The 144,179-nt window shown below is 45.1% G+C and overlaps 2 long non-coding RNA genes across 2 annotated transcripts; one reads left to right on the forward strand and one right to left on the reverse strand.

Moving 5' to 3' along the window:
• Positions 1 to 22,797: 22,797 nt before the first annotated feature.
• LOC149468043 (uncharacterized) lies at positions 22,798 to 111,084 on the reverse strand. The gene is made up of 3 exons (XR_016311801.1): positions 111,006 to 111,084; positions 38,442 to 38,622; positions 22,798 to 23,106 (listed from the first exon to the last, which is right to left on the reverse strand). It is a non-coding gene; the product is annotated as an uncharacterized LOC149468043 (long non-coding RNA).
• Positions 111,085 to 111,357: 273 nt separating this feature from the next.
• On the forward strand, positions 111,358 to 112,119 carry LOC149468044 (uncharacterized). Its single transcript, XR_016311802.1, has 2 exons — positions 111,358 to 111,571; positions 111,679 to 112,119. It is a non-coding gene; the product is annotated as an uncharacterized LOC149468044 (long non-coding RNA).
• Positions 112,120 to 144,179: the final 32,060 nt, after the last annotated feature.

Here is a 144,179-nt window from a genome sequence, read left to right on the forward strand (position 1 = left end):
TGTTATGTATATGAATACTGATTTATGTATATTTCAGAAATAGGAAGACTGGCATTTGTGGAGATTAAGAAGAGGGCAGAAGTATTTCAGGGACAGTTGGGAGCCATGCCTTTGATGGATCTAGGTCTAGGGGAAGTAATTATTCATTTGGACACTGCATCACTTAACTAGACACAAGTATGAAGGGCATATCACCCGGCTAAGATAATGCTGTTAGGAAAAGCTTGAGGTCTACCACCACATAACCCCAATTTCTCTCTTGCATTATATCCCTGAGTTACAGAATGGTGGGTTTGTGCGTTGTGATGAAAATGATTAGGATTGTTGACTGTTTGTTTGTTTTGCTGGCCTTAGACATCACAAACAAATAACAGCAGATGTGTATAATTTACCAGCTCTCTAAACTCAGTCAGAGCATTGGAAATCTCATTTGGGTTTAAAAGCTGCGTGCTTCTGACTCAGACGAGGCTTGATGTATGAAACATACACAGAATGTTTTGACAAATATTTTGAAGGCATGGTAATCCCAGCAAAACAAATTAAATTATGGAAATTAAATATAGAAAGAGGATATTGCTAAAGTTGCTTATGGGGGCCCATCAATGCTTAGCTCAGGACAGCCTTTTGGCAATTGGTAAGGATCTAAATCACGATCAGTGCCAGTCCTTGACACTTATAGCTCATGCACAGTGCTCTCCAGGACAGCATTTCAATATTAGAAGTCTATTTTCAATTGAGAATGAATACATAGTTGGGGTTATTGTGCAATGCAAACACCAGGAGTAAGCCTATCCCCCTCCTCCCCCAAGGATCTTTTTTTTTTTTATTTTTTAAACCCTACACTAGTGCTCCTCAAACTGCAGCCTGGGGGCCAGAAGTGACCCTTTGCTTGCCTTGCTCCCTGAGTCACTATGTCACCAATGATGGGGCACCATTTCTCCCACTTACACCATCAATGGCACTATTATTCACACTGATATCAACAATGGGCCTTACTCCTCTATTAATATCAATGATGGGGAATTGTTTATGCCTACTGATTTTAGGGCAGGGGCGTTTTTACAGCGGCTGTTTTTGGCTTTTGACGTTTTTTTCTACAGCCAGTAAACCCCCCAGCATGTTATCCTATGTGCCCATACTAGGGGTGGACTGACCATTGGGAAACTCCGGCACTGCCCGAGGGCCCGGGGTCAGTAGGGGGCCCCATGAGATGCCCCTGGTACCTTTTTCATAGGCTTTATTGAGTTTGGGCAAGGACACAAGGGCCCCATGATCCCCTATTGCCCGGGGGCCCCATGAGTTGTCAGTCAGGGCATTTTCTACTCCTGCTGGCCACAGTCTGGCCCCCTAAAGTCTGAAGGACAGTAAACTGGTCCTTTGCTTAGAACGTTTGGAGACTCCTGCCCTACACTTACATTGTAGTCTTCAGACTGGTCCAGTGACACCATGGGTCTTTCCTTTTCATTCCTGGCAATGGGCGGCTTTGAGCAGTGCTTAGTCCAGCATTATTTTGTGTCTTGGCTACAAAGATGATGCATGCCCAAAGGGTACAACATTGATATACTGGGCTGGCAAGAAGTATGTTGAAAGATGCTGGCTATAATTTCCCCCAAACAGGGGTGGACTGACAACTCATGGGGCTCCCGGGCAATAGGGGATCATGGGGCCCCTGTGTCCTTGCCCAAACTCAAAAAAGCCTATAAAAAAGGTACCAGGGGCATCTCATGGGGCCCCCTACTGACCCTGGGCCCTCGGGCAGTGCCCGAGTGCTCGAATGGTCAGTCCGCCCCTGCCCCCAAAGAGTCTGGGGTTGCTGGACAGCAGAAGACGGGGGGGGGGGGGGTTCAGCTATGTCTCTCCTAATGATTCTAGAGCAGGATGGGCACAAACTTAAAATATATGTAAACGCTCACCTTGAAAAACAGCCCATTCAGTTTAAAATAGAAATGAAAGGCAAAACATTTTTGTATAGATTAAAAAAAAACTTTATAAATGCCTTTTTTCATAAGTGATCACATAATCTCTATTCTCAGCTACATAAGGGGCTTAGAGAGCTGTGGGAGGAGAAACAGCAGTACACTGGTCTTCCCAGTGAATGGCTGTGCAGGGTTGAGGGGGGGTCAGCAGAAGTATGATCATTGGAGGAACATCATGCTTTTTTATACAAGTGCATGGTACAGCAGAAATAGGAAACGTTGGGTTTACATATTCTTTAACCCCTTCCCGCCGGTGCCTCCCAGCCCTTTAAGAGTTTCAGACGCCGGGAGGCGGGGCGGGTGGGGCGTGGTTTAGGGATCATGTGACGACGCATCACGGCGGTCACGTGATCGGGAAAGGTCCTGATCAAAAGAGCAGATCGGGACCTTTCCATGAGTACCGGGCGTGTGCTGGGAGCGCGCAGGGCGCGCGCTCTCAGCACATATGTTTTTTCTTACCTGTACGCAAATGTGTGGCCGCTCGACGTCTAGGCCCAGACACCGGGAGGCCGCACATTTGTATGCGGCCGGCGTAAAGGGGTTAATAAAGATCACCAGTTCTCAGTGCAGAGTTATTGGCATCAATCTTTGCATGCAATCCTAATAATGATGCAATAATGCTGTCTCTGAGCTCTGCAGGCAGTTGCTCCGACCTAATGGTTTTTGCTCTGATACAGTATGCATTGTCAGAGAGTTGTCTGCCTTTCCAAATCACATCCAATCAATTTACTTTACCACAGGTGGGCTCCAATCAAGGTGTAGAAACATGTCAGCAACGGTCAAGAGAAATGTGAGGCACCCGAGCTAAATTTATAGTGTTGTTGCAAAGGCTCTGAATGCTGCCGATGTGATATTTCAGTTTTTTTATTTCTAATAAATTCACAGACATTTCTAAAATTATGTTTTTGCTTTGTCATTATGGGGTACTGAGTGTAGATTAACCCCTTGACGCCGAGCGCACGCAAATATGCGTGCAATTAGAAAATACATATCTGCTGAGAGCATGTGCCCTGCGCACTCCCAGCACATATGTCAGCGACTCACGGAAAGGTCCCAATCTCCCCTTTTGATCAGGACCTTTTCCGATCATGTGACAGCGAATCACGGCGGTCACATGACCCTAAAACCCCGCCCGCCTCCCGGCTTCTGAAACTGTTAACCCCCCTGGCGGTATTCCCGAGTGTAGCTCGGGGTAAAGTTTCAGCACCACAAGCGGTAACCCCGAGCTACACTCGGGAATACACTGCAGCGTTGCTCCGGGATCCCTCCAGCACTTACCTTGTCCTGCGCTCCCGTGATGTCCCCCCTGCAGTGTCCCCGGCAATGTCCTCCGGCCGATGCCGGCATCTGTCTTCCGAGTTCCGTTCCCTGCGACGTCGGGACGTACGGGGGCCGGAACCGGCGGGAAATTTGAAAATGTCAAAAAGTGACATTCACTAAATACACTAAAATCACATAGTATAACATTCCTGTATCAAACCATTTCACATACATTTTGTCCCGAGTGCTTTGTCCGGCGCCCTGCCTGCATTTTTACTGTTCTTTCTGCCTGGAAACTGAGAAACGTCCATGGCGTCCAAAAAGCGTCCCTTTAGGTCAGACGCGGTTTTAGACCGGCTAGAGAACAGCGATAGTAAATCAGAACCACTTGCAGAATTGAGTGATAATGATTCGTGGGGGAAATTCCTCATCAGACACTGAAAACGATTCTGCGACTTTGCTCAGCGATGTGCGAACTTGGCGCTCTATTTCACATTTCAGTGTTTTTGGTTTGATTATATTATTGAATTAAATGTATTATTATATTATTATTTTAATGATTATTTATTAAATGATAATTTATGATTTCATGTTTCAACTTTTATCATCTCCGGGATGTTTACTAGACTCTTGTTTGGACAGATTTCAGTGAGTTATTCCTAAAAATTACAGGCCTACAATAAAAAAACAACATATTACCATGCAAAAAAATGTACCGCTTTGAGCACAGAAATATGGACATAATCAGACCGCTAAGGAGGTTAAAGGGCCGGGAGGCACTGGCGCTAAGAAGTTAAAGAGAAAAAAAAATGAATTGCATCAGGCTCCAACATAACAAAATTTTAAAAAAGTGAAGGGGGTCTGAATACTTTTGGAATGCACTGTAATTGAATGGTGTATTAAAGGATAAGTTCACCTTTTATGACATGTTACATGTTATATCCATATTCAAGGTATGGCAAGTAACATGTTACAAATGGACCACCCCCTGCTCATCCCCGATCCCCATTGTGAAAGCTAGTGAGGGGGATCTTCTCCTCCCTGCTAGCTGTCACAATTTTAAATATACGTGGCATGTGGGGCTCTGCCCCCCCCCCGGCCGCATCATTCATTCACAACTGTTGGCTTGTACTTCTCAATGAACTGTAGAGCGCCATAGTAGTTCATTGATTTTTCCTGTCAGTAAATCTGCTACATCTTGTACAGGCAAGCAGATATACTGACAGGTCTGCAGGAGCCCGGCATGGCACCAATGATCTGCTGATTGCTGGCGCAATGCTTTACAGGCTCCAGAAACAAAAAATAATAAATGCTATTTTTTTTTACCTGCAAAAAAAATGTGCATTTATTATTTTTTGTACAAAAAGGTGAACTTATCTTTTAAGGATTATGGAGCGGAGTTTAGTTGCGTCTTTTAAATATGCCTGGAGTTCAGAGTTAATGGTCTTGGTGTCCTTTTCATTGTGATAGCTTTATGGGTCAGGTTAAAGTCTAATTGAAGTTTCATTTTTAACTGCACATTTAAATAAAGCGAGCAGGAAATTAACATTATGTACCAGGGTTACTTTAATTGCCTTGGTTAAATTACAATACAAATCCACGTTGCAGAGAGGACTGCTGGTATCTATGTTATCCACTTCCCCGAGGGAGGGGGGGAGGTGTACTGTAGTACAATAGGGGGGAACTGGGCAGGGCTGAGAACACTGCTTTGTAATTTCTTTGCAGCAGAGGCTGTGTTGTCTTCTCGGTAGCTCACTGGATGTCTGGCAAGATCAATGGGTAATTTCTATACCTCCAATGGTTTTAAAGAGGAAAACATGAGGAAATGTTCATGTGCTGCAGGGATATTACTGCCTAGCAGGGGTGGACTGACCATTTGGACTCTTGGGCACTGCCCGAGGACCCAGGGTCAGTAGGAGGCCCCATGAGATGCCCCTAGTACCTTTCATAGGCTTTTTTGGGTGTGGTTTTGACTGTGTGTGAGGACACAGGGGCCCCATGATCTCCCATTGCCCGGGAGCCCCATGAGTTGTCAGTCCGCCACTGCTGCCTAGACATACATTTTAGTTTTAGAGGTATGTTAAAGTGGTTGTACACCCTTCCCTATACCCAGTGACTGGCCTCAGACGATACACAAAGATGAAACAAATCCTTCTGCATAAGTTGTACCTGTTTATCTGCCAAAATTTCTCCTGTACCACCTTATAAAGAGTTGAAAATTATTTTTCACAGACTCACAAAGGAGGAGTCGGGGAGCTGTAGTTGCACACTGTACAAGAACTCTGAGAGCTGATTGGAGGGAAGAGACACCAGCTTTCACATAGCATACAGGAACAGAGCTGAGGCTGTCAATCACAGTCTGTGCCCTCCCATGTCACCATTTTATTATTTATTTATTACAGGCACTTTCATAGCGCTGTCAATTTACGCAGCGCTTTACACAGTGGTGTATTTTGGTTTTGTGCTGCCCTAGGCACTCTGAAAACTCATCTCTTCAGGGAAGCCTACCCTGATCCCGGCTAACTGCTGGATTCCCCTACTCCCCCAACCACTCCATCCCCCACAGCTAATTACCTCTTGTACCACTATCCCTTCCCTCCTAGATTGTAAGCTCCAAGGATCAGGGCCCTCTAATCCCTCTTGTATTGAACTGTATTGTTACTGTATTGTTTATCTCCATAATGTAAAGCGCTGAGCAAACTGTTGGCGCTATATAAGTCCTGTATAATAATAATAAAGAATACCCAATCACGTGCAAGGAAATTTAAAAAAAAAAGTGCTTTGGATAGAGGCAAGTAACACTATAGAAATAAGTGCTTTGTTCAGACTTCATGGCTGAGGTTAAAACCACTTTACGTTTTAAAAGAACAACAACAACAAAAAAATAAATAAATTTGTGTGAAACATGAAAAAACTTCCCTGGTATTACTCCTACCTCCTTGGCTATTACGGACATAATTATGGTGTTGAAGCTTGTGATATCCCCCCCCCGTCATGTGACAGTGTTCAGCCCTATGGATTGGCCACTAGGCCCAAAAACTGTATCATGGGAGTAGGCTACATTCCCCCCCATTCCTGGCAACACCGTGGAAGAAGCAGTGGGGATTGCTGTGAAGAGCATTCTGAGGTGGTTGGAGGACGAGCTGCTAACATACTAGCTGACCTGTTTAGCTACATGTACTGTGAAGTAATTCATACTTTCTTGTTCATCCTGGACAAGCTGTAAAAGCAGTTTAAAACAAACCCTCACTCATCTGCAGCTGTACACATTGTGGAGGAACTCATTTTCAAAATTCAATGCAGAAGCCCTGAAATTACAGCCCCTTTCCTTTTTTTGTAGAAGCAGAATATTGGCAGCCTAATGCGCATAGTGTGGGCACAGATTCACTTTAAATCTAGGTGTCTTCTGGCCAGTCACAGGAGTAGCAGGTCTTCACCTCCATGGTGGTGGAAGCAGAATATTGGCAGCCTAATGGCCAGTCACAAGAGTAGCAGGTCTTCACCTCCATGGTGGTGGAAGCAGAATATTGGCAGCCTAATGTGCATAGTGTGGGCACCGATTCACTTTAAATCTAGGTGTCTTCTGGCCAGTCACAAGAGTAGCAGGTCTTCACCTTCATGGTGGTGGGTGTTCCTTACTGCTGTAGCGAACAGGAAAAAACAAAAAAGCACTATGTAACAAATATAAAACCTCTGGTCCCAGGAACCAATCCATGCCCCAAATGATGTCATTTGTGACGAAATGCATCGGGTGGAGTCTGAGTTCCTGACGTCATCGCGTTGTTTTTGCTTACCAGGAAGTTGGATTGGTTCCTGAGACAAGAGGTCTTATATTTGTTACATAGCTTTGTCTACCCAAATGTGAGTGGACTTTAATACTTTTAATAAAATTGTCCATATGGTTTTATGCGATGTTCGTTCTCCTATTTCTTCCTTTATGGACTGATTGATTGCATGCACCGGAGAGACATATAGGATGGTGATAGCCTGAAGGGATCCTTCCGTTTATATTGGTTGTCCAGCCTCTTTCCTCTGCTTGAGAGCAATGGTGAATACACATCTCCAGGCCATTACATTCATGTGTTTATCACTCTTATTAGTTTAAGGGTCCATATGTTCCGGTTAGAGTCCTACCAATATATGGTGGTGGCGCACTTGTTTTTTTTGAAGACACGCAGTGTTTGATTTCACATATATCAGAATATTGGGACTTTTTTTCTACATTTCTCTTTATTTGGAGGGTGCTAGGGGTAACCCTAGACTCTGAACTATCCTTTCAGGCCCACATCCAATCCCTGTCCAAATCATGCTGCCTCAACCCCCGCAACATCTTCAGAATACGCCCCTTTTTAACCAATGATACCACAAAGCTCCTAGTTCACTCCCTGGTTATCTCTCGCCTCAACTTCTGCAACTCCCTCTTCATTGGCTTACCTTTACATAGGCTAACCCCCCCTTCCGTCCATCATGAATGCTACTGCCAGGCTCATCCACCTTAGCACCTGTTCAGTGTCTGCCACCCCTCCCTGCCAATCCCTCCATTGGCTTCCACTTGCCCAACAAATAAAATTCAAAATACTAACACCAACTTAAAAAGCCATCCACAACTCTGCCCCCAGCTACATCACCAACCTGGTCTAAAAATATCAACCAAACCCTCTCTTCGATCCTTCCAAGAACTTCTGCTCTCTAGTTCCCGTATCACCTCCTCCCATGCTCACCTCCAGGACTTCTCCCGAGCTTCTCCCATCCTATGGAACTCCCTACCCTGAACTGTCCGGCTATCTCCTAATCTATCCACCTTTTAGATGATCCCTGAAAACCTTTCTCTTTAAAGAAGCCTATCCTGCTTCTAACTAGTAATCTGCCTTTTATTTCCTCTATCATCTCATCCCCCCCAGCTTTTGTATCACTCAACCCTTCCTCCTAGATTGTAAGCTCTCAGGATCAGGGCCCTCTGTTTCCTCTTGTACCAAATTGTATTGTAACTGTAATGTCTGCCTTCATTTTGTAAAGCGCTGCGCAAACTGTTGGCGCAATATAAATCCTGTATAATAATAATAATAATTTGGGACTTTATGTCGATGGTGTTTTTCTTACACCTTTTCTTTACATATGTACACATTTGTGATCAATGACGGTTTAGCGCGGCAATTTATTTATGTTTGGCAGAGGGGTATAAATCACAAAAATGGCTGGACAGCACTTAGAAAATCCTTTGGAAAATAAGTTCACGTACAGTATATGTATTTCATTGGTGCACTCAGCTTCTTGCCTTGAGGTCAGCAGCTCCATCCAATGATACTGTTAATACCCAATACATGGCAAGGCCATCAAATGATCCTGTCAGAACATTTAGCATCCTCTATCAATTTCTGCCCGTATATGAAAAGCGTTACAAACGGCTCAGTCTGCATAATAAAAAAAAAAAAGCCTCTTCTTATATAACTCTCCCTTATCTACATCTCCTTTACTTGTGATCTGCTTGTGTAATATTTACATGCCTCTGAGAGCCATCACCCGTAATAAATAGACGAGCTGCTAACATACTAGTTGACCTGTTTAGCTACATGTACTGTGAAGTAATTCATACTTTCTTGTTCATCCTGAACAAGCTGTAAAAGCAGTTTAAAACAAACCCTCACTCATCTGCAGCTGTACACATTGTGGAGGAATTCATTTTCAAAATTCAATGCAGAAGCCCTGAAATTACAGCCCCTTTCCCTTTTATTATGGAAGCAGAATATTGGAAGCCTAATGCGCATAGTGTGGGCACAGATTCACTTTAAATCTAGGTGTCTTCTGGCCAGTCACAAGAGTAGCAGGTCTTCACCTCCATGGTGGTGGAAGCAGAATATTGGCAGCCTAATGGCCAGTCACAAGAGTAGCAGGTCTTCACCTCCACGGTGGTGGAAGCAGAATATTGGCAGCCTAATGCGCATAGTGTGGGCACCGATTCACTTTAAATCTAGGTGTCTTCTGGCCAGTCACAAGAGTAGCAGGTCTTCACCTCCACGGTGGTGGAAGCAGAATATTGGCAGCCTAATGCGCATAGTGTGGGCACCGATTCACTTTAAATCTAGGTGTCTTCTGGCCAGTCACAAGAGTAGCAGGTCTTCACCTCCATGGTGGTGGAAGCAGAATATTGGCAACCTAATGCGCATAGTGTGGGCACCGATTCACTTTAAATCTAGGCGTTTTCTGGCCAGTCACAAGAGTAGCAGGTCTTCGACTCCATGGTGGTGGAAGCAGAATATTGGCAACCTAATGCGCATAGTGTGGGCACCGATTCACTTTAAACCTAGGCGTTTTCTGGCCAGTCACAAGAGTAGCAGGTCTTCGACTCCATGGTGGTGGAAGCAGAATATTGGCAGCCTAATGGCCAGTCACAAGAGTAGCAGGTCTTCACCTCCACGGTGGTGGAAGCAGAATATTGGCAGCCTAATGCGCATAGTGTGGGCACTGATTCACTTTAAATCTAGGTGTCTTCTGGCTAGTCCCAAGAGTAACAGGTCTTCACCTCCATGGTGGTGGAAGCAGAATATTGGCAGCCTAATGGCCAGTCACAAGAGTAGCAGGTCTTCACCTCCACGGTGGTGGAAGCAGAATATTGGCAGCCTAATGCGCATAGTGTGGGCACTGATTCACTTTAAATCTAGGTGTCTTCTGGCTAGTCCCAAGAGTAACAGGTCTTCACCTCCATGGTGGTGGAAGCAGAATATTGGCAGCCTAATGCGCATAGTGTGGGCACAGATATATGTATATAACTGGTGCACTCAGTTTCTTGCCTTGAGGTCAGCAGCTCCATCCTTCTCCTATGATACTGTTAATACCCGATACATGGCAAGGCCATCAAATGATCCTGTCAGAACATTTAGCATCCTCTATCAATTTCTGCCCGTATATGAAAAGCGTTACAAACGGCTCAGTCTGCATAATAAAAAAAAAAGCCTCTTCTTATATAACTCTCCCTTATCTACATCTCCTTTACTTGTGATCTGCTTGTGTAATATTTACATGCCTCTGAGAGCCATCACCCGTAATAAATACGCAGATGTACAGCCGCTATCGATTACAAAATCTGTGTCTTCTATTTCTAAAATAAATTCTATCTGGTTAATCATTACACGCCGTGCAGAACGGCGGGAAAGAAAAAAAAAAAAAAGTCCTCTCGTCTCTATAGCATTTTTAAACAAGCATCTTGACTGTTTAAGGGACATCTCCATTATGAAAACAGCTCACGAGCTCGGCGGCAATTGACGGGGAAGCGTCAGAAGCAATATATGTGAGATCTCCACATGCTTCTGAAGTGAAGTGCTTTGCTGTATGTACGTAAGGCACTTAAAAGGTTACATGAGGACTCTGAAACGCTGACCTGAATTACCAGAGGAAATACATACATTAACAAAGATTCACTTATCTGAGAGGATTTTCTGAGGCGCGCGCACACGCAAACGTCAAAGCCTTTAACCCTTGTGTGGCAAGCAGAGATAACATATAGAGCAGAATTAAAGGGACGGCCGGCACAAATTAACAAGTTGGTTTATACCAAAGAGCTCTGAATAACAAACGGCAGGAAGATATGGATGGATCTGTGAGCTTGTTGGAAAAAGGTTTCAGATGAAGGTGGCAGGGTGTAGAGCAGTGGTTCTCTGTGGGTTGCGACCCCTTTTGGGGGTCGAAAGACCCTTTCACAGGGGTCACCTAAGACCATCGGAAAACACATATTTCCAATTTGTAAAGAGCAGCTACTGTGTAGAAAGCAGCAGTATTGGAGGTAAAACGACACTCATGAATTATAATTACTGGGTAAATAATTTTATGGTTGGGGGTCACCACAACATGAGGAACTGTATTAACCACCTCCTGTCCGGCCGTTGTATATAAACGGCGGGACGGTGGCAGTGCAGGATCAGGTGGGTGTTTATAAACGGCCTCCCCGCACCCTGCTTGTGCACACTCCCTGGGAGCATGCAGCACCGCGATCTGGTGCCCGCTGTGTCCTCCTTTGGACACAGTGGAACACCGATCGTTGGACGGGACCTCTGTACGAGGTCCCGATCATGTGATCGCTGATTGGCCAATCAGTGATCACATGCAGAGTAGTAAGCAAGATGTCATTGCTTACTACGTGTGAAATCTGTGAATGATCACAGAGGTCACATGGTACAAGGCTATTCAACAACAGCCTTGAACCATGTGACAAGCTGTGACCAATCACAGCTCACTCAATAGTTCTCAATGGCGGCATGAATGACACTGTACTGCTAGGGTGACAGTATGTAAAAATAAATAAATAAATAAAAAATAATATAAAAAAAATGTAAAAAAAATGATTAAAAATTATAATTTTTGGTTATAAACTAATTTGGGTTATATTTTTTTTACTAAAAATATAACGGAATACATTTTGGCCAAGATTTAAGATGAAATATTATTTATTTGCAAAATTTTATAAGGAAAAACACTTTTTTTCATTGCTTACTACGTGTGAAATCTGTGATCACAGAGGTCACATGGTACAGGGCTATTCACAACAGCCTTGAACCATGTGACAAGCTGTGACCAATCACAGCTCACTCAGTAGTTCTCAATGGCGGCAAGAATGACACTGTACTGCTAGGGTAACAGTATGTAAAAATAAATAAATAAAAAATAATATTAAAAAAATGTTAAAAAAATGATAAAAAATTATAATTTTTGGTTATAAACTAATTTGTGTTATTTTTTTATTTTACTAAAAATATAACGGAATAAATTTTGATTTAAGATGAAATATTATTTATTTGCAAAATTTTATAAGGAAAAACACTGTTTTTCAAACTTTTTGGACATTTTAATTTACATAGCAAAAAAAATAAAAATCCCAGCGGTGAATAAATACCACCAAAATAAAGCTTTATCTGTCTCAAAAAAATGCTAAAAAATTCATATGGGTGCAGTGTGGCATGACCGCGCAATTGTCATTCAAAATGTGATAGCGCTGAAAGCTGAAAATTGGCCTGGACTGGAAGGGGGTGAAAGTGTCCGGACTGGAAGGGGGGGAAAGTGTCCGGACTGGAAGGGAGTGAAAGTGTCCGGACTGGAAGGGGGTGAAAGTGTCCGGACTGGAAGGGGGGGAAAGTGTCTGGACTGGAAGGGGGTGAAAGTGTCCGGACTGGAAGGGGGGGAAAGTGTCCGGACTGGAAGTGGTTGAAAGTGTCCGGACTGGAAGGGGGTGAAAGTGTCCGGACTGGAAGGGGGGAAAGTGTCCGGACTGGAAGGGGGGGAAAGTGTCCGGACTGGAAGGGGGGGAAAGTGTCCGGACTGGAAGTGGGGGAAAGTGTCCGGACTGGAAGGGGGTGAAAGTGTCCGGACTGGAAGTGGGGGAAAGTGTCCGGAATGGAAGGGGGTAAAAGTGTCCGGACTGGAAGGGGGTAAAAGTGTCCGGACTGGAAGGGGGTGAAAGTGTCCGGACTGGAAGGGGGGAAAGTGTCCGGACTGGAAGGGGGGGAAAGTGTCCGGACTGGAAGGGGGGGAAAGTGTCCGGACTGGAAGGGGGGGGAAAGTGTCCGGACTGGAAGGGGGGGAAAGTGTCTGGACTGGAAGTGGGGGAAAGTGTCCGGACTGGAAGGGGGTGAAAGTGTCCGGACTGGAAGGGGGTGAAAGTGTCCGGACTGGAAGTGGGGGAAAGTGTCCGGAATGGAAGGGGGTAAAAGTGTCCGGACTGGAAGGGGGTGAAAGTGTCCGGACTGGAAGGGGGTGAAAGTGTCCGGACTGGAAGGGGGGGAAAGTGTCCGGACTGGAAGGGGGGGAAAGTGTCCGGACTGGAAGTGGTTGAAAGTGTCCGGACTGGAAGGGGGTGAAAGTGTCCGGACTGGAAGGGGGGGAAAGTGTCCGGACTGGAAGGGGGGGAAAGTGTCCGGACTGGAAGGGGGGGAAAGTGTCCGGACTGGAAGGGGAGGAAAGTGTCCGGACTGGAAGTGGTTAAAGGGTCGCGGCATTAGGAAGGTTGAGAACTACTGGTGTAGAGGAAATCTTTCCTGCATGCAGCTAACATCTCATCAGGCAGTGCCATAGAGGATTCCTCTTAGTCGCAACTAACCGAAAACAACAAAATGTGATATATTGCAGCTTACCAATCATTAGATGGAGTGGCTGCATTAGTTTTCTTTTCTTAGACTATTTCTGCTTTCACCTGGTGATCTGGCCAGTAACACACCTCCTGTATTAGGCTACGTTCACACTAGTTTTGTCAGCAGGCGTCAAACAGGAGTTTGGGAAGCCTTTTTAATGCTTCTCAAACGCCTTTGAAAATTCTGCACATGGCAGCACACAGTGCTATTCACACTAAAGCGTTAGCGTCGCGGCAAAACTGACGCCTCATGTTGAGTCAGGAGGAGCTGAAGCCTAAAATTTAAATTGAATAAAAGATAACGGTATAAAATTATAAAATTATAATTATATTGGGGTTCCTGCGGAAAGCTCCAGTGATGTCCTTTACTACCAGCTGGTACAGCGGGTAGTAAAGGACAGGGGTGGACTGACCATTCGAGCACTGCCCGAGGGCCCAGGGTCAGTAGGGGGCCCCATGAGATGCCCCTGGTACCTTTCATAGGCTTTTTTTGGTGTGGTTTGAGTTTGGGCAAGGACACAGGGGCCCCATGATTCCCTATTGCCCGGGGGGCCCATAAGCTGTCAGTCCGCCCCTGGTAAAGGACATCACTGGGTTCCGCAGGAACCCCAATATAGATGAATTTGGGTAGGTTCCATGTCCTGAAGCAAAGTATAATCATAGCCCTATAGTAATGGTGGAGAACAAGTTGGGAGTAGAAAGCTGATGTATCAAGTTCCTGCTACCCTATGTACATAACAAGCTTTTGCTTTATCGCCAGAAGAAGCTATGGCTTAATAGAGATGGCCAGGGGCAGACTGACCATTTGGGAACTCGGGCACTGCCTGAGGGCCCGGGGTCAGTAGGGGGCCCCATGAGATGCCCCTAGTACCTTTCATAGGCTTTTTTGGGCGTGGTTTGAGTGTGGGCAACGACACAGGGGCCCCATGATCCCCTATTGCCCGGGGGCCCCATGAGCTGTCAGTCCGCCCCTGGAGATGGCCATCCATTAAGGAGGCCTCTGGCTGGATTCCATTCGCACACACCAAGGGAGACGTCTCTGTAGCTGCCTACCACCCAGAGGAAGGAGAGTCCGTTAAAACGGCCCAACTCATCCATCCCATCCTGAGAGGGGGACCTCTGGTCATATTAATTACATGCATATTTAAAGATACGCATCTGGTGAGTGCGTATTTTTTACTATCATTTATTGACACGCCACTGAAGTTTGAAATCACCATCAACTTCTGTATCAAGCACCTTACCACGAACTGTCACTATTTTAGAATTATAAATTTATACCGTTATATTTTATTAAATTTTAAATACTCTTTAAGTGCTGCACTTTTATGAATTTTAGCTTTCATGAGGTTTTTACTTGGTTACCTTTATGTGCATTAGCTGCTAAACTATTTATTGCTCACTGATTATATATTTTATTGCAGGAGTTGAAGCCTCCCATTCAAGTCTATGGTGCTGCTCCTAAAACGCCTGGCAGACGTTTGTGGGGCGTTTGCTAGGCGGTTGTGGAACGTTAATACCATTTAACTTCATTAGAGGCGTTTGTGGTACGGTTTTAACACTTGGCAAACGCCTATCAACCGCCTCAAAACCGCGCATGGGGAATTTGGAGAGCATTTGAGGAGCATTAAAAACGAGCCCTTAGAGCGCCCCCCATGCTGGATGAAGGAGCACAGGGGGCAGCAGCATTGTCAGTCAGGGGGCAGAGGAGTGTTAGATATACTAGCAGATTTAGATACACTAACAAATTGAAGCTAATACTTGATAAGCAGTTATAGTAACAGTGTTGTTCCTTCTGGGATAAAGGTTTTACATAAATTATAAAAGTTACCGCTCTAAGCCCCCGTCAGTGGTAAATGGTTTGTCTCAACCCTCTAACTGCCACATACACAGGACAGCTTGACCTGTTGAAAAACAGACTTATACTTGATTCATGCTTACCCCAGGTTCCTACCTAAGTGTTTTCTGCAGTACAGTCCATTTACCATGATTTCCTATGGGACACATTCACATCTCCGCCTTTTCACCCGATGCGGTTTTTGGAAAGGGTCAGGGACTCTTTTAAATGAAAAAAGCAGCATTTTTGCTTCTATAGACTTCAATTGAAATGCTGCGGAAAAGCATGTAGTGCGTTTTTGCTGCATGTGTTACGCGTTTTTGATGTGTTTTTTGATGCGTTTTAATCAACCTAACGAAAAGAAAAAAAAACGCGTCAAAAACACATGTGCAAAATGAGCCACTAAAAGAACCGCAGAAACGGATCAAACTCAAACTGCATAGGTGTGAAGGTAGCCTAATGCGGTGCGGGAAACGCCACGGTCCCCATTCATTTCCAGCATCTCACTGAAATCACACTGCCCTTGTCATCTGCTGCGGGTGTCGATACAAAGTTAACAACACCCCAAACGCAGTGCATTTGCCTACACTGGAACGCATGGTACAAAACGACCATGCAAAACATGAATAGGCTCAAATCGCACCGCACTAAGCCCGGTTCACATATATGCGGCCGTGCGTGCTGCGTTTTGCGCAGGCACGAGAGCCCATTCATTTGAAAGGACTCTCGTGCCCCGTGACACGCAGGGAAGAAGTCCCGGCACTTCCTCTGAAAACGCAGCCCGCACGGGAACCTCAGTTCCCACTAGGTTGCGTTTTCCAGTGCGGGCGGCGTGCCATTATAACTAATGGCACCCGCCCGCGGGTCTGCATTTCTCTGTGCGGGTGGTGCAGCTGCACAGATTTTCATGTGGATCCGCAGTGACACCACCCACACAGATGTGAACCTAGGGTGAATCGCATGTGAATTGCACAGGAATGAGGTGCGATACCTGTGTGATTCCCATGAGGTCGCGTGGTGTGTGTCCCGCAGCCTGTTTCACCGGCCGTCCTGTGTTCCAGGAGGCTGGCATCTTCAGTGTGGGCACCTGGCTGTGATAGCTGGCGGATTCACAGCCGGGTACCCACTGCGCATGTGTGAGTAGCGCTGCACTTCATTAATGGTCCTGTAGTCTTCTGGGACCTGTCACGTGTCCCAAAAGACTACAGGGAGGGAGGGAGGACACCTTCTGCTTCTAGGCGAGCAGACCGAAAGTGGGAGCGGGTACCTGTCGAATTCGGATGCCAATCCTTAATGGGGAGCAGGGGAGCAGTCCTTAATGGAGGATTGGGGCTGCTCTGTTCAAAACCATTGCACATAGCAGGTAAGTATGACATGTTTGTTATTTTAGCAAAAAATAAATAAACAAGACTTTATAATCACTTGAAAACACTCCAGACGTTAATGATATGTTTCTGTCAAACAAAAAAAGTTTTTAAGATAAATGTTCCTCTAGTGAGAACCTGGAATTGGGCATCCATCTTCTACTAGCCACTCCTTGGTGCTGTCCACAGCCTGTGTTACCTAGTGCATAGAAGAACATAGAGAGGGCGCACCAACCTAGTGCATTAACTTACACTGTTTATTAAAAAAAAAAAAGAGGATATAGGTGATAAAAAAGACAAGCGCATCACAAATATCTAAATACAGAGTCTCCACAACCACTAAGCATACTACTACTATCCTGGGATCTGCAGACAGTGACAAGTTTCGAGGAGGGTCCTCCCTTCATCAGAGCTATACCTATTCTGAGAATTGCCCTCCCTCTGATCCATCTGCAACTACAGACATCACGGCGGTCACATGACCCTAAAACCCCGCCCCGACTCCCAGCTTCTGAAACCCATAAAGGGCTGGTAGGCGCCGGCGCCAAGGGATTAAGAAGAGGGTGCACGAAGCCCCTGAAATTCATTGGCTGTAGTTTATGGACCACCAATGTGAATAAAAACCCCAATGATCAAAAAGTATCCTTGAATACCACACAACAAGCCCCAGTAAGGAGATCTTTCTATGCCTGGTTTGCTCGGAGTCAAAACTTCTCCTATTTTGGAGGAACCTCACATTCGACATTCTTCATGAAGTAAATGAAAAATTCCAACAGGGAGACTGAGACAGATAATGACCAAAACATAATGGACACAAAATACATTATGGTACAAACATTAAGAATGCTTTCATAAATAGAAGTGGTAATAATTTATTTTTATCAATTAACAAAATGGATAGTAAATGAAAAGAAATCCAAATCAATATTTAGGGTGACGCCTTCAAAACAGCATCATTTCTTCTAGGTAGACTTGCGCACAGTTTTTGAAGGAATTCGGCAGGTAGGTTGTTCCGAACATCTTGGAGAACTAACCACAGATCTCCACAACCACTAAGCATACTATTACTATCCTGGGATCTGCAGACAGTGACGAGTTTCGAGGAGGGTCCTCCCTTCATCAGAGCTATACCTATTCTTAGAATTGCCCTCCCTCTGATCCAACTGCAACTACAGACATCACGGCAGTCACATGACCCTAAAACCCCGCCTCCCAGCTTCTGAAACCCATAAAGGGCTGGGAGGCGCCGGCACCAAGGGATTAAGAAGAGGGTGCACGAAGCCCCTGAAATTCATTGGCTGTAGTGTATGGACCACCAATGTGAATAAAAACCCCAATGATCAAAAAGTATCCTTGAATACCACCCAACAAGCCCCAATAAGGAGATCTTTCTATGCCTGGTTTGCTCGGAGTCAAAACTTCTCCTATTTTGGAGGAACCTCACATTCGACATTCTTCATGAAGTAAATGCAAAATTCCAACATGGTACAAACATTAAGAATGCTTTCATAAATAGAAGTGGTAATAATTTATTTTTATCAATTAACAAAATGGACGGTAAATGAACAGAAAAGAAATCCAAATCAATATTTGGGGTGACCACCCTTTGCCTTCATTTCTTCTAGGTAGACTTGCGCACAGTTTTTGAAGGAATTCGGCAGGTAGGTTGTTCCGAACATCTTGGAGAACTAACCACAGATCTCCACAACCACTAAGCATACTACTACTATCCTGGGATCTGCAGATAGTGATGAGTTTCGAGGAGGGTCCTCCCTTCATCAGAGCTATACCTATTCTGAGAATTGCCCTCCCTCTGATCCAACTGCAACTACACACACACACACACACACACACACTTTGTGTGTTTATACTCGGAGTGCATCTGAAACAGTTGATGAGATTAGTAGTTCAATTACCGACTTTACTTACAGTCTGCAGATATGTTTTTTAGTAAATGCAACTTTCAACATGTCAGCCCTAAGGTAAAGGAATAAAAAGCCACCATAAGTACCCCCAGTATGCACTGAACCTGACAGAAAATGCTATTTTTGTAGCTCAACAACCGCAATGAAAAAAGCCTCTACGCCTTGAAAATAGAATGCCACATCTCAGTACAGCTCCCTGATCATCACTTGTGATGACAGAAATCAGAATACCCCATGTCCCATCGGAGGTTAAATGTCAGCTAAGTAAATGCATTACTTAGAGACGAACAGCGGTTTGGTGTTCAATATCCTGAAATATTCAGCACGTCTCTTCTCAAAAAGTAAACTGCGATTCAGATTTAATGAAGTATTTTACCTGGTAAGAAGCTCATGCGGAGCGGCGAGGATGGGAATGAATACTACAAAACTCACTGCCACAGGATTGGAAAAGTGTTTGCAGCCAACAGGAATGTTTTTATTCTTCCATGATAAACATTTCTAAACTAGAGTAAAGCGGAATGTGTTGAGCATACTCATTCTAAATCAATTGTAGTTTTCATAGAAATTCTCAATGTAAGAGGCTGTATGAGCCTCGCTGGATTTCTCTGCGTGTTGGATTACGTCTCATCCTCGCCTCCCAAAATAGATGTCAAAGTAAGGATCACTGTATACAAGGTGACAGTTTGTTTATTGCTAATGGAAACACAGAAAGACATGAAGTTGCTTCAAAATGTTTTGGCAACGGTTTCCCTCCTGGTAACAATAATATATAATTGTTCAATCTCCCAAGGGAAAGGAGCAAAGTCATCAGAGGCATAATAAAACAAGTAAATCCTTTATTTGGCATTAACATAATGAACATGTATGTACTGCGTGTAAAAATGAAGTTTGTTACCAATTTGACTCAGACCACCCAAAACCAATACTTCAATTTTCAGTGAATGATGAAACACGTGCCATCTAAGGACACCTCTCTGGTTGTCAGGAATGGACTGGCCAGCTATGGTGGGACTCACCTGCCTTTTGATCTGCAGTACCAGGGCTGGCCAGCGGGTGTTCCCAGCAATCAGAGACTCAACTTTGCAGCCAGCTAACACCTGTAACTGATTATGCTGGGGTATTTAAGGGATGGCCAGACCCACAGACTCTGCCTTGGTGTGTGTTTGTCCTGGGCCCTGCATCCTGTTTCTGTCCTGCATCCTGTTTCTGTCCTGCATCCTGTTTCTGAACCGCTGCTGACTTCTCCTGCTCTGATCCCGGCTCGCTCCTGACCATCCCTCTGTCTGACCCTCTGTACCACGCTGCTTGCTACCTGTTCTGATCCCTGGCTTGTGACCCTGACCAATCTCCGCTTGCTCCCCCTGTACCTACCTGCCCTATTGATATTGACCCGGCCTGCCTGACGACGCTTGCTTGTATGTACTGTTATCTGTGGGTGGTTTGGTTGGGTTTGTTTGCACTGTATTATGTTTAGTATTGCACTGCGTTTATGTTTGTATTGTTAGTGTTAATAAATTATATTGTTTATAACATATCTGAGGTCTGCGTTTCCCTGCGTCAGTCACACATCTCTGGTCACACCTGGGAGCCCTGACACTGGTGCTCCAGTAGAGAAGATTTTTGTCACAAGCAGCCACCGACACCGGAAGAAGCTCCAAATCGTAAGGATTATTCTTCCGTGCCCAATGGTCTCATGCTTGCTATGACATCTAGGGGTTGATTTACTAAAACTGGAAAGTGCAAAATCTGGTGCAGTTGTGCATGGGAGCCAATCAGCTTTTTTTTTTCTTTTTTTTTTTAATAAATGTTTATTAGTTTATCAATTCATATACAAATCACGTTCACATTTCTATTAAAAAGACATTCAAACAATATCTTCCTATTTGCAAAAATTATTTAAATCCCTTACCTTGACCCTCCCTCTTCCCCCTCCCCCTTCCTCAGCCTCCCGCCCCCCATCCCACCCCACCCCCCTCTCTCCCACTCTGCGTTTTCTCTCTTCTCCTTTAAACCATCCATTTCTATTATTTCTAAATCCATTTCTAGATCCATTTCTAGGGGTATTATATCTTCATATATTTCACTCTTTCTCTATATTCTTCCCACTTTTTCCACTTTGTATTATACATCTCCATCTTATCTATATGCATGTAATACAGTTTTTCTGTCCCACAGATCTGATTCATTCTACCCATCCAGTCCACCTCTTTTTTTTTCCAAAACCTAGGTATCAAGCTCTTCACTGCGGTCAAATAATGCCATATCCCTGAGAACTTATATGATTTCACTGAAAATTCTGTGATATGGAGAAGATATATCTCTGGGTCTAATCCTATGTTAAATTTAGTGATTTTCCTTATTAAATAAACTATTTTCCGCCAAAACACCTGTATTTCTGAACACTCCCACCATATATGATACCACGTGCCCACCTCTCCACAGCCTCTCCAACACAACTGTGAGATTTCCCCTTTCAATTTATGCTCTACATTAGGTGTGATGTGCCATCTCATCAAACACTTATAATTTATTTTTACTTCCCTCATACTAATATTTTCGTGAATTAATCTAAGCATTTTCCTTTGCTCCTCCTCATCTATTTCTATTCCCATATCTCTTTCCCATTTCTCTATATATATTGGTTTTGTGTCAGTGTCTAATTCCATTAATATCCTGTGTATTTTTGCAATTCCGTGTCTCCCATTTCCCCGTGTCTCCAGTATTCTCTCAAATGGATTCCACTCTTTTCTAGTTCTTATAGGCTTTGGAAGACTCTCAAAAAAGTGTTTTAATTGATAATATTGTAATCTATCCATCTTATTGAAAACTTCTCCCTTTTTTTCCTCCATCTCTTTATATGATCCAAATTTGGAGCCAATCAGCTTCTAACTTCAGCTTGTTCAATTACGTTTTGGCAATAAAACCTGGAAGCCGATTGGTTTCTATGCAGAGCTGCAACCAGATTTTGCTCTCTCCAGTTTTAGTAAATCAAACCTCTAACGTCCTCAATCTCTTCATAGTGAGCGCACGCAAATGTGCGGCCTCTCGGCGTCTGGTCATTGACGCCAAGCGGCCGCACATTTGTGTGCAATTAAAAAAAACATGTGCTGAGAGTGCGTGCCTTGCGTGCTCCCAGCATACATGTCCGTTCTCACGGAAAGGTCCCGATCTCCTCTTGTGATGGGGACCTTTCCCAATCATGTGACTGCCGTGACAGCGAATCACAGCGGTCACATGACCTTAAAACCCTGCCCTGCCTCCCGGCTTCTGAAACCCTTAAAGGGTCAGGAGGTGCCAGCTCCAAGGGGTTAAGAAGAGGGTGCACTAAGCCCCTGAAATTAATTGGCTGTAGTTTATTATTATTATTATTATGCAGTATTTATATAGCGCCAAAGGGTATGCTCAGCGCTGTACAGTAGCAAGGGGGACATAACATGAGACAAGACAGTAACAATACAATACACGAGGGGTTCGAGGGCCCTGCTCTTTCGAGCTTACAATCTAGGAGGGAGGGGAAGGTGGCACAGGAGGAGATGGCTGTGGGGGATGGAGTGGTGGGTGGAGTGGAGGAGGTTAGTTGTTAGGTGAGGTCGGGTGTTAGGTGAGGTTGGGGTAGGCTTCCCTGAAGAGGAGGGTTTTCAGGGTGCGCCTGAAGGTGAGGAGGGTAGGTGACAGTCTGATGGATTGGGGTAGGGAGTTCCAGAGGATGGGGGAAGTCCTGGAGAAGTCCTGCAATCGGGCGTGGGAGGAGTAGACCAGGGAGCTAGAGAGCAGGAGGTCCTGTGAGGAGCGGAGGGCACAGGTAGGGTAGTATCTGGGTATCAGGTCAGTTATGTAGTTCGGGGGCGGCATTGTGAATGGTCTTGTAGGTCAGGGTTAGCAGCTTGAACTTGATGCGTTGGGCAATCGGGAGCCAATGAAGGGATTGGCAGAGGGGGGAGGCAGATGTGGAGCGCTTGGTGAGGTGGATGAGTCTGGCCGCTGAGTTTTAGTTTATGGACCACCAATGTGAATAAAAACCCCAATGATCAAAAAGTCTCATTGAAAGTCACACAACAAGCCCCAGTAAGGAGATCTTTCTATGACTGATTTACTTGGAGTCAAAACTTCTCCTATTTTGGAGGAACCTCACATTCGGCATTCTTCATGAAGTAAATGCAAAATTCCAACAGGGAGACTGAGACGGATAATGACCAAAACACAATGGACACAAAATACATTATGGTACAAACATTAAGAATGCTTTCATAATAGAAGTGGTAATCATTTATTTTTATCAATTAACAAAATGGACGGTAAATGAACAGAAAATAAATCCAAATCAATATTTGGGGTGACCACCCTTAGCCTTCAAAACAGCATCATTTCTTCTAGGTAGACTTGCATACAGTTTTTGAAGGAACTCGGCAGGTAGGTTTTTCCGAACATCTTGGAGAACTAACCACAGATCTTCTGTGGATGTCAGTTACCTCAAAACTTTCTATCTCTTCATGTAATCCCAGACAGACTCCATGATGTTTAGATCAGGGCTTTGTGGGAGTCAAACCATCACTTCCAGGACTACTTGTTCTTCTTTACACTGAAGATAGTTCCTAATGACATTGGCTGTATGTTTGGGGTCGTTGTCCTGCTGCAGAATAAATTTGGGGCCAATCACTTGATGGCATGGTATGACTAATAAGTATCTGCCTGTATTTCTCAGCATTGAGGAGACCATTATTCCTGACCAAACCATCAACTCCATTTGCAGAATTGCAACCCGAAACTTGGAGGAGGAACCTCCACCATGCTTCACAGTTGTCTGAGGACACCCATTATTGTACCGCTCTCCAGCCCTTTGGCAAACAAACTGCCTCCTGCTACAGCCAAATATTTGACATTTTGAATCATTAGTCCAGAGCACCTGCTGACATTTGTATGCACCCCAGTTCCTATGTTTGCCTGCATAGTTGAGTCACTTAGTCTTGTTTCCATGTCGGAGGTATGGCTTTTTGGCCACAATTCTTCCATGAAGAACACTTCTGGCCAGACTTCTCTGGACAGTAGATGGGTGTACCTGGATCCAACTGGTTTTCATCAGTACAAAGCTGATGGCACTGCTGGATATCTTCCAATGTCCAAGGAAAATACGCATAGTGTCTTTGTGTGAAGGCATCTTGGTAGAGGCAGCGCTTTGCTTCCTCATGTTAAAGCTGTCCCCTTGATAAATGGTAGAGTAATATTCAATGAGCAGCTGATGCATTTTAGAAGGCACATATCCACAGAGACAGTGAATCAAAAGCAGGAAGCTCTTTGCACTCTCAGGTACAGCTTCCCCTCCAGCAAGGATAACAATGAGCAGCACGGTAGCGATATCACTAAAGTTCACTCCAAATCCCATGAGACTAGTGGCAGCAGTGCTTTAGATGATATCACACTGCAGATACACAGCAAGGAGGCTACAGAACAAAAATGCCTAGGCACTAGAATTGTTCTGCTTTTTTGTAGTAGGCCTTTAAGTATATTTTTCAGGATTCAGCGGTTTTTCATGCTCCCTATACCATAACCAAACTTCACTTTTTGAGTTCAGGGCCTCTTTAAGAGCACGCAAATGGACCGCAGAGAATGTAATGAACTTGCATATATGAGTATGGAGATACAGAGGATGCTGATGTTACTGGACAAGACACTTCACTGCATGTTACACTTTCAGACAAGCAAACTGAATACAAGGAGCTGGCGGTGAGGAAGGAGCATGAGCAGCAATGCTTTAATGCTCTCAAAATTTTTTTTTTTTTTTCTTAAATGATGAACAGACTCGGTGTTAAGTAACAACGTGCCACTTCTATCTTTTCACAGCAATGTGCCACTATCTTTTTTTTCAGTAAGAACACCACTTTATAAACTTGCCCCCTCATGCAGGCTGCAGTGTGAAAGCATTCTACAACTGTCATGACTCATTGGGGAAAAGTGATGAAGCTTGTGGCTGAACAGATGCATAAAATGTCACTCGCTTCGGGCATCATGTCACAAGGGACTGTGCGCTTGATTCACTGCGGCTACCCCTGTGCACTTGCTTCATTGCGACTGCCCCTGGTCACAGAGGGGCATAAACACTTTCCAACTAATGTTATGTGTAGCAAGGTGCTTCATTCAGGTACACTTCTTCAAGTGTTCCCTGTGCAGGTAAAGATGAACTCTATGCAAGCAGTTAAATACAGATGTGTAAGTTTTAATTCTGTTCAGCTAGTCCTATGACCCAGGCATCCCTGGGCTAAAGTGAAGATAGAGTTCGGGTCATTAGGTAATTAAATAGTTATTGGTAATATTTAAAAATAAGATTTTTTTCACTTAAAAATTTTTTGAAGTCCATTGAGGGCCACGTTACGGTAAAAATATTTTACAACGTGGGTTATACTGCCACCTACAGGAGGTTCAGACACAGGCAAACAAAAAGTGTCATCCCTCAAGTTTTGTGAGCAAGTGGTACCTAAGGTCCAACACGAGGGAAGAAGGCCTGTGGCCCTCAATGGATTTTTACAGTACATACAGAAATCTAATTTTTTTTATTGTCTATTGAGTTTTAATTCTGTTCAGCTAGTCCTATGGCCCAGGCATCCCTTCTCAGACAGCAAAGCTGGGTCCCTAATCTCCAGTACAAATAAATGAACACCTTAGTCAAAGACCTGCCCCCAATCTACTGACTGCACAATGAAGGAGCAGCAGAACACAGAGTAGGTCAGTCCTGTGCACTTCCCTCCTGCTGTCAAAAATACAACATAAAAAAGTCTGAATGAGTTCAGAGTGCAGTTCTGCCTACGACTCTACGCTGGATTGCTAAAAGCTAAAGTGAAGATAGAGTTCGGGTCATTAGGTAATTAAATAGTTATTGGTAATATTTAAAAATAAGATTTTTTTCACTTTAAAATTTTTTGAAGTCCATTGAGGGCCACGTTATGGTAAAAATATTTTACAACGTGGGTTATATTGCCACCTACAGGAGGTTCAGACACAGGCAAACAAAAAGTGTCATCCCTCAAGTTTTGTGGGGAAAGTGGTACCTAAGGCCCAACACGAGGGAAGAAGGCCTGTGGTCCTCAATGGATTTTTACAGTACATACAGAAATCTAATTTTTTTTTATTGTCTATTGAGGGACACGGGATCATAGACATATCTGGACATGTGGGATATCCAACAGCGGTTAAACTGAGGGATGGGCTATCAACCGAAAGATCCTACAGATGCAGAATCTTACTTCAAGAGTAGGAAAAGGAACCAAGGCCTGAACAATGGCGTGATGGAGACAAGTAAACAAATATGGAGATAATCAGCATTAAGATGATGACACCATGAATTAGCCTGGTGTTCCAGACCAGGACAGATAATTTCAGGGGGAAAAAACAAGAACATGCAAGAGCAATGAAACCTCAACCAGCAGAGAGGAGGACAACCAGTCACCCATCTTAAGAACAAAAATAAGGTAGAACAACAACTACTTCAAATGGAGAATAACTCAACAAAGAAACAAAATGCCTAAGCCTACCAAACCTACCACTTCAAGAAAAGAAGTGGGGACAAACAAGGTACAGTTGTGTTCAAAATAATAGCAGTGTGTTGAAAAAGTGAAGAAAGCTCAAAATCCTTCTAATAGCTTTTATTTCCATCCACACAAATGCATTGGGAACACGACACATTCTATTCCAAATCAAAACATGAAGAAAAATAGATCAAATTTGTGTTGTCCCTCTAAAAAAATTGAAGAAAAGTGAATATTAGACGGTTCAAAAAAATTGCAGTGTTTGTATTCTTCTTTACAAACTCAAACATTCACTATATAGACTGAAAAATGTTTGAAGATTTTGCTTTCCTTTGAATGACTTCATGAATATTTGGTTGTAGTCGCACTGTTTCTGAGAACTGCTGTACATCTGTGTTGCATGGAGTCACCCAACTTCTGGCCCCTGTGATCAGGTATTCCAGCCCAGGATGATTGGACCACATTCCACAGTTCTTCTCTATTTCTTGGTTTTGCCTCAGAAACGGCATTTTTGATGTCACCCCACAAGTTTTCTATTGGATTAAGATCCGGGGATTGGGCTGGCCACTCCATAACGTCAATCTTGTTGGTCTGGAACCAAGATGTTGCACGTTTACTGGTGTGTTTGGGGTCGTTGTCTTGTTGGAACACCCATTTCAAGGGCATTTCCTCTTCAGCATAAGGCAGCTTGACCTCTTCAAGTATTCTGATGTATTCAAACTGATCCATGATCCCTGGTATGCGATAAATAGGCCCAACACCGTAGTATGAGAAACATCCCCATATCATGATGCTTGCACCACCATGCTTCACTGTCTTCACAGTGTACTGTGGCTTGAATTCAGTGTTTGGGGGTCGTCTGACAAACTGTCTCCGGCCACTAGACCCAAAAAGAACAATCTTATTTTCATCAGTCCACAAAATGTTGCGCCATTTCTCTTTAGGCCAGTCAATGTGCTCTTTGGCAAATTGTAACCTCTTCAGCACACGTCTTTTTTCCACCAGTGGGACTTTGCGGGGGCTTCTTGCAGATAGCTTGGCTTCACATAGGCGTCTTCTAATTGTAACAGTACTCACAGGGAACTTTACACCTTCTTTCATCTTCCTGGAGCTGATTGTTGGCTGAGTCCGCGCCATTTTGGCTAATCTTCTATCCATTGGAATGGTAGTTTTTCGCTTTCTTCCACGTCTTTCAGGTTTTGGTTGCCATGTTAAAGCATTTGCGATCATTTTAGCTGTGCAGTCTATCATTTTCTGCACTTCTTTATATGTTTTCCCCTCTCCAATCAACTTTTTAATCAAGGTACGCTGTTCTTCTGAACAATGTCTGGAACGACCCATTTTCCTCAGAATTTCAGAGAGAAATGCACTGTAACCAGCATGTACAACATTTGCTGCCTCCCTTCCTTAAATAAGGGCAATAATTGCCACATGTTTTTCAAAGAATGAATGACCTCACTAATAGAACTCCACACTGCTATTATTTTGAACACGCCCCTTTCAATGAGTGATTCAATGACACAGAATCAGCAGCATGCATGTCATGACTGTTGGGTCTGTTGGATTTCTATTACTCTACCACACCTGCTAGTAAATTATTTGCCATGTAGAAATATCATTTCTACCAAAAACAGTGACTGATCCGGTTAGTGATGTCTGACTGCTATTATTTTGAACACAACTGTATATCTATAAATAAACAACCAACCATTAAATGGTAACACACCCTGAACCCCCGAGTTAAGGGAGAGGGAACTCCAAATATAAAGGATGTCATCTGAGAGAAAAGTACTCCCTAAAGAGACAGGTATGGATACTAGATCCCTTTGAATGGGAAATCTTAATTGGTGAGAGGGATACTAATCCTGAATCCTTTAAAGGTAGAAGAAAAGGTTATCAACAACACCTATATAAAAAGGTAGGCAGAAGTGAGGATGCAATGTATTGCCAAAATGCTGTACAAAGACAATAGAAGCAATAGAAGCAGTTCACAGCCAAATAGGAGTTGAAGATGCAATAGCCAAACTAAAACCTGCCTGACTGAGTATTGATGATGTGACTCAAGGAATCAGAAACAAATTGGTCTTGTAAAGTGCAGAATCCACCATAGAGATTCTATTGTTAGGAAATCCCCCTATGTGCTCTTAGTTAAAAATAAGTGCGAAAAATAACAGTAAGAGGAACTATCTTCAGGGAGCCTGGCCCCATGAAGACCTCTGAATTTACAATATCTTACAAAGAGAAGTGTACAGTAGAACAAAAGGGTGTGCAGTCTGTAGACCCCATGTGGAGGCATAGAATTTATAAGTGAAGATGCTTTCTTTTGAGAAGGAAGACAGCCCACTAACTGGAAGGCCACTGTTAAAGTCGGGAACAGATGCAGAAATCTGAAAAATTGTCTGCCAACACAGACTCGAAAAGTATGGAGGGATAGGACAGTTCCCACTCTGGTTACAGCAAGATAAAGGGAGAATCGCAAGGGGTAGAGGGATAGCCCAAGATAAGGGGTCCATGGGGAGAGGAGATAATAGATTGTTCCAGACATTCCCTGAAAAGGGGAACTGGAAGAATGTGATGCATTTAATGAAAGTAGACAATGAAGCCTCTATTGCAGGAACTGTGAGAGTCAAGGACATGAAGACCATGAAGACCTTTGAATTTATAATATCCTACAAGAGGAAGTGTACAGTAGAACAAAAGGGTGTGCAGTCTTTAGACCCCCTGGGGGAGGTATAGAATTTATAAGTGAAGATGCTTTCTTTTGAGAAGGAAGACAGCCCACTAACTGGAAGGCCTCTCCCTGTTCAAGTAGAGAACAGATGCAGAAATCTGAAAATTGTCTGCCAACACAGACTCGATAGGACAGTTCCCACTCTGGCTAAAGCAAGATAGAGGGAGAATCGCAAGGGGAAGAGGGATAGCACAAGATAAGGGGTCCGAGAGGAGAGGAGATCCTAGATTATTCCAGAGGTTCCCTAAAAAAGGGCACTGGAAGAATCTGATGCATTTAATGAGAGTAGACAATGAAGCCTCTTTTGCAGGGACTGTGGGGGTCAAAGGCACTGACTCATTTAAGTGAGGGCGCCTTAGGAATTCCACCATAGGGAAGCAAAGAAAAAGGTGGCAGTAGATAGGATCTAACAGTGGAAAGCAAAAACAAGGGAAAAGTGAAATTGATTTCTATAGAACTAGGAAATCACAAAATTCCTACAGTGATAGGGCTTGAAGGTGACCAAGCGAAAGGAGTACTTTGTAACTTAACGGGTTAGTTCCCTCGTATCTGTGCAGTGCTTCTGGGGAGCACCAGATCATTTCACTGTGATCATGATGACCAATCAGAATCAATTTGGCCCTTTCCCTAAAGGGTTGAACAGGGAAGAAAGAAAAGAGCGAAGATTTAAAATCCCCAGACGTCTGGACTGGCTACGTGGGCGTGGACAGCTCAGGATCACTGGAGGTAAGTACAACGGTGACCAGGGTTAGGGTGTAAGTTGTTAGTTAACCTTTACATTTAGTTCTGTAAAGGTCAACTAACACTTTAATGGAAAAGGAGAACCCTTTGAAAAAAAAGTGTTTTAAGAAATGGAATACACTCTCAGAGAAAAATTCCCCCTGGAGTATGGATCAGAGATCTCAGAGTGCAGGGAGCAATTGTTTACAAAAGCACAAAGGGATGAAACAATGCCAGAAGAGGGAGTAAAATAAAGATGCTTAATTTGAAAAATTACAATGAGCATACAGGAGAATCCAAAGAATCAAAAATCTGCTAGGATACAAGGTAATAAAGACACAAAATGACATTTATGCAGCCTCCACAAGGAAAAGTAAGGTGGTACTTTCACATAGGGGGTGAGTATATTCAACAGAATATTTTTGGTCATGAAATCTGCTGTTTGGGAGGGAGTAGGTTGTGAACATCTATGAGGTACTGGTAAAAAAGCAGAAGAAAGGGAATGTCCTGCCCCATCTACAGACCTTCTGGCCAGTAGAAAGAGTGCACTCAAACCATCTGAGGAATCCGGAATTGCTTTGCTCTAGACTAGGGTTTCTCAACCAAGCTTCCTTTAGAGGTTTCTAGGGGTTCCTTGAGAAATGAGCAATTTCTGCCTCTCAGATACAGTAAGTTCCCACTGACATCAATTATCTTTTAGCTATCTTTACAGGGGAAATATTTCCCCAATGACCACAAGTGTAAGGAACTATCTTCTCACTGATCATCACACTAATGTACCATGAGTTGTAGATAGATATAGTCAATTTTAGTGGGGGTTCCCTGAGACTCAAAGGTTTAGAAAGACTGCCCTAGACAGAGCCCAAAAGACATTTACCTATAACGGTTGAGTAAATTAAATGTTCCTTTTGGGAATACTTTGCCTTGTGAAGGACAGAATCCAAGTACTATTGAAGAAGCAGATGAAGAATGGGTTTGTTGCCCCATCTACAGACCTTCCGGCTAAAGTAGGTGTACAATCTGACCATCAGAGATACTCGAAATTACATTTCCTAGGAGAAAAAAATCTTCCCTTACAAGGGTGAGTAAATTAAATGTTCCTTTTAAGAATTTTAGGTCTGCCAGGCATGAAGCCAAAGCATCCTACACAAGTGGACAGACATTACGGCCAAGCAAGACACAAACCTACATGCTTGCAAGCAGGGGCGGACTGACCATTTGGAAACTCGGGCACTGCCCGAGGGCCCGGGTCAGTTGGGAGCCCCATGAGATGCCTCTGGTACCTTTCTCATAGGCTTTTTTGAGTTTGGGCAAGGACACAGGGGCCCCATGATCCCCTATTTCCCAGGGGCCCCATGAGATGTCAGTCCACCCCTGCTTGCAAGAGACCATCTCAGCAGCATCAAAGTGCTTTAGACATTTGTTTGACAAGCTCCTGGGTATGAGGGATTGACTTTGAGATCTAGTGGTCTCTTGGACATGGATGCGCAAATCTGGATAATCATCAGTACAGGTCACACCGTTACACCAGATAACTGAGACAGATCTTAGGATAGAATCCAACTGATAGCCAATGAAATCCCCAAAGGTAAGGACATCATTAGCATGTTTGATGGTATGTTTGTTAAGGTGGATGACTGCAGCATCTACAATGGGCAGAGACCACTTATCAACAAATTACCAGTCAAATAAAAATCGCTCGTTCACATTATCAGAAGGGAGCCATGGCTTCACATGTTGTTTTCAGTCCTCATACAGTGTCAGGAATGGACTTGCCAATAATGGTGGGACTCACCTGCCTTGTGGGCTGCAGTACCAGGGCTGGCCAGTGGGTGCTCTCAACAACCAGAGGTTCACTTCGGCAATTAGCCATCACCTGGGGCTGATTGCAGGTGGTGTATTTAAGGGATGGCCAGACCTGCAGTCTGTGCCTTGGTGTGTGTTTTTCCATGGGCCCCTGTACCTTGTAACCTGCATTCCTGTTCCTGTCCCTGCCTGACTTGTTGCCGACCCTGCCTGATCCTGACCTCTGCTGACTTCTCCTGTTTGATCCCTGGCTTGTGACCCTGACCATTCTCTCCGCCTGCTCCTCCTGTACCTACCTGCCCGATAGTTATCGACCCGGCCTGCCTGACTACGTTGTGCTCTATATGTGTATGTACCTGTGTATCTTTATCAGTTTAGGTTTGGGTTTGTTTCACCTTGTTGTATGTATTTGTGTTAGCTTGGAGTTTGGTGCACTGCGTTTATATTTGTATTGTTAGTCTTAATAAATTGTCTTATTTATAACATATCTGAGGCCTGCATTTCCCTGTGTCAGTCCACACACTTCTGGTCACACCCGCATCCCTGACATACAGAAAGGTTTTACAAACAGAATGTAATGGGAAGGTCTCTGTAGCAACAGCTTTAAAAGAACCAATGGCTGTAACAGCAAGCTGATCCTCTAAGTGCAGGTTAGAATACACTTGCTGAACTTGCTGAAATACAGGCTCTTTGGGAGATGTCTGTGAAGCCTCTGAATCATAGATGGTAATAGAGGCCTCAGGAAATGAGTGGTGAACAGCATTATGGAAGCAGAACGGGTACATTAGAAATCAACTGTATAAGTTTTGGGATGTGTGGACAGGCTGGACGCATTATTCTGAAGCGATCCCAGATGATTGAGAATTTGTGTGGATATGTGAGTTGATGGTCTTACCCTGCCAGCATATTAGCTTTGATTAGGTTTGCTCTTTTTTCTTCCTTTTATCTTCTTTTATTGCCCTCTTGTAGGCATAGAGCTACAGGCCTCCTCATTGTGCAACCCAATTTCCTTTGCACACCTGGATGTGATCCCCTTTAATTTGCTGTGGGAATATTTCCCCAGGAATTCTTTTCTCAGATTTTTGAGTGTATTTTTTGTTTTTTGAGTTCTGTGTTGTATCCCGTGAGGTACATGTGTCACATGCAGTGGATACCTTACTAAAGATTTATTGTATGCTCCTGATATTAACCCGCTGTTACTTAAATGACTGCATTATATACGCTGACTATACACACTGGGTCATATTTCAACTGGCAACCAATTCTGCATTGTAACTGCATATTATCATTATGCGTTCTTGTGACCTCACAAAGTCTTCTACATTACATATTTTAGGTTAATTGTGATCCTTTTTTTTTTTTTTTTGCACAGTAAAATATTATTAAATATCAGATTATAAAAAATAGGGGTCTCAGGTAAATGTAGGGGTGGGGGCACAATAGCAGGCTCTGTTGTACGATGTGCCAGAAGCAGATTGTTGCATTACTTGCACAAATACCAATACAAAATCCAAAGTAAATATAAAAGGACTTGTGGAAGCATCTGATGTCCCAACCTAATGCTGTGGAGCTCTACAAGACTCCGGGGAGGACAACCCTATAGTAATGGGTTTCCCAGGAGCTGTAGTGCAAGCTTCAGTCCCTTCTGGGAAAAAACAAAAATTGCTCTCATCGACAATAGAGAAGTATGGACTGACGTTACCAGGGGCGGATTGACAACTCATGGGGCCTCCGGGCAATAGGGGATCATGAGGCCCCTGTGTCCTTGCCCAAACTCAAAAAAGCCTATGAAAAAGGAACCAGGGGTATCTCATGGGGCCTACAAAAAAGGGGGGGTTTGTGAAAAGAGATTCACAGAAAAGCGGCTACATAGTGAACAGAACGTGACACACAGGAAGAAATTTCCAAAAATTATGCTTTATTACACATATAAAAATATGACATATGGGCTTTCGCCCTGGTTTACCATCACCTCAGTTGAGACAATACACACAGACCTAAAACCATTTAAAATGACACCAGAACCGGTCTACATGTATGTGCAGCAGGGAAAATGGCTACAAGAGTCTAGTGTCCCTGTAGCACAAACACACAAGTGAACACTTCCCTAGGGAGGTGTATCCAAAAATTATGCCATGGGCATACCATAATGAAGGATATAAGGGATTTAAGCAGTGACCATATAGGAAAATCCCAATCAAGGAATGTATTGTATAATATATTTGACATTTATGTCTTCCTTCATACAGGCCTGAGGCCTGCTATTCTCCTTTTTGACGCATATTGTGCTTGCTTTATTGTATACATGTGACATACATATATCTAGTATAATTTTTGGATTCCTTGATTGGGATTTGCCTATATGGTTACTGTTTAATCCCATATATCCTCCATTATGGTATGCCCATGGCATAATTTTTGGATACACCTCCCTAGGGAAGTGTTCACTTGTGTGTTTGTGCTACAGGGACACTAGACTCTTGTAGCCATTTTCCCTGCTGCACATACATGTAGACCGGTTCTGGTGTCATTTTAAATGGTTTTAGGTCTGTGTGTATTGTCTCAACTGAGGTGATGGTAAACCAGGGCGAAAGCCCATATGTCATATTTTTATATGTGTAATAAAGCATAATTTTTGGAAATTTCTTCCTGTGTGTCACGTTCTGTTCACTATGTAGCCGCTTTTCTGTGAATCTCTTTTCACAAACCCCCCCTTTTTTGTATGCCTCTTTTGGCTACTGAATGGAGACCATACATTGGGTGACACGCTAATTTATTCAATAACCTCTTAAATAACTATCTTAATGTATCTCATGGGGCCCCCTACTGACCCTGGGCCCTCGGGCAGTGCCCAAGTTTCCAAATGGTCAGTCCGCCCCTGGACATTACCCATCGCAACAATACTGTCCTCTGAACTTGTTTGCAAAAACATGCTGTACAACGTAGCCAAGAACAAGCAGGTCCAAAGAGAGGGAAAGTCTCATGTATTTACAAACCCAAGCAGGTGCTGTTGGGGGTCACAGGCAAACTGAAGTGACAAAGTCACTTTAGGCAAGCATTTGAACTAGACTGGAGATGATCCACAAGGTATCGGAGAAGCAGAAGCCACAAAAGAAAGGTGCTTGTTCTAGGCTAAAAGGTAGGAAAGGAACGCATGCAACTATCAACCTAGATGATGACATCAATGCTCAGTTCCCTCAGTCATAACTCTCAATGTAAAATAAAAGTCTTGCTAAGGAAAGGTATAAATCCCCCAGTAACGAGGAGATCTCAACATCCAAATGCTGGTATAGGTCACTGACTTACCATATATTTAAACAGCGGGGTCCTCCAACGCCAGGGTCATAGTAAATAAAAAGCATATTGGGAAACAAGAGGGTCACCCTCTAAAGAGGCTTAAAGGAGAACCAACCGCAGTGTAACCAAACCATACAACTTTATTGAGATCAGAATTATATCAAATTAAGCCAAGCGGGTTCCTAACGTAGACAAACGAAACCAGAGCTCAGATCTTCATGCAGACTAAAAGGAATTCACAATGGCAAACGAAGAGGTGCAGCCCTTCAAAGATCGGGAAATCTGGGCACTAATGAACGCAGAACAAAAAAGGGCGCACTCTCATCGTGCATTACCGTGGTACACCACGCATTTATTGTGTAATCAAATAGGTATATACTCACAAACCAAAGGATAATAAAAGCAGTATGAATAGTCTGCAATGGCAGAGCTGCTCTGAGGAAGGGGGTTCGTCTCCCGAAACGCGTCAGTTTATCCCCAATTGGGGCACAGCATTGCATTGACTGCCATTGCAGACTATTCATACTGCTTTTATTATCCTTTGGTTTGTGAGTATATATCTGTTTGATTTCACAATAAATGCGTGGTGTACCACGGTAATGCACGATGAGAGTGCGCCTTTTTTGTTCTTTGTTCATTGGGGTCCTAACGAAGCTCACGGTTACGTGAGCGAAATGCGTTGACACAGGCAGCATCAATGAGCCGTGGGTCCCGCCCCCACTGGCAGCGTAGCCACCAGCCGCCCGCTGTGTGGCTATTCAATGGCGGAATCTCCCACTCGCCTTAAAAATATGGATCCCATAGTAGAGCATCTGGTGGCCAGCATGTCACCGAGCAGTCCCTGCTTATCCTGTGGAGGAATGACACCAGAGCGCATAGCCCGGCAGGAGTATTCAAACTTATCTCCAACCAGCTACAACATTGCACATGGAGGACCTGACACTATCGAGGAGCACTGATTCATACATCGGAGTGCTGAGAGCTTGCGGGCACATACCATGTGACAGATGTCACCACCTGTATCACATTCCCTACTCCCAGGTCCGGTCCCACGGCTATCGGCTCCACTATAATGTGAGGGCCATGCTTTACTCAAACCCTGCAGCAGGCTATAAGCAATGACTCTGGTGTTTGCCATGATTTTCCATGCATTGGTATGCAACACAGATATATGCTACTAGGGCAGTGGCTGCATATGGACATGCACTGGTGCAACCTATTTACAGCTGACTTCCTACTATTATGCCCAGTACTTGGGCTCTATCAGTTTGCCCTGCCTACCCAGCTGTAGTCAGGTCCATTAATATTGGGACATCGACACAATTCTAACATTTTTGGCTCTATACGCCACCACAATGGATTTGAAATTAAACGAACAAGATGTGCTTTAACTACAGACTGTCAGCTTTAATTTGAGGGTATTTATATCCAAATGAGGTGAACGGTGTAGGAATTACAACAGTTTGCATATGTGCCTCCCACTTGTTAAGGGACCAAAAGTAATGGGACAGAATAATAATCATAAATCAAACTTTCACTTTTTAATACTTGGTTGCAAATCCTTTGCAGTCAATGACAGCCTGAAGCCTGGAACGCATAGACATCACCAGATGCTGGGTTTCATCCCTGGTGATGCTCTGCCAGGCCTCTACTGCAACTGTCTTCAGTTCCTGCTTGTTCTTGGGGCATTTTCCCTTCAGTTTTGTCTTCAGCAAGTGAAATGCATGCTCAATCGGATTCAGGGCAGGTGATTGACTTGGCCATTGCATAACATTCCACTTCTTTCCCTTAAAAAACTCTTTGGTTGCTTTTGCAGTATGCTTTGGGTCATTGTCCATCTGCACTGTGAAGCGTCCAATGAGTTGTGAAGCATTTGGCTGAATATGAGCAGATAATATTCCCGAAACACTTCAGAATTCATCCTGCTGCTTTTGTCAGCAGTCACATCATCAATAAATACAAGAGAAGCAGTTCCATTGGCAGCCATACATGCCCACGCCATGACACTACCACCACCATGCTTCACTGATGAGGTGGTATGCTTAGGATCATGAGCAGTTCCTTTCCTTCTCCATACTCTTCTCTTCCCATCACTCTGGTACAAGTTGATGTCGGTCTCATCTGTCCATAGGATGTTGTTCCAGAACTGTGAAGGCTTTTTTACATCGTCGTTTGGCAAACTCTAATCCGGCCTTCCTGTTTTTGAGGCTCACCAATGGTTTCCATCTTGTGGTGAACCCTCTGTATTCACTCTGGTGAAGTCTTCTCTTGATTGTTGACTTTGACACACATACACCTACCTCCTGGAGAGTGTTCTTGATCTGGCCAACTGTTGTGAAGGGTGTTTTCTTCACCAGGGAAAGAATTCTTCGGTCATCCACCACAGTTGTTTTCCGTGGTCTTCCAGGTCTTTTGGTGTTGCTAAGCTCACCGGTGCGTTCCTTCTTCTTAAGAATGTTCCAAACAGTTGTTTTGGCCACGCCTAATGTTTTTGCTATCTCTCAGATGGGTTTTTTTGTTTTTTCAGCCTAATGATGGCTTGCTTCACTGATAGTGACAGCTCTTTGGATCTCATCTTGAGAGTTGACAGCAACAGATTCCCAAAGCAAATAGAACACTTGAAATGAACTCTGGACCTTTTATCTGCTCATTGTAATTGGGATAATGAGGGAATAACACGCACCTGGCCATGGAACAGCTGAGAAGCCAATTGTCCCATTACTTTTGGTCCCTTAACAAGTGGGAGGCACATATGCAAACTGTTGCAATTCCTACACCGTTCACCTGATTTGGATGTAAATATCCTCAAATTAAAGCTGACAGTCTGCAGATAAAGCACATCTTGTTTGTTTCATTTCAAATCCATTGTGGTGGCGTATAGAGCCAAAAATGTTGGAATTGTGTCGATGTCCCAATATTTATGGACCTGACTGTATCTTGTTATTGAATTATTCCACACGGATGGGGGCACTAATTCCTATCTGACGTCCCGCTGCAACAAACGGACTTTACTATGTTAATTATGCTAGAATTGGCTATGTAGCGGCAATGGACATATATCCATATTAGGCATTGTGGTGTACATGCTTTATGATAACGGTCAATGTGCCAAGACGGTGTTGGCAGGACAATTAAAAAATGGGTCACCTGTTAGGTAGCTCCCTTATTCCGAGTGGTGTTACCCATTGTGTAAGTTAGCAGAGCCAGTGTAATCTAACCAAGATAAGGGAAGCCAACAGAACCATCCATTCTATTATCCGCACCCATGTTGATAACGGTATGCCGACACTCAGCCTCAATATAGTCCAAATCTAGGCTCTTCAGCAAACTCCACCTGAAACAACTCCCAAATCATTTTAAAAGCCCTGAAGAAGGGGGAGGCCTGCCCCCCACACCATGTATCTGACTTTCTTGTTCAATAAATATTTCAAATTTTCCTAGCAAGATGACCATTTTTACAAGGCACTCCCAACTACATACAATGATTTGATGCTCCAATTAATTTATCATCCACTGTGGTAAGAGGGGCAACATCCTAGGACTTCAATTAGTTCTAAAAACAACAAATTTCTATAACTGATTGAGCTCCTCTTAGGAGAACAACTACTTTCTTGGATTTAAAATAAAATCAGTCTTCATCCCTATTGGTCCAGCACTACCACCGATCTACAAGTTTGTATGCGAGCTAAGTAACCTTTCCTCCTTTAAACCTGCATGTTGCCATCAACTGAAATGAATATTGGAAATAACAGCAAGGTGATCATTCAATGGAGAGGACAATAACACATATGCAACAGGGGACACCAACAATCAAACGTATTTTTTGGCAGCCTGCTAACATTTTTATTATCTGTTCATGTAAATGTTATCAAGGTTTAAAACAGAAACATGTACCTGAATGGCATAAGTTCTGGACTCAGCTGAAAGTCAGTAGTATTTCTCCACACAGAGATGAAGTCTGAACTTGAAAATTAAACTACGGTGTGTTTTTTTGAATGAAGATGGTTGATAGGTAGACCAAGATGGGATACCGCACTCTGAGAAACCAAGCCATAGAGGAGGGAGCTAGTAAAGCCTTAACAGAGAAAAAAAAGAAAAGACAAACAAACAATGTTACCATGAGTAGAATGCACACCCAAAAACGTTTATAATATCTTATATATGCAACCAAATGGTTCCTATCATTGTCCCAGTGAAATATGGATGCATGAAAAAAAGAACTGGTTTCTGTCAGACACCGCCTGGCGGTACCTCTGGCAGTTCACAGTACAGGATTCCCCAGAGCGCGGAGTCTAAGTCCCAGTCTGCTTGTTCACCAGGGCCCCTGATGGTGGGGATGGACTTGGAGCAGACAGTGACCAGGTCGTGGCCCCTGAGTACACTCGCCTGTGGTAGAGGGATCCGCCAAAGGTATATACAGGTAGAGAGCCTGACGTGAAGAGGCGGAAGGCTTGAGCAGCGATGACTGGATCCGTGCAGGACGGATGGATGGCAGAGGAGTGAGCGTGGTCAGACGGGCCGGTTCGGTAACAGTGGGGTCTCCGTAGTACAAGGCAGCAGGCAAAGAGTAGTCGGGTCACTCCCCGGGTTCGGTAACAGGAGTTCAGTTTAAATAGGGATATCCAGGAGAGAAGTCAAACGAGCCAGAGGTCAGAGCAGGAGAAGTCAGCAGAGGTCAGGATCAGGCAGGGTCGGCAACAAGTCACAACAGCAGATGTACAGGAACAGGAACACAGGATAATTAGACCATACGGCAATGAGAGTCTGTGCAGGGCAGGCTTAAATAGTGCGCCCTGCCCTGTCATTGGTGCCAGGTGAGCGTCCGCGATCGCGAGTGCGCATGCGCGGCCGCCGCCACCCAGATCCTAGTGCCCCCCAGCTAGAATGAATCAGCGTTCTGCGCATGCGCAGACCCGCTTGCCGCCACGATCCCTGACAGTTTCTCTCAGAGTAAAGAATAGTTCGCTCTTTAGACAAATAAGACCTAGAATTTTTAGCACACCAATGCAACATTTTTAAAAAATGGGACAAGACTTCTATTATAAATATAAACACTCCACAGCGCAAAAAAATATAAATGTGTAAAAATCCCAGGAATAGTGCTCAGCAAAATCTTCAACCAAAATGTGCTCACACCATCCATGATTAATGATCCAATCCCCACTCACCAGATGGAATGGACTCTTGGCTGGTATGGCTAAAGACTCAAACAAGCTTTAAAGACGAGGTATATCCTCCCCGAATACATCTGCACTTGATATCCTCCAAAAACGATTCCCACAATTAGATGGCAATGAAAAACAAATAAAGAACACACATAGTGCAATGGTTCTCGAACCCCTCATGTATTGTTTTGCTACTGCAGGCATGTCCAAAGTCCGGCCCGCGGGCCATTTACAGCCCGAGGGTCGGTTTAATACGGCCCTCCAACAGCCCTCCCTGCTCTGTGTAATGTGGCCCTCCCTTCTATGGCAGACAGTCTTCTGCTTGAGAGCAGAGGGCAGTGCGCATGCCTGACTGCGGCGCGTTCTCCCTGGTCTGTGTAAATGTGGCTGTCGCACGGCCCTCCCTTCTGTAGCAGACAGTCTTCTGCTTGAGAGCAGTGCGCATGCGTGACTGCGCCACGCTGGGAGCGACAGAGGGCGGTGACGTCAGGGCCGGGCTTCCGGCGTGAAGTGTGTTTCTCTTCCCCTCCCGGCTGCCGAGCAGAGACTTCAGCTCCATGTACCTTTTTCACCCTTCACATTAGTGCAGGTAAGTTTTTTTTAAATTTATTTTCAATACATTGTGAAAACTCAGCTGTCAGTTGATCTTAATGTTATGAAATGAAAAGTTTGTCGTTTGCAATTAACGTGGCATAAAATAATTTATTTGCATTTAATTGTAATGGTTCAAAGAATGTTCTGAAAAATGTTCGGCCCTCCACCATGTTCACTTCATCCAATCTGGCCCTCTTTGAAAAAAGTTTGGACACCCCTGTGCTGCTGTATTGTCTCATGTACTGTCCCCCACTATAATGTACAGCGCTGAGCAAACCTTTTGGCGCTAGAAAAATACTGTATAATAATAATACTGTATAAAACTCTTTATTCTAAAAAAGCTGCCCTTCTTGCACTTTTTTTACGCTTTTATAATAGGCTCAGAGGCTCACACTTATGACACAAATCCATAAATCTTCCTTTGCAGAAGTGGACTGGCAGTAGATAATAAGAATTTCCCTTAGAAAAGCAAGAAGTAACTCCGCAAACCAGCGTGCGCTCCACTCACCGCACGTGATGTCACTAAGCATCCAGCAGAACTGGAAATACGTTGATGTGTTTCGCCCCTCCTCCAAAGCGTTATCCAAGACCTGGAGGAGGGGCGAAACGCGTCAACATATTTCCAGTTCCGGTGGATGCATAGTGACATGTTAGTAAAACTGTAGATATCACAACTGCTAAGTGTATCTAGGTGAATTATTCCATGTTTTTATTTTTCAGGAAAAATTGGATTTTCATTTGGTTGTAAAAGGTAATGGACATCTCCCAAATTATATTTTCAAAGGAAAACTGGCACAATATAGTAAAAAAATATATGATTTTTTACTATTACCATACCGTATCAACAAAAAAAAACAATGCAAACTAAATTCTCCTGCTCCTGATGATTACAGGAATACCACATATGTGTATAATAGTTGTACACGTAGTAGGGCACAGAAAGAATGGTGGGCATTTTTGCTTTTTTTTTATCCTACCTAAAACATACTGATACTAATTTAAAGAATACGTTTCCCCTTTAAAAAAAAATGCTACTTTTTGCAGGTAAAAAATGTGCATTTATCATTATTATTTTTTTTTTATTAGGAAACTGTAAAGCATTGCACCCCTGATCTGCACATCATGGGTGCAATACCAAGCTCCTGCAGACTGTCAGTGTTGCTGTCTGCCCGTACCTCATACCGCAGACCTCTGGTTCACATATATGCAACCGTGCGGGCTGCGTTTTGTGTGGGCACGAGAGCCCACACTCCCATGCCCCGTGACACGCAGGGAAGAAGTCCCTGCACTTCTTCTGAAAACGCAGCCTGCACAGGAACCTCGGTTCCCAGTACGGTTACGTTTTCCAGTGCAAGCGGCGTGCCATTAGAACTAATGGCACCCGCCCGCGTGCCCGCATTCCTCTCTGTGGGTGGTGCGGCTGCACAGCTTTTTCTTGCGGATCTGCACCCGCACCACCCGCACATATGTGAACCTAGCCTTACTGAATGACAGGAAGAATAAAATGAATGACCTAGATTGCTCATCAGCGCCCTGGTAGCTCTTCGAGAACTACAAGACATCAGCTGCAATGGCTGACAGTAATTGTACTTCTCCTATCCACAGAACTCTGTGAACAAAGGATGGGGCCAGGTGGGCAGAGCCTCGCACGGCTGTGTCCTTTTTAAACTATAACAGCGGATGCATGGCAGAAGATCCGAGGCCTGCTGTCACAACAGGGGCTCAGGCGGGGGCGCTGTGCGGGGGGGGATGTATAGGAGGCTGGATACAGGTGTAACATGTTATGAAATGTGAGCTTAGCCTTTAAAAAAAATGCTTTTTTCTGGTACAATAATTTTTAGTTAAATAAAAGGTGAACATTACACAATGAACAAAAGGAATATTTAATTCCCTATAAGGGAAATGGATGGCAGAAGCAGTATTACAGCATCTATGTATACATTTTGAATTTACACTGCTATAAACCAACTGCCACGACCAACAGGGCCCGGGGTAATCCCAAATGACGGACCCAGGCCAGAAACTAAAAAACAAAAATGAAAGGGAGGGGAAGGGTTGGGTCCCCAACCTCATCGGATAGGGCAGTCTCCAACTGGGTGTAGGTTGGGGAGGAAGGTAGGAGAGAGGGAAAAAAAAGGGGGGAGGGAGAATAGGGTAAAATAAATTATTATTTTTTTCCCCAACATAAAAACTGACCCTGACCTAGATTAAACCCAGATCTAGCTATTTTTTCTTTTTTTATATACACACTTCTTTGTTTAAGATTTTCTCCTCTAACAAGGGAGAAAAAAAAGATACAATGCATCTTTTTCTCCATTAAACAGGAGAAAAAAAACAGAGGCAGGCTGTACAGTGATCAGGTGACCGGGACCTAGGCCTCCTGGTTTCCAGTTGTTAGTATGGGACCCAGAGTCCTCGCTGAGAGACCGGTCTGTGTGCTGGAAATGAGATCCCCAACACAAAACACAAGTATGCATATACTGTATGTTGCCCCACGGATAAAGACCCACTTCCATGAGACTGCATATATGTGCACATTCAGTGGACAGGGGTTAAAAAGGGCTGGGGGCAGGGGCGGACTGACCATTTAGTCACTTGGGCACTGCCTGAGGGTCCGGGGTCAGTAGAGGGCCCCATAAAATGCCCCCGGTACCTTTTTATAGGCTATTTTGAGTGTGGGCAAGGACACAGGGGCCCCATGATCCCCTATTGCCTGGGGGCCCCATGAGTTGTCAGTCCACCCCTGGCCAGGGGTAGTCCCAAATGACGGACCCAGGCCAGAAACTAAAAAACAAAAATGAAAGAGAGGGGAAGGGTTGGGTCCCCAACCTCACCGGATAGGGCAGTCTCCAAATGGGTGTAGGTTGGGGAAGAAGGTAGGAGAAAGGGAAAAAAAGGGAGGGGGGGATAGGGTAAAATAAATTATTTTTTTCCTACATAAAATACACTGACCCTGACCTAGATCAAACCCAGATCTAGCTATTTTTTCTTTTTTTATATACACACTGCTTTGTTTAAGATTTTCTCCTCTAACAAGGGAGAAATAAAAGATACAATGCATCTTTTTCTCCATTAAAATGGAGAAAAAAAAAACAGAGGCAGGCTGTACAGTGACTGATCAGACGCTATCCATTGATCAGGTGACCGGGACCTAGGCCTCCTGATTTCCAGTTGTAAGTATGGGACCCAGGGTTCTCGATGAGAGACCGGTCTGTGTGCTGGAAATGCGATCCCCAACACAAAACACAAGTATGCATATATGTTGCCCCACGGATAAAGACCCACTTCCACGAGACTGCATATATGTGTACATTCGACGGACGGGTTAACAAGGAACTGAGAAAGCTGAAATCTGCTTTGGGGGGGAAAAAGGTGTAATGTGTAAATTGTACTAATCTACGTAACCTTCACTAGATCGGAGACCCATCAGGAGCAAGGAGAAAAAGCTCTGCATAAGCTCCAACCTAATATTACTCAGAAAAATTAATTGTAATTGCACATGCTCAGTGTCATCCAAGAGAAAAGGCAGCACAAGGGAAGGAAGACAAGAACAGGAGGAAACCTAGCCACTGAGCCCAAAATCTCTGAATTTTAATTAAAATGCTGAAATCCTGGCACGCTACACCCTCCAGAATACAAGATTCTTTATTAAAAAAAGGTCTGGTGTGTAAATGTTACAGGAAGGAAGCTCCTGCACAAAAGCAAAATTTCTTCCTGGATTGCACTGGACGTGTTTTCGAAAGTTTTGTTTCCTGAAAATCTTTTGGTGATTTTTGCTGATAGACCCCTTCAAACAAAATAATTTCAAAATGATTTATTATTATTTCAGGTACTTATATATCGCTTTACATATATATTGTACATTCATTTCAGTCCCTAACCCTCAAGGGGTGTACAATCTAAGGTCCCTAACCCTCAAGGGGCGTACAATCTAAGGTCCCTAACCCTCAAGGGGCGTACAATCTAAGGTCCCTAACCCTCAAGGGGGGTACAATCTAAGGTCCCTAACTTACATTCATACATACATATACCAGGGACAATTTAGACAGGATCCAATTCACCTACCAGCTAGACCAGACATAGTGAATGCAGGGTCCGGGGAGACCAGATATAGTGAATGCAGGGTCCGGGGAGACCAGATATAGTGAATGCAGGGTCCAGGGAGACCAGATATAGTGAATGCAGGGTCCCGGGGAGACCAGATATAGTGAATGCAGGGTCCTGGGAGACCAGATATAGTGAGTGCAGGGTCCGGGGAGACCAGATATAGTGAATGCAGGGTCCGGGGAGATCAGATATAGTGAATGCCGGGTCCGGGGAGACCGGATATAGTGAATGCAGGGTCCTGAGAGAGCAGATATAGTGAATGCAGGGTCCGGGGAGACCAGATATAGTGAATGCAGGGTCCGGGGAGATCAGATATAGTGAATGCCGGGTCCGGGGAGACCGGATATAGTGAATGCAGGGTCCTGAGAGAGCAGATATAGTGAATGCAGGGTCCGGGGAGACCGGATATAGTGAATGCAGGGTCCGGGGAGAGCGGATATAGTGAATGCGGGGTCCGGGGAGACCAGATATAGTGAATGCAGTGTCCTGAGTTTAGGAGCGCCTTATGGGCTCATTCACATTTGAGGTTGGGGGGAGCGGTAAAACCCAGAAGTTGAAAATCAGTTTTACCTATCCGCTTTAGCTGTAGAGAAGCAGCTGGGGATGTGCACATGCTGTATCTGTGATGCTTTGCTTCGCGGACGCAGCAGTAATTATACTCTGTGTTGCTTTTGGCGGACTCTCTTGCTCGTCAATTATAATCCATTCAGGTGAATGGGGCTGCTCTGCAAGCACCTCACAACCGTTTGCAATGCAACCTGATGCGCTAGTGTGGGGTTCAAGCAGGGGCGGACTGACAACTCATGGGGCCCCTGGGCAATAGGGGATCATGGGGCCCCTGTATCCTAGCCAACACCCAATAAAGCCTATGAAAAAGCCAATGAAAGGTACCAGGGGCATCTCATGGGGCCCCCTACTGACCCCGGGCCCTCAGGCAGTGCCCGAGTTTCCAAATGGTCAGTCTGCCCCTGCTACCAGCATGTCCTTTGAGTGTGGGAGGAAACCGGAGTACCTGGAGGAAACCCACGCAGTTACAGGGACAGGGGCGTATCTACCACAAGGCAAACAAGGCACTTGCCTAGGGCGGCAGTTTTCAGGGGGGCAGCACCTCCCCCCAGAAGAGGGGATGAAAGAAGGAACACGTGCACCATGGGATCCAGGTGGGATTCGAGAGAGGCTGTGGGCTGCTTGATGGTGTATGGTGAGCCTGACTCACCAAAGATAAGTGTCTTTCTCTCTATCGTCTGGGGGGGGGGGGGTAGTACAAGGCTCTCTCTACAGGAGGGGGAAGTGGGGGGTTTGTGTTGGCTGGTGTCCATGGGGGTGTTTTTGGTTAGTGTCAGGCTCTGTCTACGGGAGGGGGAAGTGGGGGGTTTGTGTTGGTTGGTGTCTATGGGGGGCAGACGATTTTTGTGTTGCCTAGGGCAGCACAAAACCCTTTATACACCACTGCACAGAGAGAACATGCAAACTCCAGGCAGGTGGTGCCGTGGTTGGGATTCGAACCCACGACCCTAGTACTGCCAGGGGGAAGTGCTAACCATTTAGCCGCTGTGCTGCCCACAAGTTGTCTTCATGACTAGGAGCCAAAATCATTAGAGTACACCAAAAAGTTTTCAGGAAGCAAACTCTCTGGTGTCCAGTGAAACTAACAGATTTGGAATAAATACACAAAACACACCAAGATTCAAGGAAGAATGAGCATGACCAGGGGCGCACTGACCATTTGGGAACTAGGGCACTGCCCGAGGGCCCGGGGTCAGTAAGGGGCCCCATGAGATGCCCCTGGTACCTTTCATAGGCTTTTTTGGGTGTTGAGTGTGGACGAGCACACAGGGGCCCCATGATCCCCTATTGCCCATAGTAGGGACAATTTAGACAGGATCCAATTAACCTACCAGCATGTCTTTGGAGCGTGGGAGGAAACCGGAGTACCCAGAGGAAACCCACGCAAGCACAGGGAGACAGGAGCCAATTCACCTACCAGCCAGGGGCAGCTAGACTCATCCACCTCACCAACCGCTCCACCTCTGCCACCCCCCTCTGCCTCTCCCTCCACTGGCTCCCTATTGCCCAACGCATCAAATTCAAACTACTCACTCTGACCTACAAAGCCGTTCACAACACTGCCCCTGACTACCTCACCAACCTGATTCCCAAGTACCACCCTACCCGTACCCTTTGCTCTTCACAGGACCTCCTTCTATCTTGCACCCTGGTCTCCTCCTCACACGCACGTCTGCAAGACTTCTCCAGGTCCTCCCCCATCCTCTGGAACTCACTACCCCAATCCACCAGACTGTCACCTTCCCTCCTCACCTTCAGGCGCTCCCTGAAAACCCACCTCTTCAGGGAAGCCTACCCCACCCTCACCTAACTGCTGCTCTCCTTCATTCCTCCTAGCACTCCATCCCCCACAGCCACTTCCTCCTGTACCACTACCCCCTCCCTCCTAGATTGTAAGCTCGAAAGAGTAGGGCCCTCTAACCCCTCGTGTGCTGTTTGTAGTTGCTGTAATGTTTCATGTATTGTCCCCCCCCCCTCTATTGTACAGCGTCGAGCAAACCCTTTGGCGCTATATAAACTCGATGTAATGTAATGTAATGACTGACAACTCATGGGGCCCCTGGGCAATAGGGGATCATGGGGCCCCTGTATCCTAGCCCCTGTATCCTGTATCCTAGCCCCATGAGTTGTCAGTCCACCCCTGGCTGGTAGGTGAATTGGCTCCTGTCTCCCTGTGCCTGCGTGGGTTTCCTCTGGGTACTCCGGTTTCCTCCCACACTCCAAAGACATGCTGGTAGGTTAATTGGATCCTGTCTAAATTGTCCCTACTATGGGCAATAGGGGATCATGGGGCCCCTGTATCCTAGCCCCTGTATCCTAGCCACTGTATCCTAGCCCCTGTATCCTGTATCCTAGCCCCTGTATCCTAGCCCCTGTATCCTGTATCCTAGCCCCTGTATCCTAGCCCCTGTATCCTGTATCCTAGCCCCTGTATCCTGTATCCTAGCCCTTGAATCCTAGCCCCTGTATCCTGTATCCTAGCCCCTGTATCCTGTATCCTAGCCCCTGTATCCTAGCCCCTGTATCCTGTATCCTAGCCCCTGTATCCTAGCCCCTGTATCCTGTATCCTAGCCCCTGTATCCTGTATCCTAGCCCCTGTATCCTGTATCCTAGCCCTTGAATCCTAGCCCCTGTATCCTGTATCCTAGCCCCTGTATCCTAGCCCCTGTATCCTGTATCCTAGCCCCTGTATCCTGTATCCTAGCCCCTGTATCCTGTATCCTAGCCCCTGGATCCTGTATCCTAGCCCCTGGATCCTGTATCCTAGCCCCTGGATCCTGTATCCTAGCCCCTGTATCCTAGCCCCTGTATCCTGTATCCTAGCCCCTGTATCCTGTATCCTAGCCCCTGGATCCTGTATCCTAGCCCCTGGATCCTGTATCCTAGCCCCTGGATCCTGTATCCTAGCCCCTGGATCCTGTATCCTAGCCCCTGTATCCTAGCCCCTGTATCCTGTATCCTAGCCCCTGTATCCTGTATCCTAGCCCCTGGATCCTAGCCCCTGGATCCTGTATCCTAGCCCCTGGATCCTGTATCCTAGCCCCTGGATCCTGTATCCTAGCCCCATGAGTTGTCAGTCCACCCCTGCGCATGACTCTTCTATTAAGACAATATTTGTTCATGTCGAAGTTCAGTGTTAAGTATAAAGTTACTTTCAATGTAGAAAGGGAACCATTAGTCCAAAAAAGGTAAAATATGATAAGTGGAATGATAATTTCAATATTTCAACACATCTCCTACAAAATTATAGATCTGTGACATCTGAGACGCGTTGCGCGTGGCAGTTAGATGGGAAAACAATGATGCAGCAGGCAAGGACTGTACCTCCTGAACCAATTTGGCACTTTTCAGTGTTTATAAGAATGATTGAGGGCTTTCTATGGCGCGGAGAGGGGAGGGTGGGCATATGATAAAAGCTCCTATGTTACCGCGGAGAAAAAAAAAAATAACTGAAAAACAACATGTGATCCCATTTTATATCTGATTCTCACAAATTGCTGCTGACACTCATAGCACTGGAAGCTGGGCTGAACTGGTATTGTGCTTTCTCTGCGCTCGCTATCTCACTTGGTTTAATAGCTGAAAGGCTGCTGTTAATAATGAGGAGGAATTCAAATGTTTAAATGTACATAATTGCCTCATCTCATTTACAGGTTTGGTAAACCAACCTTGAGCAAGTCATTTTTTTTTTTCGCTGGCTATAAAAGGCTATAAAGAACTCTAGGAGAATAATTACAAACGCGAGTTATTTCAGATGTGTATTCTATAGTTAATAAATCAGACTTCTGGTTTCCAGCTCAATTACCCGCACTCCTGATATGTGCCCACCTGCACCACTCCGCTGATTGTACACCTGCAGTTCTCCTCCTCCCCCATGATAGCTCTCCTTTTTCACTCTCCAGCCGTCTCATTCTTCAGGTATCTTCAACTGCCCACACAGCGGCTCTGCTGCCTTTCTTCCTAAAGGCTCATTCACATTAGGTCAGTGTTTCTCAACTCCAGTCCTCATGGACCCCCAACAGGTCATGTTTTCAGGATTTCCCTCAGATGAAACAGCTGTGGTAATTACTAAGGCAGTGAAACTGATCAAATCACCTGTGCAAAATAATGGAAATCCTGAAAACATGACCTGTTGGGGGTCCATGGGGACTGGAGTTGAGAAACACTGCATTAGGTGATCAATGCAGGTCGAAGGCAAGGGCGCATTGAAAATCAATTGTCGTCTATGTACTCTGTTCACACCATCAGGGGTGGGTGACAACTCATGGGGCCCCCGGGCAATACGGGATCATGGGGCCCCTGTGTCCTCGCCCACACCCAAAAAAGCCAATGAAAGGTACCAGGGGCATCTCATGGGGCCCCCTACTGACCCCGGGCCCTCGGGCACTGCCCGAGTGCTCGAATGGTCAGTCCGCCCCTGCATGCCATACATGTGCAGTGTTGTGTGTCATATAGTAGCAACCGTTTGCACAATACTTTACAACAGTGGTCTCCAAACTGCGGCCCTTTGCTTGATTTTACCTGGCTCTGGGGGGCCTTATTCCTCCCACTGTCAGCAACTGTGCGGCATAGTTCTTGCCACTGACACCAGTGATGGGGCACTATTTCTCCCACTGACACCAATGATGAGGCAGTACTCCTCCCACTCACACCATTGATGGGGCACTATTTCTGCCACTGACACCAATGATGAGGCAGTATTCCTCCCACTGACACCAATGATGGGGCATTATTTCTCCCACTGACACCAATGATGAGGCAGTATTCTTCCCACTGACACCAATGATGGGGCATTATTTCTCCCACTGACACCAATGATGAGGCAGTATTCTTCCCACTGACACCAATGATGGGGCATTATTTCTCCCACTGACACCAATGATGAGGCAGTATTCTTCCCACTGACACCAATGATGGGGCACTATTTCTCCCACTGACACCAATGATGAGGCAGTACTCCTCCCACTGACACCATTGATGGGGCACTATTCCTCCCACTGACACCATTGATGGGGCACTATTCCTCCCACTGACACCATTGATGGGGCACTATTCCTCCCACTGACAGCATTGAGGGGACACTATTCCTAATACCAAAGATGAGGCACTATTCCTTCTACCGACACCAAAGATGAGGCACTGTTAATCCCGATTACACTAATGATGGGGCACTATTCCTCCCACTGGCACCAATGATTGGACACCATTCCTCCTCCTAATCCCAAAGTGCACTTTATAAAGAGTTTTGAACAGATAAAAGACTTTTTTTCTTTACTTTTTTCTGACTTCCGGAACGGATCAATTAATTTTCAATGCATTCCTATGGAAAACCGCGTTTCGGTTTACAAATTTTTCGCAATATGAAAAGTCCCGCAGAACGAATTAAATTCGTAAACCGAGGTACGCCAGTATTGTGTTTGTGTACAGTGTATTTTTAAAAAAATGGGGCACTATTCCTCCCACTGGTAGCATTGAGGGGACACTATTCCTCCTCCTAATACCAAAGATGAGGCACTATTCCTTCTACTGACACCAAAGACAGGGTACTATTAATCCCTGATTACACTACTGATGGGACACCATTCCTCCCACTGACACTAATGATGGGACACTATTCCTCCTCCTAATCCCAAAGATGGGGCACTATTCCTCCCACTGATACCAAAGATAATGCACTATTCCTCCCACTGACACCACTGATGGGGCACTATTCCTCCCACTGACACCACTGATGGGGCACTATTAATCCCAGTTACACTACTGATGGGACACTATTACTCCTCCTAATCCCAAAGATGGGGGACAATTCCTTCCACTGACACCAAAGACGGGGTACTATTAATCCCCGATTACACTTCTGATGGGGCACCATTCTTGCCACTGACACCAATGATGGGACACTATTCCTCCTCCTAATCCCAAAGATGGGGGACTATTCCTTCCACTAATACCAAAGATAATGCACTATTCCTCCCACTGTCACCACTGATGGGCACTATTCCTCCCACTGACCCCACTGAGGAGGCACTATTCCTCCCACTGACCCCACTGAGGGGGCACTATTCCTCCCACTGACCCCACTGAGGGGGCACTATTCCTCCACTGACCCCACTGTAGGGGCACTATTGCTTCCCCTAATGTCAAAGATGGGGCACTATTCCTAGCACTGACACCTATGATGGGTCACTATTGCTTCCCCTAATGTCAAAGATGGGGCACTATTCCTAGCACTGACACCTATGATGGGGAACTATTTCTCCCACTAACACCATCAACAGGGAACTATTCCTCCCCCTAATACCAAAGAGGTGACACCATTTACTCCCTCTGACTCCAAGACATTTTCTACTCCCACTGGCCACAGTCTGGCCCCCCTAAAGTTTGAAGGACAGTAAACTGGCCCTTTGTTTAGAAAGTTTGGAGACCCCTGATTTACAATATAAGGGAGACAGTAAGGTCACAATACAATTCAATACAAGAGGGTCAGGAAGGCCCTGCTCATCTGAGCCCACACAAAATGCGGCATCTCTGCATTTGCTTTCTATAACCCAACACACAGCAACTCTTTGCAATGTGCTGTGGTTTGCCAAAAGGAAAATTAAGTTTTATTTTTTTTTTTTTGTCACTTTCAATAAAGTTAAAAAAAAAAAAAAAGAGGGAGAGAGAAAGCCAGTTTGATGCATTTTAACAATGTATCACACCGCCCTTCACAATGTGTTATAGGGACATAATGCGTGCAGGCTGGTGTGAACGAGCCATAATGATGAACAGAAATCATTACTAATAATGTGGTTTTTTCAGCGTTGCTGTAAGAGAAACTCTCCGTCACTCCCTGTCCTAAGAGGAAGTTAAGGCAAATCTTCCCATCAGAGGCTTCTCACCTTCCCTGATCAAAAATAAAACAGAATGTTTTGACCAGGGGCGGACTGACCATTTGGGAACTCGGGCACTGCCCGAGGGCCCGGGGTCAATAGGGGGCCCCATGAGACGCCCCTGGTACCTTTCATAGGCTTTTTTGGGTGTGATTTGAGTGTGGGCGAGCACACAGGGGCCCGGTGATCTCCTATTGCCCGGGGGCCCCATGAGTTGTCAGTCCGCCGCCAGATTGTCTTTCTGGCCGTACTTCCCTCTGACAGTAACGCAGGAGATTCATTATAATATTATTATTATACAGTGTTTATATAGTGCCAAAGGGTGTGCTCGGCGCTGTACATTAGCGAGGGGGACAGAACATGAGACAAAACAGTAACAATACAATACACGAGGGGTTCGAGGGCCCTGCTCTTTCGAGCTTACAATCTAGGAGGGAGGGGATAGTGGAACAGGAGGAAGTGGCTGTGGGGGATGGAGTGGTAGGAGGAGTGGAGGAGATCGGCTGTTAGGTGAGGGTAGGCTTCCCTGAAGAGATGGCATTTTAGGGTGCGCCTGAAGGTGAGGAGGGTAGGTAACAGTCTGATGGATTGGGGTAGGGAGTTCCAGAGGATGGGGGAAGTCCTCGAGAAGTCCTGCAGTGGGGCGTGGGAGGAGGATCTGTAGAGTAGGAGGTCCTGTGAGCAGCGAAGGGCACGGGTAGGGTGGTATTTGGGTATCAGGTCAGTGAGGTAGTTTGGGGCGGCGTTGTGAATGGCTTTGTAATTCAGAGTTAGTAATTTGAATTTGATGCGCTGTTATTGTTGTTTTGACCACAGTTAAGCTGCAGAACTGAAAAATAAGTCCAAATTTTGCTTGGCACAACAATAACAACCATGGTGGCAGAAAATCTACAGCCTTGAAACTAGTAAATCCACGGCTCAAGCTTTTCTAGGCAATTCTTCTGGGATTTAAATACAAAAATCTGAATTTGATTGGAGCAATCATGAGGACCTATAGCGGTTCATTAGAAGAATGTCCACCTGAAAACGTATAAGGTCCAGCATTTAATCCCCCCTCCAACATCATACCTCTTCCAGCCCCTCTACGTCACTAATGTCAGTAACGTGGTACCAGCCATTAGAGTTGAGGACATTTCTATGAGCATAGAAGACAGACTGCACGTTCATCATTGCCTACATGTAGCAGCAAACGCTGAAGTGCGTGCAAGTACACTGCTGCCAAGAGTTTCTGATGTGATTGGGCCTCTAATATCCGGTAGACACTGTAAGTTGTTTTCCTTTAAAAACTGAGAGATCGCTGCCCCAACACAAGCAATGCTGGTGCGGCGATCTCCCCCTCTCTGCTATTGTATTCTGACAGGGGGACTCCCACCCACCCCACCATAATACACTGCTTGGTGCTCGTAGCCATTGGCTGCAAGAGCTGATTGGATGCTGCATGTCCCTTCGACAATAGTCGGTTGTTAGATCAGACAGACTGCTGCACACACTGAAAGAAGGCCGATTTTCACACAATGAGGGACATTTCCTAAAACTAGTGCACTCAGAATCTGGTGCAGCTGTGCATCGTAGCCAATCAGCTTCTAACTTTAGCTTGTGGAGTCAACCTCCTTGGTGGTATTTCCGAGTGTAGCTCGGGGTTAACTTTCAGTACCAGAAGCGGTAACCCGAGCTACACTCGGGATTACCCTGCAGCCAAGGGTGAACTGACCATTTGGAAACTCGGGCACTGCGCGAGGGCCCGGGGTCAGTAGGGGGCCCCATGAGATGCCCCTGGTACTATTTTCATAGGCTTTTTTGAGTTTGGGCAAGGACACAGGGGCCCCATGATCCCCTATTGCCCGGGGGCCCCATGAGTTGTCAGTCCGCCCCTGCCTGCAGCGTTGCTCAGGGATTCCCTATAGCACTTACCTTGTCCTGCGCTCCTGCAGTGTCCCTGGCCATCTCCTCCGGTCGATGCCGGCATCTGTCTTCCAGGTTCTGTTCCCTGCGAGTGTCAGGACGTACGGATTGTAAAGGGGACAAAACCGGCGGGAAATTCAAAAATTTGCAGCATTGCTCCGGGATCTCTTCTGCACTTACCTTGTCCCGCGCTCCCGCGATGTCTCCCCTGCAGTGTCCCCGGAAATGTCCTCCGGCCGATGCCGGCATCGGTCTTCCGGGTTCCCTTCCCTGTGACGTCGGGGGACGGAACGGCGGGAAATTTGAAAGTTGTAAAAGTGACATTCACTAAATCCACTAAAATCACATAGTATAACATTCCTGTATCAAACCATTTCACATACATTTTGTCCCGAGTGCTTTGTCCGGCGCCCTGCCTGCATTTTTACTGTTCTTTCTGCCTGGAAACTGAGAAACGTCCATGGCGTCCAAAAAGCGTCCCTTTAGGTCAAAAGCGGTTTTAGACCGGCTAGAGAACAGCGATAGTAAATCAGAACCACTTGCAGAATTGAGTGATAATGATTGGTGGGGAAATTCCTCATCAGACACTGAAAACGATTCTGCGACTTTGCTCAGCGATGTGCGAACTTGGCGCTATATTTCATATTTCAGTGTTTTTGGTTTGATTATATTATTGAATTAAATGTATTATTATTATTATTTATGATTATTTATTAAATTATAATTTATGATTTCGTGTTTCAAATGTTATCATCCCCAGGATGTTTACTAGACTCTTGTTCGGACAGATTTCAGTGAGTTATTCCTAAAAATTACAGGCCTACAATAAAAAAACAACATATCTCCTTTGAAAATAATGTACTGCTTTGAGCACAGAAATACTGACGTAATCGGACCGCTAGGGAGGTTAAGTTTTGGCAATAAAACCTGGAAGCTGATTGGCTTCTAGGAAGAATTGCACCACATGTTGCACTCTCCAGTTTTAGTAAATAATCTCCAGTGTGTACCCAGAGTAGGGCAGAGGAATGATACTCCTTGCACCAAATGTTGCCAATTCAGTGATAAGTGATTTATTTTTATTTTATTATTTTTATTTATTTCAGGTACTTATATAGCGCCGTCAATTTACGCAGCGCTTTACATATATATTGTACATTCACATCAGTCCCTCACCCTCAAGGGGTGTACAATCTAAGGTCCCTAACCCTCAAGGGGCATACAATCTATGGTCCCTAACCCTCAAGGGGCGTACAATCTAAGGTCCCTAACACTCAAGGGGCGTACAATCTAAGGTCCCTAACCCTCAAGGGGCGTACAATCTATGGTCCCTAACCCTCAAGGGGCGTACAATCTAAGGTCCCTAACCCTCAAGGGGCGTACAATCTAAGGTCCCTAACCCTCAAGGGGCGTACAATCTAAAGTGATTGTACTGTTGGGCACAAGAGCAGGAATGGAGCAAAAAAAGTCCTAAACAGAGGTCTAAGTCTGCTACGTTTCGAAGTAACCTCACAGATTTTTAAACAAACAGAGCTTTCCAAATTTGCTGTACCTGAAATTCATATTTAAATGCAAAGTGTATGCTTAGTGTGTTTACTCACAGAGAATACAAAAAGCATGCTTTATGTTCAATCCAGTGATCGTATCACGAGTCTGCTTAGCAAGTTCCTGAATCCCATATAACTCCAAATTCCACAATCTGCTGGAAAGTATCAAGATAGCATCACAAATCTTTAAACACATAGAAGAGAAGAAAATTAATTTTATGGAGTTTTAAATTCTAAATCGAGATTTATTTTAACCTTTTGCGCACCTCAAAAAATAATAAGCAATCCAATAGTAAAAATTGAAAACCACCAAATAAAAAATAGTATACTTTAATTGTTTCTTCATTCAAATGAGTGTTAATGGGGCTAGGCCAAGAAAAGTAATTATAGGTGGAGTATGGGTGGGGTAAAGCCAGCTCCTCGCTGCTTGTTTGTCTTGAATACTCAAACAGACCATTATAATGTATCTCTGTTCCATGGAAAAGTCCAAGCAATGAAATCTCAGAGTACCCAATAGAAGATCGTTGAATGGTTTAATTCTCCCTACATTGACCAAGAATATTTTTGTTTTTGGACTTCTAATTATGTTTTGGGTCTCTTGCATACAGTCATAATGTGCAGTGCAGGGGCGGACTGACCATTTGGAAACTAGGGCACTGCCCGAGGGCCCGGGGTCAGTAGGGGGCCCCATGAGATGCCCCTGGTACCTTTTTCATAGGCTTTTTTGAGTTTGGGCAAGGACACAGGGGCCCCATGATCCCCTATTGCCCGGAGGCCCCATGAGTTGTCAGTCCGCCCCTGGTGCAGTGTATAGGTGTACAGAGTAACATATGGCTGCAGTTGTGGCATCCAGCAACTACCACTGCAGCATAGTTTTGCCCATATGAGTACATTACAGAAAACCAGCAACATTGGTTACTCGTACACAAGCCTGTTTTTCAAAATGTAACGCTTTGAAAAATACACCCATGTGCAGGGGCGGACTGACAACTCATGGGGCCCCCGGGTAATAGGGGATCATGGGGCCCCTGTGTCCTTGCCCAAACTCAAAAAAGCCTATGAAAAAGGTACCAGGGGCATCTTATGGGGCCTTCTGACCCCAGGCCCTCAGGCAGTGCTCGAGTTTCCAAATGGTCAGTCCGCCCCTGCTCATGTGTATGCATAAGTAAATAATGGTGCACACCTCTGCTGTGCAGAGCAATACAAGGCAGTCTGTTCATGCTAGTGGAAACAAAAACATCTTCTGCGCTCTATGACCCAGAGCAAGGGTGGATGGATGGAGAAGGAACTTGTAGAAATTCATCCACCAATGCATAAAAGGTTGTGTGGCTCTAATGCTGACAGGGGAGAGATCGGTATTGTTTACATACAGACCTCTCTCCTGTCAGCTCCGCCGACAATCACCGGGTCCAGGCCACCGATTCTCAGTTATTGACATGCCGAGGAGCCAATAGCAGCGCGGGTAGGGAGCACGCATCCCCTACCCGGAAAAACAAAACCATGTATATACACGTGATTTTGCGCATCCCTGTCGCCCTGTAGCAGTACTTCTCCTATAGAGTGGTCGAGAAGCAGTTAAACAAATTCTTTTCAAGAATGGGGACTGTCAAGCCAGTGTTGGAGGCCAGGCCTGCTGCCGAGTGGCCTTGTTGCTGCCCCACACTGTGATGTCATTGCGCCGCTCCAAATGTATACAGTCCAGAAGTTAAACAATGGGAAGTGCCCTGGCATCATCCACAAAAAAATCCTTCCCTCTGCCTCTAAGAAGATAGGAGATTCCTGATGTGGCTCGTCTGTTGATCAAGTATTCAGGTAAGCAAAAAGGGCTTTAAGTTTTTAATAACTGTAGTCATTAGTTACGGGGAGGTGCGTGAAGGGAGGGAGGGGGAGGGAGGGGGTTAGCTGGCACCAGGGGCGGACTGACCATTCGAGCACTCGGGCACTGCCTGAGGGCCTGGGGTCAGTAGGGGGCCCCATGAAATGCCCCTGGTACCTTTTTATAGGCTTCTCTGGGTGTGCTTTGAGTGTCGGCAGGGACACAGGGCCCCCATGACCCCCTATTGCCCGGGGGCCCCATGAGTTGTCAGTCCGCCCCTGGCTGGCACAGTGGTTAGGTGGTTGGCACTTCCACCTGGCAGCACAAGGCTGTTCAAATCCCAACCACTGCACTACCTGCCTGGAGTTTGCATGTTCTTCCTGTGCCTGCGTAGGTTTTCTCCAGTTTCCTCCCATACTCCAAACATGCTTGGCTTTTGTCTAAATTAGCGCTAGTATGTGTATGTATGAATGTGAGTTAAGGACCTTAGATTGTACACCCCTTGAGGGTTAGGGACCTTAGATTGTACGCCCCTTGAGGGTTAGGGACCTTAGATTGTACGCCCCTTGAGGGTTAGGGACCTTAGATTGTACACTCCTTGAGGGTTAGGGACCTTAGATTGTACGCTCCTTGAGGGTTAGGGACCTTAGATTGTACACCCCTTGAGGGTTAGGGACCATAGATTGTACTCCCCTTGAGGGTTAGGGACCTTAGATTGTACACCCCTTGAGGGTTAGGGACCTGTGATTGTACGCCCCTTGAGGGTTAGGGACCTTAGATTGTACGCCCCTTGAGGGTTAGGGACCTTAGATTGTACGCCCCTTGAGGGTTAGGGACCTTAGATTGTACGCCCCTTGAGGGTTAGGGACCTTAGATTGTACGCCCCTTGAGGGTTAGGGATCTTAGATTGTACACCCCTTGAGGGTTAGGGATCTTAGATTGTACGCCCCTTGAGGGTTAGGGACCTTAGATTGTACGCCCCTTGAGGGTTAGGGACCTTAGATTGTACGCTCCTTGAGGGTTAGGGACCTTAGATTGTACCCCCCTTGAGGGTTAGGGACCTTAGATTGTACGCCCCTTGAGGGTTAGGGACCTTAGACTGTACGCCCCTTGAGGGTTAGGGACCTTAGATTGTACGCCCCTTGAGGGTTAGGGACCTTAGACTGTACGCCCCTTGAGGGTTAGGGACCTTAGATTGTACGCCCCTTGAGGGTTAGGGACCTTAGACTGTACGCCCCTTGAGGGTTAGGGACCTTAGATTGTACGCCCCTTGAGGGTTAGGGACCTTAGACTGTACGCCCCTTGAGGGTTAGGGACCTTAGATTGTACACCCCTTTAGGGTTAGGGACCTTAGATTGTACACCCCTTGAGGGTTAGGGACCTCAGATTGTACGCCCCTTGAGGGTTAGGGACCTTAGATTGTACGCCCCTTTAGGGTTAGGGACCTTAGATTGTACACCCCTTGAGGGTTAGGGACCTCAGATTGTACGCCCCTTGAGGGTTAGGGACCTTAGATTGTACGCCCCTTTAGGGTTAGGGACCTTAGATTGTACCCCCCTTGAGGGTTAGGGACCTTAGATTGTACGCCCCTTGAGGGTTAGGGACCTTAGACTGTACGCCCCTTGAGGGTTAGGGACCTTAGATTGTACGCCCCTTGAGGGTTAGGGACCTTAGACTGTACGCCCCTTGAGGGTTAGGGACCTTAGATTGTACGCCCCTTGAGGGTTAGGGACCTTAGACTGTACACCCCTTTAGGGTTAGGGACCTTAGATTGTACACCCCTTGAGGGTTAGGGACCTCAGATTGTACGCCCCTTGAGGGTTAGGGACCTTAGATTGTACGCCCCTTTAGGGTTAGGGACCTTAGATTGTACACCCCTTGAGGGTTAGGGACTGATGTGAATGTACAATATATATGTGTAATGTGCTGCGTAAAATGATGGCGCTATATAAGTACCTGAAATACATAAAATATGTACATTTTGAATTTTACAGCAAAAGTTAATGGATGTCCATTTTCCCTCCATTCTATTGGTGAGGGCACTACAAGTGCAGCATAGAAAATGTCAATCTTCTCTCTAGTTCCCTGGTCTTCTCCTCCCATGCCCGCCTCCAGGACTTCTCCAGGGTGTCACCCATCCTCTGGAACTCCCTGCCCCAACCCATCAGATCACCTACTCTCCTTTAGGCGCACCCTGAAAACCCATCTCTTCAGGGAAGCCTACCCCACCCCCTGCTAACTTGCCGACCTCCTCCACTCTTCCTACCACCCCATCCCCCACAGCTATCTCCTCCTGTACCACCATCCCCTCCCTCCTAGATTGTAAGCTCCAAAGATCAGGGCCCTCAATCCCCTCATGTTTTGCATTGTATTGGTATTGTTCTGTCACATGTTCTGTCCCCCTTTGTAATGTACAGCGCTGAGCGAACTATTGGCGCTTTATAAATACTGTATAATAATAATAATAATAATTATGGCTTCCTGCATCAAGGTCAGTTACAGTCATGGCCGAAATTGTTGGCACCCTTGATATTTCTCCAGGAAATCATGTATTTCTCACGAAACGTATTGCATTAACACATGTTTTGCTATACACATGTTTATTCCCTTTGTGTGTATTGGGACAAAACAAAAAAAGGGAGGAAAGAAAGCAAATTCGACATAATGTCACACAAACCTCCAAAAATGGGCTGGACAAAAGTATTGGCACCCTTTCACAACTGCGGATAAATAAGAATGTTACAAGCATGTGATGCTCCTGTAAACTCACCTGGGGCAAGTAACAGGTGTGGGCAATATAGAAATCACACCTGAAAGCAGATAAAAAGGAGAGACGTTCACTTAACCTTTGCATTGTGTGTCTGTCTGTGCCACACTAAGCATGGACAACAGAAAGAGGAGACGAGAACTGTCTGAGGACCTGAGAACCAAAATTGTGGCAAAATATCAACAATCTCAAGGTTACAAGTCCATCTCCAGAGAACTAGATTTGCCTTTGTCCACAGTGCGCAACATTATCAAGAAGTTTGCAACCCATGGCACTGTAGCTAATCTCCCTGGTCGTGGACGGATGAGGAAAATTGATGAAAGATTGCAACGCAGAATAGTCCGGATGGTGGATAAGCAGCCCCAAACATGTTCCAAAGACATTCAAGCTGTCCTGCAGGCTCAGGGAGCATCAGTGTCAGCGCGAACTATCCGTCGACATTTAAATGAAATGAAACGCTATGGCAGGAGACCCAGGAGGACCCCACTGCTGACACAGAGACATAAAAAAGCAAGACTACAGTTTGCCAAAATGTACTTGAGTAAGCCAAAAGCCTTCTGGGAAAACGTCTTGTGGACAGATGAGACCAAGATAGAGCTTTTCGGTAAAGCACATCATTCTACTGTTTACCGAAAACGGAATGAGGCCTACAAAGAACAAAACACAGTACCTACGGTAAAATATGGTGGAGGTTCAATGATGTTTTGGGGTTGTTTTGCTGCCTCTGGCACTGGGTGCCTTGACTGTGTGCAAGGCATCATGAAATCTGAGGATTACCAAAGGATTTTGGGTCGCACTGTAGGGCCCAGTGTCAGAAAGCTGGGTTTGCGTCCAAGATCCTGGGTCTTCCAGCAGGACAATGACCCCAAACATACGTCAAAAAGCACTCAGAAATGGATGGCAAAGAAGCGCTGGAGAGTTCTGAAGTGGCCAGCAATGAGCCCAGATCTAAATCCCATTGAACACCTGTGGAGAGATCTTAAAATTGCTGTTGGGAAAAGGTGTCCTTCCAATAAGAGAGACCTGGAGCTGTTTGCAAAGGAAGAGTGGTCCAAAATTCCGGGTGAGAGGTGTCAGAAGCTTATTGATGGTTATAGGAAGCGACTGATTTCAGTTATGTTTTCCAAAGGGTGTGCAACCAAATATTAAGTTAAGGGTGCCAATACTTTTGTCCAGCCCATTTTTGGGGTTTTGTGTGACATTATGTCATATTTGCTTTTCTGCCTCTGTTTTATATTTGTTCCAATACATACAAAGGGAATAAACATGTGTATAGCAAAACATGTGTTAATGCAATACCTTTTTTGTGTGAAATACTTGATTTTCAGGAAAAATATCAAGGGTGCCAACAATTTCGGCCATGACTGTAATTAAAAAGGCATGTGAGGCAGACACTTTCCATTTTTGTTCTACTTCCTTGTATGCAGTTTCAGTGCTGAATGCAGACAAACTGAGTGTAAACAAAGCAGCGTTTACAATGGTCTTAGCCTGTGATAGCAACCTCCAAAGCCAAAAGGAAAAAAGGCAGAGGTGGAAGTTTATATTTGAAAGGTGCAAGTCTATGAGTTGGCTAAATCAAAAAAACTGCAGTCAGTATGCAGCCTATGCACCGAGCCACTAAGCTCTCCCTTACTACTTAAAGAGGATCTTCAGTCATGCGCAGGGGCGGACTGACAACTCATGGGGCCCCCGAGCAATAGGGGATCATGGGGCCCCTGTGTCCTTGCCCAAACTCAAAAAAGCCTATGAAAAAAGATACAAGGGGCATCTCATGGGGCCCTCTACTGACCCTGGGCCCTCGGGCAGTGCCCGAGTTTCCAAATGGTCAGTCTGCCCCTGGTCATGAAAAATTGAAAGTCAGCAGCTACAAAAACATAATGAACGGACACTCACCTGTCCCAGGATCCAGCGCTGTGCTCATGCGAGCCGATTTCTTCACCGGTCCCCAACATCTCCATATTAACTGTGAATGGTCCCATAGCCTGTGTCATGTCCCAGAGGACTGCGGGGAGGGGGGTGGGAGGATTACTTTTAGTAGGATGGCCTAGGCTAGGGGTAGGCAACCTGCGGCTCTCCAGCTGTTGCAGGACTACAAGTTCCATCATGCCCCTGCAAATCATAGCGGTCAGTTTTGTAATGTTGCAATGCCTCATGGGAAATGTAGTTCCACAACAGCTAGAGAGCCGCAGGTTGCCTACCCCTGGTATAGACAGTATGTATAGCGCCACATAAATTGACATCACTATATATCTGTACATACTTGTAAAAAATAAATGAATTCATTAACCCCTTCCCGCCCGGCCTATAGCAGATTGATGGCTGGGCGGGACACTGGCCGTTGTGACTGGGCGTCATATGATGTCCTGTCAAAATGAGCCTCTCACATGGCCGCGCAGTGGGACGATCTGTCACTGGCTGTGTCTACGGGACACAGCCGATGACATATCGCTACACCAGCCCATTGCCAGTGTCATGTGACCGCTGTGACCAATCACAGCAGATCACATGTCAGTTTTATACAATGGATGGCTTCCTGTCATGCCATCCATTGTATACAATTATGTTGTTAGCTGTGACTGGTCAAGGCAGTCACATGATACAGACAGGGCTAATTACAGCCCATCTGTATCATGTGATCAGCTTTGCCCAATCACAGCTAATCACAACAAAAGACTGAATTAATATGTTTCATTCAGTAACAATGATTGCAAATATCTATGAAATACATTGCCTACCCCTGGCCTAAGAGATACTAGCGGAATTGGGAGTGGGTACCTGTCAAAACTAGGTACCTGCTCCCCCCCCCAAAAAAAAGTGCCAAATAGGAGGAAGGAGAAGGAGGAAGAGCAAAGCTTCCCCTTTTGAGTTAAGTCTTTTATACTTATATTTAATACAATAAAAAAAATTAAAAAAAGGAGTGTAAAAACGTTAAAAGTCAGATCAAAAATGAACTTTAAAAGGTAACTACAGCAATAATAACCTAAAATGTGCTTGCACTGAGACTGCACTTAGCTTTTCTTTTAATGCAAAATAAAAAAAGGATTTTTGTTTATATTATCTATGAATGATTTTATGTGCCATTGTTTTCACGGTTTGGCAAGTGCTCTCAATTGATACAAAAATTATTTATACACTCCACACTGTAACATGTTTTACATTTAGTAGTCATTTTGCAGTATATAGATTTGACAACAATTTGTGACTATTAGGGAAGCAGAACACCAAAGTTACTATCTTTAATTCTTTAAGTTTTCTGCTTTCAGAAATGTGAGGATTTTTGCATTCGCTGTAGAATCATTGAGGGACATGGAAAGTCTTATACCCTTGGGTTACAATGCTGCCCACAGTGGCAAACAAAAATCTGTAGGCCAACCCAGAGAGTACAAGAATCCTACTTTCTTTCCTGTCCACTGAGGGACAGAGGAAGACGTAAACCTGTCCAAAAGAAGTCCAAATGAGTGATGGGCAACACAGCAAACAACCAACAGGCCCAAAGTAACAGGAACTAGGGACTGCCTGCAGTTTAAGGAGCCGCCTGAAGAACCTTAAGCTTGAGGTTGGCATCAGAAGAGACTCAAATGTACATGTGGGAAAATCCGAAAACGTGTGAACTGAAGATCAGGTGATTGTCTTGCAAACCAAGGTCTGGTGCTATAGATACCAAAATCTACTCACAGCACAATCTTTGTGGAGTGAGCCTTGACTGAAAAGGGGGGAACCCAATCCTTGAGACCATAAGCTTGCACAAAGGTTTGTCTAAGCTACCTAGTAATGGTGGATCTAGAAGCTGGGGCACCCTGTCCAATAACTCCTCGTTAAGGCCCCTTTCACATGGGGTGGACTTCATCCAGATCAGCAGGGGATCAGCTCACAGATCCTCAGCTGATTGGAGCAGAACAGGCAGAATACATATCTGCAGAGTGGACACAGACAAAACCTGCTTTGTTTTATGGCCAGCCAGGTGTATATGGACCCAACTACCCTACAATCAACCTAAACAGAAGAGTACAGATCCCGTTCCATTTTTTAAATGGACCGGATCGAATCCGGAGGTAGACAGGCGTAAATGGACACAAGTCTGTTTATACTCGCCTGTCCACAGGGGTGAATGGACCATCTGATCATGACTGCCTTGAAAAACTGAGAGGCGGACCTGATTGGAACTGACAGGTGGACCTGATTGGAACAGACAGGCGGACCTGATCGGAACTGACAGGCGGACCTGATCGGAACTGACAGGCGGACCTGATCGGAACTGACAGGCGGACCTGATCGGAACTGACAGGCGGACCTGATCGGACCCGCTACGTGAAACGGGTCTAGGAGGACAAGCAAAGGGGTCTAGGAGGACAAGCAAAAATCCTGTGAGGGCGCTTCTGTAGTTCAGACCTAAACAACTCAAAGAGAGGGTATGGTAGACCCTCTCTTGTATTTTGTGAATGGCTCACAAAATACAAGGCGTTTTGTGAAAGGCCAAGGATAGAAGGGGTGGATAAATTATACTAGCGCTCTAGGCAGCCCTCTGAGGACTCTCAGAGGGCTTCCAGGAGTTCTAATTTAGGCCCTAAAGAGGAGCTGAAAAGGTGTCCATCCTAGGAAACTAGCGGGAAAAAAAAAACTAAGGCATGCTGGTAGTAGGGATTATATCCTGGGATGGCCTAGAGTTCTTTTTATGCCAGTGTCTAATCCTCCTGAAGGTGGCAGAATAACCCCAAAAGTTTAAAAGACTTCTTGTGTCCCTTAAAGCAGGGTTTCTCAACCTTTTTTCAGTCAGTAAACCAATAAATAAATAACCTCCTTGACTCAACTCCCACCAAAAAGTCACACTTTCTCCCTAGAAAATACAATATAATAAATATACCTTTTTGTAATATACCACGTGAATTCCCAAAGAAAAATATGAAACATAAATAAAATAAACCATAAAGTGTCCAATTCAATTTCAGTCTCAAATGTGTCCAATAAAGTCCAAAATCCAAATTTTCCAACTTCAATCCGGTAAACAGGATTATAATCCTAATTATTCCACGAAAACCTCAAAACAAAGAAATAATCTATAGTGCGTTACCTTTAAACATATAAATAACACTCCAATCCATGCAAATCACAAACCACTCTTTAAATGTGTAAAACACAAAAAAAAAAAAGTAAATATATATATATATATATATGTGTGTTAATCCAAAACCGTGATCACTCCAATATTGTGTGCACTCTGTGATCCAACCAACAGTGATCCTAAACACTATTACCCTCTGTGAGTATTCACATGCATAGTCAATACTATGGAGTCAGACTCTTCCCATTCCTTCGCTTCAGGGGTTACTCCTCCAAAGTCCTCATAAAAACAAAAAGACTCTTAGACGGATCTCAAAGTATAGGGACAAATTTATTAACAACTTACATCAAAATAAGGAACTTCCAGCTCTCTCAATGGCTCTGTAACAGCTCTGCAAACACTAGCAGAAACTATTAAACAAATTACTATGGGGGATGAATTACTATGGGGGATGAATTACTATATGGGGGATGAATTACTATGGGGGATGAATTACTATATGGGGGATGAATTACTATATGGGGGATGAATTACTCTGGGGGATGAATTACTATGGGGGATGAATTACTATGGGGGATGAATTACTATATGGGGGATGTATTACTATATGGGGGATGAATTACTATATGGGGGATGAATTACTATGGGGGATGAATTACTATATGGGGGGATGAATTACTATATGGGGGATGAATTACTATGGGGAATGAATTACTATATGGGGGGATGAATTACTATATGGGGGATGAATTACTATGGGGGATGAATTACTATATGGGGGATGAATTACTATATGGGGGATGAATTACTATGGGGGATGAATTACTATGGGGGATGAATTACTATATGGGGGATGAATTACTATGGGGGATGAATTACTATGGGGGATGAATTACTATACGGGGGATGTATTTTCAGTTTTAAAAATGTGGCTCTCAAAATAAATTTCAATCGTGGTTTTGGCGAGATTTGGCTCAGTTGAAAAAAAAGGTTGCCCACCACTGCATTAAGGTAAGAAACAATATATGCAGTGTCGGATTTGTTTTAAATGTTGCAATGGTTTTGCGGCTCCCAGTCTTTTTTTTCCCTCTCGGAAACGGGTCCAAGTGGCTCTTTATGTCTTAAAGGTTGCAGACCCCTGGTATAGGTGAAAGAAGGCTTTGTCAACTGATGAAGAATATGGGAGCATGACCATGGCAACAAAGGATTAGATCATCCTGAAGTCAGCAAGAATATTAGACCTGAGGGGTATCATAAAATATAGTTCTTTTCACATAAAATTACTTCACCAAAAGTGTCAGGAAAGCGTACCACAAGGTTCACCCTGTGGCTGAACAAATCCCTTGTGCCAGGCCTCAAAAATAGAACCGCTGGCACCTCTAATGATGAATTTGAAGCTCATCTGTATTCAAACGTTCATTTCTTTTTCCCTGAAGAGTGCCAGTCACAACTCTTTAAATATTATAATTTAGATCACTTATAATAAACCTGTAACCCAGCTTCTGTCAGGAGCACAAAAGCCTCTTATTTTATATAGTTATTGTGTTTTTAAAATGGACTCATATGGTATCAGAATCCCCCCCCCCCCCACCCACTCACATACTTTGCTACAGAAACTGCTGTCCCCCATCTCCATGCTGGTATCATGACCAAAATGGTCACATGACTTTTGCTGGATAGGAAGATCAACATTCACAACTCTCAAACTAAACTAAGCTGAGTCCCTCAAGCATCTACAGGTAAGATCACATGACCAGCTGCCATTAATATCCTAAATCTATGGCTCCCCCAACATAGGCTACATTTTTGAGATTTTTTGTTTGTTTGTTTCCTTGAGCAGGATAGCAGGATGGGCAGGAGAAGTAGTCCATAATATAATATAGATCCCATTTAAATAGAGACTTAAAGTGTTATCCCATATTCACTATATCCGGTCTCCCCAGACCCTGCACTCACTATATCCGGTCTCCCCGGACCCTGCATTCACTATATCTGGTCTCCCCGGACCCTGCATTCACTATATCTGGTCTCCCCGGACCCTGCATTCACTATATCTGGTCTCCTCGGACCCCGCATCCACTATATCTGGTCTCCCCTGACCCTGCATTCACTATATCTGGTCTCCCCTGACCCTGCATTCACTATATATGGTCTCCCAGGACCCTGCATTCACTATATCTGGTCTCCCCGGACCCTGCATTCACTATATCTGGTCTCCCTGGACCCTGCATTCACTATATCCGCTCTCCTCAGACCCCGCATCCACTATATCTGGTCTCCCCTGACCCTGCATTCACTATATATGGTCTCCCAGGACCCTGCATTCACTATATCCGGTCTCCCCGGACCCCGCATTCACTATATCCGGTCTCCCCGGACCCTGCATTCACTATATCTGGTCTCCCTGGACCCTGCATTCACTATATCTGGTCTCCCAGGACCCTGCATTCACTATATCTGGTCTCCCTGGACCCTGCATTCACTATATCTGGTCTCCCTGGACCCTGCATTCACTATATCCGGTCTCCCAGGACCCTGCATTCACTATATCCGGTCTCCCCGGACCCTGCATTCACTATATCCGGTCTCCCCGGACCCTGCATTCACTATATCCGGTCTCCACGGACCCCGCATTCACTATATCCGCTCTCCCCGGATGCTGCATTCACTATATCTGGTCTCCCCAGACCCTGCATTCACTATATGCGGTCTCCCCGGACCCTGCAATCACTATATCTGGTCTCCCCGGACCCTGCATTCACTATATCCGGTCTCCCCAGACCCCGCATTCACTATATCTGGTCTCCCCGGACCCTGCATTCACCATATCCGCTCTCCCCAGACCCTGCATTCACTATATCCGGTATCCCCGGACCCTGCATTCACTATATCTGGTCTCCCCGGACCCTGCATTCATTATATCCGGTCTCCCCGGACCCTGCATTCACTATATCCGGTCTCCCCGGACCCTGCATTCACTATATCCGGTCTCCCAGGACCCTGCATTCACTATATCCGGTCTCCCCGGACCCTGCATTCACTATATCCGGTCTCCCATGACCCTGCATTCACTATATCCGGTCTCCCAGGACCCTGCATTCACTATATCCGGTCTCCCCAGATCCTGCATTCATTATATCTGGTCTCCCCAGATCCTGCATTCACTATATCCGCTCTCCCCGGACCCTGCATTCATTATATCTGCTCTCCCACAGTACACAGAATGTGGAAATGCAGTTATTTTAGTAAATATAAACTGCTAAATACCTTTTCTCATCAGCAGTCTTGTGACTTCTGTCAGTGTCCAGCCAAACACTGGTTAAAGCTTATAGCAGTTTTCATTCTCCCCTAATTGTCCTATGAGGCTGCATAACCTCTGACCCTCAGTCTGGACAGCGCTGATTGGCCCTGTGCTGATCATATGCACCCTCCCAAGAAAAATTAAAAAAAAATCTCTAGCAATACACACCAAAATGAGCATGTGCAGCTTGCCCACAAGGCTCTGTTCTATCAGCAGATGGATTGGGCACAGGAAAAGAAGGGGAGGATCAGAGAAGACAGGATCAAACAGCCTTTTTATGCAATGCGGAGTAACCCCTTAGGTTCCACAGTGAGTATAACAAGCATGCTTTACTGCATATACAGACTGATTGTACTGTTGTCGGTTTAGTAACACTTTAAAGTGGAACTTCACTCTCTATCAGTATTGGCTATTTGCAATCCTTATGCTGCTAGAACTAGTTAAAATCTAGGAAAGTATATCATATTTAGTTTTTTTAAACTTTTTTTTTTTTTTACATTTCTTCAGTTACTTCCTGGTTTCCATGCCTAGTCCAAAATGACGTCATACATCCCAGGAGTCTTCAGGAGGAGAGGAGGGGCTTTCTCAGCTAAACAAACCCTCCTGCCTTCATGCCTGAACTAAGGGCAGAAGTATTCCAGAAAGTAACTGCTACATGAATATTCTGCCCTTACTCAAGATGGCCACATTCAGTAATGCTAGGGGGTGTTTTTCAAAGTGATTGTTCAGCAAAAGAAAGCATGGAGACATGGATGAATGGGGGAGATTGCTTTAAATAATAAAAATGAGTGAAATAGGGTTTTTAGTTTTGTAGAGCACAGATGCAGTGTAGTTCCGCTTTAAACCGTTGACCCTTTAAACCCTTGACGCAGAGCGCTCGACCTCAAGGCCGCATATTTGCGTGCAATTATAAAATACATATGTGCTCAGAGCATGCGCCCTGAGTGCTCCCAACACATATGTCCGCGCCTCACGGAAAGGTCCCAATCTCCCCTTTCGATCGGGACCTTTTCCGATCATGGGACGGCGAATCATGGCGGTCACATGAATCTAAAACCCCGCCCGTCTCCCGACTTCTGAAACTCTTAAAAGGCCGGGAGGCACCGGCACAAACAGGTTAAGCAGTATTTATACAAAAAAAAAAAAACGCTCTCTGGGAACACACAATGTTTTTTAAATCGACTCTAACAGTCAATGGGAAGAACTGAAAAAAAAACCACATGCCAACCTTTCTTGCTCCGACATTGGTGGTGGAAGGTCACCAAAAAACCCCCCAAAAAACAAAAAAAAATGCATTCCTGGTCACCCTTGCAACTTGAATGGGCTGTGCATCTCGCTTACAGCCACTACCGGGGGCGGACTGACCATTTGAAAACTCGGGCACTGCCAGAGGGCCCGGGGTCAGTAGGGGGCCCCATGAGATGCCCCTGGTACCTTTTTCATAGGCTTTTTTGAGTTTGGGCAAGAACAAAGGGGCCCCATGATCCCCTATTGCCCGGGGGCCCCATGAGTTGTCAGTCCGCCCCTGGCCACTACATGATGCTGTATACAGTATATACACTCAACGGCCACTTTATTAGGTACACCCTGCTAGTTGCAAGAAAATCTCCCCCACTGCACTACACCAGCCTGAACCGTTGATACAAGGCAGGATGGATCTATGCTTTCATGTTGTTTACACCGAATTCTGATCCTACCATCTGAATGTTGCAGTCTGCCCATTCTCCTCTGACCTCAACAAGGCATTTTCCTCCACACAACTGCCGCTCACTGGATATTTTCTCTTTTTCGGACCATTCTCTGTAAACCCTATATGTGAAAATCAGCAGATTAGCAGTTTTTGAAACACTCAGACCAGCAACAACCATGCCACGTTCAAAGTCACTTAAATCCCCTTTTTCCCCCATTCTGGTGCTCAGTTTGAACTTCAGTAAGTCCACTTCATCACGTCTACATGCCTAACCCTTACATCTGTGCGGGTGGTGCTGCTGCGGATCCGCACGAAAATCTGTGCACCCGCATAGAGAGATGCGGACCCGCGGGAGGGTGCCATTAGTTCTAATGGCACGCCGCCTGCACTGGAAAACACAACCGTACTGGGAACCGAGGTTCCCGCGTGGGCTGCGTTTTCTAAAGAAGTGCAGGGACTTCTTCCCTGTGTGTCATGGGCACGTGAGTCCACTCAAATGAATGGGTTCTCGTACCCATGCAAAACGTGTCGTGCACGGCCGCGTAGATGTGAACCGGGGGTAAATGCCTGGAGTTGCTGCTGATCAGCAATTTTTTTTTTACCAAGCAATAGAACAGGTGTACCTAATAAAGTGGCCAGTGAGTGTAGTATATGATATCGTTAGTATTTGATCTTTGGCACAAACAGGAGAGCACATTATTACAAGGATGTTATGGGCAGCACAGTGGCTAAATGGTTAGCACTTCCGCCTGGCAGTACTCGGGTCGTTGGTTCGAATCACAACCACAGCACCACCTGCCTGGAGTTTGCAGGTTCTCCCTGTGCCTGCGTGGGTTTCCTCCGGGTACTCCGGTTTCCTCCCACACTCCAAAAGACATGCTGGTAGGTTAATTGGATCCTGTCTAAATTGGCCCTAGTATAGGAATGTAAGTTAGGGACCTTAGATTTTACGCCCCTTCAGGGTTAGGGACTGATGTGAAAGTACAATATACAGTGGGGCAAAAAAGTATTTAGTCACCACCAACTGTGCAAGTTCTCCCACTTACAAAGATGAGAGAGGCCTGTAATTGGCATCATAGGGAGACCTCAACTATGAGAGACAAAATGAGAAAACAAATCCAGACAATCACATTGGCTGATTTGGAAAGAATTTATTTGCAAATTATGGTGGAAAATAAGTATTTGGTCACCTACAAACAAGCAAGATTTCTGGCTCTCACAGACCTGGACCTTCTTCTTTAAGAGGTTCCTCTGTCCTGCACTCATTACCTGTATCAATGGCACCTGTTTGAACTTGTTATCAGTATAAAAGACACCTGTCCACAACCTCAAACAGTCACACTCCAAACTCCACTATGGTGAAGACCAAAGAGCTGTCGAAGGACACCAGAAACAAAATTGTAGACCTGCACCAGGCTGGGAAGACTGAATCTGCAATAGGCAAGCAGCTTGGTGTGAACAAATCAACTGTGGGAGCAATAATTAGAAAATGGAAGAAATACAAGACCACTGATAATCTTCCTCAATCTGGGGCTCCACGCAAGATCTCACCCCGTGGGGTCAAAATGATCACAAGAACGGTGAGCAAAAATCCCAGGACCACACGGGGGGACCTAGTGAATGACCTGCAGAGAGCTGGGACCAACGTAACAAAGGCTACCATCAGTAACACACTACGCCGCCAGGGACTCAGATCCTGCAGTGCCAGACGTGTCCCCCTGCTTAAGCCAGTACATGTCTGGGCCCGTCTGAAGTTTGCTAGAGAGCATTTGGATGATCCAGAAGAGGACTGGGAGAATGTCATATGGTCAGATGAAACCAAAATAGAACTGTTTGGTAGAAACACAACTCGTCGTGTTTGGAGGAGAGAGAATGCTGAGTTGCATCCAAAGAACACCATACCTACTGTGAAGCATGGGGGTGGCAACATCATGCTTTGGGGCTGTTTCTCCACAAAGGGACCAGGACGACTGATCCATGTACAGGACAGAATGAATGGGGCCATGTATCGTGAGATTTTGAGTGCAAACCTCCTTCCATCAGCAAGGGCATTGAAGATGAAATGTGGCTGGGTCTTCCAACATGACAATGATCCCAAACATACCACCCGGGCAACGAAGGAGTGGCTTCGTAAGAAGCATTTCAAGGTCCTGGAGTGGCCTAGCCAGTCTACAGATCTCAACCCCATAGAAAACCTTTGGAGGGAGTTGAAAGTCCGTGTTGCCCAGCGACAGCCCCAAAACATCACTGCTCTAGAGGAGATCCGCATGGAGGATGGGCCAACATACCAGCAACAGTGTGTGCCAACTTTGTGAAGACTTCCAGGAAACGTCTGACCTCTGTCATTGCCAACAAAGGATATATAACAAAGTATTGAGATCAACTTTTGATATTGACCAAATACTTATTTTCCACCATAATTTGCAAATAAATTCTTTCCAGATCAGCCAATGTGATTGTCTGGATTTGTTTTCTCATTTTGTCTCTCATAGTTGAGGTCTACCTATGATGCCAATTACAGGCCTCTCTCATCTTTTTAAGTGGGAGAACTTGCACAATTGGTGGCTGACTAAATACTTTTTTGCCCCACTGTATATGTAAAGCGCTGCGTAAATTGATGGCGCTATATAAGTACCTGATACAAATAAATAAAATAAATTCTTGGAACAAAGTCACGTACCTAACTCCCTTCGTCTTCTGAACAACTAATAACTGATTTGTCAGACACTTAGGCCTCATTCACACAGCCAAAGTGGCCATGGTATGGCATGTACTGTGTCGGCAGCCCACGTGTGCAGACAGCCCCGACCACTGAGCCTGTTCAAAGCAATGACAGGCTGGCAGCAGCTGATCTGTGTAATCATACAGCCATCAGTTATTTGCGGTTAGGCACAGATGATCATTCCTGGGTGCAAGCTATTGGCGTCCAGGGACAATAATCTGCATATGAATACTGGCGGACAGCTGAGGCGGTCATAAGCCGGCAGCACCACGGCCAATTTGGTTGCGTAGATTAGGCCGTGCTTGGATGTTCATTATACGGCCAGACCACATCAAATATATATCATTCATACATACAGACATGTGAAAAAAAGAAGTACACCCTAAAAATTGTTGATCTTTTTAGTAACATATTTGAACATTACATCTTTATTCAGTGTCTATAGAAAAAAGGTGATATGATTGAATAAAAACACAAGAAAAAGTTGCCTTTCCAATCATTTATTCAACAAAAATATCATTTGGTGTAATGGTGTACTTTTGTAAAAGAAACCAAATCAGGGCTTTGACTAGGGTAGTCCGTAGCCCTCGATTTCTTCTTCTTGAGCCACTCCTTGGTGGATTTGCTTGTATGCTTCAGATCATTATAATGTTCAAAAATTCATTTCCGGTTCAACTTCAAAATTTGGTCAGATGGCCTCACATTTTAATCATGCCTTGATATGATGCAGAATGTATAGCTGACTCAATGACTGTGAGCTGCCCAGGACCCCGAAGCAGCAAGGCAACCCTTAACCAGGGGCAGACTGACCATTTGGGCACTGCCCGAGGGCCTGGGGTCAGTAGGAGGCCCCATGAGATGCCCCGGGTATCTTTCATAGGCTTTTTTCGGTGTGGTTTGAGTGTGGGTGGGGACACAGAGGCCCCTTAATCCCCTATTACCTGGGGGCCCCATGAATTGTCAGTCCGCCCCTGCCCTTAACCATAACATTTCCACCACCATGCTTTACAGTTGTTATAAGGTTCTTCTCAAACTGTCTTTGGTCTGCAACAAACATGTCTACTGTTACTGTTATCAAACAACTCAATCTTTGATTGATCAATCTTCAGAACAATGTCCTAAAGGCCAATGGCAAACTATAACGTTGCTCTAATGTCCTTTCTGAACAGCAAAGGATTTTTCGTAACACGCCTCTAAAGCAAGCTAAATGAGTGCAATTTCTTTCTGATTTTACACGCATGACCTTTAACCCCTTCCATACCGGGCACTTTTACCCCCTTCCCTCCCAGGCCAATTTTCAGGTTTCAGCGTTCTCACACTATGAATGACAATTGCGCGGTCAAACAACATTGTACCCAAACTAAAATGTTATTATTTTGTTCACACAACTAGAGCTTTCTTTTGGTGGTATTTAATCACCGCTGGGGTTTTTATTTTTTGCCAAATAATAAAAAAAGACCGAAAATTTAAAAAAAAAACCGACCACGTTTCTTTGTTTCTGTTATAAACGTTTGCAAATAAATAATTGTTCCTCATAAATTTAGGCCGAGATGTATTCTGCTACATTTCATTGGTGAAAATAACACAAATCAGTGTTTATTATTTAGTCTGTAGGAAAGTTATAGAGTTCACAAAGCATGGTATAGATCTGAAAATTGATCAATCCTGAAGTACTGACAGCCAATCTAATTTTTTGAGGCCCAAAAATGTTAGAACAGTACAGATATCCCCTAAATGTCAGGACAGGACAGATATCCCCAAATGTCAGGACGGTACAGATATCCCCCAAATGTCAGGACAGTAAAGATATCCCCCAAATGTCAGGACAGCAAATATATCCCCTAAATGTCAGGACAGTAAAGATATCCCCCAAATGTCAGGACGGTACAGATATCCCCCAAATGTCAGGACGGTACAGATATCCCCCAAATGTCAGGACAGTAAAGATATCCCCTAAATGTCAGGACGGTACAGATATCCCCCAAATGTCAGGACGGTACAGATATCCCCCAAATGTCAGGACGGTACAGATATCCCCCAAATGTCAGGACAGTAAAGATATCCCCTAAATGTCAGGATAGTACAGATATCCCCCAAATGTCAGGACAGTACAGATATCCCCCAAATGTCAGAACAGTGCAAATTTCCCCCAAACATCAGGACAGGATAGATATCCCCCAAATGTCAGAACAGTGCAGATATCCCCCAAACGTCAGAACGGTGAAGATATCCCCCAAATGTCAGGACAGTACAGATAGCCCCCAAATGTCAGAACAGTAAAGATATCCCCCAAATGTCAGGACAGCACAGATATCCGCCAAATGTCAGGACGGTACAGATATCCCCCAAATGTCAGAACAGTACAGATATCCCCCAAATGTCAGGACAGTACAGATATCCCCCAAATGTCAGAACAGTACAGATGTCTCCCAAATGTCAGGACAGTACAGACATCCCACAAATGTCAGGACAGTACAGATATCCCCCAAATGTCAGAACAGGACAGATATCCTCCAAATGTCAGGACAGTACAGATATCCCCCACATGACCCCTTTTTGCAAAGTAGACAGTCCAACGTACTTCATAAGAGGCATGGCGAGTTTTTGAAAGTTGTAATTTTTTTTAAAATAATTTTTCGGAAAATGAATTAAAAAAATTATTTTCACAATTTTTTTTTACATACTGTCACCAGTGCAGTGTTCGAGGAACATTGCTGGTGACAGGTCTCGCCACAGCACGACCCTGTGGGCATGCGCAAAGTGCGATCGGGAAGGAAGTCATATGACGCCCTTCCGGAGGGACGATAGGTTCGCCGGCCATTATTTGACTATAGGCGGGGCGGGAAGTAGTTAACCTCAACTGTTGCAAGAGTTACCTGAACTCCCTGTGATTCATTTTTGGGTTTCTTGAAGACTTCTTGTAGCATCAACCAGTCAGCTCTTGGGTTGAATTTGCCTGGCTAGTCAGTCCCAGACAAAATGGCAGTTATCTGAAATTTACGTCATTTATAGATTATTAACTTTAAAGCGGAATAGTTCATTTCAATTCCTTTGGTGATCCTTTTAAACCTCTCACCAGATTCATAGGTCCCTTTCACGTGGGGCGGACTCCGATTTGATCAGCAGGGCATTTGTCCACTGATTGGAGCAGACTGGGCGAATGACAGGTCAGTGACTGCTCATTTTCTGTAAAGCGGACATTGACAACGCTCTCTCTGCTCTATGGGTGGCCTGGAAGTAAACAGACTCCGCTGTCCATTTACACCTGATTTCCCTTTGATTTGATCTGACAAAGGGGGCGGATCCCCTAATTTTTTTTATTAGCGGAATAGATTAGGGGTAGGCAAGTGTAAACAGACAAAAGTCCATTTACACCTGCCAGTCCATAGAGGTGAATGGAGGGTCTGATCAGATCTGCCTGAAAAACTGACAAGTGGACCCGATCAGACCCTTCATGTGAACGGGCCTTAGACATCCACAATCCACAGTGCCTTAGAGAGCTCTATTGATCTTGGCATGAAGACCTGACTGAACACCAGACTCTAGATATCTGAGATTTAATCAAGACAGGTTCCACCTGCATTTTATGTAATCATTGGAACCTAATCTGGAACATTGCATTCTAATTGCATTGATTTGAATGTAAAGGTATACTTATTTTTGTGTTATGACAAATCGGCATTTGTGGTCATTTAGATTATGAAAATGATTACACCATGTCATTTTATGTGTCAAGTATATCACCTTTATCTGTAGGCACTATTTAAATCAAAATCTAATGTTTCAATACAATGAAAGTATTGGTCGGCCGGCCATTACACGCACATGAACTTTAATGGCATCCCAGTCTTAGTCCGTATTGAGTTGGCCCCGCCCTTTGCAGCTATAACAGCTTCAACTCTTCTGGGAAGGCCGTCCACAAGGTTTAGGAGGGTGTCTATGGGAAGGTTGGACCATTCTTCCAGAAGCACATTTGTCAGGTCAGGCACTGATGTCGGGGGAGGAGGCCTGGCTCACAGTCTCCGCTCTAATTCATCCCAAAGGTGTTCTATGGGGTTGAGGTCAGGACTCTGTGCAGGACAGTCAAGTTCCTCCACCCCAAACTGGCTCCTCCATGTCTTTATGGACCTTGCTTTGTGCACTGGTGTGCAGTCATGTTGGAACAGGACGGGGCCATCCCCAAGCATAAAATTGTCCAAAATGTCTTGGTGTGCCGACGCCTTAAGAGTTCTCTTCACTGGAACTAGGGGGCCAAGCCCAACCCCTGAAAAACAACCCCACACCATAATCCCCCCTCCACCAAACTTTACACTTGGCACAATGCAGTCAGGCAAGTACCGTTCTCCTGGCAACCGCCAAACCCAGACATGTCCATTGGATTGCCAGACAAATGTGCGATTGGTCACTACAAAGAACACATCGAACACATCTCCACTGCTCTAGAGTCCAGTGGTGGCGTGCTTTACACCACGGCATCGGACGCTTTGCATTGCACTTGGTGATGGAAGGCTTGGATGCAGCTGCTCGGCCATGGAAACCCATTCCATGAAGCTCTCTACGCACTGTTGTTGGGCTCATCTGAAGGCCATACCAAGTTTGGAGGTCTTTAGCTATTGACTCTGCAGACAGTTGGCGACTTCTGCGCACTGTGCGCTTCAGCATGCGCTGACCCCGCCCTGTCATGTGACGTGGCCTACCACTTGGTGGCTGAGTTCCTGTTGTTCCCAGTTCCTTCCACTTTGTTATCATCCCACTAACAGTTGAGCGTGGAATATTTAGTAGCCAGGAAATGTCACGGATGGACTTATTGCACAGGTGGCCACCTATCACGGGACCACGCTTGGAGTCACTGAGCTCCTGAGAGCGACCCATTCTTTCACCAATGTTTGTAGTAGCAGTCTGCATGCCTAGGGGCTGGATTGTATACACCTGTGACCATGGAGGTGATTCCAATGATTTAGAGGGCTGGCCCAATACTTTTGGCAATATAGTGTAAATACATCCACACAGTATACACACACACACACTTTTTGTTTTTTTGACTCGGTCATACGCATATTTCACAACAGCTTTCTTCATCCATGAAAGTGTGTCACCTATTTCCTGATACCACATTATTTTCAAACAATGCAAAAGTGCAAACAATGCAAAATCTAATATTCTGTAACGAGTTTGTTGTTAAACAAACAAAGCTGCAAGTATATATAAGATTAATTATTTCCCAGGAAACCATCTGTTATTACGATCAGCCTCCAAGGCGTACATTCCGCCCTTTCTGGACGAACCTTACTAAAGCCATGAAAGTCGCTCACAAATTTGCACTGCACTACAGACATTCATTGTGACCGTGAGGTGTAGCTAAGGCTAAAATCTTGGCACAATGGCAGAAGAGACATAGCTCTGCTTCAAATGACTGCTCACATAAATACACTGGAGGGGGAACAGGGTGGACATAAACCATTACATGCTGTAATATGCAGGATGTGGAAAGTTTGTCTTTTTATTTATTGGGAGTTTTTACTTACAGGTAATGTCAACAAATGTGTTTTTTTTTTTTTTGGAAAGAGTGGAGAAGGGTTAGAACCTCTGAGGGGTTAACTGCTATTTGTGTCCCTGCAGGAAAGATAATTGCTCAGTTCCTGTCATAGGAAAGAAGGAGCGATCTTTCCAGTAAGAACACAAACAGCTGGTGAACCCCTGGTGCCCAACCTAGTGCTCTGTGAGGCTTGAGATTTACTAAAACTGGTGCACACAGAATCAGGTGCAGCTCTGCATTGTAACCAATCAGCTGCTAACTTCAGCTTGTTCTGTTATGCTGTGACAATAAAACCTGGAAGATGATTGGTTACTATGCAGAGCTGCACCTGATCCTGTGTGCACCAGTTTTAGTAAATCCTCCCTTTACTGTCCAGCCTTCAGGGCCTCTCCAGACAGAAGTCTTGGGTTTTCTTTACCTAGGTACCTACCTAAACCAGCGAGTAAAACTTTACTCAAAGTGGTTCTAAGCCCCTGGTGCCCAACCTGCAGTCTGAGGGCCACATGTGGGCCTTTGGTGTTTGCAGTACGGCCCTCAGACCCAGTAGTCATCTAGGTACTTACCTAAACCAGCGAGTAAAACTTTACTCAAAGTGGTTCTAAGCCCCTGGTGCCCAACCTGCGGTCTGAGGGCCACATGCGGCCCTTTGGTGTTTGCAGTACGGCCCTCAGACCCAGCAGTCGGCAGTGGGAATTTTTAATTTGTGATGGGCCCAGGGGCGGATAAGTACCTGAAATAAATAAATAATAAATAAATAAATTCTTATAAATAAATAAAAATCTACAAAGTCGCATGATAGCGCAATTGTCAGTTAAAGTAACGCAGCGCCGTATTGCAAAAAATGGCCTGGTCAGGAAGGGGAAATCCTCTGTAGGGCAAGTGGTTAAAAAAAGAAAATTTGGAACAGTGGAGGACTACATTTGCTCAGAGGTGTGCACCATTATTTACTTATGCACACACATGGGCAGGGGCGGACTGACCATTTGGAAACTTGGGCACTGCCTGAGGGCCCGGGGTCAGTAGGGGGCCCCATGAGATGCCCCTGGTACCTTTCTCATAGGCTTTTTTGAGTTTGGGCAAAGACACAGGGGCCCCATAATCCCCTATTGCCCGGGGGCCCCATGAGTTGTCAGTCTGCCCCTGCCCCCCACTGGGGAGAGATTTCCACTACCCCCTGGCCATAGAGAGAAAGACACTCATCTTCAAAGCTCCGGACATCCCTGGGAATCAGAGCCAGGATCTACATAATCCATCAAGCAGCCCGCAGCCTCTCTTGGATCCCACCTGGTTCCCATGGCGCGCGTGTCCCTTCTTTCATCCCTTCTTCTGAGGGGAGGTGCTGGCCCCCGGAAAAAATGCCTCCCTAGGCAAGTGCCTTGTTTGCCTTGTGGTAAATACTCCCCTGCCTACAGGTAAGCTTTATTATAAAAAATGATAAAAATAAGTATCTCATAAGCGTGCATCATTTACGAGATATTCTCTCTTTCCTAAAGATGGCGCAGCGCTCTGATGGAACGGCATACCTATCGGTGTATACCGAGGCCCGGGAGTGACGTCATCGCACCTGGAGATCGCAAACCCAGAAGAAGGACCGGGTGAAGATGGAAGCCTCTGCAGCGGTGATAGGGCACCGCTGGAGGGCTTAGTTTTAAACAGGGGAGGACTGACCATTTGGAAACTTGGGCACTGCCTGAGGGCCCGGGGTCAGTAGGGGGCCCCGTGAGATGCCTCTGGTACCTTTTTCATAGGCTTTTTTGAGTTTGGGCAAGGACACAGGGGCCCCATGATCCCCTATTGCCCGGGGGCCCCATGAGTTGTCAGTCCGCCCCTGCACATGGGTGTATTTTTCAAAGCGTTACATTTTGAAAAACAGGCTTGTGTACGAGTAACCACTGTTGCTGGTTTTCTGTAATGTACTCATATGAGCAAAACTATGCTGCAGTGATGGTTGCTGGATGCCACAACTGCAGCCATATGTTACTCTGTACACCTATACACTGCACCAGGGGCGGACTGACAACTCATGGGGCCCCCGGGCAATAGGGGATCATGGGGCCCCTGTGTCCTTGCCCAAACTCAAAAAAGCCTATGAAAAAGGTACCAGGGGCATCTCATGGGGACCCCTACTGACCCCGGGCCCTCGGGAAGTGCCCTAGTTTCCAAATGGTCAGTCCGCCCCTGCCCATGTATGTGCATAAGTAAACAATGGTGCACACCTCTGAGCAAATATAGTCCTCCCCCGATCAAAATTTTCTTTTTTTAACCACTTGCCCTACAGAGGATTTCCACCCCTTCCTGACCAGGCCATTTTTTCTAAATGGTCAGTCCGCCCCTGGATGGGTCTGTTATGTATGTGATCGCTAGCAGTTTCATGTAATATGACAGCTTGACTCCAGTCTCCAAAAACTCCTGCAGCACATTCTGTGACCATCCCAGGGGCGGACTGACCATTTGGCTACTCTGGCACTGCCCAGTAGGGGGCCCCATGAGATGCCCCTGGTACCTTTCATAGGCTTTTTTGGATGTGGTTTGAGTGTGGGTGAGGACACAGGGGCCCCATGATCCCCTATTGTCCGGGGACCCTATGAGTTGTCAGTCTGCCCCTGGACCATCCCCTATTGCAAGTCCTCAATCTTTGGCAAAAAATAGACTGGTCAGGAGGGTGGGGGGGGGGGGGGTAAATCCTCTGGAGGTCAAGTGGTTAAAGCCAAGGAAGCTGCCATCTTAGCCTCAGATCTGTAGTTACCATGGTGCGGCCCATGTGTTCCATTATGACACCGGCCATTTGATGGCTTGACAGTTCAGTAGCTCTCCACCAGCATTTGTGACAGTTCTCATTCCCTGCATGCCTTGAATAGAACTATTTTGGAAAAGAGTTAAATCGTTGGGTTTAGTTCCGCTTTAAGTAAAAAGGATCATGCTAACAGAATAAGCTCAGATGATTTCATCGCTGGTTGAAAGCGGCAGTTATCTCTTGCCTAAAAAAAATGTGAGATGCCAATCTAATGACATGCCCAAAAGCATCAAATATTTGTCTTAAAAATGTGCAGTTTTGAGTTGATCGCTGGAATTCCCCTAAGAATACACTGTGACATTTTTTTAGAAAAAAACAATCCAAGCAAAGTACAGATGATGCCATAAAAATCGATCTGTGAAGAGAAACTTTTCAGGCCTTTTCCTTCATAGGATTTTTCTGCATATCTTTTTTTTTTTTTAGATGATTGCACACAATCAGAATTTCCAATACCTGGAAGGATAATCTTTGCATCATCTTGCATCACTGTGTGCGCAATTTGGAAACGAACAATTTTCTCGGCAAGGACAATTCTGTGCAACCAGGAAATCAGCCACAACTTTGAGGAGCGCCATCCTACATCTATAAGAAGCCTATAAACCATGTGAATAGAAAAGCACCAGCAGAGCACAAGTTAAAGCAGCACTCCGGTAAGAATAAAAGACAAAATTAAATTTAAAGCGCAACTCCAGTAAAAATAAAAATGTTCAGAGGATGTTAGCCCGCCGGAATGCAGGTGAGAAGAGGCTGCAGGGACTGGCCTAGCAGTGCAGAGGATCGGGTTAGTTATGCAGGCCATAGAGGGGTTGAAAATCAGCTGATTTTTCGTCCAAAAAAATGATCGCTGTGATAGCCTCTGATTGGCTATCACAGTGATCAGTCACTGTGCAGCCCGGCCCCCTTGCTTTTTTCTCTCTCTATGAATGAAGAAGAGAGATACATTGTTTCTCCCTAACTCCAGGCGTAGAGAGAAAAAAAAATGTTTGTTAAAAAAAAAAAGATAAATAAATATTAAAAAATAAAAGAAAAAATAAAGAAAACTACCTAGATCAAGGTTTAATCTAGTTCAGTGCCAGGGTTAGTGTTTGGGTCAAAGGTCAGGATTTAAAAAAAAATTGGTATCAATGTCAGTTAGTGTGTTTTAGGTATAAAAAAAAAACAAAAAAAAAAACGACAAAAATAAAATGCACACTATTGTTTCTGGGCTGTACTAAGAGTACAAACAACAAGTAACATACACATATATGGTATCGCTGCAATCGTCAAGAGCTGGAGAATTTATTTTGGGTTCTTCTTTGGTGGTAGGTTATGGTCGTAACAAGAAACACACAGCTAAATAAATAAAATTAATTTTTTTTTACTATTTTAGGCCACTTTTCCTTTGATAATAAAAAAAAAAAAATCAGGAGCTATCCATTACCATTTACCACCAAATGAAAGCCCAATTTGTCCTGAAAAAAATCGCGGTATAATCCACCTGGATGTACAAAGTAGTTGTGGTGATATGGACGGTTTTACTATCACACGTCAACGTTGCAGAATTGTGCTTAGGCATTTAGATTTGTTTTACCTTTAGGCGTGAAGGGGTTAAGGACATTATTCAAACTAATTTGTTGGATAGAATAGTAATTTAATATGTAATAACCTCGATCATTATCATTGAATTTTCGCACTTTAGTCACGATCACTCAAAGACTTTTATTTATGCTTACGCAAAGTTATATACACATTTATGCTGCACTTGACTGTTCCACCTCATTCATTGATTGGGGTTAAATCTATCCATATCTTCCATCCATCCAAACCCAGATACTTTCATAAAACCTCCTAGATTGTAAGCTCGAAAGAGCAGGGCCCTCGATCCCCTCATGTTTTGCATTGTATTGGTATTGTTCTATCACATGTTCTGTCCCCCTTTGTAATGTACAGCGCTGAGCGAACTATTGGCGCTTTATAAATACTGTATAATAATAATAATAAAACACTAGTCTTTTTGGTAAACATACAGAAGACGAAGTAGAAAGAAGAAAAAAAAAAGTATTCCATGGACACAAAAGACGTTCCCCTTGTAGTACGTTTACCATTGGCTGGGAACCATCAGGACGATGTATGTGAAGACGTGTTAATACAATCACAGAGGATGATGGCATACACACATATAGCAATGCAGCACAGACGGTAATTCCCAGCTGGTGTCCTAGATATGATAAGGGATTAGCAGTATTATAGGAAGGCATATGACTGTCTGCTAATATTTTTATATCTGTATAGACATATAATGGGTAAAACATTACATCCTATATATATTGTAAACATTATTAGAAAACATTACAATATCCATCCTTGGATATTGCTATTTAAACTAAAAATATTATTGCTGATCGCCAAACTAAGAAACAATACAGATATTGTTTCTGATTAATAGGTTATATTTTGTAATTGAAATACTGAAGACTTAAAGCGGAGTTCCACTTTCCCTGTCAAAAAAATAAAAGTCAGCAGCTACAAAAACTGTAGCTGCTGACTTTTAAAAAAACAGCCACGTACCTGTCCCGATCGCCTAGGCCAGGGGTAGGCAACCTGCGGTCTCTAGCTGTTGTGGAACTACATTTCCCATGAGGCATTGCAACATTACAAAACTGACAGTTACAGCTATGACTTGCAGAGGCATGATGGAACTTGTAGTCCTGCAACAGCTGGAGAGCTGCAGGTTGCCTACTCCTGGCCTAGGCAATTGGATTGGAAGTGGGTACCTGTCAAAAAACTTTTACAAAAACAGCCACTTACCTGTCCCTCGGTCCCGTGGTGTGTCCCCCGCTGCCCGTTTCACCGGCCGTCCTGTATTCCAGGAGTCCGGCATCTTCAGTGTGGGCACCCGGCTGTGACAGCTTGCGGCTTCACAGCCGGGTACCCACTGCGCATGCGCGAGTAGCGCTGCACTTCATGAATGGTCCTGTAGTCTTCTGGGACCTGTCACGTGTTCCAAAAGACTACAGGGAGGGAGGACACTTTCCGCTTCCGATCGCCTAGGCCAGGGGTAGGCAACCTGTGGTCTCCAGATGTTGTGGAACTACATTTCCCATGAGGCATTGCAACATTACAAAACTGACAGTTACAGCTATGACTTGCAGAGACATGATGGAACTTGTAGTCCTGCAACAGCTGGAGAGCTGCAGGTTGCCTACTCCTGGCCTAGGCAATCGGATTGGAAGTGGGTGTGGGTACCTGTCAAATTCGGGTGCCCGCTCCCCTGCCCCCCAGGAGCAGTCCTTAAAGCAGAATTTCCCCTTTTGGGTGGAGCTCCGCTTTAAAGGGTTTGTTCATCTTTCTATTGATTAAATGTTTGCCGTCCGCTCACAGTACATTCACTACAGGCAGGTGGCACAGCCAGGTTGGATCATGAAGGTGTACGCCTTCCCGCCTCTTACAGGTAACCCACGCGGTCACTGGCTCCAGCAGCCAATGATTCTGGACCTGTTGATTGTAGCCAATCACAGAACAGATTCCTGTGTTGACAAACACACAGGACTCTGTGCACAGATCACGATCTGTTTTTTCTCCTTGAAAAGCAGGGAGAAAAAAAAACAGCCACATCTGTGAGTAAAAGCAGCACCCATTACACCTATTGGGCACACAACTGACCCTTTGGTAGCCCCTTGATTTTAACCCCTTCCCGGCCAGTGTCAGTGCAGTGACAGTGTACAGTATTAGCACTAATCACTGTATTAAGCCCTGCTTCACACCGGTGCAACTTCAGGTGCGACATGTGATTTACATGAAGTCGGATCTAATCTCTCAATCAGTGCGATTTGAAGTAGGGCAATTTCAAAAACAGTTCATGCACTACTTTTTCCAGTTTCTCTGTGATTTGCCTTGACGTCTGTTAAATGAAGTAGTAAGCAGCAGTGAAATCAGAGGTACAAATTGTACTGATCTGCAGCTTTGAAATCACGCTACTTCACTCAAAGTAGAGCGATTTCAAAGTGGAAAATCAGCACAATTTGTACCTCGGATTTCACTGCTGCTTGCTGCTTCTTTTAACAGAAGTCAGGGGTGTGCATGTGCACAGCCTAAATCCAGAGGCAAGCAGCAACGTGTAAGTCACTTTGCCTGTGTGGCCCGCCCATTCACAGTACAGTGCGGGGGCAGCCAGCCCGCAAGTGGTTAAAATTTGCAATTACAGACAATCTGGCAGCATTAGCAAGCGATACAATATTAAAGTATTCCTAAACCCTGGACCCCGCATTCACTATATCTGGTCTCCCCGGACCCTGCATTCACTATATCTGGTCTCCCCGGACCCTGCATTCACTATATCTGGTCTCCCCGGACCCCGCATTCACTATATCTGGTCTCCCCGGACCCCGCATTCACTATATCTGGTCTCCCCGGACCCCGCATTCACTATATCTGGTCTCCCCGGACCCTGCATTCACTATATCTGGTCTCCCCGGACCCTGCATTCACTATATCTGGTCTCCCCGGACCCTGCATTCACTATATCCGGTCTCCCCGGACCCTGCATTCACTATATCCGGTCTCCCCGGACCCTGCATTCACTATATCCGGTTTCCCCGGACCCTGCATTCACTATATCCGGTCTCCCCGGACCCCGCATTCACTATATCCGGTCTCCCCGGACCCTGCATTCACTATATCTGGTCTCCCCAGACCCCACATTCGCTATATCCGCTCTCCCCGGACCCTGCATTCACTATATCCGCTCTCCCCGGACCCTGCATTCACTATATCTGGTCTCCCCTGACCCCACATTCACTATATCCGCTCTCCCCGGACCCTGCATTCGCTATATCCGCTCTCCCCGGACCCTGTATTCGCTATATCCGGTCTCCCCGGACCCTGCATTCACTATATCTGGTTTCCCCGGACCCTGCATTCACTATATCCACTCTCCCCGGACCCTGCATTCACTATATCCGGTCTCCCCGGACCCTGCATTCACTATATCCGGTCTCCCCGGACCCTGCATTCACTATATCCGGTCTCCCCGGACCCTGCATTCACTATATTCGGTCTCCACGGACCCTGCATTCACTATATCTGGTCTCCCCGAACCCTGCATTCACTATATCCAGTCTCCCCAGACCCTGCATTCACTATATCCGGTCTCCCCGGACCCTGCATTCACTATATCTGGTCTCCCCGGACCCTGCATTCACTATATCTGGTCTCCCACAGTACACACATCATGGAAATGCAATTATTTTAGTAAATATAAACTGCTAAATACCTTTTCTCATCAGCAGTATATAGCAGTCTTGTGACTTCTATCAGTGTCCGGTTCAGCACTAGCTAAAGCTTGTAGAAGGAGTTTTTATTCTTCTCTAGGAGGATGCAGGACCCCTGACCTCTGTCTGGACAGTGCTGATTGGCCCTGGGATAATCACATGCACTCTCCCAAGAAAAAAAGAAAAAAACCTCTTTAGCAATACACACTAAACTGAGCATGTGCAAAATGCCTACGGTTCAGTCTGTCTTATCAGGAGATAAGAGGTGGTCGCTTGGAAAGGGGGAGGAACAGAGAAGACAGGATCAAATGGCCTTTTTACACAATGCTGAGGATTAACCCCTTAGGTTTCACAGTGAGTATAACAAGCATGCATTACTGCATCTACAGACTGATTGTACAGTGGGGGGTTTAGTAACACTTTAATATAACGTGTTATATGAACTATGCACACACAGAAAATACCGACGCAGGGGTTCCTAATGGGAGGTATCTATACCCCTTGGGGGGATTAGGGAACCAAATGAAGGGGGTAGAAAGGAAGAATCTCTGAAAAATATAAAAATAATTGAAACGGTATTTTCTGCATTACTGAACCTGAAAGAGAAGTGGAGGAATCATTCCCGTGTCAGTCACCGTACCTCGATTCTATATTTTGATTGCGGAAAAACAAACAGCTAAACCTCCCTCGCTGTAGCCAGCTTGTGTATTCACCGCCTTTATATAAATAAGTGCGATAAAATCCCAATGCTTTTCTTTTCAGCTGTTCTCTCCCCAGCTATTCATATGTAAAGTCAAACCAAGCTGTTGATATCCATTGAAGTCATACCTAATAAGACCGCTGATGAGGATTTGGATAGTGAAGGGGGTATGCGAAAATATTGGGCGATCCATCGGGATGGGAGGGGGGGGGGGGTGTAATCTGTAGCTGAAAAAAAAAAAGGGACTAGTGGTGTACTGAAATGAAAATTCAGGAGGGGTAATAATTATAATTTGAAATAAATATGATTTGCATGTACGGTGCAGATGACCGTATGAATGTTTCACACATGTAACATGCAAGTATGGGCAGCACAGTGGCTAAATGGCTAGTACTTCTGCCTGGCAGTACTAAGGTCATTGGTTTGAATCCCAACCACGGCACCACCTGCCTGGAGTTTGCATGTTCTCCCTGTGCCTGCGTGGGTTTCCTCCGGGTACTTCGATTTCCTCCCACACTCCAAAGACATGCTGGTGGGTTAATTGGCACCTTTCTAAATTGTCCCTAGTATGTGTATGTATGAATGTGAGTTAGGGACCCTAGACTGTACGCCCCTTGAGGGTTAGGGACCCTAGACTGTACGCCCCTTGAGGGTTAGGGACCTTAGACTGTACGCCCCTTGAGGGTTAGGACCCTTAGATTGTACGCCCCTTGAGGGTTAGGGCCCTTAGATTGTACGCTCCTTGAGGGTTAGGGCCCTTAGATTGTACGCTCCTTGAGGGTTAGGGACCTTAGATTGTACGCCCCTTGAGGGTTAGGAACCTTAGATTGTACGCCCCTTGAGGGTTAGGGCCCTTAGATTGTACGCCCCTTGAGGGTTAGGGACCTTAGACTGTACACCCCTTGAGGGTTAGTGGTCTTAGATTGTACGCCCCTTGAGGGTTAGTGGCCTTAGATTGTACGCCCCTTGAGAGTTAGGGACCTTAGATTGTACGCCCCTTGAGGGTTAGAGACCTTAGATTGTACACCCCTTGAGGGTTAGGGACCTTAGATTGTACGCCCCTTGAGGGTTAGGGACCTTAGATTGTACGCCCCTTGAGGGTTAGGGACCTTAGATTGTACGCCCCTTGAGGGTCAGGGACCTTAGACTGTACGCCCCTTGAGAGTTTGGGACCTTAGATTGTACGCCCCTTGAGAGTTAGGGACCTTAGATTGTACGCCCCTTGAGAGTTAGGGACCTTAGATTGTACGCCCCTTGAGGGTTAGGGACCTTGGATTGTACGCCCCTTGAGGGTTAGGGACCTTAGATTGTACGCCCCTTGAGGGTTAGGGACCTTAGATTGTACGCCCCTTGAGGGTTAGGGACCTTAGATTGTACGCCCCTTGAGAGTTAGGGACCTTAGACTGTACACCCCTTGAGGGTTAGGGACCTTAGATTGTACGCCCCTTGAGAGTTAGGGACCTTAGACTGTACGCCCCTTGAGGGTTAGGGACCGATGTGAATGTACAATATATATGTAAAGCACTGCATAAATTAACGGCGCTATATAAGTACCTGAAATAAATAAGTGAGGTGTTCTCTACAACGGAAGGATAATAATAACATATGAAACGTGATCTAGGCGGCAGAGACGGGTTACGTTGGAGGTTCACTATTGGCGCAGATATAGCTGATGTTTAGGAGGACGGCATCATTAGGAGAGGCGCAGTGCGTTCAGTAATTCCACGGCGGTAACCTGTCTGTGCAGCATAATGGGGATAATAATAAAGTGTGATGTAGACGTTCCACACACCGGCAGGTACTTGTAACCGTAACAGGAGAACGCTCGCCACATGTTACAATCTGCTACAGGGACCTACGAAGTGTAGACTGAACGGTACAAAATGTAAGAAAACGGAAGTGAAGGCAGCACTGTGTGTGGGCAGCTTTACAACTTGACCCCCGTCACGGCTTCATACAACCTCATTCTATTTTTAGGAATACGTTGGATCTTATAGGAGCCCACACACTTTAAAACCCAACTCTAGGAAATGGGAAAAGTCTTTCTTGCAATAGGGATGCGCCCACACTGCAAGGGTTAAATCACTCGTTTATTCTAGGGGGGTAGGTGGGAGGAGAGAGAGGGGGGAGGAATAAAAGCAGTTTTACTTACCTGACCCCTCACTCCCCCGACAGATGGCGGTGGACTGTCCCTCCATGTCTTCACAACCAATGCATGGCTATACCAGGGATCTCCAAACTATGGCCCTCCAGGTGTTGAGGAACTGCAAGTCCCATGAGGCCTTGCAAGACTGACATCCACAGGCAAGACTCCCAGAGGCAGAGGCATGATGGGACTTGTAGTACTTCAACAGCTGGAGGGCCATAGTTTGGAGACACCAAAGACCCTGCATAGGTCTTTGGGATGCACCCACACTGCAAGGGTTATTCGCCCATTTATTCTAGGGGGGTAGGTGGGAAGAAGGGGGGGTGGAGTAAAAGCAGTTTTACTTACCTGACCCCTCACTCCCCCGACAGATGGCAGTGGACTGTCCCTCCATGTCTTCACTACCAATGCATGGCTATACCGGGCATCTCCAAACTATGGCCCTTCAGGTGTTGAGTAACTGCAAGTCCCATGAGGCCTTGCAAGAATGACATCCACAGGCAAGACTCCCAGAGGCATGATGGGACTTGTAGTACTTCAACAGCTGGAGGGCCATAGTTTGGAGACACCAAAGACCCTGCATTGGTCTTTGGGATGCACCCACACTGCAAGGGTTAATCGCTCATTTATTCTAGGGGGGTAGGGGGGAGTAAAAGCAGTTTTACCTACCTGACCCCTCACTCCCCTGACAGATGGCGGTGGACTGTCCTTCCATGTCTTCACAACCAATGCATGGCTATACCAGGGACCTCCAAACTATGGCCCTCCAGGTGTTGAGGAACTGCAAGTCCCATGAGGCCTTGCAAGACTGACATCCACAGGCAAGACTCCCAGAGACAGAGGCATGATAGGACTTGTAGTACTTCAACAGCTGGAGCGCCATTTTTTCTCAAAATTGTCGGTCTTTTTTTTTTATAGCGCAAAAAATAAAACCCGCACAGGCGATCAAATACCACAGAAAGAAAGCTCAATGTGTGGGGAAAAAAACGTAAATTTCATTTGGGTGCAGCGTTGCATGACTGCACAATTGTCAGTTAAAGTAATGTAGCGCCATAACACAAAAAAATGGCCTGATCAGGAAAGGGGGGGGAGGGAATCCTCAGGAGGGCACATGGTCAATAAACACACACTTACCTGTCCCGGGGTCCAGCGATGTGCTCATCCGCACCTTCTCTTCTATGCCTCTTCTCTCCCTGATGCCGGCATCTCAACAGTGGGCACCAGGCTGTGACAGCCGGGTGCCCCTTGCGCATTCGAGAGTCTTGCTGCGCAGACTGATTGGGACCTGTGAAGGTTCCCAGGAGACTGCGGGAGGAAGGGGGGGCAAACTTCCGTCTCACTTCACCAGTGAGCCAGAATTGGGAGCGGGTACCTGTCAAAAACAGGTATCCACTCCCCCCCAAAAAGGTGCCAAATATGACAGTGGAGGGGGGGGGGCAGGAGGCAAACAAACAGAGCTTCCACTTTTGAGTGGAGCTCCGCTTTAACTCTGAGGATGATGCTAGGTGCTGGAGCACAGAGGTGAAAGGTCAATTGAAATTTGCTGCAATGAAAACTGTCCGACCTCAGACACACGGTATCTCATGAGTGCTCTTTTTTCATTAGATCAGGCAGTTGTCAGGAATAACAATAGTCCCCAGTACTCTGGGGACCTCTCTTTTCTGAGTCCTAGCTCCAAGAGTCCTCCCTGTGCAAACTAAGTAAAGCTAAATACAGGAGTAGATGCAAAACCTTTCAAAAGTAAACCTTCATGGGTCATAATCACCAGCCCACATGTTAAAGCCAGGGGCGGACTGACCATTTGGAAACTCGGACACTGCCCGAGGGCCCGGGGTCAGTAGGGGGCCCTATGAGATGCCCCTGATACCTTTTTCATAGGCTTTTTTGAGTTTGGGCAAGGACACAGGGGCCCCATGATCCCCTATTGCCCGGGGGCCCCATGAGTTGTCAGTCCGCCCCTGGTTAAAGCACTACAGGTTGGTGTTCATCGGACAGGAGCGGAGAAGGGGGATGCGTTGCTACAATGCATCACGCTGTGTATATTTTTTAAAAATCTTTACTGAAGTGTCACAAAATTATACTCCATTGAAGTCTATGGAGCACAGCACCCTGCGGTGACATGCAGTGCAATCAGATGCGCTGTGTAAAAAAGCAACATATCTGAATTTTTATGCAGCACCTGCCTCAGTAAGCTGTGGTGTTTCCTATATATCTTACTGTTGGATGATCGTTGATCTATGCAGTTCGATGCATTTGGCATGAATGAGCCCCAACAGTCATTTGTATACAGTCCATTCATAAAGTATTCAGAACCCCTTCACTTTTTCCAATGTTATGTTGCACCCTGACACTACAGTTGTTTAAATTAATCCCCCCCCCCCCCAATAATCTACACTCAGTACCCCATAATGACAAAGTGAATACAGATTTTTAGAAAGTTCTGTGAATTTATTCAAAAGAAAAACCTGAAATATCTCATGTACTTAAGTATTCAGACCCTTTACTCAGTACTTTGTTGAAGCCCCATTGATGGCAATTCCAGTCTTTTTGGGTATGACGCCACAATCTTTGCACATTCGGACTGGGGGAATTTCTGCCATTCTTCTTTGATCAGTCAGGTTGGAGGGGGACCATTGGTGGACAGCCATTTTCAGGTCTCTCCAGAGGTATTCAATAGGGTTCAACACTAGGACATTCACAGCATTGTCCCTAAGCCACTCCTGTGTTTTCTGGACTTTTTGCTTAGGATTGTCGTCATGTTGGAAGGTGAACGTTCGGCCCAGTCTGAGGTCCCGAGTGCTGTGGACAAGGTTTTCATTGAGGAACTCTCTCACTCAGCTTTCCGTCAACCCTGACCAGTCTCCCAGTCCCTGCTGCTGAATAACACCCCCACAGCATAATGCTGCCACCATCATGCTTCACTGTTGGGATGGTATTGGGCAGGTGATCAATGGTGCCTGGTTTCCTCCAGACATAATGTTTATAATTGAGACTAAACAGTTCAAACTTGGTTTCATCAGACCAGAGAATATTGTTCCTCACTGTCTGAGAGTCCTTCAGGAGCTTTTTTACAAACCCCAAGCGGGGTGTCATATGTTTTGCATGGAGGAGAGGCTTCTGTCTAGCCACTCTGCTATAAAGCCCAGATCGGTGGAGGGCTGCACCCCTTTCTTGTCCTTCAGGAACTTTGTCCTATCTCCACACATCTCGGTCAGAGTGACCATCAGGTTCTTGGTCACCTCTCATCCTAAGGCCTTTCTCCCTGATTACTCAATTTGGCCAGGTGACCAGCTCTTGGAGGAGTCCTGGTTATGCCAAACGTTTTCCATTTGAGAATTATGGAGGCCACTATGCTCTTGGGAACCTTCAGTGCAGTAGAAATTTTTTGTCGCCTTTCCCAGATCTGTGCCTTGTAATAATGCTGTCTCTGAGCTCTGCAGGCAGCTCCTTTGACCTCATGGCTTTTGCTCTGATACAGTATGTATTGCCAGCTGTGAGGCCTTTTATTGAGAGATGTGTGCCTTTCCAAAGCATGTCCAATCAATTTAATTTACCACAGGAGGACTCCAATCAAGGAGCGAAAACATCTCAGCAACGATCAAGAGAAATGGGAAACACCCGGGCTAAATTTGTGTTATTACATAGGGTCTGAATACTTCTGAAAATGTGATATTTCAGTTCTTCCTTTTTCATACATTTACAAACATTTCTAAAATTCTGTTTTCACTTTGTCATTATGGGGTACGGAGTGTAGATGACTGAGAACAAAAATGTAAACAACTAGTACAAGGCTGCAACATGACAACACCGAAAAAAGCGAAGGGGGTCTGAGTGCAGTGTAGGATAATAATTAACAAAAAAAAAAGATAAACCCGAAATGTAGCATGCAGATCCCCCCCTCATTGCAACATCTTTGGACCTTCTGCACAGGTTTTCCTTTGTCCATGCTTTCTGCCTGCACTGAATACTGTAGCCATATGCATGAGAATTCATCCAGTGTGCACAGACCTGAATGGTTCTAGCTCTCTGAATGCAGTGTGGAGGTCTGACATACATCGGTGGTAATCCCTGTGCTATGGATGAAATGGAAAAGTCCCTCACACAGATTACTAAAGGCGGTAAGAGTGGCCCTCAAGGCGTACAGTATACCAGTCACAATTGTAATTGTTACCTGTCACAGCAATAATACTAGTACAGTACATGCAGGGTAACAGCCCCACACACAATTATTAGTGGCTGCAGTAATAATCCCTGAGCCAGGGGCGGACTGACCATTTGGAAACTCGGGCCCGGGGTCAGTAGGGGGCCCCATGAGATGCCCCTAATACCTGTTTCATAGGCTTTTTTGAGTTTGGGCAAGGACACAGGGGCCCCATGATCCCCTATTGCCCGGGGGCCCCATGAATTGTCAGTCCGCCCCTGCCCTGAGCTATATGTTCACAGTAACAGACTTCGATGACATGATTGGTAATAATCCTAAACCGTGACAGGCCCCACAGATGCTTATTGTTGGTGGTTCCATTCATAATAATCCCGCTGCCACGAAGGTGATATGATATCTCCGCATATTCCCAGCAGTAATAATAATAATTCCACAACCGCGGAAGCAATTTAACAGTCTCGGGTATAATTATTACTTATAGTAACAATCGCAGTGTAATAAACCAAAATCTAGAGTTATTAGTGGCTGCAATAACAATAGGAAGTCCATTGTTGTGGGTGCAGCCTACCAGAGCCAGGGATAGTTATTAAAACTTTATATACATTGTAGTTTTTATTATGATTAGTAGTAATAATCCTGGGATAAGACGGCAGTGTTATAAACTTCGGGATAATTTGTACTACTGGTAGTAATGGTGATAATCCCAGTACATAAGCACAGGGCAATGGATATATATATATGTGTGTGTGTGTGTGTGTGTGTGTGTGTGTGTGTGTGTGTGTGTGTGTGTATATATATGTGGTGTGTGTAATATATATATACAGTTGTGACCAAAATTATTCAACCCCCACTGAAATTGAGTGTTTTGGCCAGTTTGACATTGCTTTTGATCATTCAGTCATCTTGCTTACATTTACATTAAAGAGGCACTTGTAGGTCAGACAAATATAACATAACAGTTATAATGAAATAACCACAAATGTCTTTTCTGTGCTCACAGCATTATCAGTTTTATTCAACCCCCAAGTGACATTCAATCTTAGTACTTAGTACAGCATCCTTTTACAGTTATAACAGCTTTTAAACGTGAAGCATAGCTTGACACAAGTGTCTTGCAGCGATCTACGGGTATCTTCGCCCATTCTTCATGGGCAAAGGCCTCCAGTTCAGTCACATTCTTAGGCTTGCGCACTGCAACTGCTTTCTTTAAGTCCCACCAGAGGTTCTCAATCGGATTTAAGTCTGGTGACTGCGATGGCCACTCCAAAATGTTCCAGCCTTTCCTCTGCAACCATGCTCTAGTGGACTTGGAGGTATGCTTGGGATCATTGTCCTGTTGAAAGGTCCAACGTCTCCCAAGCCTCAGGTGTGTGACGGACTGCATCACGTTTCCATCCAATATCTCCTGGTACTGAAGAGAATTCATGGTACCTTGCACACGCTGAAGCTTCCCTGTACCTGCAGAAGCAAAACAGCCCCAAAGCATGATTGACCCTCCACCATGCTTCACAGTAGGCAAGGTGTTCTTTTCATCATAGGCCTTGTTCTTCCTCCTCCAAACATAGCGTTGATCCATGGGCCCAAACAGTTCTAATTTTGTTTCATCAGTCCACAGAACACTATCCCACAACTTTTGTGGTTTGTCCACATGGCTTTTGGCATACTGCAGTCGACTCTTCTTATTCTTTGGAGACAGCAAGGGGGTACGCCTGGGAGTTCTGGCACGGAGGCCTTCATTACGCAGTGTGCGTCTTATTGTCTGGGCTGAAACTTCTGTACCCACATCTGACAAATCTTTTCTCAGTTCCTCAGCAGTCACACGGGGACTTCTCTCCACTCTACGCTTCAGGTAGCGCACAGCAGTCGAAGTCAGCATCTTCTTTCTGCCACGACCAGGTAGCGTTTCAACAGTGCCCTTTGCCTTGAATTTGCGAATGATGCTTCCTAAGGTGTCTCTTGGTATGTTTAACATCTTTGCAATCTTCTTATAGCCATTGCCCTTCCTGTGAAGAGAAATCACCTCTTCTCTTGTCTTCCTGGACCATTCTCTTGCCTTCACCATGTTTGTAACCACACCAGTAAATGTCTAGAAGGAGCTGAGTATCACAGTCATTTTAAAGCTGCCTAATTGGTGCTTATTATGCTTGATTGCTGCTCGGTGACATCCACAGGTGTTTTCAATACCTGATGGAAAGCACCTGTATGAACCTCTGTTCTTCAGAGTGGTAGTCTTTAAGGGGTTGAATAATTGTGGCAATGAAGAAACCACATAAGAACCATTTACTACTGTATTACATAAACAATTGATGTCATTTTAGTTGCATTTGGGTAGTTACAACGTCCTTGTAGGATTTGATTCTGAATACAATTCCAAATGTACACTATAGTCCCTAAACCCCTTTACAGCATTGGGGGTTGAATAATTTTGGTCACAACTGTATATATATATATATATACACACACACACACACACACACACACACATACATACACACACACACAGCACTGTACATATGTGTGTATGTATATATATATATATATATTTACAGTGAAGGAAATGCGTATTTGCTCCCCTGCTGATGTTGAATGTTCGCCCACTCACAAAGAAATGATCGGTCTAAAAATCGAATGTTCTGTGTATTGTAACACTGAGAGACAGAATACAACAACAAATTCAGCAGAAATGCGTCTCACAAATGATGACTGATCTGCATGTTCATGAGGGAAATAAGTATTTGATCCCCTATCATTCAGCAGGATTTCTGGCTCCCAGGTGTCTTTCATACAGGTAACAAGCTGAGATTAGAAGTAGAGATGAGCGAATCGAACTTGGCGAAGTGGAATTCGTTTAGAATATTAGGAAAAATTAGATTCGCACCGAATCCGAAAATTAGCAAACTTCGGATGCACGAATCGAATTTTTCCCGATCGGCCGATTTTCATCCCTTCTACAGCCGGCAAAAAGTGTCCCTGCAGAGAGCTCCGCTATTTCTGACAGTTCTCTGACAGTTCCTTCACATTTACAGCGGTTGAAACATTGTATCTATTTGTTAGGATACAGATGTTTTTATTCGGAAACAAATAGATACAATGTTTCAACCGCTGTAAATGTGAAGGAACTGTCAGAGAACTGTCAGAAATAGCGGAGCTCTCTGCAGATACACTTTTTGCTGTACTGGAATTCTTCTTATTTTCATCCTATTTCTTCTTCTTCTTCATCCTCATCCTCATCTTCCTCATCTTCTTCTTCTTATCCTTCTTCTTCTTCTTCTTATCCTTCTTCTTCTTCTTCTTATCCTTCTTCTTCTTCTTCTTATCCTTCTTCTTCTTCTTATCCTTCTTCTTCTTCATCCTCATCCTCATCTTCTTCTTCATCCTCATCCTCATCTTCTTCTTCATCCTCATCTTCTTCATCATCATCCTCATCCTTCTTCTTCCTCATCTTCTTCTTCTTCTTATCCTTCTTCTTCTTCTTCTTATCCTTCTTCTTCTTCATCCTCATCCTCATCTTCTTCATCCTCATCTTCTTCTTCTTCTTATCCTTCTTCTTCTTCTTATCCTTCTTCTTCTTCTTCTTCATCCTCATCCTCATCTTCTTCTTATTCTTCTTCTTCTTATCCTTCTTCATCCTCATCTTCTTCTTCTTCATCCTCATCTTCTTCTTATCCTTCTTCTTCTTCTTATCCTTCTTCATCCTCATCCTCATCTTCTTCTTCTTCTTCTTATCCTTCTTCTTCTTCTTCTTCTTCTTATCCTTCTTCTTCTTCTTCTTCTTATCCTTCTTCTTCTTCTTCTTCATCCTCGTCCTCATCTTCTTCTTCATCCTCATCCTTCTTCTTATCCTTCTTCTTCTTCTTCATCCTCATCTTCTTCTTCTTATCCTTCTTCTTCTTCATCATCCTCATCCTCATCTTCTTCTTCATCCTCATCTTCTTCTTCATCCTCATCTTCTTCTTCTTCTTCTTATCCTTATCCTTCTTCTTCTTCTTCTTCTTCTTCATCCTCATCTTCTTCTTCTTCATCCTCATCTTCTTCTTCTTCTTCATCATCTTCTTCTTCATCATCTTCTTCTTCATCATCATCTTCTTCATCATCTTCATCTTCTTCTTCTTCTTCATCTTCTTCTTCATCTTCTTCATCTTCTTCTTCGTGCCCCGTGACTGCCCAAATGAGTGAAGTGTGCGGTGATTCTAAGATCGACGGCACTCATCTGCATGTCATACTGACTGACAGTATTATTTCTCTTCCCCAGCAGACTCCAAGGGCATTTAAATTAAAGGTACAGTGTTCTGCACTAATATAAAGGCTCTCTGAAGCCTAGAAACCCTTTTAATAAGTTAAATTTGCAGCGAATAAATTCGCATCGAATCGAATTTATTCTGCAAATTCGGCGAATCAGCCGAATCGAATTTTTGAATAATTCGCTCATCTCTAATTAGAAGCAGTCTCTTAAAGGGAGTGCTGCTAATCTCATTTTGTTACCTGTATAAAAGACACCTGTCTACAGGAGCAATCAAACCATCAGATTCCAAACTCTCCACCTCGGCAAAGACCAAAGAGCTGTCCAAGGATGTCAGGGACAAGATTGTAGACCTACACAAGGCTGGACTGGGCTACCAAACTATGGCCAAGCAGCTTGGTGAGAAGGTGACAACAGTTGGTGCAATCATCCGCAAATGGAAGAAACACAAAACAAGTGTCAGTCTCCCTAGGTCTGGTGCACCATGCAAGATCTCACCTCGTGGAGTGTCAATGATCATGAGAACAGTGAGGAATCATCCCAGAACTACACGAGGATCTTGTCAATGATCTCCAGGCAGCTGGGACCACAGTCACCAAGAAAACAATTGGTAACACACTACGCCGACAAGGACTGAAATCCTGCAGTGCCCGCAAGGTCCCTCTGCTCAAGAAAGCACATGTCCAGGCCCGTCTGAAGTCTGCCACTGAACATCTGAATGATGCAGAGGAGGACTGTTGGAAGTGTTGTGGTCAGAGGAGACCAAAATCCAGCTCTTTAGCATCAACTCGCTGTGTTTGGAGGAGGAGGAATGCTGCCTATGACCCCAAGAACACCATCCCAACTGTGAAACATGGTGGTGGAAACATTCTGCTTTGGGGGCGTTTTTCTGCTAAGGGGACAAGACAACTGCACCGCATCAAAGGGACGATGGGTGGGACAATGTACCATCAAATCTTGGGTGAGAACCTTCTTCTCTCAGCCAGGGCATTGAAAATGGGTTATGGATGGGTGTTCCAGCATGACAATGACCCAAAACACACGGCCAAGGCAACAAAGGAGCGGCTCAAGAAGAAGCACATTAAGTTCCTAGAGTCTCCAGACCTTAATCCGATTGAAAATCTGTGGAGGGAGCTGAAAGTTCGAGTTACCAAATGTCAGCCACCAAACCTTAATGACTTGGAGAGGATCTGCCAAGAGGAGTGGGCCAAAATCCCTCCTGAGATGTGTGCAAACCTGGGGGCCAACTCCAGGAAACGTCTGACCTCTGTGATTGCCAACAAGGGATTTGCCACCAAGTACTAAGTCATGTTTTGTGAAGGGGATCAAATACTTATTTCCATCATGAACATGCAAAACAGTCATCATTTGTTAGACATGCATTTCTGCTGAATTTGTTGTTGCTATTCTGTCTCTCAGTGTTACAATATACCGAACATTCAATTTTTAGACCGATCATTTCTTTGTGAGGGGCGAACATTCAACATCAGCAGGGGATCAAATAATTATTTCCTTCACTGTGTGTGTGTGTGTGCGTGCGTGCGTGCGTGCGTGCGTACATACATACATACATACACACATACATACATATACACACATATACTGTATGTATGCACATATGTACAGTGCTCAGCATAAATGAGTACACCTCTACAGATTTCTCAGAGAACCTTTCCTTTCAGAATCAACATTTTCTATGGGACACTACACTACAAAATCCTCCCACAAATGCCGGCCATTGATTTCAAACAACATTTGTTCATTTGCACACACAAAAAAGTATTTTTCCTAACAAATTCATTCAAGACCATGTTGCAAAAATGAATACACCCCGAAGAAAGTCTTACCATAGGTTCACACACGTTTAAGTTGCGTTTTGCAGAAACGCAGTACAGTCCATTTAACATGATTTCCTATGGGACAGGTTTACATCTCCGCGTTTTCACCAGGTGTGTTTTTTGGCAAGGAACAGGACCTTTTTAAAACGCAAATTGTTGCCATTTTGGTTCTATAGACTGCGATGAAGACACTACAGAAAAGTATGTAGTGCGTTTTTGATGCATTTTAATCTTCCCAGCAGCAAAAAAAAAAAAAACGTAAAATGCATCAAAAATGCGGCTAAAACGCATATGCAAAAATGCACCACAAAGAGCGCTGCACAAAACGGATCAAACGCAAACTGCATAGGTGTGAACAAAGCCTAAATGCCCGGTCACACCGGTTTCAGGTGCAATTAGCAACTTGAAATCTCACCTGAAATCACATCTAATGAATGTCAGCGTCTTAACATGTGCGATCTGCTGCAGCGCGGTTTCTTAAGTAGTTCTTGCGGTACTTTTTCTGCAGTTTTGTTGCATATTCACATACATAGAATAGAGGTGAGCGGAGCACCGCTGTCCCGTCCATTGTACACGACTGACAATGCTGCTGTCCAAAGGTGCCCCCTGTGCTCCTTCATCCAGAGTGGAGGCACTCTAATATGGGAGGTGTGATATTGGCCAGATCACCAGGTGAACACAGAGTAGGGGGGGGGATGAGACCGCCACCACATCTAATGATTGCTATTTAGGTGGATATCATAAGTGCTTTTATTGGGTACACACATTTGGAGTGGAGTTTTCCTGGAGTCCGGAGAGTAGCAGTGGATGATCAGCTGATGTGCAGATGTATACCAGATGATCCCTGTGGTTACCCCAGGATGATGATGACCAGGAGTGGTCCGAGTTACTCAAAGGCGCTTTTTATTGTGCTGGTTAGTGCAATATAGACTCATTTCCACATTCACTTGGAGCACGGATTATCACCAACCTGTATATTGGACATTTGCTATCACTTACGCACCATTTGCGCCATACGCAGACGCAATCGACACATTCACTGTGGCGCCTCGTAGCGCATTTATTTATTAATCCAGGTGGGACTGTGCACGGTCTGGCTGTTAAATACGCTAGCTTTTATCAATCTGTGGTTGCACGTGTACGTTTACATAAACGCATTCATTTTGTATTTTTTACCCTTATATTTATAATCTTTTTTTATTATGTTTTGCTAGAGCGCTGCATTTTTATATATTTATGTTTATGAGGGTTGGAGGTTACACCTTTTATGCCAGCTGCATTTTATTATTGGTTTCTCTAGCGCTCGTTTACCCAATTTCACCTGTAATGGAAATCGCACTGCAAATTGCAAGAAACCGTTGGAAATCTTCACAAGTAGCAATAAAGGTTTCAGAAATCGCAGCTGAAATTGCACACATATTGTGCGATTTTTAAATCACAGGTGTGACTGGTGATTAATGCCGGCCATAGACGGGTCAAAAATCGGAAGAAGAAGAAAGAAGAAGAAGAAAGAGGAAGAAGAAAGAAGAAGCAGAAAGAAGAAGAAAGAGGAAGAAGAAAGTGGAAGAAGAAAGAGGAAGAAGAAAGTAGAAGAAAAAAGAATGTACAGGTGTCACTGAACGGCGGCGGAGAAAAAGGAAGAAGAAAAAGGAAGAAAGAAGAAGAAGAAAGAGGAAGAAGAAAGTAGAAGAAGAAAGAAGGAGAAAGAAGAAGAAAGAAGAATGAAGAAGAATGAGGAAGAATGAAGAATGAAGAAGAATGAAGAAGATGAAAGAAGAATGTACAGGTGTCACTGAACGGCGGCTCCGTTCTTCTTCCGCTATTATATTTTATATGAAAAGTCTTGCGGTTGCAACAATGTATCCATTTGTATCCAAATAAAAACATAATGTATTTGTATTGCTGTCACATTGTATGGTGTGCTCCCCTGTCTCTGTCAAACTGGTTTCTTGTCCCAATTGTTTTGTGAGCATTGGTGGCAGCATTGGCAACGGCACCGACCGATTTTTCGTTTATCGGCCGACAATTCGGCCAATAAACGGCCCGTCTATGGCCGGCTTTAGGGGCAAAACTAAATTTTAGACAACAAAATCCTACTTAACAATAATTCAACTACAGGTGAGTCTAATTATTCATTAACCCCTTGCCTACCGGCTACTTATACCCCTTCCTGTCCAGGCCAATTTTCAGCTTTCAGCGCTGTCGCACTTTGCATGATAATTGCGCGGTCATGCAACACTGTACCCAAATGAAATTGTTATCATTTTTTTCACACACAAAGAGCTTTCATTTGGTGGTATTTAATCGCCACCGGGGCCGGACTGACCATTTGGAAACTCGGGCACTGCCTGAGGGCCCGGGGTCAGTAGGGGGCCCCATGAGATGCCCCTGGTACCTTTTTTCATAGGCTTTTATGAGTTTGGGCAAGGACACAGGGGCCCCATGATCCCCTATTGCCCGGGGGCCCCATGAGTTGTCAGTCTGCCCCTGATCGCCACGGGGTGTTTTTTTAACTATAAACAAAAAAAGAGCAAAAAATTTGACAAAAAAAAGGTTTATCTTGTTTCTATTATAACATTATGCAAACAGATAAGTTTTCTCCTTCACTGATGTGCATTGATGAGGCTGACAGGTAGCACAGATAGGCACTGATGAGGTGGCATGGATAGGCAGCACTGATAGGCTGCACTGGTATGCAGCAATGATGGGAACTGATAAGCGGCACTGATATGCAGCAATGATGGGAACTGATAGGCGGCACTGATATGCAGCAATGATGGGAACTGATAAGCGGCACTGATATGCAGCAATGATGAGAACTGATAGGCGGCACTGATATGCAGCAATGATGGGAACTGATAGGCGGCACTGATATGCAGCAATAATGGGAACTGATAGGCGGGACTGATATGCAGCAATGATGGGAACTGATAGGCGGCACTGATATGCAGCAATGATGGGAACTGATAGGCGGCACTGATATGCAGCAATGATGGGAACTGATAAGCGGCACTGGTATGCAGCAATGATGGGAACTGATAGGCGGCACTGATATGCAGCAATGATGGGAACTGATAGGCGGCACTGATATGCAGCAATGATGGGAACTGATAAGCGGCACTGGTATGCAGCAATGATGGGAACTGATAGGCGGCACTGATATGCAGCAATGATGGGAACTGATAGGCGGCACTGATATGCAGCAATGATGGGAACTGATAGGCGGCACTGATATGCAGCAATGATGAGAACTGATAGGCGGCACTGATATGCAGCAATGATGGGAACTGATAGGCGGCACTGATATGCAGCAATGATGGGAACTGATAGGCGGGACTGATATGCAGCAATGATGGGAACTGATAGGCGGCACTGATATGCAGCAATGATGGGAACTGATAGGCGGCACTGATATGCAGCAATGATGGGAACTGATAAGCGGCACTGGTATGCAGCAATGATGGGAACTGATAGGCGGCACTGATATGCAGCAATGATGGGAACTGATAGGCGGCACTGATATGCAGCAATGATGGGAACTGATAAGCGGCACTGGTATGCAGCAATGATGGGAACTGATAGGCGGCACTGATATGCAGCAATGATGGGAACTGATAGGCGGCACTGATATGCAGCAATGATGGGAACTGATAGGCGGCACTGATATGCAGCAATGATGAGAACTGATAGGCGGCACTGATATGCAGCAATGATGGGAACTGATAGGCGGCACTGATATGCAGCAATGATGGGAACTGATAGGCGGGACTGATATGCAGCAATGATGGGAACTGATAGGAGGCACTGATCGGCACTGATCATCAGTGCCGACCTGTTGTCTGACAATTGCCGGTTATCGGCAGTACTTTCCTCGCGCTGTGACAGCGTGAGGAAAGTGCTGCCGATAACCGGCAACTGTATTTCCATTGTGATCTGCTGTCATTGGACACAGCTGATCACGTGGTAAAAGGCCGCTGTGATTGGCCTTTTTCCACATCACGTGATCAGCTGTGTCCGTAGGACAGAGCGATCACTGAGATCGTCGGGTGCACGGCCGCTGGGGGTGTGCGGGAGAGTGCATTCTGGGAGTACGTCATATGACGCCCTCCCAGAACTGGCTATAGTGCGGTTGCCAAGGGGTTAAACAGGTGTCCAGCAGACAGTTGATTATAAAAGGGCGTTACTTAACCACTTCCCGTCCGGCCAATGTACATAAACGGCCGGACGGGAGCAGTGCCGAAGCGGGTCGCCGTATATAAACAGCCCCCGCATTCACTGCCTGTGCGCGCTCACTGATCGCTACACTGATCACTGTACGGAACCTCTGTGTGAGCTCCCGATCATATGATCCGATTGGCCAATCAGTGATCACATGAACAGTAGTAAGCAAGATTTCACTTTTTGACATCATTGCTTACTACGTGTGAAATCTGTGAATGATCACAGAGGTCACATGGTACAGGGCTATTCACAACACCCTTGTACCATGTGACAAGCTGTGACCATTCACAGCTCTCACAGTATTTCTCAATGGCTGCAAGAATGCAGCCAGAGAGAAGGAGGAATGATTGCTTTTACAGCCTTTATGGGTGTAAAAGCAAACAGTATAAAAAAAGAAAAAAAAAAAAATCTTCATCACCCCCCACAAGTAGTACAGTGTCACTATGGTGACACTGCACTGCTAGGGTGATGGTATGTTTAAAAAAACAAAAACAAAAAACAAATAATAATATAAAAAAAATAAAAATAAAAATGTGAAAAAGTTTTTTGAAAAACTATAATTTTTGGTTATCAACTAATTTGTGTTATTTTTTTTTTTTTTTACTAAAAAGATAACTGAATACATTTTGGCCAAGATTTATGAAGAAAGATTATTTTTTTTCAAAATGTTTGGATTTTTCATTTATATACCCAGTGGTGAATAAATACTACCAAAATAAATCTTTATCTGTCTCAAAAAAATGCTAAAAAATTCATATGGGTACAGTGTTGCATGACCGCGCAATTGTCATTCAAAGTTTGATAGCACTGAAAGCTGAAAATTGGCTTGGACTGGAAGGGGCTGAAAGTGTCCGGACTGGAAGGGGGGGGAAGTGTCCGGACTGGAAGGGGGGGGAAGTGTCCGGACTGGAAGGGGGGGGAAGTGTCCGGACTGGAAGGGGGGGGAAGTGTCCGGACTGGAAGGGGGGGAAAGTGTCCGGACTGGAAGGGGGGGAAAGTGTCCGGACTGGAAGGGGGGGGGAAGTGTCCGGACTGGAAGGGGGGGGGAAGTGTCCGGACTGGAAGGGGGGGGGAAAGTGTCCGGACTGAAAGGGGGGGAAAGTGTCCGGACTGGAAGGGGGGGGAAAGCGTCCGGACTGGAAGGGGGTAAAAGTGTCCAGACTGGAAGGTGGGGGAAAGTGTCCGAACTGGAAGGGGGTAAAAGTGTCCGGACTGGAAGGGGGGGAAAATTGTCCGGACTGGAAGGGGGGGAAATTGTCCGGACTGGAAGGGGGGGAAATTGTCCGGACTGGAAGGGGGGGAAATTGTCCGGACTGGAAGGGGGGGAAATTGTCCGGACTGGAAGGGGGGGAAATTGTCCGGACTGGAAGGGGGGGGAAATTGTCCGGACTGGAAGGGGGTAAAAGTGTCCGGACTGGAAGGGGGTGAAAGTGTCCGGACTGGAAGGGGGTGAAAGTGTCCGGACTGGAAGGGGGTGAAAGTGTCCGGACTGGAAGGGGCTGAAAGTGTCTGGACTGGAAGGGGCTGAAAGTGTCCGGACTGGAAGGGGGTGAAAGTGTCCGGACTGGAAGGGGGTGAAAGTGTCCGGACTGGAAGGGGGTGAAAGTGTCCGGACTGGAAGGGGGTGAAAGTGTCCGGACTGGAAGGGGGTGAAAGTGTCCGGACTGGAAGGGGGGGAAAGTGTCCGGACTGGAAGGGGCTGAAAGTGTCCGGACTGGAAGGGGGGGAAAGTGTCCGGACTGGAAGGGGGGGAAAGTGTCCGGACTGGAAGGGCGGGAAAGTGTCCGGACTGGAAGGGCGGGAAAGTGTCCGGACTGGAAGGGCGGGAAAGTGTCCGGACTGGAAGTGGTTAAAAGGATAAGTTCACCTTTGAGAAAAAAAAAATAATAAATGCACATTTTTTTTTTAGGTAAAAAAATGTGCATTTATTATTTTTGTCTTTTTGTCTGCAGAAGCCTGTAAAGCATTGCATCGCAATCAGCAGATCATTGGTGCCATGCAGGTCTCCTGCAGACCTGTCAGTATATCTGCTTTCCTGTACGGGATGTACGAGCCAGCATATATACTGACAGGAAGAATGAATGAACTACCAGCACCATGGTCCTTCATTGAGGACTACAAGCTGACAGCCACTAAGGCTGCCGGGACTTGTAGTCTCTCATTCACAGATGACTGAATGAGTGATGCAGCCATGTGGGTGGAGCCCTGCACGGCCATTTTTTTTTACATTTGAGAGGAAGAAGATCCCCGCTAGCTGTCAAAGCAGAGAGTGGGGGCTGGTCAAACAAACAAAGAAACCCCTCGCATTTCATGCTGTCAGCAACAGCACCATATGGAAGAGAAATGTCACAAGGCCTCAGAAAGACAATTTCTTTACACAAGAAAGGTGAAGGCTACAAAAAGATCAGCAAAACTTTACTTATCAGTCAGAATACTGGAGCAAAACTGATACAAGAATGTAACAAAGATGGAACTGCAACCATCTCACAGAGACGGCAAGGCCGTCCATGGAAGATAACACCATGACAGGAGCGTCTTCTGATGAGAAGGGTTGAAGAAAATCGCCATGGAGTTGACTAAAGAAGTGGAAAGCCAAACTGGGGTGATTGTTTCCCGTGACACAATACGACGTACACTGCAGAGGAATGGCATGCATGGATGTCGTCCACCAAGGAAGCCTCTCTTAACCTCCCTGGCGGTATTCCCGAGTGTAGCTCGGGGTAACATTTCAGTACCAAAAGCGGTAACCCCGAGCTACACTCGGGCTTACCATGCGGCGCTGCTCCGGCATGTGTTCTTCACTTACCTTACCCTGCGCTCCCACGATGTGTCCCCTGCAGCGTCCCCGGCCATCTCCTCCGGCCGATGCCGGCATCCGGCTTCTGTGTCCTGTCCCTGTGACGTCGGGACGTACGGGCGCCGCCGCCGCCGGCGGCGGGAAATTTAAAAATTTTAAAAAATGTCATTTTTTTTTTTTTACATTTTACACAGTAAAACATTGCTGTCTCAACCAATTTCACATACATATTGTCCCTAGTGCTTTGTCCGGCGCCCTGCCTGCATTTTGTCTGTTCTTTCTGCCTGGAAACTGAGAAATGTCCATGGCGTCCAAAAAGTGTCCCTTTAGGTCAAAAGCGGTTTAGATCAGCTAGAGAACAGCGATAGTAAATCAGAACCACTTGCAGAATTGAGTGATAATGATTCGTGGGGGAAATTCGTCATCAGACACTGAAAACGATTTTCCTACTGAGCTCAGCAATGTGCGAACTTGGCGCTATATTTCAAATTTCAGTGTTTTTGGTTTGATTATATTATTGAATTAAATTTTTTATTATTTTTATATTATTTTTATGATTATTTATTAAATTATAATTTATGATTTTGTGTTTCAAATTTTATCATACCCGGGATGTTTACTAGACTCTTGTTCGGACAGATTTCAGTGAGTTTTTCCTAAAAATTACAGCCTACAATAAAAAAAATACATATTTCCATGCAAAAAAATGGTACCGCTTTCAGCACCAAAAATCTGAAATAATCATACCGCCAGGGAGGTTAAAGCCCATCACAAAAATGCCTGCCTAGAATTTGCCAGGCCCATGCTGAAAAAGAAGACTACTGGGACTCTGTACTCTGGAGTGATGAGACCAAGATAAATGTTTTCGGAACCGATGGCTTCAAAACTGTATGGGGTCGCAAAGGTGAGGAGTACAAAGAAAAATGCATGGTGCCTACTGTGAAACATGGTGGTGGCAGTGTCCTTCTGTGGGGCTGCATGAGTGCTGCTGGTGTCGGGGAGCTGCATTTCATTGGTGGTGTCATGAACTCACAGAGGTACTGCTCTATATTGACAGAGAAGATGCTCCCATCACTCCGTGCCCTCGGTCTTCATGCACTTTTCCAACATGACAATGATCCAAAACACACATCTAAGGCCACTGTGGCATTTCTGAAGAAGAACCGGGTGACAGTGATTCCATGTCCAAGTATGTCTCCTGATCTGAACCCAATCCAACACCTATGGGGAATACTGAAGAGACAAGTTGAGCATCACTCTCCATCCAGCATCCAGGCTCTGACAGAGCTCGTTCTTGAAGAATGGAAAAAGATCGATGTTACAATGTCTCCAACTTGTTCATTCCATACCTAGAGGACTCGGTGCAGTCCATACAGATCATGGAGGTCATACAGAATACTAGATGGAGGAGTTCTTGTTGGGGGGTGGATTCATTTTTGCATCAACTAATTTGCATAAAACGAAAGATTTTGTAATCTAAGTTCTATTATTAACCTTCCATGTAATGAGCGACACAAATGTTCTATAAAACTCAGTTTTCTCAAAATGTTGGAAATTGTTGTTGTGTTCATTGAGATATTGATTCCAATCTTACTTCTCAAAAGGGGTGGAGTCATTTATGCTGAGCACTGTATGTACATAATACCCCCCCTCCCCCGCCATTGCTATGACTGAGGTGTGACATACACAGTAGTACCAGTACTCCTCCTCCTCGGGGAGCAGTGGGAAGGACAAATATAAGAGAAGACACTCAATGGGGGGGTGAATATGTAACAGTGACACTTGTGTGTGTGGGGGGGGGGGGTGTTGTGAGAATGACAAGTCAGGGCTGAAACTCAGTATGTGAGGGGACACTTGGTGATAGCGGTGGAGTGGGGGAGCGGTGACAGGTCAGGACTGAGTATGTGAGGGGACACTTAGTGGTGAGGAGTGGGGGCGGACTGACAACTCATGGGGCCCCCCGGGCAATAGGGGATCATGGGGCCCCTGTGTCGTTGCCCAAACTCAAAAAAGCCTATTGAAAAGGTACCAGGGGCATCTCATGGGGCCCCCCTACTGACCCCAGGCCCTCGGCAATGCCCGAGTTTCCAAATGGTCAGTCCGCCCCTGGTGGGGAGTGTGACTGTACAAGGGGGGGACTCGTGGGGGTGTGCATTTATGAGAGGGACTCTGTGTGTGTGTGTGTGTGGGGGGGGGGGGGGGGGGATGATATGAAGATGACACTTGGTGGTGGTGATGGGGGGAAAGGGGTGTGAATACAAGGACAACACTTGGTGGGGGGGGGGAGGAAAGTGATTATGAGGGGGACATTTGGAGGTGTCAGTCAGTGAGGGGACTCTATCTGTGTGGTGTCAGACGTTGTGGTGTTTCTCTCTTGGTTAGTCAGTGAGGGGAGTCATGGTTCGCTGTATAAGGGGGGGGGGGGGGGACTCTTTGTGATATCAGTCAGTGGGAGGACTTTCTGATGTGTCACTGAGGGGGCTCTGGTATTGAACTCTGTGATATCTCTCAGTGAGGGGCCTTTCTCTCAGTGGTGTCAGACTCTCTCTCTCTCTGGTATTCTCTCCCTCAGTCAGTGAGGGGCCTTTCTCTCAGCGGTGTCAGACTCTCTCTCTCTCTGGTATTCTCTCCCTCAGTCAGTGAGGGGCCTTTCTCTCAGCGGTGTCAGACTCTCTCTCTCTCTGGTATTCTCTCCCTCAGTCAGTGAGGGGCCTTTCTCTCAGCGGTGTCAGACTCTCTCTCTCTCTCTGGTATTCTCTCCCTCAGTCAGTGAGGGGACTCCCTTTCTCTGTATGGTGTCAGACTCTCTCTGGTATTCTCTCTCTCTGTGGTGTCAGTCAGTGAGGGGACTCTCTCTCTCTCTCTCTCTCTCTCTGGTGTCAGACTCTCTGTGGTATTCTCTCTGTGTGGTGTCAGTCAGTGAGGGGACACTCTCCCTGTGTGTGGTGTCAGGCTCTCTCTTGTATTCTATTTGTGTGGTGTGAGGGGACACTCTCTCACTGTGGTGTCAGACTCTCTCTTTTTTTCTCTCTCTGTGGTGTCAGTCAGTGAGGGGACTCTCTCTCTCTCTGCGTGGTGTCAGACTCTCTCTAGTATTCTTTCTTTGTGTGGTTTCAGTGAAGGAGGGCTCTCTCTCTGGAGTCAGTGAGGACACACTCCCTCTGTGGTGTCAGACTCTCTCTGGTTTTCTCTCTCTGTGGTGTCAGTCAGTGAGATGACACTCTCCCTCTATGTGTAGTGTAAGGCTCTCTCTAGTATTCTCTCTCTCTGTGGTGTCAGTGAGGGGACACTCTCTCTCTGTGGTGTCAGACTCTCTCTGGTATTCTCTGTGGTGTCAGTCAGTGAGGGGAGACTCTCCCTCTGTGCATGCAGTCAGACTCTCTCTGGTATGCTTTCTTTGTGTGGTTTCAGTGAAGGGGCGCTCTCTCTCTCTCTCTCTGGAGTCAGTGAGGACACACTCCCTCTGTGGTGTCAGTGAGGGGACTCTCTCTCTGTAGTGTCAGACTCTCTCTGGTATTCTATCTCTGTGGTGTCAGTCAGTGAGGGGAGACTCTCCCTCTGTGTGTAGTGTAAGGCTCTCTCTAGTATTCTTTATCTCTGTGGTGTAAGTGAGGGGACACTCTCTCTCTCTGTGGTGTCAGTCAGTGAGGGGAGACACTCTCTATTTCTGTGGTGTCAGTGAGGGGACACTCTCTCTCTGTGGTGTCAGTGAGGGGACTCTCTCTCTCTCTCTGTAGTGTCAGACTTTCTCTGGTATTCTATCTCTGTGGTGTCAGTCAGTGAGGGGAGACTCTCCCTCTGTGTGTGGTGTCAGGCTCTCTCTGGTATTTTTTCTCTGTGTGGTGTCAGTGAGGAGGCACTCTCTCTCTCTCTCTGGTATTCTCTCCCTGTGGTGTCAGTCAGTGAGGGGACTCTCTCTCTGTGGTGTCAGTGAGGGGACTCTCTCTCTCTCTCTGTGGTGTCAGTGAGGGGACACTCTCTCTCTGTGGAGTTAGTGAGGGGACTCTCCCTCTGTGTGTGGTGTCAGTGAGGGGGCACTCTCCCTCTGTGTGTGGTGTCAGTGAGGGGGCACTCTCCCTCTGTGTGTGGTGTCAGTGAGGGGGCACTCTCCCTCTGTGTGTGGTGTCAGTGAGGGGCACTCTCTCTCTCTGGTATTCTCTCCCTGTGGTGTCAGTCAGTGAGGGGCACTCTCTCTCTCTGGTATTCTCTCCCTGTGGTGTCAGTCAGTGAGGGGCACTCTCTCTCTCTGGTATTCTCTCCCTGTGGTGTCAGTCAGTGAGGGGCACTCTCTCTCTCTGGTATTCTCTCCCTGTGGTGTCAGTCAGTGAGGGGCACTCTCTCTCTCTGGTATTCTCTCCCTGTGGTGTCAGTCAGTGAGGGGACTCTCTCTCTCTGGTGTCGGTCCCTCTGTGTGGTATCCTCTGTCAGTGAGGGGAGTCATATCTCTGTGTGTGAGGAGACTGTGGTGTCGGTGGTGGACCTCGGTGTGGTGTCGGTGATGGGCTCGGTGTGGTATCCTCTGTCAGTGAGGAGAGTCATACGGGGACACGGGGGAGGAGACGTTGGGAGGGGGAGGAGACGAAGGGGAGGACAAGGAGGAGGATCCCAGCCGTCTCCCCCCTCACAGCCGGCCCCGCCCCCCATCCGCTCTCCCGTCCCGGGGATTACCTTCTCTCCGCTCTGGCTCCGTCCTCCTCCTCCGTCCCGTTCACTAAATCCTCCATACCTCTGTCCGCTGTCACCTCACGGCACCCCTGACGACCCCGCCCAACTCCAGCCCGCCGCCGCACCCCATTGGCCGCTGCCCCGCTACTTCGCCGCGCCATTGGTCGCCGGGCTTGGCAGTCAGGGAGTGGCTGCCGGCGACACGCGCGTCCCGGACACGCCCAAAAACAAATCGAGATTCCCTTGGCTCGCCCACTCTCTCCCGCCCACCTCTCTTCTGATTGGCTGAGTTCTCGTGCACTCGGGTCTAGCGGGGTTGCCATTGGTCAAAAAAAAATACGCCGTTTGGCCTACAAGAGGGGAGGTGGGAACTAAAAACGGAAAGATCAGGTATTGGCTCATCGTTTCAATGACACGGTTCTTTTATTGTAATGTGACAGCGGACGCCCGCTCATGGTACGTTGACAGCGACGTCACGTGCCCGTCCCCGTGCCTCCTGAGGAACGTCACCAGCCGGCATTGAGGACAGACAGACCGCTCCGCCACCCTGGCCGTTGATTGGCTCTACCGTACGTCACTCACTCTCTAATCCCGCCCTCCCCTAGCAAGTTAGTGTGTCCCAGACTCTCCCATGTTTTTTTCCTTCTCTGATGCTCTACGCATTTCTAATTTACAGGCGACTTATTTATTTATTTCCGGCCGGTAAACTTAAATGACCCCTGGACGGTGACTGACAGCCCGAAGGAGCCAATGGGGAGGCCGAGGCCGAGTGACGTTATCTCCGGGCCGTCCAATGGCTGAAGGCAGTTGAAAGAAGTCTCCGGGATGGGGAGGGCCGTCAGTCTGGCAGGTGGATGAGGTCAGGGGAGCCGCTGTGTGCGGAGATCAGACAGCGCCAGGCTCCCCCTACCGGACAGGGTACGCACTGCACCCCCCCATGGCAAATCCCAATTATTTCTTATAGAAGGCAGTCAGAATAAAGAGAGCGATTCGTCCTGTACTGTCTGTGAGCCGATCTGTACTACATAGAAAGATGTATATATAAAACATCATAATATGCTCTATATATATGTGTGTACAGTATATCTATAAATAAATACAGCACACATTTAAAGAATTATGTTTATACAGTGTATATATATATATATTTATATTAACATATGCCCCCCCCTTGTTCTGTATAAACCCTGTATAATAATTCTATGAAAAATAAATTTCTAACTTCTATCATATAACACATAGTATTCATATGAAATAGTACGTATTTGATAAACGTGGCACATTATATATATATATATTTATTTATATATAAAACAATATTTTAAAAAATATAGTTCAGTTTTTTTTCAAATAAAATCATATATTTATTGACATAAACGTTATTGTTGTATAATAATTTTACCTGGTAAATATATGTATTTTAAAATCAATGTTGCTTCCAAAAATATAAAAGCTCAGTTTTTTTCTAATGAAGTAATATATTTATTAATATGAACTTTACTTTTTTTTTATATATGGTAATTTTTTCACAGAAAAAAAATATTATATATATATTTGGCACTATATAAATCCTGTATAATAATAATTTTATTTATATATATATATATATATATATATATATATATTAATATTACAATCGATAATGTTTCAATAATATAGTATAAAAAGTAATTTTTTTCTAACAGAATAATATTTATTAAGATGAACTTTGCTTTTTTGATACAGTATTTATTTTTTACAGAAAAAAAATACCACAACCAATAATGTTTCCAATAATATAATATAAAAGTTAATTTTATATATCTATGCAATAATATTTCCAATAATATAATACTTCGCTTTTTTTCTAAGAGGATAATATATATATTTATTGTGAATTTTTTTTACAGTATTTTTTTCGCAGTAAAAAAAATAAAAATAACACAAATATATATATATATATATATATATATATATATATAATTATTATACAGGATTTATATAGTGCCAAATTATATATATTTGGCACTATATAAATCCTGTATATTAATAATAATCATTATTTTTATATATATATATATATATATATATATATTACAATTGATAATGTTTCAATAATATAATATAAAAAGTAATTTTTTTTCTAACAGAATAATGTATATTTATTAAGATGAACTTTGCTTTTTTGATACAGTATTTATTTTTTACAGAAACAAAAATACTACAACCAATAATGTTTCTAATAATATAAAATAAAAGTTGAATATATATATATGCGCAATAATATTTCCAATAATATAATACTTAGGTTTTTTTTGCAGTAAAAAAAAAAATAACACAAATAAATAAATATATTTATTTATATTTGATTGAAAAGTAACTCCTTATTTTAAAAATCTTATAATTTATTTTTTAATCATTATTTTTACAAAAAATGAATATGAGAAGAACACACAAAACATGGAGTTTTCTTTAAAATTCTTCTTGAGCGCAGTTCGTACACAGTGAAAAGAGAGGTCACTTTCCCTTGCTGTTTGTCGAATGGACTTTTTTGGGCTCTGAGTGAACATTTCTTGAATTGTTCTCACTACCTCCGAGTTACTGGCATTGGAAGGGCGACCGCTTCTTTGAGCATCCATTACAGAACCTGTCGCCATGAGTTTTGCATGACAGTTCTTGATGGTCTTTGCATCGATCTGAGCATGTTTTCCTTTGATGGTCCTCCACCATCTTTGCACTTGAACAACTGATTTCCAAACTTCATAGCGTGCCGCTAACTGGGCACGCTCTTGTACAGTTAAACGTCTGGAAATCTTTATGGGGCTTCGAATTGTAAAACAAAATAATCAATCTGAAAAGAAAAACAACAATACAGATATAATTGTCATAGATTAAGGAACGTACATTAAAGAACTGAGAAAAAAGTAACTTCATATAAAAAATGTATAAATAGCTTAAAATAGGGAGTTATTTTTCAATCACCCCGTGTATGTATATATATATATCTCCAAAAGTATTGGGCCAGCCCTCCAAATCATGTGATTCAGGTGTTCCAATCCCCTCCGTGGACACAGGTGTATACAATCAAGCCCCTAGGCATGCAGACGGCTTCTACAAACATTGGTGAAAGAATGGGTCGCTCTCAGGAGCTCAGTGACTCCAAGCGTGGTCCTGTGATAGGTGGCCACCTGTGCAATAAGTCCATCCGTGACATTTCCTGGCTACTAAATATTCCACGCTCAACTGTTAGTGGGATTATAACAAAGTGGAAGCAACTGGGAACAACAGCAACTCAGCCACCAAGTGGTAGGCAACGTCACATGACAGAGCGGGGTCAGCGCATGCTGAAGCGCACAGTGCACAGAAGTCACCAACTGTCTGCAGAGTCAATAGCTAAAGACCTCCAAACTTGGTGTGGCCTTCAGATTAGCACAACAACAGTGTGTAGAGAGCTTCATGGAATGGGTTTCCATGGCCGAGCAGCTGCATCCAAGCCTTACATCACCAAGTGCAATGCAAAGCGTTGGATGCCGTGGTGTAAAGCACGCCGCCACTGGACTCTAGAGCAGAGGAGACGTGTTCTCTGGAGTGGCCAATCACACTTCTCTGTCTGGCAATCCGATGGACATGTCTGGGTTTGGTGGTTGCCAGGAGAACGTACTTGCCTGACTGCATAGTGCCAAGTGTAAAGTTTGGTGGAGGGGGATTATGGTGTGGGGTCGTTTTTCAGGGGTTGGGCTTGGCCACCTAGTTCCAGTGAAGGGAACTCTTAAGGTGTCAGCATACCAAGACATTTTGGACAATTTCATGCTCCCAACTTTGTGGGGACAGTTTGGGGATGGCCCCTTCCTGTTCCAACATGACTGTGCAAAAAGCAAGGTCCATAAAGACATGAAGAAACTAGTTTGGGGTGGAGGAACCTGACTGTCCTGCACAGAGTCCTGACCTCAACCCCATAGAACATCTTTGGGATGAATTAGAGCAGAGACTGCAAGCCAGGCCTCCTCCCCCGACATCAGTGCCTGACCTCACAAATGTGCTTCTGGAAGAATGGTCCAACCTTCCCATAGAGACCCTCCTAAACTTTGTGGACGGCCTTCCCAGAAGAGTTGAAGCTGTTATAGCTGCAAAGGGTGGGGCCAACTCAATATTGAACCCTACGGACTAAGACTGGGGGGCCATTAAAGGTCATGTGTGTGGGGGGGGGCCAACTCAATATTGAACCCTACGGACTAAGACTGGGGAGCCATTAAAGGTCATGTGTGTGGAAAGGCCGGCCGACCAATACTTTTGACAATATAGTGTGTAAAATATATATATATATATATATATATATATATATTGTAACGGGGTTAGCTCGGCAGCGGGTGTGTGTGACCCCCTGGATGGGTGCACCACACAAAAAGACAGGCACAGCACAACAACAGTGGAGGTGAAAACAAACAGGTGCAATTTATTTACAATATTTACAGAAAAATGGTAAACCAAAAAGAAACATCAAAATAAATCCTGGCCAACTTGGCTGCTTACTGCAACAACAGCTTTCCCTAGCTACCCACTAGGTACAGCCTGCTGCTATACCTAGTTGCTAGTACTTGAAGGCTAGCCACACAGGCTTTGGTCTCTCTGCACACAAATAAGAGGTGAGCTCCCCAGACAGTTCAGGCACAGATCTGGTTCCAGGTTGGAGCAACTCCCTAAGCACTCTGGGAAGTTTTATACAGGTCTTAATGAGCCCACTACCTTCAGCTGGGCTCATTACCTCAGTGCTGAAGGACTCAGCACTTCCCTCTAGTGCAGCAATGGGCAAACTACGGCCCGGCGGACCTTTTAGTCCGGCCCGCGGATGTGGCTGTCAGGATGTGTGTAGGCGGGGCAGCAAGACGAACGTGAGGGGAGGGGAGCTAGGCTCCTCTCACAGTCCGCCCTGAAGACCGGAACGGCGCGGGAACACGGCGAGAGGAACGCGCGGAGCAAAGGTAAGTGAATTGACACGGGGGACTTGGCTTACTACTTGGGGGGGAATAGTACTGTGGGGGATGAAATACTATATGGGGAATGAATTACTATAGGGGGGATGAATTACTATAGGGGGGATGAATTACTATAGGGGGGATGAATTAATATGGGGAATGAATTACTATAGGGGGGATGAATTACTATAGGGGGGATGAATTACTATGGGGGGGATGAATTACTATGGGGGATGAATTACTATATGGGGGATGAATTACTATATGGGGGATGAATTAATATGGGGAATGAATTACTATAGGGGGGATGAATTACTATATGGGGGATGAATTACTATATGGTGGATGAATTACTATGGGGGATGAATTACTATATGGGGGATGAATTACTATATGGGGGATTAATTACTATATGGGGGATGAATTACTATATGGGGGATTAATTACTATGCTTACTATGGGGGAATATTACTATACTTACTATGGATGACACATACACATCATTCATCTACTCTTGGTCCGGCCCCCGGGTCCAATATATGAACCCATTGTGGCCCTCAAGTCAAAAAGTTTGCCCACCCCTGCTCTAGTGGGACAAATCCTTATAAAGCCTGAACCTCGGACAAATGTATCGTCCATCCAGGACACAACCAGGTGATTTCACCTGCCTACTGTCACATACCCCCCCCCCTCTTGTTTCAACCTTGGGGTTGTAACACCAGTAGCCAGGCAGGCATGTACCCGGGATAAAGCATCCACATTTCCCATCTGAACTCCAGGGCGATGCTTCACCGTGAAGGTAAATTCCTGTAGGGCCAGAAACCACCTATTTACCCTTCTATTGGTCTCCTTATTTTGAGCCATCTATTTCAAGGGAGCGTGATCTGTAATCAGGTCAAAATGTCTGCCCAGCAGATAGTACCAAAGGGAATCTAGGGCCCACTTTACCGCTAAACACTCCTTCTCAATCGTGGCATAATTTTCCTCGTGAGACTTTAGCGTTCGGCTGAGATAGATTACTGGGTGCTCCTCCCCTTGCCAAACCTGGGACAGCACTGCTCCTAAGCCAACATTGGATGTGTCCGTCTGGACCACAAAGTCTTTTGAGAAGTCTGGTGAGTATAGGACTGGCTGGCTACATAAGGCCCTTTTTAAAGACTGGAAGGCTGCTTCAGCATCAGGGGACCACTTAACCATGACAGACTCCTCCTGTCCAATCGTACACTTTTTTGGGTTGGCCGTAAACCCAGCTTTCCGTATTGAGTCTAGCACAGCCTGAACTTTTGGCAAATGTGAGGCCCAATCTGCGCTATGGATAATCACATCGTCCAAGTCGCTGCAGCATACTTCTGATGGGGACGAAGAATCTGATCCATTTTTTGCTGAAAGGTGGCCGGTGCATTCTGTAACCCGAACGGCATTCTTTTATACTGGAATGACCCTTCTGGGGTTACAAATGCAGTCTTCTCCTTTGCTGACTTAGCTAGGGGAATTTGCCAATAACCTTTTGTCAAGTCTAGCGTTGTCATGTACAGGGCTGCTCCCAGTCGGTCGATTAGTTCATCTATCCTGGGCATGGGGTAGGTGTCAAATTTTGTAACTTTATTCAACTGTCGAAAGTCGTTACAAAATCGCCAGCTCCCATCTGGTTTGGGCACCAACACTATGGGGCTGGACCAGTCACTTTGGGACTCCTCTATCACACCCAAATCTAGCATTCTCTGTACTTCCCCACGTATTTCCTCCCGTCGAGCCTCTGGGATTCTATAGGGTTTCAGTTTTACCCTTTCACCCGGTGGGGTGATAATGTCATGCTCCACCCCCGAGGTTTGTCTCGGCAGCTCAGAAAAAACATCTGTGTTGCGGAGCACAAACTCTTTAGCCTCCTGTTTTTGAGTTGTAGACAGCGTGACTGCTATCCCAACCTCCGGAACCAAGCAGTTAGATGGCGCTGGTGACAAAACCTCAGCAACTAGGGAGTCCCTGTCCCTCCAGGCCTTTAACAGATTGATGTGGTAGATCTGCTCAGGTTTCCGCCTTCCTGGTTGTCTGACCCTGTAATTCACCTCACTCACTCTCTCAATCACCTCGTATGGGCCATGCCATTTTGCCAGGAATTTGCTTTCAACCGTAGGGATTAGCACTATCACTCTATCTCCTTCAGTAAATGACCTGTTCTGGGCACCACCAGTTGCTCAATGGTGTCCTCTGCCCCTTGAGCAACTCGATAGAGTAGGTCCCTTTCCACAAGGAAGTATGGATAAGCAGCAGTTTTCTCAGGGCTCACTAGTTCGCCATCTACTTTTACTACATTTTCCCGTGCTTTTATCAGCGTGGGGTCTTTCAGCTGTTCGGTGGCAAAATTTTCCCTATGTACCTCAAGTCCGAGAACTCCACAACTTTTCATCTGAAGAGGCGGGCTCCTCCCCAGTTCCTTGGGTCTCCCCAGCTAGTACTGACAAGGGGAACTTGGGAGAGACCTCACCACACTCAGACGCTTTCTGGGATTCCCCTTCCTGGTCTGCAGGGGAGACAGTGGGGGGGTCAGGACAATCCCAGAGTTCCCAGATATTTGGAAAATCCCTCCCCACAATGGCATCATGGGGTAAGTGAGGCACCAATCCTACCTGATGAGACAGGTTACCTTTGGGGGTCTCAAAAAACACAGTAGCCACAGGATACTCCCTAGTGTCCCCATGCACACAAATCACCGCCACCTTTTTATGCCCAGAGACGTTTGTAGTGCCCATCTCCTCTCTTATCAAGGTTACCAGGCTACCTGAATCCAGCAACCCCACAATATTATTTCCATTAACAGTCATCTTGCACAAATGTTTCTCAGTGCCCGGGCTGGCCGTGCATACCACTGTCGCAAACAGCGACTGACGTCTATTGCTCAGAAAGTCACACTGCATAGGCTCATCCACCACTGGGCAATTAGCTGCAATATGTCCCTCTTGCCGGCAACGGTAACAAATAATTTTTTTCGCCGCTTCTTGCGGCCTTGGCCTTCCTGGCCGCTCTTGCCAGACATTGGGTAATACTCCCACCCTCTCACTCTCTCCACCCTCTCCCCTTGTAGTCATCTTACCCGCCGCTGGGGATGGTCTGGTCTTAGGGTGGAAAGTCCGTGAGTCCCTGGAAGAGGAGGTCAGATTCTCAGTAGCCAAGTATCTCTCTACTAGATCCACCAGCTTGTCTGCGGTCTCTGGTTTTCCATGGCTGACCCACCTTTGAATAGTATTAGGCAGAGACCTTAGGAACCGATCCATGATGACACGTTCCACAATTTTTGGGGCGGTCAAAGTCTCTGGCTGCAGCCACTTTCTGCTCAGGTGAATGAGATCATACATCTGTGACCTGGGAGGTTTCCCAAGCCGAAAAGTCCAATTATGTACCCGCTGTGCACGGACAGCGAGGGTAACACCCAATCGGGCCAAAATTTCCGCTTTTAGCACATCATAGTTTTTGGCCTGGTCCGGTTCCAGGTCATAGTAAGCTTTTTGTGACTCTCCAGTTAATAATGGGGCCATCAATCCACCCACTGTTCTTTAGGCCACTTTTCCCTTTCAGCAGTCCTTTCAAAGGTGGTTAGAAACACTTCCGGATCATCCTCTCCAGTCATTTTTGGCAATAAACGGCCCACACAAAATGATGGTGTATTACCAGAATCACTACCAGCCTCACTCTGCTGCCTCTGCTGGAGCTGCTTCATGACGGCCTCCAGGGTTCTCTGCTGGGCTGCAATGCTCTGCTGGAGACTTGCATTAGTCTGTTGTTGATTGGCATTCGCCAGAGCCAACTGTCTTATTATCTCCTCCATGCTGGCCTTTAGTTACCACAACTGCCCGCGTCCTCCACCATATGTAACGGGGTTAGCTCGGCAGCGGGTGTGTGTGACCCCCTGGATGGGTGCACCACACAAAAAGACAGGCACAGCACAACAACGGTGGAGGTGAAAACAAACAGGTGCAATTTATTTACAATATTTACAGAAAAATGGTAAACCAAAAAGAAACATCAAAATAAATCCTGGCCAACTTGGCTACTTACTGCAACAACAGCTTTCCCTAGCTACCCACTAGGTACAGCCTGCTGCTATACCTAGTTGCTAGTACTTGAAGGCTAGCCACACAGGCTTTGGTCTCTCTGCACACAGATAAGAGGTCAGCTCCCCAGACAGTTCAGACACAGATCTGGTTCCAGGTTGGAGCAACTCCCTAAGCCCTCTGGGAAGTTTTATACAGGTCTTAATGAGCCCATTACCTTCAGCTGGGCTCCTTACCTCAGTGCTGAAGGACTCAGCACTTCCCTCTAGTGGGACAAATCCCCATAAAGCCTGAACCTCGGACAAATGTATCGTCCATCCAGGACGCAACCAGGTGATTTCACCTGCCTACTGTCACAATATATATAGATATATATAAAACAATTAATAATGTTTACAATAAAATAATATAAAAAGTAATTTTTCTCTAACAGAATAATATATATTTATTAATATGAAGTTTTTCTTTTATACAATATCTTTTTTTACAGAAAAGTTTATATATACATAAATGTGTGTGTGTGTGTGTATATATATATATATATATATATATACACAAATCAATAATGTTTTCAATAATATCTAAGTTATTTTTTCCTACCTGAATAATATATTTTATTATTGTTGAGGTACTTTTTGTTATGTAGTATTTTACAAAGTCAAAAAAAATATTATAACAAACAGTGATACTTTCAATATGGCTATATTATTTTTATTTTTCATATAATATTTTTACACAGCAAAAATATGTATTATGTTATCAATAATGTTTCCAATATTATGAAAGTTCAATTTTTTTAAATTAATAATATATTTATAAATATAAACTTTTTATTAATATATTTAATCAAAAGAGTATTATTATAATTTATTTATTTCAGGTATTTGTGTAGTGCTGTCAATGTACGCAGCACTTTAAATATATATTGTACATTCACATCAGTCCCTTACCCTCAAGGGGCGTACAATCTAAGGTCCCTAACCCTCAAGGGGCGTACAATCTAAGGTCCCTAACCCTCAAGGGACGTACAGTCTAAGGTCCCTAACCCTCAAGAGGCGTACAATCTAAGCTCCCTAACCCTCAAGGGGTGTACAATCTAAAGTCCCTAACCCTCGAGGGGTGTACAATCTAAAGTCCCTAACTTACATTCATACATACACATACTAGGGACAATTTAGACAGGATCCAATTCACCTACCAGCATGTCTTTGGAGTGTGAGTGGAAATCAAAGGAAAACCACACAGGCACAGGGAGAACATGCAAGTTCCAGGCAGGTGGTGCCATGGTTGGGATTTGAACCAATGATCCTAGTACTGCCAGGTGGAAATGCTCTCCACATAAAATTGGGATTGATGAAGCAATTCGTAAAATCACTTCCAAGAGATGGAGAATGCTTCAAATACTTGGTCACCAAGGTTCCAGGCCTGTCGGAGGCAAAATTGAAGGAAGGTGTGTTCGTGAGACCAGACATTGGAAGGCTTATAGTTGATCAAGAGTTTGTCAATACCATGACGGATCCTCAAAAGAAGGGTGGATCGCATTTAAAGAAGTCGTACAGAAATTTTTAGGCAATAACAAAGATCCTCACTTCAAAACGATCGTCGGACGAATGCTGAAAGCATTTCAAGCTTTAGGTTGCCTGATGAGTTTGAAAGTGCATTTCCTCCAGTCCCACCTTGACTACTTTCCTGAAAATTTGGGAGCTGTGAGTGAGGAACAAGGTGAACGATTCCACCAAGACATTAAAGAGATGGAAAGGAGATACCAGGGAAAATGCAGCATTCCAATTATGGCAGACGACTGTTGGATGCTTCAGAGAGACATTCCAGATGCTACTCACAAGTGTAAATGCACCAAGAGGAGCCTCACAGGGAAGAAGAATCGAGTTTAGTGTGTGTAGGTGAGCGCATTTCAGTTCAAAAAAGGATTTTCATGAAAAAATTGTAATAAAACTTTAATTTTATAAGTCTATTTCCATTTATTTCGAGGTATTGCCTTATTTAACATTGTTACCTAAATTGTCAGGAGACGTGATGTCCTATGACAAAATGGAGGTCATTTTCGGATTCAGAGCACCAAAAAACATAAAGATTATGTGGAATATCCAAAACAGCTCTTGAAAAAATTTTTTTTGCAGACCTGTGTTATTATTGTTGTTATTATTAGTATTATAATACTGTACAGGATTTAAATAGTGTCAACAGTTTGTGCTGCACTTTATATATAAATTCAAACTGCTAACTCTGACCTACAAAGCCATTCACAACGCTGCCCCAAACTACATAACTGACCTGATATCCAAATACTACCCTACCCGTGCCCTCCTCTCCTCACAGGACCTCCTACTCTCTAGCTCCCTGGTCTCCTCCTCCCACGCCCAATTGCAGGACTTCTCTAGGACTTCCCCCATCCTCTGGAACTCCCTACCCCAATCCATCAGACTGTCACCTACCCTCCTCACCTTCAGGCGCACCCTGAAAACCCATCTCTTTAGGCAAGCCTACCCCATCCTCACCTAACACCCGACCTCACCTAACAACTAACCTCCTCCACTCCTCCCACCACTCCATCCCCCGCAGCCATTTCATCTTGTGCCACCTTCCCCTCCCTCCTAGATTGTAAGCTCGAAAGAGCAGGGCCCTCGAACCCCTCGAATTGTCAGAGTGTCAGAATATGCCCCTTTTTAACCAATGATACCACAAAGTTCCTGATTCACTCCCTGGTCATCTCTCGCCTCGACTACTGCAATTCCCTCCTCATTTTCTTACCTTTTCATAGGCTATCCCCCCTCAAGTCCAATATGAATGCTGCTGCCAGGCTAATCCACCTTACCACCCGTTAAGTGTCTGCTACCCCTCTTTGCCAATCCTTCCACTGGCCTCCATTCAGTGCCCTCCACCCCTCTCTGCCAATCCTCCACTGGCTTCCATTCAGTGTCCTCCACCCCTCTCTGCCAATCCCTCCACTGGCTTCCACTCAGTGTCCTCCACCCCTCTCTGCCAATCCCTCCACTGGCCTACACTCAGTGCCCTCCACCCCTCACTGCCAATCCCTCCACTGGCTTCCACTCAGTGTCCTCCACCCCTCTCTGCCAATCCCTCCACTAGCTTCCACTCAGTGTCCTCCATCTCTCTCTGCCAATCCCTCCACTGGCCTCCATTCAGTGTCCTCCACCCCTCTCTGCCAATCCTCCACTGGCTTCCATTCAGTGTCCTCCACCCCTCTCTGCCAATCCCTCCACTGGCTTCCATTCAGTGCCCTCCACCCCTCTCTGCCAATCCCTCCACTGGCGTCCACTCAGTGTCCTCCACCCCTCTCTGCCAATCCCTCCATTGGCTTCCACTCGCCCAACAAATAAAATTCAAAATTCTAACAACAACTTACAAAGCCATCCACAACTCTGCCCCCAGCTACATCACCAGCCTGGTCTCAAAATATCAACCAAACCGCTCTCTTCGATCCTCCCAAGACCCTTTGCTCTCTAATTCCCATGCCACCTCCTCCCATGTTCACCTCCAGGACTTCTCCCCAGCTTCTCCCATCCTATGGAACTCTCTACCCCAATCTGCCCGGCTATCTTCTAATCTATCCACCTTTAGGCGATCCATGAAGACCTTTCTCTTTAAAGAAGCCTGTCCTGCTTCTAACTAGTAATCTGCCTTTTATTTCCTCTATCATCTCACCCCCCCCAGCTATTACCTTTTGTATCCCTCAACCCTTCCTCCTAGATTGTAAGCTCTCAGGATCAGGGCCCTCTGTTTCCTCTTCTACCAAATTGTATTGTAACTGTAATGTCTACCTTCATTTTGTAAAGCGCTGCGGAAACTGTTGGCGTTATATAAATCCTGTATAATAATAATAATAATGCTCAAATTTCACATGAAAAGCAGTGATTTCATTTAAAGAGGAACTTCAGCGCATATTTTTGGTGGTTCCACCCCTTGGCACCTCCATTATAGCATGTGTGCAGATATGCCGAAAGGCTATGCTTGACCATTGATCCTGGCAGAGCTCTGTGTTGACACACCTGTACATGCTCAAGATATTTCCCATCCTATGCAAGGACGGTGAAGTTTTGGAACTTATGTAATATCCATCTTTGTGCACACGTGGGAAAACCCATGGATGAGCAGATGTACAGGGAAACCACAGGGCTGTTAAAACCCAAAGCCCTGTGGCACATATGCACGCATGCAGAATCCGAGAGGGGGGCAGGGAGGCACAAACAACATTCTTGCCTTGGTTTTAAGAAAAAAAAAATCTATATCCAATTGGAAGAGAGGGAGGGGGGAGGACAGCAAGATCAATAAGGTTTAGGGTGATGGTCTGCTTCAAGTCAAGTCAGGTCTCAGCACTCCACTCTTCCTGTGCAGCTGCTGTATGTTTTGGCTGGAAGAGGACAAGTCACTGTTGGAAGGGAAGAGCCATCAGGCTGCACTGACACTATAGCTTTTTGAGAGTGTGCAATATCACTAATGTGCTCTGCACTGAAAAGAAAGCTGTATCTGAGGATCTGCAGTGAAAGGATCTCCCTGCTTCTCTTTCATCCATTCTGTTGTTTTTTTTCTGCACGTCTTCTGCTGCTTCTTGATCATTACCTGTCAGTGATCAGATCGCCAGTCATCAAATGGGCATCTCTGACATGAGTGTCAGGTACCGACTGGTGGTGGCTCTAGAGATCCACAGGCCGGGATTCCCCAGGGCGTGGCGTCTAAGCCTCAGTCTGCTTATTCACCAGAGCCCCTGATGGTGGGGATGGACTTGGAGCAGGCTAAGACCAGGTCGCGGCCCCCGAGTACACCCAGCTGCGGTAGAGGTGAATGCCAGTGGCAAGTAGCGGATAAGAGCCTGCTGTGAAGAGGCGGAGCAGGCCTGGGCAGTAGCGGATGGACGGGTGACACTGTGTAGAGACAGCGAAGTCAGGCCAGGTCGGCAACAGCGGAGGCAGAATGGTACAGAGAAGCAGGCTAAGAGTAATCGGGTCAAAGGCCAGGTTCAGCAGCAGGAGGTCAGATAATCAGGAACAGGCAGGAGAATAGTCAAGACGAGCCAGGGGTCAGGGCAGGAGACGGTCAACAGCAATCAGGATCAAGCTAGTTTGGCAACAAGGCAATCTCAGGAACAGAACGAGCAGGAACAACAGGAACAAGACCATAGGGCAATGTGAGCATTGCAAGAGCTGGTTTAAATAGCCCGCCCGGCGCCGACAGGCGCACCTGGGTCCTAGTGCCTTCTCGGCACCGTCATTGGTGACAGGCGCGCCTGGGTCCTAGTGCCCGCCTGCCTGTATGTCTTGTCGGGATCCTATGCATGTGCAGAATCATGCGCTGCGGCAATCTTCTCGTTCCCTGACAATGAGGAAGTCCTACCTCTTCAAAGATGGCTTCCATTCAGAGACACAGTGCCGTACAAAGCATTAGGGTGGCACTCATACCAGTATCAGTGCCAATACTAAGCATTTGCATGAGTATTGGTACTCCTGCAAATGCTCCGATACCGGAAACCAATACCTTGAAGGTAAAAAACCTTCTCTGTTCAGTAACCCCCCCCAATATTCACCTAAGCCCCCTCCTGATCCAGCAATGTGCAGTGGAGTTTCAGCTATCCCGCGACACCCTCTCCTTATTGGCTGAAACAGCCATTGGCTCTCACTGCTGTCAATCACAGCTAGTGAGCCAATGTGAAGAAAGAGGGGGTTGGGCCGAGTTGCGGCTCTGTGTGTGAATGGACACATGGAGCAGCGGGTGCCCCCATAGCAAACTGTTTGCTGTGGTAGCACCCAACAGGAGGTAGAGGCCAGGAGCGCCGGCGGGGAACCCGAGAAGAGGAGGATCTGGGCTGCTCTGTGCAAAACCATGACACACAGCAGGTAAGTATAGATATGTTTTTGTTATTTATAATTTTTTCAATTAAGCCTTTAGAATTACTTAAACAACCAATGACTCATTCACCTGTCATTGGGGTTCCTCTGCTGACAGCTGAAGTGTAATCAAAAGAAACATCCCAGCAATTGGAGCAAAAAAAGCAGCCTGATAACATTGCTCAGCCACTAAAACAGAAACATTGTTTCATTTTGTATCTTTCTGTTTATTCATCTACAAATCAAAGGTCTAAACTGATCTGCAGATGGAGTCCAACAAATATTTTTTTTTCAATTAAATGTTCCTCTGTTTAACACCTTATTAACCCTTAATTTACTCTAATCAGCCCTAACTAACCCTAGGTTCATATCTAAGCGTTTTCTGCAGCAATTTGCTTTTTTGCAGAAACGCAGTACAGTCCATTTAACATGATTTCCTATGGGACAGGTTCACATCTGTGTGTTTTCACCTGGTGCATTTTTTGGAAAGGGTCAGGAACTTTTTAAATGCAAAAAGTTGCCTTTTTGGTTCTGTAGACTTCAATGAAAACGCTGCAGAAAAGCATGCATTGCGTTTTTTATGTGTTTTTGCCACGTTTGATGCATTTTGCGTTTTAAATCTGCCTAGCAACAAGAAAAAAAACCCCCAAATGCATCAAAAACGCAAGTGCAATAACGCAACACAAAATGCAATGCAGAAACGGCTCAAACACAACCTGCATAGGTGTGAACCTAGCCTCATGCCTTATTCTCCTTCTCCATTTAATTATTATTTTTCTGCTGATTTCTTTTTCATTTCTATTTTATAAACTGTTAATAATTAAAACTTTTTTTTTTGCTTTGTTTTTGTTTGCTTTGTTCGTTAATATTTATAAACCTTTAATATATTTACATTAAAAAAAACCGCAAAATTGAGAAAAATACAGTTATTTCATTTGTAAATCATTTGTAAATGCTTTGTGCCAGAATCATAATTTTAGTGTCATTTTAAACGGAACAAATTACAGAAAAATAATGCACACTTTTTATTTGCAGTAACTATTTATTTTTAAACTAACACTGCTCAAAGAAAGAAAATGCATTTTTTTTTTAGTTTTGTTACATTTAATTGTCTAGGGATTGTGAAAAAAAATATCATTGTTGTGAGACAATATTCACGAAAAGAAAGCCTTGGTAGTCCTTAACAAAACAATATATGTTCGTTGTTATTTTAAGTAATGGCAAAATGATCGCTGAATAAACAGGTCCATAGCTGAAATGTAAAAATTGCTTTGGTCCATAAGGGGTCAACAGGCGTGAGAGCTGAAGAAGCGGGGCCACCACGTCCTTAATAATGATGGACTTACGTTCGACTGTTTGGTGAACACACAAACAGTACAGGCATTCGGCGGGCTATTCACCTGCCGTGCCCCACTGCACCCTGACAGTGCATTGTGATTGGCCAAAGCATTGCACCTGACCATAGGTCAGGTGCAATGCTTTGGCCAATCACAGGACATGATGATGTCACAATGAGGCGAAGGTGATCCCTTGTGACGTTATCTCCCTATTTAAGAAATGTTATCGCGGCGCAGCTGTCAGATGGCGGGAGCCAGCGTCGAGCGCGGAGCAGAGTGTTTTTTTCTTTTTTGGGGTAGGCAGTGTCGGCAGGCATCGTGATTTACATTGTATCTACTACAGGGGACAATTAGTTAATTTTTATTTTTAATAAAGGACTTCCCAAAGACTATCTCCTGTCATTTTTTACACTACAATTTTTTTGTGGTTAATGGGTAGCGGTACCATGTACCACATACACATTCACATGGGGGGGGCTGGGATCTGCCCCCTGCCCGCACACCCCCACAACCACCGGCCAGGGTTGTATGAAAAGAGGCCATTGTCCCCATCAGCATGGGGACATGGCACTTTGGGGGGGGGCAATGTCCAAAGCAATCTCCATGTTGAGGGCATGTGGCCTGGTATGGTTCAGGGGGGGGGCACTCACTTGTCACCCCCCCCTTTCCTGACCTGCCAGGCTGCAAACTCGGATAAGGGTCTGGTATGTATTTTGGGGGGATCCCCACACCATTTTTTTTTACATTTTGACATGGGGGTTCCCCTCAAAATCCATACCAGATCTGAAGGGCTTGGTAAGGATGGGAGAGGGAATCCCATGACATTTTTTTTTTTAATTGTTGGGCAATGCCAACAATTCTTTTAACATTTAGCTCTCAGCGGGGAATCCTGGTGACAGCTGAAACATGAAAGAATGTTTTCTCTACTAAAATACCACATGACTTAATAATACAACTGATGCAGTATTTTATTTACTGAGCGATATCTTACCGCATACTCAGAAGCGGTAAATTGTCCGTGTTCGAAGTTCACGGTCAAACTTTTGGTAGGTTCGAAAGTTCCACCACAAACCACACATAGGGGTGTTCAGCCCATCACTAGTCCTTAACAACAAATCTTTCATTTGCATGTCTGTGGGGTTCCCCTACTGACAGCTGAAGTGTAAAGAAAACCGTTTCCGGCTGGTATCGGTAATTGGTATCGGCGAGTACAAAAATAGAATGATCTCTGTAAAAAAATGGTATCTGTTCATCTCTACAAGCCATGATAAGTTAGCAGGGGCGGACTGACCATTTGGAAACTCGTGCATTGCCCGAGGGCCTGGGGTCAGTAGGGGGCCCCATGTGATGCCCCTGGTACCTTTTTCATAGGCTTTTTTGAGTTTGGGCAAGGACACAGGGGCCCCATGATCCCTTATTGCCCGGGGGCCCCATGAGTTGCCAGTCCGCCCCTGTAAGTTAGTAACTCGGAAAAAAATCAACTGTAGGGAGCCTACAGTCAATACTGGCGACTAGTCCATTGCCCTTTGTTTGACTTTTTTTGGAACAGTTCTCTTTAAAGGTGAACTCTAGTCAGATATATGAAAAAAATGAATGCAACTTTGTATTCTTCAAAATATTACATATTTTTACATAAAAGCAGCATAAGTACCCCAATCTGTCTTGATGCCAGCTTGTGTTACCATGCAGAACAGCATTAAGACTAGGAGAGGGGGGACTCTGCGTGAACATGTGCTTTCAGGCCACATGCAGAGAGGAGGAGAGAGCGGGATGATCAGAGTTGATGACTTATTAGTGTGTTGCTTCCCCTTCTTTGCTCAATCAGCAGCCTGTGTACAGAAAATTGACAAAATGCATTAAAGAAAATAAAAAATAAAGATTTACTGATGGGAGCAGCCATATATATGATGCTTTTTAGTGTAAGGTCCAAATTAAAGTCAAGTTGAACTTTATGCTAAATACATTCCAGCTGTATCAATACTAAAGGTGTTCACAGTTTCCCCTCTTCAGTCTATCATGAATGTTGCTGCCAGACTCATCCACCTTACTAACCGTTCTGCATCTGCCACCCCTCTCTGCCAATCCCTCCACTGACCTCCACTCAGTGCCCTCCACCCCTCTCTGCCAATCCCTCCACTGACCTCCACTCAGTGCCCTCCATCCCTCTCTGCCAATCCCTCCACTGGCCTCCACTCAGTGCCCTCCACCCCTCTCTGCCAATCCCTCCACTGGCCTCCACTCAGTGTCCTCCATCCCTCTCTGCCAATCCCTCCACTGGCCTCCACTCAGTGCCCTCCACCCCTCTCTGCCAATCCCTCCACTGGCCTCCACTCAGTGTCCTCCACCCCTCTCTGCCAATCCCTCCACTGACCTCCACTCAGTGTCTTCCACCCCTCTCTGCCAATCCCTCCACTGGCCTCCACTCAGTGTCCTCCACCCCTCTCTGCCAATCCCTCCACTGACCTCCACTCAGTGCCCTCCACCCCTCTCTGCCAATCCCTCCACTGACCTCCACTCAGTGCCCTCCACCCCTCTCTGCCAATCCCTCCACTGGCCTCTACTCAGTGTCCTCCTCCCCTCTCTGCCAATCCCTCCACTGGCCTCCACTCAGTGTCCTCCTCCCCTCTCTGCCAATCCCTCCACTCAGTGTCCTCCACCCCTCTCTGCCAATCCCTCCACTGGCTTCCCATTGCCCAATGGATAAAATTCAAAACATTAACAATAACATATAAAGCCATTTATAACTCTGCCCCAAATTACATCACCGATCTTGTCTCCAAATATCTCCCAAACCGTATTCTCTACTCCTCGCAGGACCTCCTACTCTCTAGCTCCCTCGTCTCCTCCTCCCATGCTGGTCTCTAGGACTTCTCCAGAGCTTCCCCCATCCTCTGGAGCTCTCTACCCCAATTTATCAGACTATCGCCTACTCTGCTCACTTTTAGGCAATCTCAGAAAACCTCTCTCTTCAGGGAAGCCTATCTTGCCCTCAGCTAATAATGGAATCTTTTACTCTTCCAACCAGTCTATCCTCCACAGTTACTACCTTTTGTACCACTAGCCCCTGCCTCCTAGATTGTAAGCTCCCAGGATCAGGGCCCTCCTTTCCCTCTTGTATTGAACTGTATTGTTGCTGAATTGTCTCCCGTTATATTGTAAAGCGCTGAGCAAACTGTTGGCGCCATAAATCCTGTATAATAATAATAGTTTGTTTTCTTTAGAAAGCATCCACATTCTAAGTAGAAAAGCCTGTCCCCTGCCAGCATGCTGCAGAATAGTACCCTTACTTTCTATATGGAAGTAGTGGTCTTTCTCTGTAGAGGTCTGACCCCCCCCCCCCTGCTGAGCCAGAGTTAGAGCTCTCTAATTCAATTGGCAGGGGGAATGGGCTTTTCTGATTGGAAAGCTTTAGCTCTAACTCAAAAGGGGGCATATTGGATCTCATTAGAGAGACCACTGCTTTGACACATAGAGCAAGGCTCCTTCTATGCAGCGTGCTGACAGGGCATAGGTTTTCCTACACAGGCAGTGGCTGTTTTATAAAGGTTTTGAACACCATTTTTTGTCTTGATGCAACTAGTTTAGCGGATCTAAATTAAACGTTCAGTTAGGCATTAACATTTCTAAGGATAACATGGCTTTACCAGGCACTGAAATACCCTCAAAAGTGTACTGGGCCTGTGTGGCTTGTCCTCCTTGTTGCTTGCAGGTGTGAGCCATAGCAAGATACACTATATTACCAAAAGTATTGGAACTCCTGCCTGAACTTTACTGGCATCCCAGCCTTATCCGTAGGGTTCAATATTGATTTGGCCCACCCTCTTCAGCTATAACAGCTTCAACTCTTCTGGGAAGGCCGTCCACAAGGTTTAGGAGGGTGTCTATGGGAATGTTGGACCATTCTTCCAGAAGCGCATTTGTAGGTCAGGCACTGATGTCGGGGGAGGAGGCCTGGCTCGCAGTCTCCGCTCTGGTTCATCCCAAAGGTGTTCTCTGGGGTTGAGGTCAGAACTCTGTGCAGGCCAGTCAAGTTCCTCCACCCCAAACTCCCTCATCCATGTCTTTATGGACCTTGCTTTGTGCACTGCTGAGCAGTCATGTTGGAACAGGAAGGGGCCAACCCAAACTCTTCCCACAGTCATGTTGGAACAGGAAAGGGCCATCCCCAAACTGTTAACAACATTTCCATTGTTGACTTCAGATTGTCTCTGACATTGATCTGCCACCCCTATGTGGTTTATTTGTGCTTATTTGATACTTACCCTGAGTGGTTTATTGAAAACACTAAGAAATGTATAAAGTGTGTGATGTATTGTACTATCTAAGATCCTTGATGCAATTTTTAGATGACCTTCCTATCCCCTGAAGACATGGGCATAGAAACACGTAGAGTGTACAGACTTCCCTACGTCCTCTGTTGGACTTTTTGAAGTACTGACATTAAAGTCATAATCATCACTAGTGAAACTAACACCAGGCAGTTCCTATTTCAGTTTTGGGAATAGGTGGCAGTGTGATGGTACAGGTATGGTGGATAGGTAACCAGAGAAAAAGCACAAAATCCAATCGCCATCAAAAGCTTGTAGACTTCACCTCCATAACATCTCTATACTTCTCCCCTATTTAACTAATGAAACCAGCAAGCTACTTATCTCTTGCCTTGACTATTACAACTCCCTTCTCATAGGCCTACCTTTCCGTAGGCTATTCCATCTTCAGTTTATCATGAATGCTGCTGCCAGAATAATCTGTCTTACTAACCGGTTAGTTTCCTCTGCTCCTCTCCCTCCATTGGCTTTCGATTACCCAGCGAATTAAATTCAAAATGCTAACAACTACATACAAAGCTATTGACAACTCTGCCCTGAGCTACATCACCAATCTTGTCTCCAAATATCGCCCAAGTCGTCCTCTCTGCTCCTCTCATGACCTCCTACTCTCAAGCTCCCCTGTCTGCTCCTTCCATGCTCATCTCTAGGACCTCGCCAGAGCCACTCCCATCCTCTGGGACTCTCTACCTAAATCTGTCTGGCTATCCCCTACTCTGGCTGCCTTTAGGCAATCCCTGAAAACTCATCTCTTCAGGAAAGCCTATCATGCCTCCAACTAAACATTTAGCACTTCATCAGCTCATCCCCCACAGTTATAACCTTTTGTACCACTTGCCCCACCCTAGATTGTAAGCTATTATGAGCAGGGCCCTCTTAATCTTCTTGTTCTTTATTGTATTGCAATTGTACTGTCTCCCTTTATATTGTAAAGCGCTGAGCAAACTGTTGGAGCTATATAAATCCTGTATATATAATAATAATCATAACAGGAACAATGGCAGCCATTGCCACAGCAGATTGGTGTGGAGGCACATTGTCCTGATGGAACAAGGCTCTCTTCTGGAGCATGCCACGTCTTTTCACCTTGGTGGCATCATGCAAGCGATGAATCAAGGTTGCATAGTAGTCCCCCTCTTACCATAACAATTGTCCAGATATCAACTTGGCAATCCGCTGGTATCTCATCGTGCACACAGTACATGTTTTTCGATGTGGTCACATCCTCAGGTCTACCTGGGCGGGGGTCAGCTTCAAGGCTGTCCAGTCCTTGCTTGAATTCCATTGCTCATTTCTAGACAAGTGCGGTTCGTAACAATTATTTTTTCGGACAAAATTTAAATTTTCGGAGATTCAGATGTATGAGAATCTCTGAATGGATAAATGTCACTGAATGTCAACGAATCTGAAAAAATTTTATAAGCAAATTAATTAGTGCATTCATTTTACTCGGATGACTTCACATGATGCGATAGTAGTTTGGGTACGGGGGGAATAAGTCAATTTTTTAAATTTGCTCAATAATCAGTATAATGATTGGATACAAATTTTGTTCCATTGGGTGATTTGGATGCACATGATGTCAGTCGATATTGTCCAATCAGTTCATGCTATTTCTATTGGTGGGTTGGGCTATCGTCCGAAAATATGGAATCCTTTCCGAATTGATAATATATCTAATATATATCAATCTTCCTGAAAAACTGCAACTTTTTTTGGATCCAACTGGGCTAACGAATATACAAAAGAAATGTCAAAGATAACAAACGAATTCTGACAGTGAATTGGTTCAACATATCAAATATGATGAACCGAAATTTGTCGGTGGGCCGAGGCTGCCTGGATAGGAGGGGTGGCTGGGCGGCACATAGAAGAATCGATCTGTGCATTTCGCTCCTGCAGCCACTGAATGCATGCAGCAGGATCGGCTCCTCTATGTGCCGAACTGCTGCCCCTCCTATCCATCTCCTGATACCCTGGGCTTTTGTATACTCCCACGGCAGCCCCCCCCCCCATCCCCTACAGCGCTGACGGGTTCCTCCCTCCCTGCGGCTGTAGAGGAGGATCTGTCAGGATAGACTGTTCCCTGGGACTCTGAACTGAGAGAGTATCTCTCCCGCAGCCCAGAGCCAGTGCTGATAGTTCAACCCCCCCCATGCACCTGGTGTGTTGATGCTACTGACATCACTTCTAATTTTACTTACCTGGAATGGAATTGCACAAAATAGCCCTGAACCTCCTCTTCTTTGGTCCCCTAATGGCGCTCCTAGTGCCTCCTCTTTTGCAAGTGCCCCCATTGCAAGCTGCTTGCTATGGAGGGCACTCATGTGGGCTCAATCCTGAGTCGCTGTCAGGGAGCGAGGAGCCAGACACACAAGTAGGTGCAATTAAAGGTAGGTTTATTATACAAAAACAAGACAGAGTCTATGCAAGTCCAACAGAAACAGCAGATTACTTGGTAGAACAGTAGCCAGGAAGGATGGTCGCCAGAGCCGGGGTCAGTAGCCAGGAAGGATGGTCGCCAGAGCCGGGGTCAGAAGCCAGGAAGGATGGTCGCCAGAGCCGGGGTCAGAAGCCAGGAAGAATGGTCGCCAGAGCCGGGGTCAGAAGCCAGGAAGGATGGTCAGCAGAGCCGGGGTCAGAAGCCAGGAAGGATGGTCGCCAGAGCCGGGGTCAGAAGCCAGGAAGGATGGTCGCCAGAGCCGGGTTCAGAAGCCAGGAAGGATGGTCGCCAGAGCCGGGGTCAGAAGCCAGGAAGGATGGTCACCAGAGCCGGGGTAAGAAGCCAGGAAGGATGGTCGCCAGAGCCGGGGTCAGAAGCCAGGAAGGAGTCTTGCCAAAGCCGAGTCGGTATCCAGGAGAGCAATGAGAAACTAAACAGGAGGTTGCTGCTGTGCAACAGACAGGACACGAATGCAATGGACATCTACAAACAGCAGACTTATATGTGATAAGCCGCCACCTCCTGGGGGAGGAGCCGCAGGGGGCTGAAAGCATAAAGGATCCCACAATGCTTTGCAGACCTAAGATGGATGCCAGCACATGGAGCAGCACAAGCCCTGAGGAAAGGTAGGACCTTGATAGTCGCGCTGCCTACATCCATGGACACAGACAGCACAGCTTGGCCCCACCCCTCTCCCTTGTCACGGGACTTGACTGAAACCAACCAATGGCTCCTGCTGCCTCAGCAAAGCCTATGAGAGCAGGAAGAGAGAAGAAAGCCGCTAAAGACAAGCACAGTGCTAAACTGAGTGAGGGCTTATTTTTGCACTTTCCCTTTAAATTAGTTTTTTGATCACTTTCATTGCTATCATAACAAATGTAAACATCCCTTACGATAATAATAAATCATGACAGATCCTCTTTTTGGAGAGATCTGGGGTCTATAGGACCCTACATCTCTCCTCTACAATGGAAAGCAACACATTGATCTAACCCTTTCATGAAAAAAATGGCCTTGTTTTACATTCAGCCAGAACCCGTAGTGACGTCATGACATCACTCCGGTCCTTCTAGATCATAGAGATTAGCTGAAGCCATCTTTCCTCAGCCAATCTCTATGCTCAGGTGCCGCGATTGCCGGATCGGTTCCCAGGCTGGACACTTTATTAGGTACACCTTGTTAATGCCTAGAAAATCTCCCCCACACCATGAGACCACCACCACCAGCCTGCACCATTGATACAAGGCAGGATGGATCCACCACACCATGACACCACCACCACCAGCCTGCACCATTGATACAAGGCAGGATGGATCCACCACACCATGACACCACCACCACCAGCCTGAACCATTGATACAAGGCAGGATGGATCCATGCTTTCATGTTGTTTATGCCAAATTCTGACTCTACCATCTGAATATTGCAGCAACCAGTCTGCCCATTCTCCTCTGACCTCTGACATCAACAAGGCATTTTCCTACACACAGCTGCCGCACACTGGATATTTTCTCTTTTTCAGACCATTCTCTGTAAACCCTAGAGATTGTTGTGTGTGAAAACCCCAGTAGATCAGCAGTTTTTGAAAATACTCAGACCAGTCTGTCTGGCACCAACAACCATGCCACGTTCAAAGTCACTTAAATCCCCTTTCTTCCCCATTCTGATGCTTCGGTTTGAACTTCAGCAAGTTGTCTTCACCATGCCTAAATGCATTGAGTGGCTGCCATGTGATTGGTTGATTAGCAATTTGTGTTACCAAGCAATTGAACAGGTATATCTAATAAAGTGACCAGTGAGTGTAAACATAATGCGGTCTTAAAGTGCAGGGAATGCATTAACCCCTTGATGCCGAGCATACGCACATTTGCGACCCCACTGGACTAGGCTTTTTTCCGTGGGGCCGCTAATTTGCGCACCTGTCTTTGTGCTGAGAGAGTGCCGCATGGTGCACTCTCAGCACAAAGACCGGGGTGTCAGTGAGAGCCCCAGGTCCCGTCCTCATTCAGGATCCTGAATTTCCAATTCCTGGTCACGTGATCGCTGTGAAAGCCTCTGATTGGATATCACAGTGATCAGTCACTGTGAAGGCCACCCCCCTTCTTTTCTCTCTCTGAATGGAGGAGAGAGATACATGGTATTCTCTCTCTGTCCTGTCAGAGTGAAAAAAAAGTGTTTGTAAAAAAAAAAAAATTAAATAAATGCATTAATTAATAAAAATAATAATAAAAAATTAAAAAATATATTATATATATATATATATATATATATATATATATATATAAAATAAAAATACCTAGATCAAGGTTTGATCTAGGTCAGTTAAAGGGTTAGTGTTTGGGTCAAGGTCAGTATTTTTTTTTTTTTATCTCAGGATTTTTTTTTTTAACTTTTAAATTAGTATCAGTGTCAGTTGTTGGCAGGATAAAAAAAAGCAAAATTGCGCACTATTGTTTCTGGGCCGTACTACGGGTACAAACAACAACTAACATACATATATGTGGTATCGCTGCAATCATCACGAGCATGAGAAATAATTTTGGGTTGTTCTTTGGTGGTAGGTTATGGGAGTAGCAAGAAATATACAACTAAAAAAAAAACAGGTTAAGCAAACAGGTTAAGCAGTATTTATACTGAAAGAGTCCACTAACCCTAACTCAAAGGAAAAAAAAAAACGCTCTCTGGGAAAACACAGTGTTTTTGAAATCGACTCTAACAGTCAATGGGAAGAATTGAAAAAAAACCCCATATGCCAACCTTTCTTGCTCCGACATTGGTGGTGGAAGGATTCAGTCACCAAAAAACCCCCCAAAAAACAAAAACAAAACAAAATGCATTCCTTGTCACCCTTGCAACTTGAATGGGCTGTGCTTCTCGCTTACAGCCACTACCAGGGGCGGACTGACCATTTGGAAACTCAGGCACTGCCTGAGGGCCCGGAGTCAGTAGGGGGCCCCATGAGATGCCCCTGGTACCTTTTTCATAGGCTTTTTTGAGTTTGGGCAAGGACACAGGGGCCCCATGATCCCCTATTGCCCGGGGGCCCCATGAGTTGTCAGTCCGCCCCTGGTTGTGATGATATGTACAGTTGTGATAACACATATCAAAGTTGCAAAATTTTGCTTGGCCTTTAAGATTTGTTTTACCCTTAGGCGTGAAGGGGTTAAGGTAAAAAAAAAGTTTAGGCTTTAGAACTGCTTTAATAAAGGGAAACAGGTAGGGGAATATTTGCAAATGGGCACAATGTTTTTGGAATGTGCATGGTGGTTGGAGGTATTGGACAAAGTATGCTAAAGATGGGGTGCTCCTTTAATCCCTGGCATTCCATAATTCTCGATTAAAAAGAGTTATTACATTTCCGTCTCACCACTGTGAACGTATACTCTCAACAGAGAACTATAACTTCTGTAGATCCAAGTACATTATGTCACCCTGACAGAAAGTGCGTGTAGCTGTTAATTAAAGAAGTAAAACTAAAAAAAAAAAAAACCTGCGATGGGTGATATTTAATTTAAATCTCATTGTAATTCTTAGTAAAGGAACAGTCGAGGTCAGCGAGAATTAATAGTAATACATTTAATACGTCAACACAAGCTCATTGTTTAAAAATTTAAGTGTACCAAAATGACTTCTCTTGTACAAAGATAAAATTATAATGAGGCGGTAGAAAGAGTATCATGGGAAATTAAAAAGTAAGTTAGACCCTATGTAACTCAAAACATATATAGATATATATACACAGCTAAAAAAAATGAAAGGAACACTTTTTAATCAGAGTATAGCATCATCAAGGAAACTCCTGCGATATTGATCTGGTCGGTGAAGTCGCAGAGGGGGTTGTTAATCAGTTTCAGCTGCTTTGATGTTAATGAAATTAACAGGCGCACTAGATGGGCAACAATGAGACAACCCCCAAAACAGGAATGGTTTTACAGGTGGAGGCCACTGACATTTTTCCACTCATTTTTTTCTGACTGTTTTTCACTAGTTTTGCATTTGGCTTGGGTCAGTGTCACTACTGGTAGCATGAGGCCATACCTGGACATGTACGGGACAAAAAAAAAATCGTTTCATAGTTACATAGGTAGTCTGCTTGAAGTCCATCCAGTTCAAGCAATAAAAGGGAGAAAAAAAACGTATACAATCCTATACCCACAGTTGCTCTAGAGCAGTGGTTCTCAAGCTTCCTAATGCCGCGACCCTTTAATACAGTTCCTCATGTTGTGGTGACCCCCCAAACATAAAATTGTTTACCCAGTAATTATAATTCATGAAGTGTCGTTTTACCTTCAATACTGCTGCTTCCAACACAGTAGCTGCTTTCAACACAGTAGCTGCTCTTTACACATCAGAAATATGTGTTTTCTGATGGTCTTAGGCGACCCCTGTGAAAGGGTCGTTCGACCCCCAAAGGGGTCACGACCCACAGGTTGAGAACCACTGCTCTAGAGGAAGCCAATAAGCATGAACTATTTTTCCCCTGCAGGGGGAAAATTTCTTCCTGAACCTCCAAGAGGCAATCGGATGTTCCCTGGATCAACCTATAAATATTAGTATCCAGTTATATTTTATGTATCTAGGAAAGAATCCAGGCCTTTTTAACCACTTCCAGTCCGGACACTTTTACCCCCTTCCAGTCCAGGCCAATTTTCAGCTTTCAGCGCTATCACACTTTGAATGACAATTGCGCGGTCATGCAACACTGTACCCATATGAAGTTTTTAGCATTTTTTTGAGACAGATAAAGCTTTATTTTGGTGGTATTTATTCACCACTGGGATTTTTATTTTTTTTGCTATGTAAAAGAAAAAGTCCAAAAATTTTGAAATAAAGTGTTTTTCTTGTACAATTTTGCAAATAAATAATATTTCATCATAAATTTTGGCCAAAATGCATTCCGTTATCTTTTTAGTAAAAAAAAAAAAACCTACATTAGTTTATAACAAATTATAATTTAAATTTTTTTTTTTTATATATATTATTATTTGTGTTTTTTTTAACATGCTGTCACCCTAGCAGTACAGTGTCACCATGGTGACACTGTGATACTTGTGTGGGGGGGGAGGGGGTGATGAAGATTTTTGTTTTTTTTACACTGATTGCTTTTACACCCATAAAGGCTGTAAAAGCAATAATTTCTCCTTCTCTCTGGCTGCATTCTCAAAGTGACAGGTGAGCACAGACAACACACATGTGAAGGAAATAGGAACAGCAAGGAGGTAAAGGGACTTAAAGGGACCTCCAGGTTACTGAGAGTGTTATCTCTAAATGTGCACGTTGATTGCACATCTGGTGAGTGCGCAGTCTTTATTAATTTGGCCACATCACCATCACACAGGATAAGACCACCAGATACTGAAGATCATCACGATCTCCTATGCACTTCATTTTGGACTATATGAGGATTACCAATTGATTTCTTGGCACCTTATGCACTATTGGTCACTACACAGTGACATATTTTATCACCAATAAGTCACTTTATTGGGCAGCACAGTGGCTGAATGGTTAGCACTTCCACCTGGCAGTACTCGGGTCTTTGGTTTGAATCCCAGCCCTGGCACCACCTGCCTGGAGTTTGCATGTTCTCCCTGTGCCTGCGTGGGGGTACTCTGGTTTCCTCCCACACTCCAAGACATGTTGGTAGGTTAATTGGATCTTGTCTAAATTGGCCCTAGTATGTGTACAGTATGTATGAATGTGAGTTAGAGACCTTAGATTGTACGCCCCTTGAGGGTTAGGGACCTTAGATTGTACGCCCCTTGAGGGTTAGGGACCTTAGATTGTACGCCCCTTGAGGGTTAGGGACCTTAGATTGTACACCCCTTGAGGGTTAGGGACCTTAGATTGTACGCCCCTTGAGGGTTAGGGACTGATGTGAATGTACAATATATATGTAAAGCGCTGCGTAAACTGATGGCGCTATATAAGTACCTGAAATAAATAAATATTTCTTTCTTAGCACTTTATCTCTGGTGCCACTTTTTATACACTTGCTTGGATGATCATATGTGTGTATATATGCATAATACTGTTTGAGAGTGACACTATTCTATGGTACCACTAAGTCACTTGATTATAGTCAGCGCTATGTCACTGATTATTTCATAAGCTTAATATTTTAGTTTGTATATGATTATTACTGTCTAGCGCTACGCCCTATTTTATATTGGCCCTAGTATGTGTATGTTTAAATGTGAGTTAAGGACCTTACATTGTATGTTCCTTAACCTCCTTAGAGGTATTCCCGAGTGTAGCTCGGGGGTAAAATTTGAGTACCAAGAGCGGTAACCCCGAGCTACACTCGGGCTTACCATGCAGCGTTGCTCAGGGAGTCCCTGCAGCACTTACCTTGTCCTTCGCTCCCACGATGTGTCCCCTGCAGCGTCCCCGGCCATCTCCTCCGGCCGATGCCGGCTTCCATGTTCCGGTCCCTGTGACGTCGGGACGTACGGGCGCCGGAACCAGCGGCAAATTTGAAATTTTTTTAAAAATTATTATTACATAGTAAAACATTGCTGTTTCAAACCATTTCACATACATTTTGTCCCGAGTGCTTTGTCCGGCGCCCTGCCTGCATTTTGACTGTTCTTTCTGCCTGGAAACTGAGAAACGTACATGGCGTCCAAAAAGCATCCCTTTAGGTCAAAAGCGGTTTTAGACCGGCTAGAGAACAGCGATAGTAAATCAGAACCACTTGCAGAATTGAGTGATAATGATTGGTGGGGGAAATTCCTCATCAGACACTGAAAACGATTCTGCGACTTTGCTCAGCGATGTGCGAATTTGCCTCTGTATTTCAAATTTCAGTATTTTTGGTTTGATTATATTATTGAATTAAATTTGTTATTATTATATTATTATTTTTTATGATTATTTATTAAATTATAATTTATGATTTCGTGTTTCAAGTTTTATCATCCCCGGGATGTTTACTAGACTCTTGTTCGGACAGATTTCAGTGAGTTATTCCTAAATTACAGGCCTACAATAAAAAACTACATATTTCCATGCAAAAAATGTACAGCTTTCAGCACAAAAAATCGGAAATAATCATACCGCCAGGGAGGTTAAAGGGATAGGGACCGATGTAAAAGTACAATGTATAAGTAAAGTGCTGCACCAATTATAAATAAGTACCTGTAATAAAAAAAATACCAATTTATTTCAGTGGCACCCATTCCAATCTATGTGTCTAATTAATTTGTTTCCAAAATTTCATGACTTTTCACATTTTATAACAGAAACTAAGAATTTTTTTTTCACCATTTTTGGTAAGATAGATAGATAGATAATAGAAACCCAGTGGTGAAAAAATACCACCATAAAAAAAGCTCTAGTTGTGTGAAAAAAAGTTATAAAAATGACATTTGGGCACAGCGTTGCATGACCATTAACCTCCCTGACGGTATTCCCGAGTGTAGCTCGGGGTAAGGTTTCAGTACCAAAAGCAGTAACCCCGAGCTACACCCGGGCTTACCATGTGGCGCTGCTCCAGCATCTGTTCTTCACTTACCTTGTCCTGCGCTCCCGCGATGTCCCTCCTGCAGTGTCCCCGGCAATGCAATCCGGCGGATGCCGGCATCTGTCATCTGGGTTCCGTCAACCTGCGAGCGTCGGGATGTACAGGGGACGGAACTGGCGGGAAATTTGAAAATGACAAAAAGTGACATTCACTAAATACACTAAAATCTCATAGTATAACATTCCTGTATCAAACCATTTCACATACATTTTGTCCCGAGTGCTTTGTCCGGCGCCCTGCCTGCATTTTTACTGTTTTCTGCCTGGAAACTGAGAAACGTCCATGGCGTCCAAAAAGCGTCCCTTTAGGTCAAAAGCGGTTTTAGACCGGCTAGAGAACAGCGATAGTAAATCAGAACCACTTGCAGAATTGAGTGATAATGATTTGTGGGGGAAATTCCTCATCAGACACTGAAAACGTTTCTGCGACTTTGCTAAGCGATGTGCGAACTTGGCGCTCTATTTCAAATTTCAGTGTTTTTGGTTTAATTATATTATTGAATTAAATTTATTATTATATTATTTTTTATGATTATTTATTAAATTATAACTTATGATTTCATGTTTTAAATTTTAACATACCCGGGATGTTTACTAGACTCTTGTTCGGACAGATTTCAGTGAGTTATTCCTAAAAATTACAGGCCTACAATAAAAAAAAAAATACATATTTCCATGCAAAAAAATGTACCGCTTTCAGCACAGAAATATGGACATAATCAGACCGCTAGGGAGGTTAAAATAGCGCAGTGCTGAATAGCAAAAAATGCCTGGTCATGAAGGGGGTAAAACCTTCTAGGTGGTCAAGCATCAAAATGAAGATCAAATCATACATTCAAAAACAAACATTGTAGAAAAATATACACTGTCCACCATAGAAACAAATAAAAAAACCCCACAGGGTTGATTAATACTTTACTTTTCAGAATATTCACAGACACAAGCAGGGAACATGCAAACGGAGCAGCGGTGGCATCCTTGATTGATGCTGAACCAAGGACCTCCACCACCGTACCGCCCATCCCAAGCTTTTGATTAAAACATTAACCGCTAATAAAATGTAAAAACACAGCATTTTATCCATAGATTTCACAATCTTTACAAAAGGAACAAGTGAATGGTATGTCACAACTCTATAGATTGACACATAAATTGCAAAAAATGAGATAGCTATACTCAAGGCAATTTTCCCGTGTTAAGGAAACCATTCTAGCATAAATATTTCAGATGGATTCAGAAAGTTAACGCTTTTCTATCTGTTCACGAGAAGCTCTTTCTATGTAATAGATGGAAAAAATTTGAATAGTGTGTGCGGGTTGGGGGGGACGGGGACATTTTTTTCATCATACAAAAATGAAAGGTTTGATCCATTCACATATGAAAATTTGACACTAAACTGACCGCGGAGACAGCCGATACGCCGAGTGGCTGTAATTATAATCTCGCCATTCAGCTTGTATAGATGGCTGGATAAACAGTAACCTAAATGGCTCTGGGTTGGAGGCGGTGTGTTCTGTGGTCCTCCTCCACCTCCTCTGAGCCCGCCATGATCTTATATTATTTTTATTCATATCTCACAAACATTTCCTGTAAATCTGCACAAAGCAAAGTCTAAAAACCACAATTTTTTAGATTATTTATTTTGGATAGTGTGAGGAAGGTCTTTATTTTTGGACCTATATACACATTTATTCCAATCTAAGATCAGGTAGATGCCATTACCATTTGGAAACTCGGGCACTGCCTAAGGGCCCGGGGTCAGTAGGGGGCCCCATGAGATGCCCCTGGCACCTTTTTTCATAGGCTTTTTTGAGTTTGGGCAAGGACACAGGGGCCCCATGATCCCCTATTGCCCGGGGGCCCCATGAGTTGTCAGTCCGCCCCTGGGTAGATGATTAAATAAGTAAGTCAACGCATTTCGGGGACCTAAAAATCACCCCCTTCATCAGCTCCCACTGCATTGTTCTAACAGGGGCGGGGCTTCTAGGTATTAGAATTCTAATAGGGGATTATTTACTAAAACTCTCTCTCTCCCCCCCCTCTCTCTCCCCCCCCTCTCTCTCCCCCCCTGTCTCTCCCCCCCCTCTCTCTCCCCCCCTCTCTCTCCTCCCCCCTCTCTCCTCCCCCCTCTCTCCTCCCCCCTCTCTCTCCCCCCCTCTCTCTCTCCCTCCCCCCTCTCTCTCCCTCCCCCCTCTCTCGCTCTCCCTCTCCCCCCTCTCTCCCCCTCTCTCCCCCTCTCAGTTTTGGATGGAGTGAAGATGGATTAGAAACCCTGTCAGGTTTTTATTGCTGTTTAGGCCCCCATTAGGGAGATCCATCCTCTCTATTTGTCCTGTTTACCATTATCACTGAAAGTGGAGGTAAAAGAAAATCCCAAATTTTGGGCTGTTCCAGAAAAGTAATAAAGGAGAATTAACCAATGGGGACACTAATTCTGGTGACCTGGAGGGCCCCGAGGAATTCCCTTTATTTGCAGGGATTACCTCTCTGTTTGGCTGTAGGACAGGAAGTGAAGGGAAATCTCCCCAATGGGACACAAACAAAAAATTCAACTGACGGGTTATAACCCTCCCTTACTCTAGTCAAATGTGTCTGATATTTCTGTGTTTCTCTTATTCTTCTATTTTTCTACATTCTTAGTACAGTACAACACAATGTTCACTGGGCAGGCCAGAGACATCGG

The sequence above is a fragment of the Staurois parvus genome, unplaced genomic scaffold (genome assembly GCF_062004578.1).
Source record: "Staurois parvus isolate SC_StPar_1 unplaced genomic scaffold, SC_StPar_1.0 ptg000095l, whole genome shotgun sequence".
Lineage (NCBI taxonomy): Eukaryota > Metazoa > Chordata > Amphibia > Anura > Ranidae > Staurois > Staurois parvus.